Raw genomic sequence first — 144,179 nt, forward strand, 5'->3', positions numbered from 1 at the left:
AGTGAAAGAAACATTTTTGTGTTATCATTCATATTCTCTGAAAAATGGCCAAGAAATCATAAATTCTGCCAGGGTATGTAAATTTATGAACTGTATGGGGTTTTTTTTTTCTTTTTTTTTTTCTTTTGCTTTTTCTTTAGGCCTCATTCACACCTGAACGTTTTGTAGCTGGAACCTCTAAGCTAAGCAAAATCTCAAAAATGGCCGCTGTTTACATCTGAGTGTTTTGTCAAAGAAAAAAAGAAACCCTTTTATATATGTGTATATATATATATATATATATATATATATATATATATATAATATATATAATCTCACAAAAGTGAGTACACCCCTCAGATTTTTGTAAATGTTTTATTATATATTTTCATGTGACAACACTAAAGAAATTATACTTTGCTACAATGTAAAGTAGCGAGTGAACATATAATAGTGTAAACTTGCTGTCGCCTCAAAATAACTCAACACACAGCCATTAATGTCTAAACCGCTGGCAACAAAAGTGAATACACCCCTAAGTGAAAATGTCCAAATTGGGCCCAATTAGCCATTTTCCCTCCCCGGTGTCATGTGACTCATTAGTGTTGCAAGGTCTCAGGTGTGAATAAGGAGCAGGTGTGTTAAATTTGGTGTTATCGCTGTCACTCTCTCATACTGGTCACTGGAATTTCAACATGGCACCTCAAGAACTGAATCTGGAAAAAAGAATTGTTGCTCTACGTAAAGATAGCCTAGGCTATAATGAGATTGCCAAGACCCCAAAACTAACCTGCAGCATGGGGGCCAAGACCATACAGCAGTTTAATGGGACAGTTTCCACTCAGAACAGGCCTTACCATGGTCGACAAAGAAGTTGAGTGCACAAGCTCAACATCATATCCAGAGGTTGTCTTTGGGAAATAGACATATGAGTGCTGCCAGCATTGCTGCAGAGGTTGAAGCGGTGGGGGGTCAGCCTGTCAGTGCTCAGACTATACACCGTACACTGCATCAAATTGGTCTGCATGGCTGTCACCCCAGAAGGAAGCCTCTTCTAAAGATGATGCACTAGAAAGCCTGCAAACAACTTGCTTAAGACAAGCAGACTAAGGACACGGATTACTGGAACCATGTCCTGTGGGCTGATGAAACCAAGATAAACTTATTTGGTTCAGATGGTGTCAAGCGTGTGTGGCGGCAACCAGGTGAGGACTTCAAGGGCAAGTGTGTTCTGCCTATAGTCAAGCATGTTGGTGGGAGTGTTATGGTCTGGGGTTGCATGAGTGCTGCCGGTACTGGGGAGCTATAGTTCATTGTGGGAACCATGAATGCCAACATGTACTGTGACATACTGAAGCAAAGCATGATCTCCTCCCTTTGGAGACTGGGCCGCAGGGCAGTATTCCAACATTATAACTACCCCAAACACACCTCCAAGACGACCACTGCCTTGCTAAAGAAGGTGAGGGTAAAATGGTGGTGGCTAGATGGTACAATTAGATACAGCACCTCATCCCAAAAATAATTAGGTAGCTAGTAGATAAAGGGACAGGGGATTATAGCGGTGCTAGGGTCATATAAGGCAAAAAGGAAGAGAGGATATAAAATGACAAAGTTACAAAATTTTATTAGTAATGTTACAAACATACAGAAATACTAAAATGGTTAACGCCTAAAACAGACTTATAAATTGCGTGCGACCCAAAAATGCAGTAGAATAGGCAAGATGGAAATGGCCATCAAAAATAGGGGCTCGGTTTCCTACATGTTTCGCCAAGACATTGGCTTCCTCAGGGAACAGGAGCTCAAATTGGGTATAGAGAAGTCTGTACATAGGGATACAGAAAACATGATATGAACAAACTATAAACAAACAGGCATATCTGTCAAAGAAATGTTCAATACATAACTGGGTAATAGAACATTGTGGCTGAACAATATCGCGGAGAGGCGGTCCCGATAGCCCCGATGCCGCAAACGTACCTGAAAGACCGACACCCGAGGAGGGCACGAAAAATGTCACCCAAGGGGGAAGGGCAGGCTGCGCCGTGTATTGTGCCTGCAGGGGGCACGCAGTAGACCTGGCAAAGGAATGCATTAGAAATAGGTGAGTAGATGTTGGGTATATATTGAACAAAAAAGAGCACAAGAAGTGATGCGATTATATATCGGTTACATGGAGCAAAAAAACGATAAAAAACTCACGCTATTGATTAAAAAGCAGTTGATTAGAGGAGGGAAGAAGCGCCTGTAAGTGAATACGCAGACACAGCAGGACGGTTGACAAGGTTGGCAATCAATTGATAAATGACCTATATGGAAAAATGGGTTTGTTTTACAGATAGGCCTGATAGTCATCATAAAAATGGAAGGGAGGATCGCACAGGAAAAAGACTTACCTAATAAAGTGCATTGTAAAGCAAATACCAAACTTTGATGTTTGCATAATTTGTATGCACATTGAAGAATTTTTTTAGGGAAGGCAACAGTAACAATGAGTCCTGAAGGGGAAAAGATGAATAAGGACTGTGTTAGGAATCAAAGAACTGTGCAATGTGGAGCTAGAAAGCTAATTAAGGAACAGGAAATGGTTTACCTGGTGGGCCGTATAGCGGGATATGTGACTATTAAGAAGTCAATATTGAGGATTGCCAAGGAGATAGATGGTAACTCCAAGATGGTAGATCCTAGAGAAAATAGTTGAAGGCTAAGTAAAGGGTAAGGTTTAAAAAGAATGTTAATAATGTAATGATAATCCTGGATTACCTGGTTGCTGTGTGTGGTAACAATTACAGGCACGTCCCTCGTCCAGCATGTGAAACGAGGGACTGGCCGGTTACTAAAATACCCCCCACACCTGATCAGATAGTGATCAGGTGTGCGGACGCAAATAGAGGGCGTCCGCGCATGCGCGCTGAGCGGCGCCCCGGAAACTACGTGTTCCGGCATGCACCGCGCACGCACGCTCAGACACATCGACCCCCGCCTGGCCAATGGGAGGACGGAGCGCCGTGGATTGGGCGTTCCCAGGGCGCTGTCAACATCCATCCGCCGATGGATTAAGGGAGGCCGGATAGTGTGAGCGGGGCGCGGGCACCGGAGGCAGACAATTATGTACTGCCCCGGGCGTCTGTACAGGCACGAACAGCGCTGGCAAAACCCATCCCGAGAGGGGGGGCACGGTCGCGCCCTCCCGGCGGGATGCGGGAAAGTCAACGAACGAGAGCGACTCAGGGACGGAACCCACCTCAGTGCGAGATAAAGTGTGGGCGGAGGCACAGGATGAGGCGTCAGTCCGCAATGTCCAGCCACAAAGTGTAAAACCAACATAGAGAACCACAGGGTCCTGGTTACACAAGAGAACCTATAATAAAAGAATATAAATCAAACTGGGAAAAGTAATACAAATAAATACACAGAGTATACTGATGCATATGTCATAAGTATCTAACATCAGCACAACAACAATTAACAAAGAGTCCAAATAGCAAATAGAACAATATTTAGATAAAATGTGTAAAGGAAATGCATTTTGAAAAAGGCATACAGCATGAATACTGATATTGTTGGAATCACAAATAAAGAGCTATATAAGGGAAACACAAGAGCAACCATGGCAGGAGAGGAGTGGAGGAAAGGGGGGTGAGGCAGAAAGGAAAGAAAAAAAGAGAGAAGAATAGGGGAAGAGGGAGCAAGAGAGAAAGAAGGGAAGGAAAAAAAAAAAAAAAAAGAACTATAAACGACATAGATTTGGAAACAAGCACTAGAAGTTGATATGCATAGCGTGTTTGCAAATACAGTTAATAAAAGTGCAAATTCATAGGAAAGGTTTGAAACTTATATGTTCGTTAAGCCCAGGGAAGCTGGTAGCATTTATTATGTGAATTAATTTTGTTTCAAGCTGTAGTAATCTGTTATCAATGCTCCCACCTCTAACATGTGAAGGAACATGTTCGAGTGCGGAAAATAAAATAACATGGGGGTCAGAGTTGTGCTGAGCAGCAATGTGCTGGTTTATGGCAGTGGTGGTGGTATTTTTATATAGCGGTTTTATGTGGTCTCGGATACGTATCTGGAAGGGACGCTTAAGGCTCTTTCACACGGGGCAGATCAGTGATGATCCGCCCCGTGAACACCCGCTTGCTCAGCGGGGATCGCTCCGCCGATCCCCGCTGAGCAGAAAGATGACAGGTCCATCGCTGCACACTGTGCAGCGACGGACCTGTCAGAGCGCCGCTCTCCCCTATGGGGGATCGGGTGATGACGGACCGTAGTGTCCGTCGTCACCCGATCCGATCCGAAAACGGATGGAAAAGTAGGTTTTTCCTCCGTTACACTTTTCGGATCGGAGCGGGGTCGGATGTCAGCGGACATGTCACCGCTGACATCCGGCACTCCATAGGGATACATGTATGCCCGTTTTTCATCCGAAAACGGAAGGATGAAAAACGGACATACGGATCCCTCGTGTGAAAGAGCCCTTAGTTTTGCCAACGTAGTACGAGCCACATTGGCATTGGGCCAAATAGACGACTCCTACGGTGGCACAGGTGACCCGATGTCTAATGGTGTGAGTATCTCCATTGTCTGCCTCCGGTGCCCGCGCCCCGCTCACACTATCCGGCCTCCCTTAATCCATCGGCGGATGGATGTTGACGGCGCCCTGGGAACGCCCAATCCACGGTGCTCCGTCCTCCCATTGGCCAGGCGGGGGTCGATGTGTCTGAGCGTGCGCGCGCGGTGCATGCCGGAACACGTAGTTTCGGGGGCGCCGCTCAGCGCGCATGTGCGGACGCCCTCTATTTGCATCCGCACACCTGATCACTATCTGATCAGGTGTGGGGGGTATTTTAGTAACTGGCCAGTCCCTCGTTTCACATGCTGGATGAGGGACGTGCCTGTAATTGTTACCACACACAGCAACCAGGTAATCCAGGATTATCATTACATTATTAACATTCTTTTTAAACCTTACCCTTTACTTAGCCTTCAACTATTTTCTCTAGGATCTACCATCTTTGAGTTACCATCTATCTCCTTGGCAATCCTCAATATTGACTTCTTAATAGTCACATATCCCGCTATACGGCCCACCAGGTAAACCATTTCCTGTTCCTTAATTAGCTTTCTAGCTCCACATTGCACAGTTCTTTGATTCCTAACACAGTCCTTATTCATCTTTTCCCCTTCAGGACTCATTGTTACTGTTGCCTTCCCTAAAAAAATTCTTCCATGTGCATACAAATTATGCAAACATCAAAGTTTGGTATTTGCTTTACAATGCACTTTATTAGGTAAGTCTTTTTCCTGTGCGATCCTCCCTTCCATTTTTATGATGACTATCAGGCCTATCTGTAAAACAAACCCATTTTTCCATATAAGTCATTTATCAATTGATTGCCAACCTTGTCAACCGTCCTGCTGTGTCTGCGTATTCACTTACAGGCGCTTCTTCCCTCCTCTAATCAACTACTTTTTAATCAATAGCGTGAGTTTTTTTATAGTTTTTTTGCTCCATGTAACCGATATATAATCGCATCACTTCTTGTGCTCTTTTTTGTTCAATCTATACCCAACATCTACTCACCTATTTCTAATGCATTCCTTTGCCAGGTCTACTGCGTGCCCCCTGCAGGCACAATACACGGTGCAGCCTGCCCTTCCCCCTTGGGTGACATTTTATATATACACACACACACACACTCACCTGCCACTTTATTGGGTACATCTTGCTAGTATTGGGTCGGACCCCCCTTTTGCCTTCAGAACTGCCTAAAGAGGAAGTAAAGTCTTCTTGTTTAATTTTACCTGCAGGAAAGCCTATAACAAGGCTTACCTGTAGGTCCTGTAAATATTTCCTAAACTTGCACTGTTTAGGAGATATGTACTATATACTCCGCTGATGATGTCCTCAGCGCATGCGCTCTGAAGGAATATCCGCCCATGTCGTTTCTTCAGGGCCCTGTGCCGTGACCGGCGGCTCCCGTGCGCATGCGCAGGAGTGATGTCACCGTGGCTCTGGCCAATCACAGCACCGGAGCCCGCGAACACAGAAGAAACACCAGAAAAGATCTCAGTCGTCTCATCGGTGTGCAGGCGCCACTGCAGGGCTTCCTTCTAAGGTAAGTATTTCATAATGAGCTAGTATGAAATGCATACTAGCTCATTATGCCTTTGTCTTACAGGTTTGTATTTATTTATTTTCTCGGGTTTATAACCTCTTTAATTCTTCATGGCATAGATTCAACAAAGTGTTGGAAACATTCCTCCTCAGAGATTTTAGTTAATATTGACATGACAGCATTACGCGGTTGCTGCAGATTCATCGGCTGCACATCCATGATGCAGTACACTCACCAACCACTTTATTAGGTACACCTGTTCAATTGCTTGGTAACACAAATTGCTAATCAGTCAATCACATGGCAGCAACTCAATGCATTTAGATATCTGGACGTGGTGAAGACGACTTGCTGAAGTTCAAACTGAGTTACATAATAAAGTGGCCAGTGAGTATATATACTGTATATACATATGGGGCAGACTATGCGCTATGGAGCGTTAAACCCATTTTTATAAAGCAGCAGTAAAAATGTGGTCATTTTGGTACACAGCACATTTTTCCCACCTTACTTCCTAATGGCAGCTCTAGGGTTACAATGCACACAAAGAACTGTAGACAACAAGGGCAATTAAAGGACTCCAGCTTACAACAGGAAAAGAAGGGCCACAGCAGGAATTGATGTTTGTAAATACAAAGTCAAAACTTCTATTTGGTGTGGAGATGTGACAAATCTCACCCAATCAGCCCACAAGGCCTTATGTAAAGCAGGTGCCCCTTCTCCAGACAGCCTTGAAGCAGGTAGACCATTACAGCCTGTAATCCTCCCTCCTTGTGCTGTAAATCACCAAGCAGACAATTGTTGTGACAATTTTATTGAGAGAGGAAACAGCTTTACAAGAACATTTTCTCAGTCTCAGTCACTTGCTTCAGTGTGATCTCTACAACCTGCAAATATCCTCAGCTCTCTGTCACCTAGACAGAAGAAATACCATTGATAGAAGCCTTTAACCCTTTTTTGATCCAGGCAGCCATCTGTTAAACTGTTGCAATTTTTTGCAAGTGAAACTTCCACATTGAGAAAATTCCTTCAGTCATTCTTCAACACAGAAAAAAAAATGCCAAATGGGAGGATCCCCTGAGGCACAGAGTTTTTAACTTGGCCAATCCTGCTGGCCTAATGTCTGCAACCTCAGCCAGTGTCGAAGCTGGGAGTGCGTCACGTGGTCACCTCCACCCCTCCTTTCCCTCTGCTGCCTTTTCAGAAGACAGGAAAAAAAAATCCCCAGTTCATGTAAGGTCTGCAGCTCTAGGAGATGCACAATCTCAGTCTCCTGCAGACTGTGTGTTTTCATCTGCCTCTCTAGAGCCTCTGAAGATCAGGAATGTCTGGACAGAAACGTGCCCATATCCTGTAAGTGTGCCCTTTATTGTCTTCTGTTTAGAAATAATAGGAATGCATGATATATTGCCTTTCTTTCATGTGATATCATTAGAAAAGGAGTTACCTAAATGACACGGTTGTGCCAAGTCATCTCCTCTACAGAAGGAAAATGTCAATAAAGCAAATGGAATGTCTGGCATATTAACCGCTTTGCTGCCAAGCTGGCCGGTTATACAAAACATAAAAACCCAAATTCTTAATAGTAATTATCGCAATTTATTATTTCAATTAATCGGATAATGATTTTACGTAACACAGGTAAAAGTCAGTAAGTCAGTGGATTTCGTTATTGTGTTATTAAGTCTCATTGTTTATGCTCTGTTTATTTTTATCAGAATTGTGCAGAATTACACAATACTTTTATATAATGGGTAGAATCTGTTTGCACTTTTAGCTAAATCAGATTTCTTGATATTCTGTTCAATAGGAAAAACTCTTGTGTTTGTTTAATACTCTGTTTATTTAAAGAAAAAAAGAACTTTCTGTATATCCTCATTAAGTGAACTGTTCATTTTCCACTCCTAATTAAACATCCAGTCCGAGAGCAATGTACATTATAGTACTTCTCAATGAATGAAGTTTATTATACACCAGAGAGAACAGAACAAGAGAATGGTGTGTCTTTTAGGAAGATGATCAGTGTCATCTAAGGTAATGTTTTATATAAAGGAATGATGTTCACCATCACTATATACTACTGACATTATCATCAATGCAATCATTGTAATATATATTTATAATGTAATCAGTTGCAGAATTGTAAAGTGCCTTTCACATAAGTAGTATAAGAAAGAAAGGAAGGAAAGAAAAAAAGAAGGAGAAAGAAAAAAGAAGGGGGGAGAGAGAGAGAGAGAGAGAGAGAGAGAGAGAGAGAGAGAGAGAGAGAGAGAGAGAAAGAGAGAGAGAGATAGAGAGAGAGAGAGAGAGAGAGAAGAAAGAAGGAGAGAGAGAGAGAGAGAGAGAAGAAAGGAGAGAGAGAGAAAAAAAAAGGAGAGAGAGAAAAGAGAAGGAAGGATAGAAGAAAGAATGAAGGAGAGAGAGAGAGAGAGAAGAAAGAAAGAAGGAAGCAGAGAGCAAAGAAAGAAGGATAGAAGAAAGAATGAAGGAGAGAGAGAGAAAAAAAAGAAGAAAGGAGAGAAGAAAGAAGGAGAGAAAGAGAAAAAAGGAGGAAGGAGAGAAAGAAGAAAAAAAGGAAGGAGAATGAGAAGAAAGAAACAAGGAAGGCGAGAGAGAGAAGAAAGAAGGAGAGAGATAGAGAAGAAAGGAGGGAGAGTGAAGAAGAAAGGAGGGAGAGTGAAGAAGAAAGGAGGGAGAGTGAAGAAGAAAGGAGGGAGAGTGAAGAAATAAGGAGGGACAGAGAAGAAATAACGAGGGGGAGAGAAGAAATAAAGAGGAAGAGATAAGAAAGAAAGAAAGAAAGAAAGAAAGAAAGAAAGAAAGAAAGAAAGAAAGAAAGAATCTATACTCAGCTTCAGTAAAGGTAAATGTTGAAAATGTGGGCCTCAGAACAGTAGTAATGTAGTGTAGTGTAGTGTATTTGGTCATTGATGGGTTAAAAACAGTATATCCCAGCTCTTTAACATCCCAGCTCTTTAACCTATTACAAGTAGTGATATCATAAATGATTACTTTTCATACACTATTTGCTGGATGCTTCTATTAACTTTCGAAGAATGTTAGTTGACGCACACATTTAGAGTTATGAAATGTACATACAGTGCAGCATGAGTGGGGCATCGTTAATTATATGTCAGAGCACATGTATGCACTTGTATGATGAAATTTAGGGAGTGGCTGCATTGAGCAATAATTGAAATTATCATCATAGAAATAACAAATATTGAAGTGTATGTAGAGTAGTGTAGAAATGTAGAGTAAAGGAGTGGACTATATGATAATATATAGAGTTGTTCTGGTGTTGTGTAGAGCTTTCCCTGTGCCAGCATATGGGTGCTCAGTTTGTGAGGATGCATCTAATATGAATGTAGGCATTATATATATAATCCAATAGAATAGTTTCATACTATATACACAGATTGAAAAAAAACATGTATCGGTATAGTGTATGCATGCACATACTGTATCGTATACAGTATACATACAAAATGTGTGCGCATAAGCATTTGTGTATATGTATTTATATATCTATTTGTCTTTTTACATGCCTTTGTGGGGATTATGAACTGAGAGGGCAAAATGCTTGTGTATCTAGTCTAAAAAAATGTGTCATTTAAGCGCTTGCTGTTTCAGGAAGAAGAATGGGTACTTCCATCCATATAGTCTAGCTCCCTCCTGTTTCTTTGTCTGTTTAGTGTTACCGTCTGCCATCACCCCACCCCCCTTCCATCACCCAGTATGTTGGAGACACCTGAATGCCGACAGAGTGATCCGCAGAGGTTCAGACTGTCTGGAATTCAGCCATGTACCCAGACTTAATTTTTAGCCATAAAGCAGACAGCACTCTGTGTACTCCTGACTGTGAATCACTGCAAGCTCATTAGATATGAAAATGAGTTGAAACTGTATTTTGGAAGCCTTAACGGATTTATCCTTTAACCTGAAGTTAGCATATCAGCCAATGTAGAATAGTTTTCAGGCTGCTCTGGTTTTTCTATAGTAGCCCATTGTCTACAAATTTTAGGTTGCTTGTCGCCAACTTTTGTCCTTTGTGGGCCTGTATAATTCAGCTGGTTATAAGCTTCGCTAAACAATCAACTTGGAAGATATTGAGATGTTCTCATTGTTCTTAGTACCATAAATTGCAGAAAAATCATCATACATAGCATATTGTCAAAGATAACTTGTTAAGAGTTCTACAGCCAAGTATATAGATAACTATATTTTGGTGCATTTGATGATCACATTGTCGTACCAGCTAGCAGTGTTTATCCTGCATTCAGCAAGACAGCTCACAACAAATAAGGTTCTACCAGCTGCTGACTGGAAACCTTTACAGTGTCAATTTAAATGCACAATCCTTTCATCCCCCATCTTTTGTAAGTGCCTCCTTTATCAGATGATTACATCCACTGTGCTATAAAGGCTTTCTGAAAATTATAGCTGCTTAAGCACGGAACAAGTCAAAATAGAGCCAGATGACATTTTCTCACTGCTGTGATCTCATTACCCTATGTCTTCTAGGTAGAATTTAGAATCCAGGCAGACAAGGAGATGATTTCAGAGGAGAGTGTATATCAATGATGAAAAACAATTTACAAAACTCCCAGTGTATCAACAATGCATAACTGTTAACTGAAGTACCGCCCTCCTTCATTGACCTTTTATTTCATGAACTGAATATTTCCACTTTACCTGAAATTAACCAGAAAAATAGTCATCAATATACCTTTGTCTACAAATACTATATATATATATACATATATATAAAATCAAGAACACTTGTGGTCTCTGACTTCGGTATCTAGACAAGTACCAAAAAATACTACAATGTTTTACACCAGCATTGCAGCATTCATTTTTTAGTTCACCAAATAAATGTTAAAAACATAATGCTTTTACTTTATTATTGGTGGAAAGTACAGGGATTGGTGTTTGTGACAACATATTAGCACTTTTGATTGAATCAGAATATTTCCCTAAATTTTTATTGTCTACGTAACTTGAAAACTACTACAGTGGAGTACAATGTACTAACAAGTACACTTCTGACAATGCTTCTTTAAAAAAAGTGTGCAACTAAAGCATTGCACAGTTTTGGACTGAATTTCACTGTTTTTAGATATTTTTAGAAACAATCTTTAATTGTCTATAGAATCACAAATGGGTTGAGGGAGCTTAACTATAAAAATATGGAAATATGTTAAAAATAAACAGGCTTACTCTTTAGATTAAGCCATACTAGGACAATTTCATTTGTTTGAAAATGTTTAATGAATTGTGAAATTCACTGTTCTCAAATGAAATAAAGGTTACCATAGCGGACAGTCTCCCAATCTGGCTCTGTTGGACATATCAGATGGTGACCCAGTTTCTGTTGTACAGTGCGCAACAGCCCTGAACATGCATTCTCAATGATCAAACAGGTTAAAAAAAAACATCTGATTACTTTTGTTTTGCCTGTAATCAGAATTCTGCACCTATCTCCCCTTCTTCTCCACTAACCTATACAGGAGCAATTCTGTGACAAGGACCCTTCTGTTTTGCACATAAACTGTCTGTGGTCAGTTTAGGTAATTTACCGATATTTGCAAAGTATCAAAAGCATATAATTCATGAATACTTTGCTTATTTTTTTATGGATCCTAGGGGAGTATCCCCATTATGAAAATTAGTCCAGCGTGTGAACTTTTCTTCATTATTCTTTCAGTGTACTAAAGATAATTTTGGTGCTGTATACTAACCAGCAAAATCAACATGTTTATTTAAAATTTCTCTAATCTAAAGATCATATTTATGGATGTCCAGAGTACCTTCCTGCCAGTTAATAGAATGTGCTAATAGATATGAATAAGAACAACTCTGAAAATGTCATTTCATAACCTTTTATTGCTTTCATTTGTAAAATACCCGGTGTTAGGTTGACTTTGTTCTTTTTATTCAAAAGTTATGCCTATTCTCAACTTATTTATGTTTTAAATGAATTATGAAATGAGTGGGCTGCCCCAATTACTTTTACTGTCGGCACTTTTGTTGTTCATGCCTCTTAAAAATAAGCAGGACCTTGCACAACACGTCAGCCCACATCTGAATGTCACCAAATTTAAACTGGCTACAGGCATTAGTGAACAGTGAGATGTACAGGCATATGCCAAGCACCACGTCATTCTCTCTGCAAGATTAGAAACAAGAGCACTTTAGTCTCCTTAGCTCTTAAAAAGGCCACATTGGCAAACTATCTTGTCTATGATCACCTTTGGCTTCGTCTGGTGGACAAGGTCTACATATAAACAGCACTGACTACTTATTTTCATTGTTGCCAAATACCAAAATACCTGTTTAAGTTGTAGTTAACTTAGCTTAGCCATATTTCTATTTGGGGTAGTTTGTTTGTGTTGAATTTTCGACTGATGTTCCAAATCCCACGCCCCCCCCCCCCTTTGGTAAGTTTTCCCCTGTGGATTTTCCCAGTTCTGTTCTTCACTTTAGCTGTTACAGATCTAATGAAGTCTAACCCTCTCTGCTATAAGCTCCATAATTTGAGAAGATGTAGGGAACTGTAGTAGCCATAAACATTAGGTGACAGTGATCTGATCCAGCTGTTTTATGGCCAGAGTGATGATTGGCCAGGCCAGAGTGCAATGGACACCTGCTAGCTTACTGCTCCTAGATTAGGAAATCTGTCTCTATTGTCTCTCATAATTTAACATTGCTTGTCACATCTGGCCACTCCTTACTGTTTCCAAATATTATAGAAATAAGCATAAGCACTACAAAAATCTGTTCATATGTATGTGTGCACTAGAAGACCATGTTTTAGACCAGTCAGATAATGTCCACCCTTTTTATTCCATTGATGTCTAAAGAATACCTTCCAAAAATAGCAACAACTACATGCATCTGGGTGGCGATAATCAAATTAGGAGCCCCGCTTATTCAATGATTTTTTATTTGCTTGAATGATTGTGTAGATCTTTCTGACGTGTGAAGAATCACACTGTCAATCATTGTTCATGAATTATGAGATGCAATGCAGAATGGGCAAATCTAATGCATTTATTCAAGGGAAACATACATGTAGAACTTGCTGATTTGTCTTGATTTTGGACCATCACTAGAGTTTGGAATTGCAGCGCACTGATCTTGAGATATCAGAAGCTAACAGGTGATTGCTTTTAGTTTTAGTTGCCCTAGCCTTTTAAAATGGAGCTAATGGAAGCTCAATAACTCACGTACAAAGCCAGCTTCATATTCTCTTACCTAACTGCTCAATGTTAGGTTTCGAACCTAGGCCGACATATGTCTTCTCTTGTATCTGCAGTTATGTGAAATGAAATAAAAGTACTGCCTGGTGGGGGGAAAAGTATAGAACAAAGCTACTTTTCTTTAAATCTGGGCTGATGGCTAGAGAAAAAGTTACCTGTGTGGTGGGGCTTCTTGAGTCAAATGCTTGTTTTGTTTTCGGGATGATAAATAAGGCTGAATACTTTATTCATCACTCCCCTAGAAGACAGCTTACCCTTTTGCTCTCCTGGAATATGGGCGGAACCTCAGCATCCTTGCATACAATACAGGACCAATGGTCCTGCATTGTGCATAATGATGTCAGAGAGCTGCAACTGGTCAGGCAGAGAGGAGAAGAATCGGTCTTCGAAAGAGGAGGAAGCCTGAAAAGGAGGACACATGTTTCCAATTCCTCTAAACAAAACAAGCATTTAACCCTTGAAGTGCAGAGTGGGTCTGACTACAAGGGTTACTTTTTCTCCAGCTTGGAGTTCATATTTTAGAGCACATGTAAAAATAGAGTCAACTTTATACTTTTATTGGAGGTGCAAAATTGCAACTGGTTTGACTTGTTGAATAAAAATACAAAGATCGTAAAGTCCAAATGAATATCACTAAATACTTTTGAAAATAAGTAGTACAATGAGATAATAAGGGAGATGTACAGTTACCCAAGGCAACCTATCAAATTTCAGCTTTCTCCTGCTGAATATGGATGACTTTTTCAAACAATCTATGTACTTTGTACATTGCTCTATGCCTTATTAAGAGAAAGCATGCCTACATTTAAGCTGTTAATATAAGTGTCTTTCATTAAACTGTGGTTACTGTGAACAAAGAGTAGAATCCAGTTCGTTTGGCAGTGTATGGGCTTCAAAGGAGAGACAACTGTAAGGATATGTAAAGTACATCTAGAGAGGCAATGAAACTAGTGTATGCAGACACTGGAACTTTTTATACATCAGTATAAGCTAGACAAGTGAAAATGCTAATTTGTGTGTTTTTACATACACAGAATTATATACATGAAATTAAATTTGAATTGAAATTTGAAATGCAGTATCATGCAAGTTGCTAAATTGAATATGTAAAACCAGAGTGAAAAATAAAGGTAAACAATCAACAGATGTAGAGGCATCTGACTTTATATAGAAATCTTACCTCAAGTACAATTCTTTCCTATTGGTGATAGACCAGGGAGAGTGGCAAGGCCAAGTGTGATGTTAAAATTTACAAATACGTTCTATGGCCTATATCTTTTTTATATTTATTTATTATATGGTTAGTTTGGCTAACCAAATCTGTGAAAGGTCTACTATGAGATGCTTTATATATTTATGTTTTACCTTGAAATGTGGTGTTGTTCTATAAAATAAACTTCTTACTGCACAGTTTAATGTCATCGCAAAATTCACTTTGTCTAGAATATGTAATATAATATGTATGTGCTTGTATAATGTGGCTGTAGTACAGTGATCCTTAAATGTGTACATCCGTATGACAATCCATTTTGTTAGAAGCCACTTACTTTCTGCAGTGAAAATGAAAATATTGGACAGCAAGGGTATAAAATATACTTGTCACGTGGAAGAACGACTCTCAGATTAAATTTATACTAACAACTGAAACGTGCAAAAATATTTTATCTCTTGGATGGCACATCAGTGATTTTACAATGTCAGAGTTTTCTTGGTAAATACTTAGAGGTGCCATACTTCGGTTTTTATGTCCTCCTGTAACACCTTAACAATCTGTGAAAACAATGTTTTTACTATTTGCAGTAGTGCAAACCTAACTCCAGGCGACCTGCTAAATACACTGATGAAATACATATAAGGGAGCTGTTTTACTTGCCAACAGGACTTGTCCAGTTCTGAGAGATATGTAGCTGCCCCATCGCATAAAACAGGCAAGTGGATGGTGCCACTATTATTTATGGGAAACAGCAGCTCTTCACCCCCAACCTGAATGGAGGGCAAAAGAACAGTAGAAGGCTGTTGGGGTCATTGTTCTGCTCTACTCCTATCAGCATAGTCCTTGTCAGTACATTTGCATGCAGCATGCCTAATTGGCCACCGGTACTCTCTTGCAGTGAGAGTGCTGTTGTATAGGGGACCGCAAGGCCAAGTCAAATTCAGGCACTTACACTTGTTGCAATAAAAAATATATATTTGATGATTTATTATTTACTACCTAAATGCAATGATTTGTATATTTTATATCTGTTTGGAGTTCAGCTTTCAGCTTCCTATTAGTACTATTTTTTGTAAATGTTTAATTCTATGTTTGATCATTAGGAACAATTCTAAAAGAACAAATGTATGATAAAGGAATGCATTCCTTTGTGCATTCATGTCTGTAGTCATTTCATCTAATAATCTTTAAATTATTTTAATAAATCACTTTACAGGTGACCTTGTGACATAAATTACCAATAATTTGAGTCTATATTATTTTAAAGAATATAAGTACAAGGCTGCAAAACTAAGGAGATGTGCTTATGTACCTCTAATAACTGGGGAAAAGTTATGAGGTGCATATATGGAGCGATAGGAAGAGGTAAAAAACATGACCATGATTCAGAGCTCTAAGCAGTCAGGGATTGAGAGAATAATAGAGAGCTTGTTCTTTTGGTGTATTACGCGCACAAAATGAATTCGGTAAAGTTTATTTCCAGTGGGCCATAAAAGATTAAAATGAACTCTTTCTGCTGGCTCAGCAGTCTTGCTTCTCGCTGTCTGTGTGAGGGAGACTTATTCTGAACAGCTTTTTTTTTTCTCTTTTTGCATGACTGGTGAAAGAAACACAAGGGTTTGGAGTCTTCCTGAAGAGCAAGCTTTTTTTTTTTCATTATAAAGTTTGTTTTATTTCACATGGTGTTTAAGCATATGAACTTGTGCAGGGTGTTACAGGGCATAAACGCTTACTGCATACGATGACAACACATGTTTCTAATGTGTTGCTTTGAAAAACACTTGTGCTAATAGCTGCTGGTTGCTTTAAAGTGAACCTGTGTTTTGCCCGTACAGAACAAAGAAACAAGTTCACACGGGTACAGAGGACACACAAAACACAGTCATCACGTTCATGCTCCCAGGAGGCACACATGTTCTATACAACAGTGGCCAGCAGCCTGTTAAAAATGGATCACTGGCTGACAGATGCAGTGGCTCTACAGATCTTCCAGCAAATCTGAGAGTTTCTGCATTTATGTGGAACCATTCATCCTTGAGCGCATGGCCGGGACAAGGGGTGGGCAGAAGTGACAGCTGCCCTGGGCGCAATGGATTATTGCCGGGGTGGAGGCTCCCTGTGCCATTTGCTTCTATTACAAGGCTGACAGGAGTAGGGACACCGACATCACTGCTAACCCTAACCCTAACCCTAAGGGTAGGGGGGGCGCAGTTTGGCATTTTTGCCCTGGGCGCTGAATGACCCTGTCTCGGCACTGCTTATACAGATGTAAATGCTCAGATGTGCAGGAAGATCCATAACACTACTGCGTTTATCAGCCTGTCATTGACTTTTAATAGGTTGCTGGTCGTAGTGTGAAACACGCTCACAAGAGCATGAGCTCATGCAGTTCTGCACACTATATGGACCATACCTCCCAACTTTTTGAGAGAGTAACGAGGGACACCTATTAGCAAAAGGTAGGCATAAGACACACCCCCTGCCATGCCCTCTTAAAGGAGAATTATACAGAAAAAAATATTAATTTAACCTACAAATGCTTTTTTTAACACTACTATTCCTTATATTGGCTTTTGCAATTTACAAATGCAGCCATTTAGAAATTGGATGAAAGGTTTACGACCGGGAAACACTTTTTAAAAGATAAAAAGTGCATTTTATATACAACTATATAGGTCACACCAAAATGAGGGACAAATGAGGAGGAAATAGGGACAGAGGGGCATTGCTCCAAATAAGATACAGTCCTTTGAAATCATGGACAGTTGGGAGTTATGTATGGGCATCTGCACCCATATGAATGAGCCCCAATCTCCCCCCTTCCTTCCAAGCAACATATTATCACTATTCTTTCTCTCCCCCAAACACTCTAAGTGCTGATAGCAGGAGTAATCTACTTAGTATACTACTAATACCTAGCATACTCAGCACTGTAGACTCTCTTATTATGACAGTACTTGTGCTTGATCAATGATCCAGCACAGTCACTAAAGCCTCGTACACACGATTGGATTTTTCGACGGGAATTGTGTGATGACAGGCTGTTGGTGGAAAATCCGACCATTTGCACGCTCCATCGGACAATTGTTGTTGGATTTTCCATGGACAAATGATGGATGGCAGGGTTTAAAATTATCCGCGGACAAATGTCTGTTGTCGGATTTTCCGAGCGTGTGTACACAATGCAAGGATGAGCTGGAAGCGGTCGGTCTTGTAAACTAGCGTTTGTAATGGAGAATTAGCATTCATGACGGGGCAAGTTATGAACATTTTTTTGGTGCAAGTTACCACAACACCATTATTCCGTAGTTTTTAAGTTCAAAGATACAACTATGTTGGTGTCCCTTGTTAATTTTACATTGTATTTTTTAAAATGTAACTGCCTACTCCCAAACTGTAATTTGAAGTAAAACACATAGCCAAGTATTATTCTACACATTTTTTTTATTGTGCATTAAAAAAAGAAAACAAATAAAATTAGACATGCTATCTGCCAATAGAAATTAACCAAAAAGTGCATTCTATGCATCCAAAAATATAGAAAATATACCAAATCAAGTCATTATATTCAACCAAAAAATAAAATAAAAGCCTCATGCATGTGTCCTGCTTCTTAATATAGTGGGTCACCAATGCCAAGAGTTGGTGAAAGCAGGGGTCCGTCATCCGGAGATAATTCCGAAAATCATCTGAATTATTCTCCTGGAGCTCCTGCAGCAAAGGCATATGACATAATTGGTCATGATTAATATAGCAACCAATTTTTGGTCCATGAAATCCTCCTCCTCCTGTTCCTGGACTGGACTTGGGTCAAAGCAATAACTTCAAGGCCAATAATAAATAACACGTTATCTCCTCCGATTCCGCAACATGGCTGGTTGACGAACGGCCATTCAGAAATATACTGAAAAGCGCGAAATGAAAAGCACAAAATGAAAAGCGCGAATCAACACTCACCAAACTTCTACTAACACGAAATTAGCAGAAGGAGCCCAAAGGGTGGCGCTAAAGAGCTGAAAAATCACGTAGTACGTCACTACGTTCGTGTTTGTTGGCAAGACAAGTTCCTGGCTAAGGCCCTTTGGACAAAAAGTCTGAGGTTTTGTCTATGGAAAATCTGATCGTGTGTACGAGGCTTTAGCGTAGGTCACATGTTCCTTCATACTTGGAAGTACCGCATATATCCTTTGCTCTCCTGACAGCTCAATTTAAAGCATGAGGGAATGCATGGGCAAGTCACATTTTTTTTTATCATAAATTCTTTTGAGCAAGATTTTTTAGAGATAAGAAAAAGGCATACAAATAGAAGAAACGGTTATCTTTAAAGGGCTTGTTTACAACAGATGCAATCAAGTGCCTTACAAACACACTGCAAGTGTGTACGAAAGAAAAATGAATGTATGCCAATGGGCCTAGTTGATATTATTGCAGTGCTTTAATATGCATTTAACCACTTAAGGACCAGCCTCGTTTTGGATTTTAGGTGTTTACATGTTTAAAACAGGTTTTTCTGCTAGAAAATTACTTAGAACCCCCAAACATTATATATGGTTTTTCTTCTAACACCCTAGAGAATACAATGGCGGTCATTGCAATACTTTTTTTTGCACCGTATTTGCGCAGCGGTCTTATAAGCGCACTTTTTTTGGAAAAAATTCACTTTTTTGAATAAAACAACAGTAAAGTTATCCCAATTTTTTTTTATATTGTGAAATATAATGTTACGCCAAGTAAATTGATACCCAACATGTCATGCTTGAAAATTGCGCCCGCTCGTGGAATGGCGTCAAACTTTTACCCTAAAAAATCTCCATAGGCGACGTTTAAAAAATTCTACAGGTTGCATATTTTGCGCTACAGAGGAGGTCTAGGGCTAGAATTATTGCTCTCGCTCTACCGGTCGCGGCGATACCTCACATGTGTGGTTTGACCACCGTTTTCATATGCGGGCGCTACTCGCGTATGCGTTCGCTTCTGCGCGCGAGCTCGTCGGGACAGGGGGGTTTTAAAAAATTTTTTTTTTATTTTTATTATTTATTTTACAATATTTTATTTATTTTTACACTGTTTAAAAAAAAAAAAATTGTGTCACTTTTATTCCTATTACAAGGAATGTAAACATCCCTTGTAATAGAAAAAAGCATGGCAGGACCTCTTAAATATGAGATCTGGGTCAAAAAGACCTCAGATCTCATATTTACACTAAAATGCAAAAAAAAAAAAAAAAAAAAAAGTCATTTAGAGGCGTGGACTGAAGTGACGTTTTGACGTCGCTTCCGCCCAGCAGTGTCATGGAGACGAGTGAGCGCCATCTTGGCCTCACTTGTCTCCAGACAAACCACGGAAGAGGACGCGATCGCCTCCGCCGCTACCGACGGCTCCGGTAAGCGGCGGAGGGCACCGGATCGCGGCGGGAGGGGGGGCCCCTCTCCCGCCACTGATAAAAGTGATCTCGCGGCGAATCCGCCGCAGGGACCACTTTTATCTGAAAGCCGGCCGCCGCACGAAAACGGGGATACCGGGGTTATGGCAGCTAGCTGCTGCCATAACAACGATATCCCCGTTCAAACTTAGGACGTATATAGTCGTGCGGCGGTCGGGAAGTGGTTAAAAAAAGTACACCATGCTGCATTCTTCCACGCTAAAATGAACCACAAATGCATGTAAACACGTGCAAACGCACTGCAAACAGGCATGAATGTGCTCAAATGCACAAAAAATGTGTGTAAATAAAACTCAGTAAAAAAGTGAACTGCATCAAAACATTTTTTTCAAAAAAAGCAGTTCAGACTTACTGAAAATGCATGTAAATGCACTGAAAACTCATGTAAATGCACATGAAGAAACTCACAGTGAATGCAAAAATTGTGGTGTGAGTCCTAAAGCAACTGATTATATCTAGATAATGGACGTTGTGCATGAAATAGTGGTAGTAAGTCACTGGGGTTGATACTAAAATCTAGTGCAGCTATACATAGAAACCAATCAGCTTCCAGGTTTTTTTTTGTCAAAGCTTAAGAGCCCTTTCACACTGGGGCGGTTTGCAGGCGTTATTGCGCTAAAAATACCGCCTGCTAACCGACCCAAAACAGCCTCTACTGTTTGTTCAGTGTGAAAGCCCGAGGGCTTTCACACTGAAGCGGTGCGCTGGCAGGAGAAGAAAAAAACTCCTGCAAGCCGCATCTTTGGAGCGGTGAAGGAACGGTGTATTCCCCGCTCCTAAACCGCTCCTGCCCATTGAAATCAATGGGGCAGCGCGGCTATACCGCGGCAATACCGCGGCAATACCGCGGCAATACCGCGGCAATACCGTGGCTATAGTCGCGCTATGCGAGCAGTTTTAACCCTTTTTCGGCCGCCAGCGGGGGTTAAAACCGCACCACTAGCGGCCAAATACCGCCGCAAAAACGACGGTAAAGCAGCGCTAAAGAAAGCGCTGTTTTACCACCGACGCCCCCACCGCCCCAGTGTGAAAGGGGCCTAATTGAACAAGCTGAAGTTAAAAGCTGATTGGCTACCATGCACAGCTGCACCAGTATTTGCACTCACCAGTTTTAGTAAATCATCCGCAGTGTTTTTTTTGTTTGTTGTTTAACCACTTATGGACCGTCACTTCAGCCCATAGCTCTTAAAGGGCCTTTTTTTTTTTTTTTTTTTTGCATTCAGTGTAAATATGAGATCTGTGGTCTTTTTGACCCCAGATCACATATTTATATGGTCCTGTCATGCTTTTTTTCTATTACGAGGGATGTTTACATTCCTTGTAATAGGAATAAAAGTGACACAATTTTTATTTTTTTAAAAACAGTATAAAAATAAAAAATATTGTGCAGAAGCAAACACATACGTGAGTAGCGCCCGCATATGAAAGCGGTGTTCATACCACACATGTGGGGTATCGCCGCGATCGGTAGAACGAGAACCCTAGACCTCCTCTGTAACTCAAAACATGCAACCTGTAGAATTTTTTAAACATCACCTATGGAGATTTTTAAGGGTAAAAGTTTATCGCCATTCCACGAGCGGGCGCAATTTTGAAGTATGACATGTTGGGTATCAATTTACTTGGCGTAACATTATCTTTCACAATATAAAAAAAATTGGGCTAACTTTACTGGTGTCTTATTTTGTAATTTAAAATTGTATTTTTTCCAAAAAAAGTGTGCTTGTAAGACCGCTGCGCAAATAAGGAGTATTGCAATGACCGCCGTTTTATTCTATAGGGTGTTAGAAAAAAAAAATTATAATGTTTGTGGGTTCTAAGTAATTTTCTAGCAAAAAAACCCCTGTTTTTAACTTGTAAACAACACATCTCAAAAAGAGGCTCGGGCCTTAAGTGGTTAAGGACCATTTTTAAAAAATGAGATCAATCGCCGGTAAGATTAGTTTACCTATCCCACTACTGAATCCTTAGACTAAAAGGGTAAATACACACAGGAATTTTTTAATCTTAGTTTACATAGTAGTATGAAGGGCATTAAGTTTAGCGTTAATTTACTAAGCATTTAGTAAGGGTCTGCAGAGCTAAGCCCAGTACATTAGTTTACGTTGCTGTAACCTGGCACTGTTAGTTTTGGCACAGGTTGTGTGGTGCTAAAATCAGTAAAAATAGCGAAGTATTGATTCTGTCCATAAGGAAAATCTTTCTCTACATTAAAGCACCCATCTCACTTGTTAAATCCTAACTTGAAAGCACTTTTTGGTTTAACTACCGTATTTATCGGTGCATAACATGCACAGGCATATAACACGCATCCCAATTTTAGGAGGGAAGTTTAAGAAAAAAAACTTAGACTTTAAATAAAGAACCTTAAAGCAAAATTAGGGTCACAGTTCATCAATGCACCCTGCTCAGTGCCCATCTGCAGCCTATAAATTGACCAACAATGCAGCCTGTTCAGTTCCCATCTGCAGCCTCACCTTTCCCATCATTGCAGCCTTGCTATTGTTGGATTATCCCTGCTGTCTCCGAGGGAAGAGGAGGAGCGAGCGCCGCTAAATTACAGTGGGGACGGAAAATATTCAGACCCCCTTAAATTTTTCACTCTTTGTTATATTGCAGTCATTTGCTAAAATCGTTTAAGTTAATTTTTTTCCTCATTAATGTACACACAGCACCCCATATTGACAGAAAAACACAGAATTGTTGACATCTTTGCAGATTTATTAAAAAAGAAAAACTGAAATATCACATGGTCCTAAGTATTCAAACCCTTTGCTGTGACACTCATATATTTAAGTCAGGTGCTGTCCATTTCTTCTGATCATTCTTGAGATGGTTCTACACCTTCATTTGAGTCCAGCTGTGTTTGATTATACTGATTGGACTTGATTAGGAAAGCCACACACCCGTCTATATGAGACCTTACAGCTCACAGTGCATGTCAGAGCAAATGAGAATCATGAGGTCAAAGGAACTGCCTGAAGAGCTCAGAGACAGAATTGTGGCAAGGCACAGATCTGGCCAAGGTTACAAAAAAATTCTGCTGCACTTAGGGTTCCTAAGAGCACAGTGGTCTCCATAATCCTTAAATGGAAGTTTGGGACGACCAGAACCCTTCCTAGAGCTGGCCGTCTGGCCAAACTGAGCTATCGGGGGAGAAGAGCCTTGGTGAGAGAGGTAAAGAAGAACTCAAAGATCACTGTGACTGAGCTCCAGAGATGCAGTTGGGAGATGGGAGAAAGTTGTAGAAGGTCAACCATCACTGCAGTCCTCCACCAGTGGGGGCTTTATGGCAGAGTGGCCCGATGGAAGCCTCTCCTCAGTGCAAGACACATGAAAGCCCGCATGGAGTTTGCTAAAAAATACCTGAAGGACTCCAAGATGGTGAGAAATAAGATTCTTTGGTCTGACGAGACCAAGATAGAACTTTTTGGCCTTAATGCTAAGCGGTATGTGTGGAGAAAAACAGGCACTGCTTATCACCTGTTCAATACAGTCCCAACAGTGAAGCATGGTGATGGCAACATCATGCTGTCTGGGTGTTTTTCAGCTGCAGGGACAGGACGACTGGTTGCGATTGAGGGAAAGATGAATGCAGCCAAGTACAGGGATATCCTGGACGAAAACCTTCTCCAGATTGCTCAGGACCTCAGACTGGGCCGAAGGTTTACCTTCCAACAAGACAATGACCCTAAGCATGCAGCTAAAATAATGAAGGAGTGGCTTCACAACTCCGTGACTGTTCTTGAATGGCCCAGCCAGAGCCCTGACTAAAACCCAATTGAGCATCTCTGGAGAGACCTAAAAATGGCTGTCCACCAACGTTTACCATCCAACCTGACAGAAATGGAGAGGATCTGCAAGGAGGAATGGCAGAGGATCCCCAAATCCAGGTGTGAAAAACATGTTGCATCTTTCCCAAAAAGACTCATGGCTGTATTAGATCAAAAGGGTGCTTCTACTAAATACTGAGCAAAGGGTCTGAATACTTAGGACCATGTGATATTTCAGTTTTTCTTTTTTAATAAATCTGCAAAAATGTCAAAAATTCTGTGTTTTTCTGTCAATATGGGGTGCTGTGTGTACATTAATGAGGAAAAAAATTAACTTAAATGATTTTAGCAAATGGCTGCAATATAACAAAGAGTGAAAAATTTAAGGGGGTCTGAATGCTTTCCGTCCCCATTGTACATAGAGCCACGATCTTCTGTGTACCCGGTGCTCCGTCACTCACAGCCACGCCTCCGGGCCCTGCTCATATGATAGACAGAACAGTGGCCCAATGCAGGGCCAGGAGGAGTGGCTGTGAGTGACGGAGCGCTGGGTACACAGGAGATCGCGGCTCTATGTAATTTAGCAGCGCTCGCTCCTCTTCCCTCAGAGACAGCAGGGATCGGTGTATAACATGCACCCACGATTTCCCCCTGATTTTAAGGGGGAAAAAGTGTGTGGTATACACCGATAAATAAGGTAATAATTTATTTGCGTATTAAATCTTTATAGTCTGCGTAACTTGGGGGTGTGGCAGGTCTAAATACTTTGTATAAAAGGTGTTCTTTCTTCTATTTCAGAAATTAGGAAGGTATGCTAAACAATTAGCTTAAACTCCTAGTGTGAAATGGGATGTATAGCAGCATACTGCAGATCTTACCATGTTTGCTCTTTGCTTGCTGTCAACAGCTTGTCACATGTTTACAATCTGCTTTTGATGTTTTTGGCTTCTTCGTTTCCATCTAGTGGGTGGCTCCATTATCTTGCAGGGTTGCACGGGACCAAGTACTTCAGCCTGTAACAGGACACTGCTTTATCAAAAGGGCGACGTGGGTAGGCCTGGGATGGAGTGGGTGTGATGAGCGACAGTATGTTTAGCTGACATGGGGGGCCTGGGGTGGGGCCAACATTCACTACATTCACTGTGCTATTAGTGGATCAGGGACCAAGTAATGTGACGTGAGTGCTCATGTGACCTTTTAGTGTGCACCACCCTTGTTCCCTGTCCTTCCCAACTGGAAGTTCAGTCTAGCAGTAAAGATCAGTAAGACGTGAGTGATAAAAAAAGAAGATATTGGGGCTATATTCTACAAAGTTGATGCTGTAGATTGCTTTAGTGTAAGTGGGTACGTAAGACCTTTACTTGAGTGACTTAAGTGTCCTAAACCCCCCCCCCAAAAAAAATAATTAAAAATAGCAATCTTTTTTCTTTAATTCCTTGTCTCCTTCTATTGTAATATATATTGCCCCTGTTCCTGCAACCCCTTGGTACATCCCCGTCAAATATCCCAGGGAGCTGCAAGAGTAAAGACTCTTGGTGGCCAGTGAGGGGAGCTGGTACACATGACAATATCATCATAGGCTGGCTGCCTGAACCTGGAAGAGACACCTGGCTCACAATGACTGAGAAGTATCAAGATGGTGTTAAGGGACTCAGACTGTGCAATGTATCACAGCAGGACAGAGCTGGATCCATTGGGCAGGTGAGGATGTGAATCAAAGACAAGGAACCTTCACAGTTGCTTCACAGTTGCTATTGTACTGCTCTCCAGCCCTTCACAAACAAACTGCGTTTTGCTACAGTCACATATTTCAAATCTTGACTCATCAGTCCAGAGCACCTGCTGTCATTTTTCTGCACACCAGTTTGCAAGTTCTATGCATGAAAACATAGGAACTGGGGTGCAGAAAAATGGCAGCAGGTGCTCTGGATTGATGACTTAAATTTTGAAATATGTGGCTATAGAAAGGACTGAAGAGCGGTACAATAATGAGTGTCTGCAGGCAAAAGTAAAGCATGGTGGTGGTTCCTTGCAACTTTGAGACTGCATTTCTGCAAATGGAGTTGGAGATTTGATCAGGATCAATGGTGTCATCAATGCTGAGAAATACAGGCAAATACTCATCCATCATGCCATACCATCAAGGAGGTATGTGATTGGCCCCAAATGTATTTGCAGCAGAACAATGACCCCAAACATACAACTAATGTCAATAAGAACTATCTTCAGCATAAAGAATAAGGAATACTAGAAGTGATGATTTGGCCCCCACAGAACCCTGATCTCAACAACGTCAAGTCTGTCTGGGATTACATAAAGGGACAGAACGATTTGAGGCAGCCTACATCCACAGAAAATCTAGTTCTCTAAGATGTTTGGAACAACCTACCTGCCTGCAAGGTTACTCAAAAGAATTGATGCTGTTTTGAAAACAAAGGGTGGTCACACCCCAAATATTGATTTGGATATCTCTTCTGTTCATTTACTTTATATTTTGCTAATCGATACAAATAAACTATTAACATTTCTATTTCTGAAAGGATTCTTGAGGCATAATGGGATCTGTATACCTACTGTGTCACTAAAAATTAGTGAATTAGGAATCTTAACATCCCGGATTCAGTAGTTATTATTTTTTTCATTTTTTCCCCCCATAACACCAGGTGTCAAGCAAGCAAAAGATTTTGCACAGTATATTCAGATAATGCCTGGCATATACTTTTATCTGAACTTTTATCATAATGGTATACTATACATAAAATGAAGAGTTTTCTTCATTTTATGTGTAAAATGTTCTAGGATGTCAACTTTGCACAGCTTCAAAACAGTCGAACAAAATTCCTTTCTTCAAAGAACCTGTGAAGCAATGGCGGGTGTTTTTTTTTATTTTTTGAGGTCGCTGCAAACAACCACCCCCGCGGATCTCCGCTGTCACAGTCAGTCGGGTCACCTGCACTACATATCCCCCCCACGGGCGGTGTCAGTCGGTCAGTCAGTCTACCAGCCCCCCACTTACCCCATCTAGGTTGCGGGGGGACAGTACTCCTATGCGCGACGGGCCTTCTCCTCCTCTGCATCACAGCGGCTTCCCTCCTCCTCCTAGGCGTCCAATAGGATCACCTGTCCTTTCAGCCAATCGGGTGACGGGTCCCGGGACCCGCTTCCTGATTGGCCAGGAGGAGGATCAGTGTGGCATCAGCGAATCTAAAAAGGAAAAAAGACAGAGGGCGAGCCAGCCTTGCGCATTACCTTTGCAAAACTTTATTGTATAAAGGATAAATAAATACATACTCACAAACGAGTATAAAGGCAAACATATAGTGTGAAGTCCATCAATTGCATCATCCAGCAAGATCAACCGGCCAGTTACAACAGTGGGATGTATAGCTGGTGTACCCTCTGTCTTTTTTCCTTTTTAGAGTCTCTTCTGGGTTCCCACTGACCTGTTATGAGTGACAGCACAGCTGACATGGTGGTTTAATTAGTGAAGATTGTTTCATTCCATTCTTTCCGATCTACCGCACGGCTATCTTTCAAGCGCAGGAGTTTTCAGCTTTTTTCTGTATTGGCAATAGCGAAAATGAGATATTAGCCTCTGGCTCTAATCACGTGCTTCAAAAAAATACACCCTCCCATTGAAATCCATGCATCCAGTGCCCCGAATGTAGATTAGGGTGCTGGACACATGGATCGGGGGGGCGGCGCCCGTGCACCCCTAATGGATGGGCCGCCGCTGCTGTGAGGGTAGCTTAGTGTTCATATTGGATCACCTTATGATCAAGTCATCTGCCAACTAGCTTGTTGAATAGGAATGGTGCCCATTTTGTGGCCTATTCACATGGTAATTTGGAAACATTTGTATTGGCAGACTCAATATTCCACAAACTAAAAAGTCTAAAACTCTTAGCTTTTTATAAAAAAAAAAAAAACATATCTGTAGTTTTAAAACAATTTGCAGACTTAAAATACAATGAATAGTGAAAATATGCATATAGACGGGTACCTCATGGTTCTTAAAACCTTGTTGGGTCTGTGCTTTGCAACTCTTCTGGCACAATTTGCCCTATCAATTGGGGATGGCTACCAATTTCATCCCCAATCACATGTACTAAATTAATGGCTAGCCTGATACAGACTACACATACCCATTGAAAAAGAAAGAGCACTAGAATAAATAAATACTGTAGCAACCCCACACCGAATGAGCAGCATTCTGTAGCACTTTAGTGAAATTAAGATACACAAGTAATTTAACTATTTGACGGTACTCAGTAGGCATGCAAGTTACAATAATAATCATTAACAAAACAATAATCATATCAAAAAGCAACCTTTTCACCATAAAAATGCAGCCCTTGTTGAATTCCAGTCAAGTGACTGTGCCTACTGTAGGCCTGAGAGGAGCAGCAGTGAAATTATCTGCTGCAGGCAGGAGAAAAGCATTCCTCAGTCTCCTCATACCCAGTGATGATTTTGTGCATATCCTGGAGACCGCTTCTGCTTCCCTGCTAAGGCTGGCCCTGAATCAATAGGCTATTCTTAAGCTGCATACACACGATCGGATTACTCAATGGGAAACGTGTGATGACAGGCTTTTGGCAGAAAATCTAAACGTTTGTATGCTCCAGCGGACAATTGTTGTCGGATTTTCCGCCGACAAATGTTGGATGGCAGGTTTTAAAATTTTACGCGGACAAATCTGTAGTCGGATTTTCCGAGCGTGTGTACACATGTTCGTTGGACAAAAGTCCAAAGTACAAACACACATGCTCGGAAGCAAGGATGAGGTAGAAGCGGTTGGTCTTGTAAACTAGCATTCATAATGTAGAATTAACATTCGTGACGCGGCAAATTATGAAATCTCAAAATGCATTCTCTTCTTCTTTAATGGGATAATAATGAAGCTGCTTTGCTAGTGATACTGATGGAGTTATTGCAAACAAGGCTTTTTTTTTCTAATGATATCAAGAACAATATTGTTATGCTTTTTTTTTTTTTTTTTTTTGGGCAAGTTACCACATCACCATTATCCTGTAGTTTTTCAGATCAATAATACAATTATGTTGGTGTCCCTTGTCAATTTTACATTGTATTTCTTTAAATGTACTCCCAAACTGTCATTTGACGTAAAACACATAGCCAGGTATTATTCTCCACAATTTTTTTATTGTGCAATAAAAAAAGAAAACAAATAAAATTAGACATACTATCCGCTAATAGAACTTAACCAAAAAAGTGCATTCTATGCATCCAAAAATATAGAAAAAATAACAAATTGAATCATTATTATTCACCCAAAAAATAAAATAAAAGCCTCATGCATGTGTCCTGCTTCTTAATATAGGGGGTCAACAATGCCAAGAGTTGGTGAAAGCAGGGGTCCGTCATCCAGAGATAATTCCGAAAATCATCCGGATTATTCTCCTGGAGCTCCCGCAGCAAAGGCATATGACATAATTGGTCATGATTATTAAAGCAACCAATTTTTGGTCCAAGACCTCCTCCTTCTCCTGTTCCTGTACTGGACTTTCGTCAAAGCAATAACTCCAAGGCCAATAATAAATAACACGTTATCTCCTCCGATTCCGCAACATGTCTGGTTGATGAACGCCCGTTCACAAACGAACTGAAGAGAACAAAATAAAAAGCGCGAACTGAAAATCGCTAAATGAAAAGCGCAAAATGAAAAGCACGAATCAACATTCACCAAACTGCTACTAACACAAAATTAGCAGAAGGAGCCCAAGCGGTGGCGCTAAAGAGCGGAAAAACCACATAGTACGTCACTACATTTGTGTTTGTTGGCCGACAATTCCTTGCCATTTGTCTGAAAAACAAAATCCAGGCACACGCCTTATGACAAAAGTCTGAGGTTTTGTCTGCGGAAAATCCGATCGTGTGTACGCACAGCAGCCCAATGGCCACTTGGACTTCAGTACTATAGGATCTGTTTCAGTACCAGCGCAACATGTATATTTGTTTGTCCCAGTGATGATTCACTGGGACTGTTCAAACAATATAACTTTATGACAGCTCAGAAAATGAGAACATGCTAAGGCAATGCAAAAATGTCTTTCACATTAAAAATTCTGACTGTCAAAGTTGAGTAATCAGCAGAAAAAAATAGCAGAAAGGATCATAGATGTCAATACTGCTCTATGGACATTCCAAGAAATCTACCAGACCACATTAAGAACAGATTTATTATTATGCTGTAACTTTAACCTGGACTTGGTGAAAATATGTAACTTTTTCCAATTAGTGACCTGTGGCAAGTAATTTTTTTTTTGAATGTGACAAATACCTTTTAAAAATAAAATGTAAATTAAATATATGAGTGTGTTGAAAGCATCTATAATTTATATTTTAGGGGATACAAGTGTGAAGTTTAACACTAAAAACAAAACCATTTGCAGTTGGATTTGTTCTTATTCCATATACACATTTATTCATTACTAATATCTATTTTTATTTGTGCTTTTCAACAAAATTTAAAGTATTACATCTCACCAGTAAAACATGATCTCTTGACAATTTGCATCAAAATGTTATATTTTGCTTTATATGACTTACCAACAGACATATACCAATATATATTTTTTTTTTTGGAAGAGAATACATTCTCCTTTGAGATAATTATTTTTGTTAAGCTGTTTATTAGTGACATTATTTTTCTGTTTGAAATGACGTCTACAAAAGACAGCTCATATCGCATTCATATCAGATTCAATGACATCTTTGTTACTAAACTTATCATAAATTCAAGAACATTAAATCAGCTCCACATTTTCAATTCTAATTGGGCTTGTGTGAAGGGTGAGAGAAAGAAAATAAGTGAGTCCTTTGTAGGCTGTCTGTCCCTAGTCAATCTTTCCTTTGTTTTTCTTTTCAGTTGTACCCATATTTAATGCAAATGATTGAAGAAAAAGATAGCAAAAAAAAAAAAACCCTTTAGAATCAAACATAGTAGAACTGAATATACCGAAAAAACATTTTGAATATTTTAGTGTAAAGAAGATCACTTGACAATGCTACATTGTAGACCAAAAACTATTTCACGGCTGACCATGGGAGCGTAGTAAATGTTTGAGTGAATAAAAGTTCATACCCATTGCAAATGTATAATGTAAGAGGATTTTTTATGTTAAAGACATTGATAAGTATTAATGAATACTTGTAGAAGAGTTTAGTTGTAGTAATGTTCTTGTGTAATCAAGTTTTGCTCTTTTTTTTGGCACAATTTACTAGCATTTAAGCATGCTTTGTACATTACTGTAGCTTAATACTTAGAAACATTGTTGCAGTGTTGAGTCCTGGGTTTGATTTCCTCTAGGAACACTATTTGCACAGTTTGGGGGGATTTACTAAAACTGGAGCACTCAGAATTTGGTGCAGCTCTGGCAATTAAACATGGAAGCTACATAGTTACATAGTTAGTCAGTTTGAAAAAAAAATGATTGGATTCTGAGCAGAGTTGCACAGTGAATAACTTCCAGTTTGTATGTTGTGCTGGAGTTTGTCTGTTAAAAACTAAGCAAATTGCAAATGGTTCATTCCCTTGAATATAGTAATGCCACTTTCTGCAGACTGCTGATAGTTATGGAAATGGGATTGTCTGTTTTACGAAATTGCATGACTCTCTACAGAATTATTCAGATGAAACAAAAAGCAATGAATTGGTGAGTCTGCTGATTAAGTCATCACTATTTGTATGATCTCTCAGTGTTTTTTATGAGTGTCTCTGTGTGCTTCAGTTTCCTCCCACAATCCCAAAACATACAAGTAGCCTTAGCAGAGTTTGACTAAATTTGACCTAGTATAAAATTTCTGTATGGAAGACAAGTGTGCGCATTTCTTTCATAATTTGCCAAGCAAATCCAATGGATAGCAACAATAAAACAACTATTCAAGGGTTCCATCAGTGAACCTCTATCCAAAGGCACAAGAGAGTCAAGTATAGGCCCACAAAATCAGTGTTTTTCTTTGTAGTTGAAGTTTGGAGCTCATTATTTTTTGCAGCATTGCAACTGAGTTTAAGTCTCCTTAGTATACATAAGTTAGTATTTTATGTAATCAGGTGCAGCCAGATAAAAGGAAGCGCAGACTTGCTTTTAGACAGCATGACAGATGATTTGAGAGCAAGTAAAGAGTCTTAAATGGCTGAAGATGGAAATAAATAGCATGCACATTCAAGTGACTAGGCAGCTGGTGTAACTAAGACAACAAATTACCAGCAATAAGGCCATTTAAGCTTGGAGTGACCTGCGTACTACAGCCGTGCTTTTGAGAACAGAAGCTCAGTATGCATTTAAAGGCTTAATTTTTCAATATTAAGTGCTGTATAGCTTTAACCTCCCTGACGGTATGATTATTTTGGATTTTAGGTGCTGAAAGCGGTACAATTATTTTGCATGGAAATTTGGCGTTTTATATTGTAGGTCTGTAATTATTAACAATAACACACTTAAATCTGTCCAAACAAGAGTCTAGTAGATATCCCGGGTATGATAAAGTTTGAAACACAAAACCATAAATTATAATATAATAAATAAAAATAAATAATTAAAAAAAAATAAAATAATAATAAAATAAATTTCCCCACGATTCACTATCGCTCAATTCTGCAAGTGTTCTAATTTACTATCACTGTTTTCTAGCTGGTCTAAAGCCACTTTTGGTAAAGGGACACTTTTTGGTTGCTATGGACAATCTCCAGTTTCCAGGCAGAAAAAACAGTATATATAACATAAAACTGCATGCAGGGCACTGGACAAAGCACTGGGGACAAAAGGAATGTGAAATAATTTCATACAGTACTGTAATCTGTGTTATGGTTTTTACAATTTTTTGAATTTGCCGCCAGGCTCCGCCCCCATGCGTCGCGCCGCTCGCAGGGAATGGAGCCTGGCACGGAGAGGCTTCGGAGGAGGACGGAGCCCGCAGACACTGCGGGGGACATCGCAGGATCCCGGGGACAAGGTAAGTAAAGCCACACCAGGATCCTGCGATGTAATCCCGAGCGTGGCTCGGGGTTACCGCTAATGGTCCTGAATTTTAACCCCGAGCCACACTCGGGAAAACCGCCAGGGAGGCTACAATATGCCATTAATTGGGTAAAAAAAAGTTTTATTTGTTCATCAAGAATGATGTGGTGTTGGAATATCCTACCATCAGTAACATCATGTAAATATTCCTAGTAACTAAAAAAAAAAATGGTTAACCTGCATTTGAAGCAATGGCTTCTTCACTCATATAACTTAATAAATGAGAATGAAAAGGTAGTAGGGTAAGGACACAAGCAAATCTGGTTATGAAGAAGTTACTAAAGTTACGAAAATTTTTGTATGACAGAATACAACTTTGGATGTGATGTCACTTTGTGATGTAATGTTTTGTATTGTATTGTATTCTTTTGTTTCCAAGCCTGCGTCGTTGTGGTCTTCTGATTTTTTTTGGACGAATCCTTTCCTGATTTTATGAAAATCATACGTTCTGGTATCATACGAGAACAATTTTTGTGTTTATCCCTTGAACTGTCGTGATCGGCTCTCGAAAGCTGTGTACTAATGATCAGATTATCGTACGATTGCTTTGAAAGCAATATTTTTCATCAAATTTTCTGATCTTGCGTAGTAGGCATTAGAAATATGCCAGTGTGAGTTAAACATCAATGTTATATAAGTCCCTGCCACTGACGTAAGAGCTTGAAGGCTTAGTGCCAGTAAAGTCTGCAGTATGCCCAAGGAAACTTCTACAGAATTAAGTAAAGTTCCCGAATTGTTAAATTATTAACAACCTATCTACTGGCACACAGCATGTTAGTCTGCATGTTGTGTATCAGTGAATGGGTTGTTAAATACTTTCAAATTTCGAATATATATATCATAGCACTTAGTTTGCTGACATTCTAATGTTACTCTTGGAATTAAACTTTTGCTGAGCTGCTTTTTCCATGAACATGTTCTCAGTCTGCTGGAATAGATTGTGCAAGACAAATGTAGCTATAGTTTGTCTATAGCTATCAAATTAGACTATTTGGCTCCTGAAAAGTAACATTATCCAGAAAGTATTTTCATAGGAAGGGTATCATTTTATTGGCAGCTGAGCTATATTCAAGCAGTGACTGTCACATTAGGGTTATTTCAGGCAAACCTTTTTTATTTCTATCACTTCCTGCTCTTTTCAGCTTCATATATCTACCACAGTGAAGTACATGTGGATTTGTCTACGCATAACATTTCATTCATGTGGTGTCCAGACCCCCCCCCCCTCCTGATACAAGATATATTTTAAAGGAATCTAGGCTGGTGCGTGGCAAGACCTCCACATAGATTCTATATTACAGATGTTATATGTTCTGAAGCATCCCAGTACAATGTTTTATGTCTGTCCTCTGGTTTTGTTCTAATGATCTCTGCAACGTTATAAGAGTCTAGCCTTGAGTTTTGGTTTAAACAAATATGGTATATAGGCTAGGCTTATACCATTACCACCTATGGAATATAACATGATTATGTCAAGCCTGATGGCATCATCATAGTATGATGTGATTCTTACTGATCAAGGGCCCTTTCATCAGCACATATTAGGACTTTATTCATATTATGGACTTAATTATTAGGACTTATTAATATTAACCTGGGAGAACGGGGTGACAGGGAACAGGTGACAAAGATGTGGTGAGTACTGCAGCAAAAACTGTGTGTGACTAATAGGAAATTAATGACATGAAATGAGTAAATAAGGTGGTGTTGAGCAAGCAAACATAGGAACTTAGATAAGGAGAAAGAACAGATACCAAGAATCACTTCCTGGATGCATGAGAAGAGGTGCTATGCAATGTCCATAAATACCGAATTAGAACAGAAATTGAGAAATAAATTCAGTATACAAAACATGAAATTAGCTCATTTTCAGCTTCCATCTTTACAGAACAATAACTGATATTGAGAATCATATGTAGGGTACAGACCAAGAGATGTTCAACTGTGCACTGTCCATACAATACATACCAAAAAAGCATTAGAGCAACATTAGAACTACACCCAGCATTCAGACCAAGTGAAGGGCCACTGTGCAGGATCCATAGATACAAAATAAAAGCAGATAATGAGAACTATGCCCACCATAAAGTTAAGGATCAATGTGCAGGGTCAATACATACAAATTAGGAACAGATACTGAGACTTACACCCAGCATACAGACCAAGCGAAGGGTCACTGTGCAGGGTCCATAGAAGTAAAATAAAAGCCATAGAAACAAAATGAAAACAAATACTTAGAATTAAATCCCAACCTACAGACCAAGTGAAGGGTCACTGTGCAGGATCTATATGCATAGAATTAGGTTAGATACTGAGAATTACACCCAGCAACACATACATACATGTGAAAGGTCCATACGTATATAAGAGAACTAGTACTGAAGATTACACCAAGCATAAAAACCAAGTGAAGGGTCATTATATAGGGTCCATACATATGAGATAAAAGCAGATACTGAGAATTATACCCAGCATACAGAACAAGTGAAAACTCACTGTGCATGGTCCATACATACAAAAAAAGGGGAGATACTGGGAATTATACCCAGCATACAGAACAAGTGAATGGTAACTGTGCAGGGCCATAGATATAGAATAAAAGCAGATAATGAGAACTATTCCCACCATACAGATCAAGTTAAGGATCAATGTGCAAGGTCAATACATACAAATTAGGAACAGGTACTGAGACTTACACCCAGCATACAGACCAAGCGAAGGGTCACTGTGCAGGGTCCATAGAAGTAAAATAAAAGCCATAGAAACAAAATAAAAACAAATACTTAGAATTAAATCCCAACCTACAGAGCAAGTGAAGGGTCACTGTGCAGGATTTACATATATACATAGAATAAGGTTAGATACTGAGAATTACACCCAGCATACATACATTCATGTGAAAGGTCCATGCGTATATAAGAGAACTGGTACTGAAGATTACACCAAGCATAAAGACCAAGTGAAGGGTCATTATATAGGGTCCATACATATGAAATAAAAGCAGATACTGAGAATTATACTCAGCATACAGAACAAGTGAAAACTCACTGTGCAGGGTCCATAGGTACAAAACAAGAGCAGATCCTGAGAATTATACCCAACATACAGACTGAGTGAAGGGTCACTGTGACAGATCCATAGATACAAAACAAGAGCAGATCCTGAAAATTATACCCAGACCAAGTGAAGGGTCACTGTGCATGGTCCATGCATATAGGATAAAAGCAGATACTGAGAATTATACATAGCATACACACTAAATGAAGGGTCACTGTGCAGGGTCTAAAGATACAAAAGAAGAGCAGATCCTGAGAATTATACCCAACATACAGACCACGTGAAGGCATACAAACCAAGAAAAGTGCCAGCGTGCAGCCTCCATATATACAGAACAGGCACAGATAGTGAGCTTTACACCCAACATACTGACTAAAGGCACTGTGTATGGTCCATACATACTGTATAGAATAAGAAGAGATACTTAGAATTACTCCCAGCAAAACAGGAATTGATACTGTGTCACCAAACTTTAAAATAATAACAGAGTATTGTATCCAGCATATATAACAAAATACATGCAAAGTCCATATGCAAATGTTGCCAGCAGCTTGGGAACGGTAACCAAGACAACAGAGTACACATTGCTGTTCCTAAACATATGAAAACAGTGGGACTGTTTTGCAAAAAAACGAAAGAATGAGCAGAATCATATTATACATCATACAGGGAAACCAGGTGAGAAAATAATAAAGTGGGTTCCTCCTGATTTCAGATTTAGTTGTCAATGCTGTAAGCATGGTGGGCAGCTTCATTCAAATAGTACATTTTAGCACAATCATTTATTATTTAATAGAAGTGCGGGATTTTCAACAAGTGTTTTCTGTACTCTACTGTGAATGCTGATATAAATTATTAGAATTTTTTCTGTACATCACAATTTAAATGTAGAGTTTTACGTTGAAGATTCAATAGTCCACTCAGTTCAAATAAATTGTGTTAGGATTAACAAAGTGTTTTTGATCCAATGCTTCCCCTTTTCCACAGAAATGCAAAAAATGAGGCCACGGTGGCCTTGTTCACATGGATCTCTGTTCTCGTTTATAAAATTTCACTGACTTCCCTAAAATACTAAGCATTGCAGTGAACACTGAGATGTTCGGAGTCTTCCACTCCAAAATCTTCTGACCTTATCATTGGCTTCCCTATGGTCTTCCATGAAAAAAACTGTGAGATTTAATAATCTCAGCAGCTGACATGTCATATTTTGATGTATTACTGGATTTACGGTACATTTTAGTTGTAAAACGGGGAGGGGGGGAATGTAAATATAGAACTGCATATATGATGTGTTTTGGTGTGCTACAATCAACAAAGAAGGGACTTTTGTAATATTGAATCATAAATCACAGAATGCATAGGTAATGTTTTTGGTTGGCCATTATATACTTTATTTTAATAAAGGCTCTTTAATCCATAAGGATATTTTTGGTCTAAAAAAAACAGCCTTGGGTTGTATTTGAGATCTTGCTGTTCTTTCATTTTTCTATATAATATATAGAATATTTATAAAACTACAGTACATACTCCAAAAATATCACTAAGAGAGTTTGATACCTTGGCATAATATTCTTCATTTCTGTTTGACTTTTGATCTTCCTGCAGGGCTGTGTTTATCTTTTTAATGTAATTCTAGGTTGACTGTTTTAATATTTTTAAGCAGTTTAGCAATGTAGAAAGTATACCTAAAGAGGAACTGCAGTCTGCTCACATAATTTGTAATAAAAACATCTTTGCCATCCTGAAGCTTCCCTCCAACCACTTTGCATATTATTTTATATATACTGTGATTCTGTACTTGCCAAATATGCTGCAGAAATCTCCCTCCACTGAGTCTGGCTGCAATCATTTTAACTGTGGGCAGCTGAAGCTGCTGCCTGTTTACTTCCTGGATTTACACAAACACACAAAAGACACACCTCCAGTTCTGCAGCTCTCATTGGCCCTCTTATGACTTATCACATCCCCCCTCCCTTCCTGGCAAACTCTCACGAGAGTGTGAGAGAGAGAGATCTGTACATGATGTCATAAGCCTAGGCTTTTTAACCAGACAAGAAACAGGAAGTGGGCTGTATAATGTATTTACTGGCAGAAAAAACATGTTTTACTATCCAAAGTTAAAACAACAAGGGTAGAAGATTTAATGGTTTTAAAGATGAAAAATTTTACTTATATCTGTAGTATTTTTTACTTTATTTAGAGGAAGGCCAACACTGTGCTCATCTACAAACAGTAGATTACTCCTATAAGTGTGCAAATGAAGTTGTTACACTTTTCAATACCCTGACAGTGTAATATGTTAGGGTTGGAACATTGGAAACATTTAATTTTTTTGTGAACAAGCCTTAAAGCTGTACTGTACTCTTGCAGTTGGTCACCCTTGCACTGCAAGGGTTCACTGCTCAGTTTGCCTAGGAGATGATGAATAATGCGATACCTACCTTATTCCTCACACCTGTAGGCTTTTTTTTATGCTGTAATACTGGTCCTCCAAAGCTGCTTCTCTTCAATGCCTGATCAGTCGCAGCTCTCTCTGACATCATTCCATACAATGCAGGACCAGTAGTCCTGCATTTTACATGAAGTCATTGGCCATAAAGCAGGACATCACACAGCACAAGAGAGAGCATGCTGCCATGAGAATGATGAATCATGTAAGTAATTCATCTTATTAATCATCGTATAGGCAAAATGAGCATTTAATCCTTGTAGTGCGTAAAGACCCCCACGGCAAGCGCAACGTTTTTTACTTCCTGGAGTTCAGCTGCAAAGCCCAACTTCAACTAAATCTTTTTTTTTTAAGTGTGTGCAGAGGATAGAACTTTTTTCAGGTTTTGATTCTTTTTTGTTCTTCTATTTTGAGAAAGTTCATCACAACTTTGAACACTGCAGCTTAGTTTTGATTTACTGCTACATAGGTGAGCGCCAGGATTTTTTCCCTATTATTTTGATTCTGTCCCCATTCTTTTTTTTTTGCAGTATGGGAAGGGTTAGAACATCTATCTGGTACAAATCAATGACAGGCTGACAGGAGCTGTGGCTGTCTGCTGCTGTAAGCATTTACCTGCATGTATCCGCACATCAAGCGATTACATTATTATTATTATATAGGATTTATATAGTACTGACAGTTTACACAGTGATTTCATGCAGTCAGGGACAGATGACCAATCCTGGATACAGAAAGATTGCAGGGCCAATCATCTGTGCCCAACTATTTGTAACTTTTTAATCTGGTGATACATGCTTACAGCGGTGGAGAGCCGTGGATGCTGTTCAGCCTGACTTTTACAGGCTTCTAGGGTAGGGGCTGTTCGAAAACACCTGGGCTCCTGGCCACAGATATCCACAGTATATTCGACCGAGTAAATGAGTTCTAAGTCTGGATACAGGCAGTTTATTACTTTCAAGCAAAATGCCCAATCTAATGTTGGTCATAGACAACTCATATTTTAGTCGATTCCTGCTAAGTCAGCCATGGGTGGCCCTGCAAGAACCATCTGGCTAAAAAAAATTCAAACGTTGTCTGAGCTGAGTAGAAAAATTATTGCCAAACAATGACTGCATCCTATCAGATGCAGTCACTGTTCGGGTATTCCGGCAGTCGCGCTGCAAAAGTCTGAATACGATAGCTGGCAGTGGAGATTTCTTCATTCACACTGTTTAGCATGGATGAGGAACAATAGAACATCTGACTGTGTAGGACTAGCTTAAGTATCAGTTATAATGATTGGACCCCATCTGAAATACTCTAAGGGCCAGTTCACACCAGATGCAGTTCAGTGCGCTTTTTTTCTGCACTAAAAATGCATGCACAGGGTTTTCCATGTATTCCAATGGCTCTAGATCACACCAGTGCAGTCAGTTCCAGTCAACGAACTGCATGGAACTGCACCTGGTGTGAAGTGGCCCTCAGGCAGGGGTGACATACTCAGTTCCATTGCGAGCTGTATCGGCATTGTTGTTGCCATCAAAGGGCCAGTTGTATCTGTAAGACTGTTTAAAATGTATCTACTCTCTGCCCCCACCATCAGAAGTCAAGAGTCACTTACCCCCCTTACATCACAGTGCACCCCTTATCATGTGCTACCTGGGGGAAGAAGCTGGGGATGGAGCTGGAAAGCAGAAAGGTCTGGAGGATGACCAGTGAAGGGCTGGAGTCAGTTGCCAGAGTCTGCTAAATGCTGAGACCAAGGACAGTGGAGACGAGGGGGCGCTGCAGGTGCACAGAGAGGCACAGAATCTGTAGGAGGAGTTCTGACCTCTTGGCTGCTGACTGCTGAGACAAGGTGGATCAACTAGGGGGGTTGTTGCAACTGCAGGAGAGGTGCGAGGGCCACATGAGATGGACTAGAGGGCCGGATTCGGCCCACGGGTCTTGTGTGTGACACACATGCTCTAAGGTGATACGAGCATCTCAGGCAGTTGGAGGTGCTCATTATTGCAAGAAGACATTCCTCAACTGGTTGCAAAACTCCCATGTAAGTAAGGCTGATCATTTACTCTTCTATGGAAATGAGGGGCAGGTCCAAAGTATCTTTCATGTGTTGCTGTCAGGGCAAGGTTTGGCTTTGAGCCCTGTTGCGATTTGCTCAAGGATGGGCAGATATTTCCCTGACGAACTTTTTTTTTGGAAATTTCCGCCCTGCCCATGGCTAGCCTTACAGGTGAGTAAGACAGGAAATATATTGACAACCAGATCATTAAAGCAACCACAAGAGATGCTTTGATTCTTGCATGACAAATATACAGTAGATGCTGTCTTTTATTTGGGTTTAGAGTAAAGCCTATAAATCTCCCAGATACTTTATGTTTTTTTTCTGCCAGAGTGAAAATATAGCTGTATCATGAAGGCTAGAATTTGTAGGCAAGTACTATCCTAACAAGCTTGGTCACCTGGGTAGTTTATATGGCGATTCAGAAGCTGTCATCAATCAGTCAGATGAGCCGAAACAGTTGATATGCAGGTATGCACTGCTTCATGGAGAAAAACTAAACCCGTCATTAATTTTCCACTGAATTCAAATAAATCAGACAGTCAGTTTGCAAGGAACAAGGAGTACGAATATTTCAAAGCTGTACTTTGGACTCCTGTCCTTGCTCCCAGGAGGGTTAAGTGTAGGAGGCAGTGCATTGTGGGTAACACCCTGCTGAAAGAAGGGATAGACAAGGAACAAGGTAACACCCTGCAGGGTTTCTGTCTGGCAAAGAAAGGCCTGTTTATTCTATGTTTTAATGCCTAGGCTTGACCTCTGACCTTGTCTTTGTGTAGCCAGGTGCAAGTTTCACTATACACTGTTAACTGCCTAGTTTCCAGAAACTTCTTTAAATGGCTTGTCTGCATTATTCTGTAGCTGTCAACATTCTTACCTTCCAAGTTATTCTCTAAAATCAGATTTGGCTCCTTATTTTTGTGACAAAATATTAGATAAATATAGACATATTGCATGGAATTCAAATTCCTGATTTAACTAGATCAATATCTGACAATCCATACAAATAAATCATATTCCATTATTAATTGTATTAGCAGAGTTACCGCATGCAAATGAATGACTACATAGTCCCTGTACGGAATTAAACCGAAAAATCAACCACCAGTTGTCATTTGTCAAAATAAGTACATTTTTTATTTTTTTTGTTACAATTTTTTTCAACAATATTGGGCCTCTACAGTCCATAGACTGCAAGAAAATTCACACCTTCTTTGCGTGATGTCAATAAATATTATGGGATGGTGGAGTTTTGTTTTTTATTTTTTGTTTATTTTTTAATCACCTTTTAAAATGACACTCTGCTTTATAGGTAACCACATCTTTTTTTTTTTTTTTATCTGGCCATGAGGACTTTTGTCAAAGAAAATACATTTTTTAGACTTTTTGAGAATTCTTGTGGTAGTACAATCAAATATCTTTCACCGATTGATGTTTTAACTAGAAATGTACTACAATTAAAAAATATGCGTCTATCTGTTAATTTTTTTAATGTAGTTTTGCAGGGAACAATGATTCTGCTGTTTAAACCTGAAACCATGAATAATGTTTTCACATGATCTAGACTTTGTGTATAGGCTCCACACCCACTCAGGCCACGCATGTAAGTGCCCAAACTAAATAATGTTAATGGTCAGCACAATCCAAAACTGATATTTTGCCTCTGCATAGAGCTGACAAGCTAAATCAAATATTGGTTTATTTTAACCCTTGGGAACGTCAGTACTGAAATATCACTAAGGGCCCATTTAGATGTGCGTGCATGCTGTATGTATGTGCATACGTGTTTTTTGTAGCGTTGGGTAATGCATGATCATGCATTAACGTGTGTGCATGCGCATTTTGGACGCATTTTTGAACCTAGGAATTCTAGCACTTCAACAGCTATTTTTGCATAATTGCCACATTTTTAAAGGGACAAAACATGGGGGGACGTGCATATATTGGAGAGATGTACTATGCATGTGTATTTATTTAAAAAAAAAAAATTTTACACACCCTTTGGGTCGGGCCTTGTTTACACTTGCGTTTACTCTGCATTCGGATCACTCTTAACCTCCCTGGCGGTATGATTATTTCGGATTTTAGGTGCTGAAAGCGGTACAATTATTTTGCATGGAAATTTGGCGTTTTATATTGTAGGTCTGTAATTCTTAACAATAACACACTTAAATCTGTCCAAACAAGAGTCTAGTAGATATCCCAGGTATGATGAAGTTTGAAACACAAAAACATAAATTATAATATAATAAATAAATATAAATAATAAAAAAAAAATAATATAATAATAATAATAAAATAAATTTCCCCACTATTCGCTATCGCTCAATTCTGCAAGTGTTCTAATTTGCTATCGCTGTTTTCTAGCTGGTCTAAAGCCACTTTTGACGTAAAGGGACATTTTTTGGTTGCTATGGACAATCTCCAGTATCCAGGCAGAAAGAACAGTATATATAACATAAAACTGCATGCAAGTGATGGGCCAAAGCACTGGGGACAAAAGGGATGTGAAATAATTTCATACAGTACTGTAATCTGTTAGATTACAGTACTGTATGTGTTATGGTTTTTACATTTTTTTAAATTTGCGCCAGGCTCCGCCCCGTGCGTCGCAATGCTCGCAGGGAATGGAACCTGGCACGGAGAGGCTTCGGAGGAGACACAGCCCGCAGACACAGCGGGGGACATCGCAGGATCCTTGGGACAAGGTAAGTAACGCCACACCAGGATCCTGTAATGTAATCCCGAGTGTGGCTAGGGGTTACCACTAATGGTACTGAAATTTAACCCCGAGCCACACTCGGGAAAACCGTCAGGGAGGTTAAGAGAGCATTTTACATTCATTGAGGAGACATTGGGTTCTTTTACTAAAGGTAAAACTGCACTAATTGCACTCTGCAAGTGCAGTTGCTCCAGAGATTAGTAAATGAGGTAAAGCTTCACTTTGCAAAAACTACCCAATCACATGCAAGGAAAATAAAAAAAAACAGCATTTTTACTTGCACGTGATTAGATGATGGAAGTCAGCAGAGCTTCTGCTCATTTACTAAGCAACTGCGCTTTGCAAAGTACACTGTCTATTTGCCTTTAGTAAAGCAACCCCATTGCATCACCCCCTCACTGCCTGTTTAAACCCCTTAATGCTGGAATACTGCTCTACAATTGCATGCATTGTGGGGAGTTGCAGCGCTGCCCCTATACTTGAATGGGTCAAATTTGGTGGGTGGTAATGCATTCCCAGCACAACACGGGATATAATTCATGCTGTGGCCACTATGCTTTGCTTCATGTGTACATGTGTACATCCCGGCTACTGCCTCTGCAGCTAAAGGGAGAGCGGCTGAGGAGCGGCAAAAATATGGCTCAACCGCAGGGTTTTACTGCCACACAAACGCAAGTGTAAATGAGCCCTTAATGTATAACCAAAGGCAAAACTTTTTCTTTTTTTCTTTTTTTTTGTTTTGGCCTAGAACATCTGTAAGGTTTTTATTGAAATCTCTGCCCCCGTTAGGGAGATTCACCCTCTCTATTTGTACTGTTTACCATTATCACCGAAAGTGAAAAAAAATCACAATTTTTTGTTGACCCCAGAACAGTAATAGAGGGAAAATCTTCCAATGGGGACACTAGTTCTGGTGAACCTGGGGGGCGCCAATGGTTTCTCTTAATTTGCAGAGATTTCGTCTGATTTCCTGTTTTGGCTATGGGACAGGAGGTGAAGGTAAATCTCCCCAGTGGGATATAGATGGCAGAAAAAACTCACAGAGGTCCTAAGCTTCCCTTACTCTATCCAAAATGAAAAAAGTTTTGCTTATTAGTTCTACTTTAAAGTGTATGTCAGGATCATTTTTTTTGTTTTGTTTTTGTTCGTTTTGGCTAGAGTGGAGTAGATGAAGAGATTCACCTTCACATCCTGTCCTGCTGACAACATTTTGCTGGCAGATAGCTGGCAGCGGGAAAAATATGGCTCAACCGCAGGGTTTTACTGCCACACAACCGCAAGTGTATATGAGCCCTTAAAGTATAACTAAAGGCAAAACTTTTTCTTTTTTTCTTTTTTTTTAGTTTTGGACTAGAACGCCTGTAAGGTTTTCATTGAAATCTCTGCCCCCCGTTAGGGAGATTCACCCTCTCTATTTGTACTGTTTACCATTATCACCGAAAGTGAAAGAAAATCACAATTTTTTGTTGACCCCAGAACAGTAATAGAGGGAAAATCTTCTAATGGGGACACTAGTTCTGGTGAACCTGTGGGACGCCAATGTATTCCCTTAATTTGCAGAGATTTCGTCTAATTTCCTGTTTTGGCTATGGGACAGGAGGTGAAGGTAAATCTCCCCAGTGGGATATAGATGGCAGAAAAAACTCACAGAGGTCCTAAGCTTCCCTTACTCTATCCAAAATGAAAAAAAAGTTTTGCTTATTAGTTCTACTTTAAAGTGTATGTCAGGATCATTTTTTTTTGTTTTGTTTTTGTTCAATTTGGATAGAGTGGAGTAGATGAAGAGATTCACCTTCACATCCTGTCCTGCTGACAACATTTTGTCTGACAGATCTCTGACAGAGGAGATCTCTCCAACAGCAACACAGACATACTTAAAAATTGTATTTTAAGTAGAATAGCTGAAATCTGGAGCCAATGTCAGCGTTTTATACCTATCTGTTTTCCCTTAAGCCAGTCATGCATGGATTGAAATTTGGCTGGCTTAGCAGGGACCAGACAAATTTCAATCCATGTATGGGCAGGGTGGTTGTACAGAACCGATCCACTGATTGACTTTTGTACAACCGCCCAGTTGGAAAATTGATACACTGATCAGTGTATTCTAACCCCACACACACACACACACACACACACACACACACACACACACACACACACACACACACACACACACACACACTGTGAAAATACAGTTCAGCAGTTCAGTTCAGCAGGGAAATAAAGGAAAAACCATTGGTTGAATGAAAAAAAAAAAAGGAATCATCTATGGGCTGCCCTACTTTCTTTCTGTTCAAACTGTTGTCACCAGGGCTGAAAGTGAGGCAAAACCTATATAGCTGAGCCTTGGATAAAAGTAAAAACCAGACAGAGGTTGTAATCCTTTCCCTCAAAAACTAAAATAGATGTTTTTAGCTTGACACACTGGGGGAGTTTTACTAAAACTGTAGTACACAGAATCTGGAGCAGCTGTGCATTGTAGCCAATCAGCTTCTAACTTCAGCTCGTTCAATTAAAGTGTAAGTTCACCTTTACAGAAAACTCTGTAAAGGTGAACTTACACAGGTCCCCCTCCTCGCCCCCCTGGTCCCGCTGACCTGGACGTGGCAATCTCTGGTTCTAAGCCCCAGTATGTCCGCACCAGGAGTCCGGGGCTTAGAAATGCCCTGAGCTGAATGTCCAAAACGTCCCTTGTCAGGTGGGCCATTTTGGAGCTTTTAATTGGTCAGCGCAGTTGCATGGGCGGCACCAACCAATTAGCAGCTGCATAGGCCGTCCTGTCAGCTACAGAGAAGACACGTGGCTGCAGAGAGCATTTCTAAGCCCCGGGAGTCTGGTGCAGATGTGCCGGGGCTTAGAACCAGAGATTGCCATGGTCCAGGTCAGCAGGACCGGGGGAGGGGGTGGGGCAAGGAGGGGGACCTGTGTAAGTTCACCATACAGATTTTTCTTTAAAGGTGAACTTACACTTTAAGCTTTGACAATAATACCTAGAAGCTCATTAGTTACTATGTACAGCTTCACCAGATTCTGTGTGCACCAGTTTTAGTAAATTCACCCACCGTATCCTACATTTGTGAGCCGAATTTATAGGAGTTCAGTAAAAGATGAGGCGGTTGCCATTCAATAAAAATGCTTAGGCAATAACATGTTACATAATACAAATAACAAAATTAAATCTGCGCTAAGTGCTTACACAAAAAAATCTAAATACAAATAAAGAATTGTGCACAAAGCTACGGACACCAGGATACATAAATATCAGAAACTATATATTTAAAAAAAAAGTGCTGCGCTGTTTCTATAACAGACAAAACAAATGATTAATCAATAGATTGTAAGCTCTAATGAGCCCTCTGATTTCTATTTTTTTATTTCTATGTATTGAATTGTATTCAGAGGCGGCTCTAGGCTTTGTGAGGCCTTAGGCAAATCTTAGACATGAGGCCCCACTCACGCCCATTATGGGAAAAATAATTCAAACATTTTCCTAGCCCCCACCCCTAGCAATTTCGCTTTCCATCCCAACATCCCAAAAAACAAATGAACATAAACTTATCTAAAAAAAACTTTAATAATATAAACATAAAGATCTAGTTCACACTCACGGATTGCTTCAGGCTCACTGATTGGTTTCTAGAGGTCACTGCACATCATTACTGCTTACTGATTGGTTGCTAGAAGCTACTGCACATTATTACAGCTCACTGATGGATTGCTAGCCACTTGACATCCGGAGGACGTCATATGACGTCCTCGACTTTCGGGGCTTATATCTGAATGATGTCTGAGGCTACAGACATCATTCAGATACCGGCATTTTCAGCCGGCGATTCCGTACACCATAAGAACGATCATAGCGGCTGTTCCGCCGCTTGATCGTTCTTACGGGCGGCGGGAGGGGACGTCCCCCCCCTCCCGCCGCCCTCCGGTGCTACTACCGACTCACCTCAGCGATCGGTGAGTCGGATAGCGGATCCGCCGGCGCCGGATGTTCACCATAGAGATTTCCGGCGGACCAGATGGTCGCCGGAGTCTCTATGATCGTTCGGAGGCCGGGCGCGATGTTATGACGTCACGCCCGGCCTCTGCATTCAAAAAAACGGCGCCGCTTCAGCTGTGAAGCGGCGATTGTTTTATTTTTTTTTTTGATTTTAGGCTTCCCAGCCTAGAGGTGAGATGTGGGGTCTTATTGACCCCATATCTCACTGTAAAGAGGACTGATCGTCTCATATTCCTATTACAAGGGATGTTTACATTCCTTGTAATAGGAATAAAAGTGATCAAAAAAAAAAAAATTTTTTTAAAGTGTAAAAATAAAAATTTTTAAGTAAAATTAACAATAAAAAAAAAAAAAAAAATTTTTAAAGCGCCCCTGTCCCCGTGAGCTCGCACGCAGAAGCGAACGCATACGTAAGTCCCGCCCACATATGAAAACGGTGTTCAAACCACACATGTGAGGTATCGCCGCGAACGTTAGAGCGAGAGCAATAATTTTGGCCCTAGACCTCCTCTGTAACTCAAAACATGTAACCAGTAAAAAATGTTAAAGCGTCGCCTATGGGGATTTTTAAGTACCAAAGTTTGGCGCCATTCCACGAGCGTGTGCAATTTTGAAGCGTGACATGTTAGGTATCTATTTACTCGGCGTAACTTCATCTTTCACACAATGCAAAAAAATTTGGCTAACTTTGCTGTTTTGTTTTTTTTTAAAGCATGAAACTGTTTTTTTTTTCAAAAAAAACGCGTTTGAAAAATTGCTGCGCAAATACCGTGCAAGATAAAAAGTTGCAATGACCGCCATTGTATTCTCTAGGGTCTCTGCTAAAAAAACATATATAATGTTTGGGGGTTCTATCTAATTTTATAGCAAAGAAATGATGATTTTTGACATGTAGGAGCGAAGTGTCAGAAATGGCCTGGATGTGAAGTGGCTAGAGGTTACTGCACCTTTACTACCGCTCACTGATGGGTTGCTAGAGGTTACTGCACATCATTACAGCCTACTCATTGGTTTCTAGAGGTTACTGCATGTCATTACTACTTACTCATTGGTTGCTAGAGGTTACTGCACATTATTACCGCTCACTGAAGGGTTGCTATGGGTTACTACTTATCATTATCACTCACTGTTTGCTCACTGGGTGGCAGGACAGTATTATGGTGTGTGATGCAACTGTTGGGGTACAGTTGGTTGGATGACAGGATGCAGTTTGGGGTGATGGTGGCAGTATTGGGGAGAGACTGAGATCATATCTCCCCTATAATGATAGAGGGTAGGGTGATAAGATGCCAAAGGTGGGGTACAGGAGGGATGAGAATGATAATGACAGGAGGTAGGGTGGTAGTATGCCAGAGGTGGGGTACAGGGATGATGGGGATGTTGATGACAATAGGCGCGGTGGTAGGATGTCAGCAGTGGGGTATAGGGGGATGATGATGAGGTGGGGTGGTAGGCAGCTGACAGTGGGGTACAGGGGATGAAGAGAATGATGATGATAACAGGGTAGGGTGGTGGATGCTAGAGGTGGGGTATGTGGGGGATAAAGATAAGGATGATAACAGGGGTAGGGTGGTGGATGCTAGAGGTGGGTTACATAGGGATGATGATGACAGGAGGCAGGGTGGTAGGATGTCAGGGTTGGGGTATGGGGGGGATGATGATGGCAGGTGGTGGGGTGGTAGGAAGCTGGCAGTGGAGTACCAGGAGGGATTAAGATGAGAATGACGGTAGCGGGTGGGGTGGTAGGAAGCTGGCATTGGAGTACCAGGAGGGATTAAGATGAGAATGATGACAGGGTGTGGGGTGGTAGGATGCCAGAGGTGGGATACAGAGGGATGATGGGGATGTTGACGAGTGGGATGTCGGCAGTGGGGTATAGGGGAGGGGGAGGTGATGATGATGACGTGGGGTGGTAGGCAGCTGACAGTGGGGTACAGGGGGGGATGATGATGACGTGGGGTGGTAGGCAGCTGACAGTGGGGTACAGGGGGGGATGATGATGACGTGGGGTGGTAAGCAGCTGAAAGTGGGGTACAGGGGGGATGATGATGACATGGGGTGGTAGGCAGCTGACATGGGGGTACATGGTGATGATAATGACAGGGGATGATGATGAGAGGGGGTGAGGTGGTAGTCAGCTGGCAGTGGGGTACAGCAGAGATGATGGTAGGGTGGTGGGATGCCAGGAACAGGGGGATTAGGATGAGGATGGAGATGATGACAGGGGTAAGTTGGTAGGAAGCTGACAGTGGGAAGTATTACAGGAGGTAGGATGCCAGGAACAGGGGGATGAGGAGGATAATGATGATAGCATGGGGTCAGTATGTGGCATCATATGCTGGATTGCATGCATATCATCACTCAGGGCAGTGTGTGTGAGGTCACAGGAAGCAGGGCAGAAGGCAGCGGTAATTCTCAGGACGCCCTCAGTCAGGAGGTGACGTCACGGGTCGGGATGTGTCAGTGTCAGGCACGGGAAGGACTGTACCTTTGAGGCTGTTAGTTGCAGACTGGCTCCTGGATGATCGCCGGGCTTCAGCTCTGACAGGTCCTCCTCCATTTCAGATCGTCCACCCTGCAGAGGAGATCGGGGAGCCGGGGGAGCTGCTCAGCTACTGCAGGCATTATGCAAGCTCTGCACATAGCCGGAGTCAGAGATCCGCGGTGCACGGCAGGAGGGAGGAGCTGGGGGAGAGGAGTACATGGTTCCGACCTCGGGCAGTGGTGAGTGACAGTCCGCCCCTGGGTGGGGAAAATGAGTTGTGGCCCCCGGACGCAAGACGGGGACACCAACCAGGGGACATACCCTGCATCTCCCACACACGTGTTAGGCATATTAGGAGGCCGCGAGGCCCCTGGGACTGTGAGGCCTTAGGCGGCCGCCTTATTTGCCTAATTAGAGAGCCGCCTCTGATTGTATTGTAACTGTACTGTTTGCCCTCATGTTGTAATTTGTAAAGCACAAACTGTTGGCACTATATAAATCCTTTATTATAATAATAATAACAACACATAATAGGTATGATTACATACATATACAATTTGTACAATCCTATAAAATAATAAATAACATAAAAGTGACAATAGTCCCCATCAAAAAAACTCAACTGCTCCAACACCTTCACAAAAGACGGCTTACTATTAAATAGTAAAATCAGGTAGTCACAAACATCAGAGTCTGATGCCCCTGGACAATGTCCTTTGAGATGAAACGTGTCAACAGAGCTTAAGAGGTGATGTCATCACGTTCATTCGGGCAAATGGAGGTATTGCGATCTGTTTGAATCTTGACAATGTTTGTGAATATATGGTTTTACATTTTAATAATACACTGTTACTATATAAATTAATATAGTATTACTATATATATTATTATAGGGTTACTATACTATGCGGTTCCTCTTGTGCTTCCTCTATGTGTGTCATTTAGCCATACTGCAAGCTATCATTAATATATGTGATGTGTTAGAAATCCATCCATCCATCCGGGATCTGAACGTTTTTCCTCATAAAGTGCTGTTAGAAATCTTATGCAGTGAGGTCTAAGCTTCTGATAAGGGGCCTTGTGTGGAGGTGTTGGAGCACTGGAGTTTGTTTTGGCACTGTTGGAGCACAGAACCACTGGAGGTATTGTGACACTGAAGACAACACTTGGTTTTCACATGATAGAGACTTTTTAGGTCACTTTTGTGTTTTGTGTTATCTAATATTTTATACGATTGCACACATTGTATATGTGTGTGTGGTTATATCTACTATATCCTAGAATAATTTGTCATTGGTTTTGTTTGTTATAGAAACAGTGCAACACATGTAAGAGCCACAATTGAGAGTAAGCATGTTACTGCACTACATAGCTGTTTTCCATCCCAACAGAATTATTATTATACAGGATTTATATAGCACCAACAGTTTGCGCAGCGCTTTACAACATAAGGGCAGACAGTACAGTTACAATATAAGTCAATAAAGGAGGAATCAGAGGGCCCTGCTCGTTAGAGCTTACAATCTAGGAATATAGGAGGAAGGGTCAAGTGATACAAAAGGTAGGATTGATGGAATAATAATCTTTATTAGGAAAGACAAGTACATGTGTAAGTATAGTTCTTCAGCCATATATATATATATATATATATATATATATATATATATATATATATATATATATATATGTGTGTTTTTGCAGCCTTAGACATACACATGGATTCACTTGGATTAGATAAATAAATATGTATTCAATGTCTTTTGTAGAGTAAATGGAAGTCTGTCAGTAGCCACACAAATTGTAAGAGTACTTTCTTGTGGAAATGCTTACACTGCAAATTATTGTTGGCAATTAGAGGTTTGCATGCACAGTGTGCTGCAGAAAGATAAGCATCTGTTTGACGCCAGACAGTTGTAGCGGTAATGAGCCCACTGCTAAAAAAAAGTTCTCTGTCCATTTTGAAGTAGCAGCAGACATTTTCATCTACACAATGTTATGACTTTTAAAACATATTATCTTACAAAAATGTATACATTGATAGTGAGCTTTTTTGTTTTATGACATTCATAAAACATCTAAACATAAATTAGCATCAGTTGCTTTTATTTTAAGTAGCATTTAAAAAACCTAGAAAGTGAATATATAGGTTTCATGGTTTGGTAAATGCAGCCAATTATTTTTATTGTTTGTTCATTTGCTTTTTTTGGTTTTGTTTCCTGCTGCATCCCTAGAGTTTTTCTCTTGGACTTTTTCAGTAAAAGTGAATCCATTTATTAAAACCACATTTTATGCATTTAATATTGGTTCACCATTATATGTGAGACACATTTTTTTTATTTCATTTAAATTGTATGTAAACACTAACAATTAACTTTTCTTATTTGCTAATTTTTGGTCTGTTTAACCGCTTCAGCCCCGGAAGATTTTACCCCCTTCCTGACCAGAGCACTTTTTGCGATTCGGCACTGCGTTGTTTTAACTAGCAACTGCGCGGCCGTGCGATATTGCACCCAAACAAAATTTACATACTTTTTTTTTCCACAAATAGAGCTTTCTTTTGGTGGTATTTGATTGCCTCTGCGGTTTCTATTTTTTGCGCATTAAACAAAAAAAGAGCGACAATTTTGAAAAAAACACAATATTTTTTAACTTTTTGCTATAATAAATATCCCCCAAAAATATATAAAAAAGCTATTTTTTTCGGCCGATATGTATTCTTCTACATATTTTTGGTAAAAAAAAAATTGCAATACATGTATATTGATTGGTTTGCGCAAAAGTTATAGCGTCTACAAAATAGGGGATAGTTTTATGGCATTTTTATTTTTTTAAATTTTTTTTACTAGTAATGGCGGCGATCTGCGATTTTTATCGGGACTGTGACATTATGGCGGACACATTAGAAACTTTTGACACATTTTTGGGACCATTGGCATTTATACAGCGATCAATGCTATAAAAATGCACTGATTACTGTAAAAATGTCACTGGCAGGGAAGGGGTTAACACTAGGGGCGATCAAGGGGTTAATTGTGTTCCCTAGTATGTGTTCTAACTGAAGAGGGAGGGGACTGTGTAGGGGAGATGACAGATCGCTGTTCAATCTGTCATCTCCTACCCTCAGAGAACTGGAAACTGTGTGTTTACACACACAGATCCCGGTTCTCGCTGTGTCAGCAGCGATCACGGGAGCCCATCGGTGATCGTGACCACCGGAAACTCGCATTGGCTCCGGGGGAGAGCAGTGTGCATGCGCACGCCCCTAGTGGCCACAGGGCGAAGCGACGTAACATAACGTCGCTTCGCCCAGCCGTGCCATTCTGCCGCAGTAAAACTGCGGCGGCTGGTCGGCAAGTGGTTAATATATAATTGAAATTGTTTGGTTATGTGTGTGATAAATGCAAAAAATATCTGTTATGCCTGATATCATATATCATATTATATATCGTATTCCTGTGTCTTCAGTCTGTGCTCACTCTTAGCAGTTATCATTGTTCCCAGTTCCCTCTGTGGACTACAGACCACCTCCTCTGTCTTATTGAGGTGTTATGTAGTCCTGAAATAATTCCTGTTCTAGGAGTATAACATTGCTCCTCCCTAGATACAGTACAGTCATCCAAGTATTTTCTCCTTAGGGCAGGATGCATATTAGTGGCGGAATCTCCATATTAACCACTTAAGGACTGAGCCTCTTTTTCAGATTTGTTGTTTACAAGTTAAAATGTCGGTCGTTGCAATACTTTCTGTCACACTGTATTTGCGCAACGGTCTTACAAGCGCACTTTTTTTGGAACAAATACACATTTTTGAATTAAAAAATAAGACAACAGTAAAGTTAACCCAATTTTTTTTTTTACATTGTGAAAGATAATGTTATGCCAAGTAAATTGATACCCAACATCTCACGCTTCAAAATTGCGCCCGCTCGTGGAATGGCGACAAACTTTTACTCTTAAAAATCTCTATAGGCGATGTTTAAAAAATTCTACAGGTTGCATGTTCTGAGTTACAGATAATTTTTATGGCTAGAATTATTGCTCTCGCTCTACCGATCGCGGCGATACCTCACATGTACGTTTTCATATGCGGGCGCTACTAACGTATGCGTTCGCTTCTGCACGGGAGCTCGGCAGGGCGGGGCATGTTTAAAATTTTTTTTTTCTTATTTATTTTACCTTTTATTTTTTTATTTTTATACATGTAAACATCCCTTGTAATAGAAAAAAAAGCATGACAGGACCTCTTAAATATGAGATCTGGGGTAAAAAAAAAAACCTCAGATCTCATATTTACACTAAAATGCAAAGAAAAAAAATAAAAAAATTTTAATTAACCACTTCAATACAGGGTATTTTCACCCCCTTCCTGTCCAGACCAATTTTCAGCTTTCAGCGCTGTTACACTTTGAATGACAATTGCGCGGTCATGCAACACTGTACCCATATGAAATTTTGATTATTTTTTCCCCACAAATATAGCTTTCTTTTGGTCATATTTGATTACCTCTGCGGTTTTTATTTTTTGCGCTATGAACAAAAAAAGAGCGACAATTTTGAAAAAAAACACAATATTTTTTACTTTTTGCTATAATCACGATCCGCGAATTTTTATCATTAGTGCGATATTGCGGCGGACACTTTTGACACTATTTTGGGACCATTCACATTTATACAGCGATCAGTGCTATAAAAAATACACTGATTACTGTGTAAATGTGACTGGCAGGGAAGGGGTTAACACTAGGAGGTGATCGAGGGGTTAATTATGTTTCCTAGGGAGTGATTCTAACTGTAGGGGGCGGGAACTTACAAGGGGAGGAGACAGATCGTTGTTCTTCTGTACTTGGAACACACCATCGGTCTCCTCTCCTCTGACAAAACGTGGATCTGTGTGTTTACACACACAGATCCACGGTCCTGCTGTGCCCGGCGGACATCGTGGGGTGCACATCGGATGCCTAGTGACGCGGCGGGTGTGCGCATGCACCCCTAGAGGCTCGGGAAGAAAAGACGTCATATGACGGTGGCCCGGAGGGACAAAGGGTTCCTGCCGCCCTCATGGTTAAAAAAAAAAAATGCCCCTTTAAGAACTATGGGCGGAAGTGATGTTTTGACATCGCTATTGCCCTGCAATGGTATGGAGACAGGTGGGGGCCATCTTCCCCTCACTTGTCTTCATACCCAGCAAGGAAGAGCATCCTATCGCCTCTGCCACTGCCGACGGCTCCTGTAAGCGGCGGAGACCACCGGAGCATGGCGAGAGGGGGGCCATCTCCCGCCGCCAGTAAAAGTGATCTTGCGGTGTACCATACCGCAGGCAGAAGAAGAGGGGGGTCTATACTTAATAGAGAGGGGGGTTGTACTGAGGGGGTCTATACTTTTTGAAGAGAGGGGTCTGCACTGAGGGGGGGTCTATACTTAGTAAAGAGGAGTTCTTTACTGAAGGAGGGGGTCTGTACTAGAGGAGGGGGGTCTATATTTAATAGAGAGGTGGGTTTGTACTGAGGGGGTCTAGACTTTTTGAAGAGAGAGGTCTGTACTAAGGGGGGTCTATACTTAGTAGAGAGGGGGGTTTTTACTGAAGGAGGGAGGGTCTGTACTAAGGGAGGGGGTTCTATCATTAGTAAAGGGGGTGTCTATACTTAGGGAAGGGACTATACTTAGTGGAGGAGGGTCTGTAATTAAGGAGGGGGGTCTGTACTAAGGGGGAGGTGCACTGAGGGAGGGGGTCTATACTTAGCTGAGAGGGGGTCTGTACTGATGGAGGGGGTGTGTACTGAGGGAGGTGGTACTTAGTTGAGAGGGGGTCTGTACTGAGGAAGGGGGGTCTATACTTTGTGGAGAGGGGGATCTGTACTGAGAGGGTGAGCTGGTCTGTCCTAAGATAGATGGTATCTCCAGGAACACTTCTGTTGATCTTGGGGCATTGTAGTGTTTCCTCACTAGGGACGAAATCTGCCTAAAGCTTGAAGTGTCTGCAAAGTTTCTGGGCATGGGTTGGTCAACTTCCTGGTTACCTTGTCTTTGCTTTTTTTTTTTTTTTTTTTTTTGCACTCAGGTCTGTTGGGCATACTGTTCTGTTCTGTTTCTTGTCCTCTGTCACAGGTTTAATGCCTGGGCAGCCATTTTTGTTTTTCCTGTTCCCATGCCCAACAGGTTTTTCCTGTTCCGAACGGTTCTTCATACCAATTGGAAAATCAGGGAGAAAGAGGCCACCTCTAGAACCTTAGGCATATGGATTGTGAAGCTTATCCATAGGGCATACAGGGCTGTAGGTGCAGAATCACCAGCAGTGGGTCACGGCACATTTGTCAGAGTCTGTCACAACTTCCTGGGCAACTTGTTCCTTTGTCTCCATTGAGACAATTTGCAGGGTCGCCTCTTGGTCATCACATCATAACCTTACGGAGGCATTACAAAGTCAATCCAGGGATCTTGTTGGATTTTGGGAAGAAAAGCTATCAGAGCCTGTTTCCTCCTCCCTACAATAAAATGTTTCCGTTTTGGGAAACTACCCACCCTGTCAGCTAGTAATTTATCACAGGTATGCTGGAATGTTGGCGCCAGTAAAATGTAAAATTGTATCAACTTCTTACCAATTTTTCCCTTTCCTGGTGATAATACATGGCAGCATACAAACCCACCCTCAGTATATAGCTTAATACTGAGACTACCAGGGGCCTTATCCATCTTTCTTTTATGATATTCACTGGTCCCAAGGAAGTGGCTAGAGGTGGAGCTCTAGCATAGATATGCTGCCATGGATTGGTGCCAGGAAAGGAAATTTCTGTAATATTTACTATTACAGAATTACTGTAATAATTAATAACATTTTCTGTTTTCTGTCTGTGTTGCTTTTGGAGCATTTGCCTCACTTTCTGTCTAGGAAAATGCTTTGAGCAGGACAGGAAATGAGAGAAAATCTCTCTATCTGAGCTCCACATAAAAACATGTTTGAGTTAGTATTGTAACATTTTCTTGAAAGTAACATTTAATTAAAGCAGAGTTCTGCTTACAAATAAAAAAAAATAAAATTCAGCAGCTACAAATACTGCAGCTGCTGACTTTTAATAATCGAACACTTACTTGTCCCAGCTTCACAGCAGGGCACCCACTGCGCATAGCGCGAGCCATGCCGTGCGCCGTGACTGGCCGGGTAATCATCTGGGACCTGTGACGTGTCCCAGATGATTGCCAAGAGGGAGGGGGGGAGAGGTGATCTCCCTTCCGGTGCCATGGTGAGCCGGGAGGAAGTGGGAGCTGGGACCCTCTGGGACCCATTTCTGCTTTAAGTCAAGCGGGGCCTGATCCTTCAGATATCCATCGCCTGTCATGCTCATAGTGTTTGCCTATCTTTGGGAGTCCTTATGATGCTCATTACATTTACGTATTTACACATCTTCAACATACCAGGGAACTTTTTATAATTGGCTTGGCAATGCAAGAATTTTGAGCAGGTTGTGGGGGGCTTTATCTGAATTGTTGCATCTTCAGAATCATTACCACTAATGCACTCCACTTCCTACTTAGGGAATTCAAATTCAGAAAAAGGTTTCCAGGTTTGGTCATCACTACTAATTACATTAGAATTTTAAACTGTTACTAAACCCACAACAGTAAAATCTGTCTGTATGTGCAGAATAACATGCTTGCTATACTCACTGTGGAACTTAAGGGGTTAATCCTCTGTATTGTGTAAAAAGGCTCTTTGATCCTATATGGACAGATCCTCCCTCTCCTGCAGAGTCTCTCTTGGCAAGGCCAGATAAGACACAGTGAGGGTAGTACTGCTGCACATGCTCAGTTTGGTCTCTATTGCTGGAGAGAACATTTCCTTGTTGATTAGAGCTAACCAGGTCACATGATATTAACACCACACATGTGAGCATGTATACAGATCCTAAAAGACAGCCTGGACCCTCCCTCCATGCCCATTAACTAAAAAAGAACACAGTGGGTGGGATGTCACATCTTGATTAATGGATGATCCACCTTCCATAACAGCATGAGGACACAGGCTATAGTGGAAATCTCCTCCTACCTGAACACTCCGCATTTGGGCGGACCCAGTTTATCATGTGACTGTGGTATACAGATCAGCCAAAAAGGTATATAGTGGCAGTATTTTAATATAAAAAGAAGATTTATAAGCTATGGGCACTGTGGGGGGGGGGGGGGCAGTAACACTTTAATAATCGGATTGTTTATGGTGTGTTATATTTTTCTTCAGATTAAGGCTTCATCAAAATCCTTAGCTAGTTCATTCTTAGAGCAGGACCTTGTCCTTAGAGCAGGGCATTGTGATTAGTTTGGTAGGTGAGGGTGTAACTACAGGAACAAGAGCCCAATTGTTTGCTATGGGCCACCGGTTACAGAACTACTATATTTCAGGAAGGAACGCCACCTATCCTGTTCTGAGATAGAAAACCATATAATTCCTTGCTTATTTCAGCTGTCAAATAGTATGTAGAGCTGTCAGTAATCAGTCAGCCTCCATAGATGTGTGGGAAGAGACATGCATAATGCAAAACTACTAAGGTGTGGCCTTTTTTACAGAATGCTGGTAATGAGAGTGTTGAAGCTCTGCTACTGACTGTCAAATTATATGCTAAGATTAATAGCAGGTATGGTCAGAGCTATGAACGCAAAGATCACTGTAACGGCCCCATGCCATGGGGCCCTGTGATATACATATACACCTTTGTTTGTGTTCAATTACTCTATGGGACTTATTGCTAAGCGTTGACATTTCAGGTTTTTTTCTTTGCATGTTTAACAATAACATCTATTTTGGGTAATTTATAAAAAAAAAAGCTGAACATATCGATTTGTTGTTTTTGAATGTTAAGAAAATTTTCAGTTTGGGGAGTTTGGATCTGCTGTAATCCATTGTTTTTAAGACTCTGGAGAAGAAACTTCCCTTTGCTGGCAGTATTTTTGTTTCACTTTTTTTTTACTGTTTTGAATCAAATTTTGCCTTTACCATTGGTATGCATTTAATGATTTAACCGTTATACACTTTTTAAACATTTTTTCTGCCAGTTTTCTCTTCTGTGCTAAGAGTGTTTAAATCAGATCAAAACTGCCCAGCTAAGACTGTGTTATACTATCATCCCTGTAATGAAAACTTTGACAATTGTGATCTTTTACAACAGTGTTTGTGACAACTGAACATTTTTGGATAATTTCTTAGTTCTGTCCCATTGAAAATAGTTACTACAGTGGAAATAGTTACTTCAAATAGTGAATAAAAATCTCCACAATGGAGATATAGACAATAAACTCTTGAGATAGGCCCTAACCATCCAGAAAAAGAGGTTTTGTTTGGAGCTCTGCTTTAAAGTGTATGTAATTCCTAACAATGAACATTTCTTACTGTTACAGCATTCTCCATGTGTCCCTCCAATCTCCACTTAGCCTCCCCGGTCCCGGGTGAACAAAATGCTGGCCTTAACAGCCTGTCCTTGTTTAAATGTATCACAAATCCATACAAGAGAAGCCTCTCTTGTATGAATAAGCCTCTCTTATTTGCTCCCATTTGGTCTGTTAAATATACCACAGGAAGCACTTTGTTGCATCTGCTTTATAATTGCAAAAAATGCCTCTTTATCTTGCCAGAAATTCAGATCTGCTCTGTGTTTTCTGTGTTACATCAAAGAGCCCTCCTAGTTCTTACCATGGACTAGAGAATGATTAGCTCGTATTTTGTAGAGATCTGAGAGTGGAAGTGTCTGACTAGTTTGGCAAAGGGTACTAGATTGAGTTGACACCTCTTACTCCATAAAAATGTGGTGTGTTGTCAGCCCACAACAGAACTGAAAGTGATTGTACAGGCAAATGTATTTTTAATTAAAATAAAAAAGATGATATACTTACCTGCTCTGTGCAGTGATATTGCACAGAGCGGTCCCTTACCTTCTCTTCTGGAGACCCCCACTGGTGCTGTCTGCTCCTCCTTTGCAGCAGGTGCCTCCATAGCAAGCCAAATGCTGAGGGGGCACCCATCCGGGTGTACTCCCAAGTCAGACTGTGTGCATTGTTAGACACACACAACGCCAGCAAGCCCTGCCCCCTCTGTTTACAAGTTTTATTTAGAAGGGAAGTATAATGCCTATTGGTACAAGTTTACAAACTCAATGTTTAGCTGATTTTTAAATCTATTTATGAAAAAAAAAGAAAAAATCTAAAGCTCAGACAAAAATATTTTTTTGTATGTATAATGTGACTAAATTGCTGTGCTCAATGATGATGCTTGCAAAGACCTCCCTTACCCATCCTGCTTTCTATTCTGTATAAGTCACATTCTGCTGTGTTCAGAGTCATTATTTCTGGCCCTGGAGACCTGGCAATTTTCTCTGCATTCTTATGCACAGGTGGCACTGCACATGTTGAGCCAGACACAAGGCTTGATCTATATAAATTTTACTGTTCTCAGCAACTTGTAGCAATTTCAGCCTGAGCAAAGGGAAAAGTACAATAATGTTTGACAATGCTCTTTACCCCAGTCTTGCATAAAGCACCCAGTTATAGTGTCCCACTAGAAAGAGCGGTACATTGCTGAGCCCTGAAGTGCCTTTTGAGAACACAAACTAACTCTCCAAAGTACATGAACTCCAATGATTTCCCCAAGATGGCTCTTTAAATTGCCGTCTATACATCAAATAGAACAGAGGCTGTCAACTTATGAACTAAAGGGGGCCTCTAATGCAGCTCTTGACATCACCAAAGGGTCGGCACATAAAGATCAATATTTGTAATGCTTGAAAGGATTGTCAGAAAGTGCAGACCTAACAGAGGAAATGAGTGTCAGAGAGTGTGGACGTGCTACATTTTTTGGCTGTGAATATGTTACAGGAGACAATATGAAACTGGGAACATGTTACACGAGGCTAGTAGTGATCAATGCTATTACCCAAATTGATGTTCCCACTACAAACTCCTGAGGTCCAAGGACCGCACATCATAAACAAAAGGGCCACATGCGGCCCTCTGGCCGCAGGTTGGGCACCAGGTAAATAAAAAGTATATCCCGATGATCATTTTCGTCGGTTTCACAAAAATTGACTCATAGCGGTGGATTTATTAAAGTAAAGACTGTTCACTTTGCAAAGTAAGTGTTCACTGAGTTTTGTTAATAAGATGAGGTACTTCAATCAGCTAATTATGTGCTACAAAATTCTCTTTTTTTTTTATAATTACACTCACAAATGATTTAAAGCGAACACAAGTTCACCTTGTCTACTAACATTTACTTTGCCATCTAAACTGCTAAATACTGCTGTAGTAAACCAACACTGAGTCTTTCCACCACACTGCTTCTCCCAAGCATTTGTGACAGAGGAACGCGTGATCTTAATTCCCCCCATTACTGATACGAAATTTGGCCATTTTTTGCAAAAAAATGTTGGATCAATCACTTTCGACTGTCATGCAAAAATCGCGCTTCACACCTACCACACTAATAATATGAAAAACAAACCATCTCGCTTTCAATGTGTATCTTTGTTAGGAATTTGCATCATGTATGGCATGCCTTATGCCCCGCACACAATCCGAAAATTGGACGACAGATCGTCCGACATTTTTTGCTTGCTAGTCACAAGTAGAAATCAAATAGGGTACTAAATTCTTGTACGACAGAATAAAAATTCGGAAGTGATGTAATGTGTTGTAGTGTATTTGTATTGTATTTTTGGATGACAACTCTACTGATTAAAAGAAAATCATAGAATCTGGTAATATCGGATGAACTGTCGTGATCAGAGGCAGCTCTAGGCTTTGTGAGGCCTTAGGCAAAGCCTAGACATGAGGCCCCACTCACGCCCATAATGGGAAAAATAATTCAAGCGACAAAAAAATAAACTGTATAAATTACATATATTAAGAGCTTTAAAGTGCTGGTGTCAGTGCTCTCTATCTCAGTGCTGGTGTCAGTGTCCTCTATCTCAGTGCTGGTGTCAGTGTTCTCTATCTCAGTGCTGGTGTCAGTGTTCTCTATCTCGGTGCTGGTGTCAGTGTTCTCTATCTCAGTGCTGGTGTCAGTGTTCTCTATCTCGGTGCTGGTGTCAGCGAAGGAGATAGCAGCGGAGAAGCCAATCAGCAGGCAGTGCCAGTACAGGATGCAGAGCACCCGGCCCATCATGGCTTAGGATCAGCATTGGACTGGGACCTCTCAACCCCCTCGCAGTGGAGTCCCGCATAGGTGGGGGTAAGGGCAGGGCGGAGGGAGGGGTCAGGGGCTGCCAATCACAGGTGGGCACACTGGGACTGAGCTGTCCTTACTGTTTGTGACACTGATGATCAGGAGGAAGGGAATGGAGTGCATGGGACAGGACAGGGGGTGGATATAAAGACCAGTCTGTGGCTGAGGGATGCTGGGGGGGCTGGCTCTCTCTCATGTTGGTGGTCGCTGGCTGCAGAAGGGGTTGTGGCATGGTAGCTGTGCCTCTCCCTGCAGCTGAAGCCCCGATTCCCCCTCCCCCCATACTGATTGACAGCCCCAGACAGAGAGAGAGGCAGCCCGGTCCGGAAACCTCTTCCTTCCTACCTCCCTTTCCATCGGCTCCATACAGCGCTCGGGTGTGCGGGGACCGCTCAGCTGAGCACTCCAGTGGTGGGGGTAACGACCGGGGGGGGACGCGATCTGCATCTCCGAAGCAGCAGGAAACTTTTTGCTCCGGCTGCTGGAATCTCCTCACCTTCTCCTCCCCCTCTCCTACCCTGGACAACACGCCGCTGGCCCCGCCTCCTCCTCAAGACAGAGCCACACTCCGTCCTCTCTCTCTGCTGTCTGACCATGGAGAAAACAGACAATGTTAAACCACTGCTGGCCGGAGCCTAACACCGCTTGCAGAGGCATTGTTGTCAGCAGAGGCAGCTCTTCAATGAGGCGATCGCGGGGCCCCTATGAGTGCGAGGCCTTAGGCGACCACCTTATTTGCCTAATTAGAGAGCCAACTCTGGTTGTGATTGGCTATTGAAAGCTGTGTATTACCAATCAGATTATCGTACGATCGCTTCGAAAACTATATTTTTCGTGCGGTTTTCGGATCGTGTGAACGGGGCATTAGGCTGCACACTGACCCACCCACTAAAGCCTCATACACATGATTGGACTTTCCAATGGGAAATATGTGAAGACTGTAAATCCTGCTGTAAATCCAACCATGTGTATGCTCCATCAGACAATTGTTGTCGGATTTTCGGCGCACAAATGTTGGATAGCATGTTTTAAAATTTTTCGCGTACAAATGTTTGTTGTCAGATTTTCCGAGCGTGTGTACACAAAACTGTTGGACAAAAGTCCAAAGTACAAACACGCATGCTGGGAAGCAAGGACGAGCCAGAACCGGTCGGTTTTGTAAACTAGCGTTCGTAATGGAGAATTAACATTACAGCGCCCATTCTCTTTTTCTTTAATGGGATAATAATGAAGCTGCTTTTCTGGTGATACTGATGGAGTTATTGCAAACAAATTTTCAAAGGCTTTTTTTTTCTAGTGATATCAATAATAATATTATTATGCTTTTTTTTTATTTGGGCAAGTTACCACAACACCATTATAATGTCGTTTTTAAGATCAAAGATACAACAATGTTGGCGTCCCTTGTGAATTTTACATAGCCAGGTATTATTCTCCACAATGTTTTTATTGTGCATTAAAAAAAAGAAAACAAATAAATTTAGACATGCTATCTGCTAATAGAACTTAACCAAAAAGTGCATTCTATGCATCCAAAAATATAGAAATTATACCAAATCAAATCATTATTATTCAACCAAAAAATAAAATAAAAGCCTCATGCATTTGTCCTGCTTCCTAATATAGGGGGTCAACAATGCCAAGAGTTGGTGAAAGCAGGGGTCCGATACCCGGAGATATTCCGAAAAACATCTGTATTATTCTCCTGGAGCTCCCGCAGGAAAGGCATATGACATAATTGGTCACGATTAATAAAGCAACCAATTTTTGGTCCAAGAACTCCTCCTCCTCCTGTTCCTGGACTGCACTTGGGTCAAAGCAATAACTCCAAGGCCAATAATAAATAACATGTTATCTCCTCCGATTCCGCAACATGGCTGGTTGACGAACGGCGTTCAGAAACGAACTGAAAAGTGCAAAATGAAAAGTGCGAAATGAAAAGCACAAAATAAAAAGTGCTAAATGAAAAGTGTGAAATGAAAAGTGTGCAATGAAAAGCGTAAATCAACACTCACCAAACTTCTACGAACACGAAATTAGCAGAAGAAGCCCAAAGGGTGGCGCTAAAGAGCTGAAAAACAATGTAATACGTCACTACGTTCGTATTTGTTGGCGAACAATTGTAGGCCGTGTGTATGCAAGACAAGTTTGGGCCAACGCCCTTCGAACAAAAGTCCACGGTTTTGTTGGCCAACAATCCGATCGTGTGTACGAGGCTTTACTTCAAGCAGATAGCTCACCTCACTTCTGCTTGCTGATAGCTAGCAAACCTCTAACGAGCCATGACTGTTCACCCACTGTCCACAGAGTGTAGGGCACCTCATTTTACAGTCAGTTTCCTTAAAATGGTTGTTAAGCCACTACACTATAAACATACAATCCCCCCTGTAAAATTACATTATGTACCCCAGTGTCTATGTTATATAAAAAAGATGCCAATCTGTACCTTATATCAGAGCGTCTCCTGGCACTCACGTGACTCCCCGGCTCTCTACTCTCCCCGGCTGACAGCTATAGCGGGAGGGGCCGAGAACTCCCGATGATGTCAGCTGGGAAGGAGGGGAGGAGAAAAGAGAGAGAGCCAAGGAGTTACGTGAGCGTCGGGAGACGCTCTGATATAAGGTACAGATCGGCATCTTTTTTATACAGACCAGATACTGGGTTATTTTACAGAAGGGATGGTATGTTTAAAGTGTAGTTACTATAGCAGCAGGAGGGGAGGGCTGGGGAGTGGACGGAGCTGACAGGCAGGGAGGGGAAGGGGGAAAGGACGAGGGAGAGCAGAGAGGAGAGCTGCAGATGATGGAGGCATGTAAACTGACCACGGTGTCAGGGCTCAGCAGCCATGATAAACTGTGGTCAGTTTACGGGGGAGGGGGGGCAGAACCAGGCAGGATCAGCTAGGTTTTTTAGGTAATAGAAGGGCCAAAGTACACAGCACAAGTACTGTGCTGTTATTAATTAATGTTTTAAGGGGGCAGGATCTGTTTTTGTTTTTTTTTGATCAGCCAGGTTTTTTAGGTAATAGAAGGGCCAAAGTACACAGCACAAGTACTGTGCTGTTATTAATTAATGTTTTAAGGGGACAAGATCTGTTTTTTTTTTTTTGTTTTTTTTTTAACAAATGCTTTAAGTGGTGTCCTATGGTCCCTTACACGGAGCCAGGAGGTCAAATGCAAAAAAAAAATAGCACATCTAAATAATAACTAGGACACTTCCAGGAGCCTCTTGCACCAAAAAATGACCAGGAAAGATTCCTGAGTTCCTGAGAAGCTACCCTGACTAACCACTGCACCTGTACTTGTGAAGAGGACCAATCACATAAACAAAAATCTGAGCACTGCTTGCTGGTTTGGAAGTTCTTCATGTATAGCTAAGCCACCAGTCAGACAGATTTATCTAACTTAACACAGCTATGAGATAAAAGGAGGGCTGTATTCCTTCTCTGCTAATCATTTTTCAGTGTGTGTAATCTGAGCTCCCTGCTCTTCAGAACTATTTCACAATCAAAGCTGTTATCTAAATTCTAAAATCCACTACTATTGTTTAGAGCTCACCACATGGTGGCTGCAAGTGGCTAAAACATGTTTAATATTTATTATCTAAGGAAAAATCATTTTAAGCCTGAACAATATAGAGTAAAAATACCAAAACTGGCCTTATATATTCCTTAAATACTCAGCTATTTCTTATTGGTGTCCCCACGCTGCGGTACATGAATCAGTGCAAATAAAGGTTAGACTGCTGCTGTGGTGAAAGGTGCAGTGTCCTTCAAAAAATAAAGTATGTGAACCCAGCGCTGTCTGTGAAAAATGTTCTATACAAACAAGAGCTGCATGATCCTGGGAAAAATGAGAATCACAATTTTTTTGCTTAGAATAAAGATCCCAATTCTCTCACGATTCTCGCAGCCTAACATCATCTTTCATATTATACAAAAAAATTGGGCTAACTTTACTGTTTAGTTTTTTTAATTAATGAAAGTGTATTTATTTTCCAAAAAAATTGCATTTGAAAGACCGCTGCGCAAATACAGTGTGACATAATATATTGCAACAACCACCATTTTATTCTCTAGGGTGTCTGCTAAAAAAAAAATATATATATATCTATATATATATAGATATATATATCTATATATATCTATATAGATATATATAGATATATATATCTATATATGTATCTATATATATCTATATATATATATATATATATATAATGTTTGGGGGTTCTATGTAATTTTCTAGCAAAAAATAATGATTTTAACTTAAAAAAAATAATGTTAGAAAAAGGTTTAGTCTTTAAGTGGTTAAACTTCCCTCATTTAAAGACCGAAGTTCATTCATTTGATCTAAAGAACAAAACATTACAATGTTTATGTTTATGCTCAGCGGCTGAGGAATGTTGTGAAACTTGGCGGACTGCCTGATTTTTTTTTTTTTTTAAAGCTGTCGGCTTGAGCAGAGAACTCTGCATAGAATCGGGAAAATGCTTTGTTAAGATCGCGAGGTGGAAAGAATTGCAATCTCGATTCTTAATGATTAATCGTGCAGCTCTAATACAAACTTACATATTCCTACTCTATACGAATAATATATAAAACATCTGTGTTTATACATTATTATATCTATGCATAGCACATAAAATTCCACATATATATTTGGTGCTGACAATTAGTCCTTTAAAGTATAATTCATACTTCAGTTGTCTTGTGCCTTTAAGGTACGGTGCAAAATCATAAGGTGCTGTGCGCCCCTTCCACTTATGCCCTCACTCACCAACTGTCAGTGAAAAAAACGCCTGTTAGGAAAACTCCTCTGGTTTCTGTAGTGGGTAGTTTTCTCTTGTATTCCAACAGGATGGCTGCTCTCTCATATTCGTTACCATAAAATGAGAATCAGGAGATATCTATTGCGTAATTCCATTTTATTTAAAAAATTATTTTTAAAAACAGATTGAACACTCACATGTAACTTTCTTGGATTAAACGCATGTATCACTGGTTTGGAACTCAATAGTCCCAGTCTGCACTCCAAATACAGGATATGACATCACCGGAAGTTCCCACCTCAGGCGTGTTTTTCACTGAGAACCGGTGAGTGAGGGCATAAGAAGAAGGGGAGCACAGCACCTTATGATTTTTCACAGCACCTTAAAGGCGCAAGACAACTGAAGCACAAATTGCACTTTAACCACTTTAGCGCAGGAAGGTTCACCACCCTTCCTGACTAGGCCATTTTTTGCGATACGGCACTGCATTGCTTTAACTGACAATTGCGCAGTCAAGAGACACTGTACCCAAATAAAATTGATGTCCTTTTTACCCCACAAATAGAGCTTTCTTTTGGTCACCTCTGCGGTTTTTATTTTTTGTGCTATAAACAAAAATTTCTTTATATTTTTGCTATAAAAGATATCCAATAAAAAAATGTGAAAAAATCAAATTTCTTCATTAATTTAGGCCAATATGTATTCTGCCACATATTTTTGGTTAAAAAATCCCAATAAGCGTATATTGATTGGTTTGCGCAAAAGTTATAACCTCTACAAACTATAGGATAGATTTATGGAATTTTTATTGGTTTTATTTTTTTACTAGTAATGGCGGCGATCAGCGATTTTTAGCCGAACTGTGACATTGCAGCAGTGACACTAAGTGACACTTTTTGGGGACCAGTGACACCAATACAGTGATCAGTGCTATAGAAAATGCACTGTCACTGTACTAATGACACTGGCAGGGAAGGGGTTAACATCAGGGGCAATCAAATGGTTAAATGTTTTACTAGGGAGTGCTTTCTAACTGTGGGGGGGGGGGGATTCCTTTGACTGGGTGAAGACAGAGATCTGTGTTCCTGCTTAGCAGAAACACAAGATCTCCATCTTCCTCTCTGACAGAACGGCGATCTGCCTTGTTTACATTGTTCTGCCTGGTTCTGCTGTTCTGTCTGCCTCTGGAAGGATCGGCAGGTTCCGGCGGACATCGGGTCCGCCAGACCCGCTGATTGGCTCCCGCTGTGTCCAATCACAGTGGGAGTGAGTTTCCGACGGCACGCCTGAGACCCAAAGAAAAAAATCACGTACAGGTACGTGATTTTGCTCTTAAGGGCCGCCCTGCCGCAGTATATGTACCTGGGAAGGTCCTTGATCGGTTAAAGGACTAGTTGTTGGCACCAAATATATATGTGTCACTTTATGAATTTTATGTGATATGCATATATATAATATTCATTTTTATACACAGATGTTTTATATATTATTCGTATAGAGTAGGAATATTTTTCACAGACAGCGCTGGGTTCACATATTTCATATTCCTTGAATAGCCTATGCCTGGTTTCAACATACTACTAGTTTTACAATCTTTTGTAAAAGTGTTGTGCCTGCAAATCTTTTAACACACAATTCTTCACTTATTTGTCAGCTGATCAACCTGAACAAGTAACATCCTGGATGTGTTTGCCTTTGCAAATGTGAATGCACTGGGATTCTTCTGAAAGTGAGGCAATATTTTACCTGTGAGGGAGGATTCTACAGTGTTAGAAAGTGAAAGAAAAGGAGCAGACTGGTTATTAAAGCGGTATTAAAACCAAAACTAAAAAGGTATTATATTGCGGCTTTCCAATCATTAGATGTGATGGCTGTATCCATTTTTGTTTCTTTGGCTTTTTCCCTGTGTTATCATCTGGTGATCTGGCCAGTAACACACCTCCTGTATTAGTGAGACACCACTCTGGATGAATGAACACAGGAGACACAGCAGACAGCAGCATTGTCAGTCTGGGGGGTGAGTAGTGTTAAATGTATTAGCAGATTTAATGACTAACAAATTGAAGCCAAACTCCAGCTCACACTTTATAATCAGTTCCAGCCTTTTCCTTTTGGGATAAAGGTGTTACATGAACAAAAAAAAGCTGATGATTTTAAGCACCCTTGCTAGGGTTTGTCCATGTAAACTGATACATTCTACTGGAGAGTTTGCGATTTCGAAAAACAACAGACTTGCTGGCTGGTTCACCAGATGAAAATGGAAGAAAGAAAGTCTAAAAAGAAATTGAACTCAGCCATCCCATGTAAGATTTGGCAAGCTGCAATATAAAAAATGTTTGCTTTTGGGTTTAAGGCCTCATGCACACTGAGCGTTTTTACAGCTGCGGTTTTGGACATCAGGCATTTTTTTCTACAGTACAGCCAGTAAACTCCCCAGCATGTTATCCTATGTGTTCATGCATACATAGACTGTAATCAGCATTTTTTGGCAGGGGCATTTTCAGGCTGGAAAATGTTAAACAACGTGGCAAAACCCTAAAAGCCGCTAATGCAAAAATTCTGCAATATGCAGCAAAACTCCCATTTTTATGTGGCATTCTACAGCTAAAGCTAATGGCATTTTTATAATTCACCTAAATTCTTTACATTATGGTGTTTTTTTCCAGAGATTTTTTTGTTCAATTGCAGCAATTGCCTGATTTTCTGCTATGACTAAGCACTCTGTGTAGTGTGAAACGCATAAGCTTTGTTCCACTTTGCTGTGACCTGTATTTTGGATGACACTTTATTGAATAAAGGCAAATATTTTTGGAGTGCGGCTGTCCAGGATTTCTTTGATGTCTAACTGCCTGATTTTCTGGGCAGACCAGTTCATTCCCCTTTCCTAATTTTTATGAGCAAAGTTGTTCTTTGAACTTTTAGCCAGTCTCATGCTCTAAAAAATGCACCAGCTTGTTCTTTCCCTTATATTAATGTACCCTACCTTATTGGGTAAATGGCATAAAGGCTGTGTTGTCATGTCGTCACATCATGTGTATAAATACATAAACCTCATGTGTCACCATCCATGTCCAAGAGGTGATATAAGATTTTCCTTTTTGTATAATTTGCACATTTACATCCATCACTTAATTACGTCGCTGTACACTATCAATCACATCATTAGGGAATCCCTGTTGGTTTTCTTTGTGTCTTATTGGGTGCTTTAAAGGCATGGGGGGGTGAACCCATAAAAACATAAGGACCAGTTTGGCAGTTTAACTCACAGGGCTTTTTACATTTACAAGTAAAAGGATTGAGGCAGCAACTCTGTATTCCATATAGCGATTTTAATGGTTGGTTTCAAAAAGTGACAAGCAAAACAGTTGATGCGTTTCAGCAACAGCCTTAGTCATAGCCTTTTACTTTTACATTTTTCTTTAAAAATAATAAAGAATTGAAATTCTCAAAGAATATGAGCTACAATAAAATCCACTTCCTACGCAGTAAATGAAACATCTACAGGTTCAATGATATATAACAGTAAATTCTTATGGCTGCCCGTAAAAGCAAATAATAGCAGATTCTGATAATTGTGAGAATATACATCATATATTATTTTGTTGTGTGTCCTGAATACAGAAGAAGGAAGGACTATCATTGATTAGAAGAAGCACTTGAAAATTTTCATATACAGTATACATTTCTTGTGTGTTACTTTTCCAGCAGGTTGGACTAGAATGACCTGTATTCAATCTGTGTACCATTTCTATAGATGTTCTAAAAATAATGTTAATTGCATAACTAAACTAGCTTTGTCTTTGTAGGTAACACTCTGGTCTATCCACTTATGAAAGGTCTCACAACCTACTCTACCGGAGGTGAGTTAAAAATATACATTGCCAAAGCTTTTTAAAGATATGAAAGACTTTAAAACTGAAGCAACTATACTATACATTTTCTGCAGACTAGGTGTAGATATTTGAGATTCTTCCACCAATGTTGACATTTACAGTTGTATCTAGGAATAGTCATCTTCACAGCAGGACCCTGGCAGACATGCACTGGTTACTCAGGCAACATACTGTTATCTTCATACTTCAAACTCTACGCTTACATTCACGGATTAGATAGCAATGTAAAGCCAGCCATAGATGGTTTGTATCTTGACCCGTTCTGCAGGGACCAGCTGAGATTCGATTGTATGAGCAGATTTAGGCCGGCCATACACGGTGCAAATTTCTTTGCAGGAAAGAGATTTGCATGATTCCCCCATCAACACAGACATTGCTGACAGGGGAATCAGCCATTGTCTCCTCCTGGCAGGGGAGGGCAGGGGAAGCCTTCCTCGCTTGGAGAAGAAAGTGATTATCATGAATCCGGCAGGCTGGTTGTACCCAAGTTGATCGATTGACTTGGTACAATTAGCCTGCCCATTAACGGTTAGAATCTTGACCTGTTCCTGCTAAACCAGCCGAGATTCTAGGCGTGTATGGCCGGCCAGATGGTACCCAGGTCAATCCATCAATCAACTTGGGTACAACTAGCATGTCGGATTTCTAGCATGTGATTGTTGCCAGCCGCCATGGCCGCTAGCAACAATCACTGTGCTCTCCCTGTACCCTTTGCCTTAGATCTGTGGGAGGGATTCCCTCATCAACATTGACTGTGTCTATTCGGAAATCAAGCAGTTTTCTTTCCTGCAACCCATGTTTGCAGGAAAGAAAATCACATCATCTATGGCCTGCTTAAGTCAATGAAATGTAAGGCCATTTGAAAATGATCAATAAAATATTCACTTTATCGTTGCACTACTCTGGGCCCTATTTACCTCCAGAGTTTTTGTCTAATTTATGATACCTTAAAATACAAAGTTGTGATGTCAAAAGGAAGGAAACAAAATGATAAAAATGAAACAGATTGTGAAAAAAAAGTGTAGAAATAGAAAAAAAATAAGTTAAAAAATATATCCCATTTTGAAAAAAAGGTTTCTAGTATTTCACCATTACAAATAATATAAACACATGCACTAGATAAAAAAATGCAAAGCAACAAATATTGTTGTCTAATAAAAAATAGCAACTACTGTACTCAGTTTATAAGTAAACACGCTAAGGAAGTTTGTTTTCTAATGGATAAAAGTATGCTTATTCTGAACACGGAGAGTTAGACAAATATCTAAATCCTAACTGGATGTGTCAGTGTCATTCTACACTTGATAACATAAATTAGTCATGTTTTTATATACACTCTTTCACAGAAGTATTTTGTGAAAGAGTGTAGTGTTACTAATATGAACAAAATGTATCTATCACTATATAAAATAAATCTATACATCAAAATGAATTAGCTACATTCATGAACCCCATGGTGTATAAATAATCCCAATCCCCACTCCGTAAAATAATCAGTATCTACATAAAAAAAAATAAACTACGCCATAATCTCCACAGTGCATAAATTATCTCAGTCCACACAGTGGCAAAACAAATTCTCTGCTAATCTATGGCACATATCAGTGTGCAAAAGTCTGTGAACATCAATCTCGTCACTTAAAATGGAAATATTGTGTTTTAACACAGTGGGGTTGATTTACTAAAACTTGAGAGTGCAAAATCAGGTGCAGTTCTGCATAGAAACCAATCAGCTTCTTGTCTTTTTTTGTCAAAGCTTAATTAACCGCTTTAGCCCCGGAAGATTTTACCCCCTTCCTGACCAGAGCGTTTTTTACGATTCGGCACTGTGTCGCTTTAACTGACAATTGCGCGGTCGTGCGACCTGGCTCCCAAACAAAATTGATGTCCTTTTTTCCCCACAAATAGAGCTTTCTTTTGGTGGTATTTGATCACCTCTGCGATTTAAATTTTTTGCACTATAAACAAAATAAGAGCGACAATTTTGAAAAAAAACGCATTATTTTTTACATTTTGCTATAATAAATATCCCCCCAAAAATATATAAAAAAACATTTTTTTTCCTCAGTTTAGGCCGATCGTATTCTTCGACATATTTTTGGCAAAAAAAAATTGCAATAAGCGTTTATTGATTGGTTTGCGCAAATGTTATAGCGTTTACTAAATAGGGGATAGTTTTATGGCATTTTTATTAATAATTTTTTTTTTACTAGTAATGGTGGCAATCAGCGATTTTTATTGTGACTGCGACGTTATGGCGGACATGTCAGACATTTTTGACACATTTTTGGGACCATTGTCATTCATACATCGATCAGTGCGATTAAAAATGCACTGCTTACTGTGTAAATGACACTGGCAGTGAAGGGGTTAACAACTAGGGGGCAGGGAGGGGTTAAGTGTGATTACTAACTGTAGGGGGATGGGCTGTGTGTGTCATTACTCTAATCACAGCACCCGATGACAGGGAGCTGTGATCAGTGACACTTGTTACTAGGCAGAACGGGAGATGCTGTTTACATCAGCATCTCCCCGTTCGTCCTCTTCGCGAGGCGATCGCGGGTATCCCTGCGGCAATCGAGTCTGCGGGACCGGCGACCCGACTCACGGAGCTCCCGCGGACCGGCGACCCGACTCACGCAATGACACAGCGGGGAATTCAAATGGATGTACAGGTACGCTCATTTGCCCAGCCGTGCCATTCTGCCAACGTACAGCGGCGTGCGCCGGTTGGGAACTGGTTAAACAAGTTGAAATTAGAAGCTGATTGGCTACCATGCACAGCTACACCTGATTTTGCACTCTCAGGTTTTAGTAACTCAACCCCAGTGCTTGAACTCCCACTCATGTCAGGGTACATTCACAGCCTGTGTTCCTCAAGCTGAAATGCCACCCACCTTTTTGTTACTTATACACAATAGAAAGGATAATGTTCATAAATAATCTCCCATAGAAACATCTCTTCACAATCTGAACACCACATCAGAGTACAGAGGAGAAAACAGAAATCACTCATAGCATACTGGAATGGACATATAGTGCCAATAATGGGGAAACTGACACCAGTAGAGACAAACTACAGACTCAGGTCTAGTCACTGACCTTCTTTCTGCAATAATTGACAGAATATCAGTATGTAGCCTTTTAGGTAGATGGACTAAAAGCAGCATTACACCCAAAACAAAAAAATAATATATTGCATCTTAGCAGTCCTTAAATATGGCAGCTACATTTGTTTTCTTTTTTTTATGCCTTGTTTTTTACCTTTTTTTTGGTGATATGGCCAGTAACACACTTTCTGTCGAAGGGTGTCTTCACTCTGGATGGAGAAGCAACTTAAAAACCTTTGGACAGCAGCATTGTCAGTCTGGGGATAAGTTAGTGTTAGACGCATTAGCAGATTGAGAAGGATTTGATTTAAACAGGCCATACACTGTTAGATCAGCCTGAAAAATATTTAACAGATTTCTCCATCCAGGCTAAATAGTGCGCATGGACAAATCTCTCCCAACTCTTATTGTATTTTGACGGCTAGCCCTATCAGCTGTCAGAATACTTGAACGTGCAACTGCTGAGAATATCCTGCTCAGCTCTTTCGATTCTTCAATCAAGTGGATGTTGAGTGGGACATGGTGACAGGGCCACCCAATGATTGAATTTCGGATAGTTTATCAGGAATCAGCTGAAATTTGATTGGCGTATGGCCACAGATTAAAGTCTAACTGCAGCTAACATTTTTAGGCAACTACAGAAGCCAAAGCATCTGCCACATATAAGAATTGGTAAGCTGCAATTTAATACATATTTCTTTTTGGGTTTAATACCACTTTAAAGTGGTTGTTAAGCCACTATAATCTACTCATGCCATCCCCTCTGTTATATAATAATATGTGTCCCTGTGTCTGATCTATATTAAAAAAAAATGCAGATTATAGCTTATATCAGAGCATCTACTGGTGCTCACATGACTCCTCGGCTCTCTCCTCTCCCCAGCTGACAGCTATAGTGGGTGGGGCCGAGCACTCCCGCTGACGTCAGCCGGGGAGGAGAGGAGGAGACAAAGCTGAGGAGTCATGTGAGCGCCAGGAGACGCTCTAATATAATGTATAATCTGTATTTTTTTATATAGATCAGACACTGGGACACATATTGTTATATAACAAAGGGGATGGCATAAATATATTATAGTTTTTAAAGCAGCAGGAGGGGATGGGGCTGGCACTGTCATGAGCAGACAGGCAGGGAGGGGAGAGGACGACAGGAGAGCTGCGGATGACGGAGGCACAGAATCTGACCATGGTTTCAGGGCTCAGCAGCCATGATAAACCATGGTCAGTTTACAGGGGGAGGGCAGAATCAGGCAGGATCAGCCAGGTTTTTTTAGTTGATACAGGGGACCAAATTACAAATTAAATTTATAACATGCTTTAAGGGAACAGGATCTATTTTTTTTTAGGGTAACAAACACTGTAAAGACTTTTTTCAGAATTCATTAGAAGTGTAGTACAGTACAATATGCATAACATCATTGTTGAAAAAAGGGGAAAGGTTTGATTGTGTTGCCACTTTACTTTATAGGCAATATGTGTGTGTTGCTGACATCTGCGAAAGCTGGCCATACATGGATAGAAATTCAGCCAGTTCAGCAGGGACCGACCGAATTTTGATCCATCTATGGCTGTTCTCGCTCAATAGAATTCGGTATAATGAACGACTTCTCTCAAGCGGGACTGTTGGAAAACTTTCATTCAATCAGCACTTGCAGCCAATCAGCTGCAGTGCTGATCAGTGTATTCAGATAATGAGTGAATCTTAGTTGTCAGAATGAAATAGCACAGCAGGGAGGATTCCTCCTTCTACATTACTTGTGTGGATCCATTTGTTTCTTCCTTTAATTAATAATACTTTAATAATTTTCCGGCTGATAAAAAAAGAAACAAAAAAAACAAAACAATCCATGTATGGCAGGCTATAAGTGTTCTCAGGTTTTTGTGCTGTTATTATCTGTACTAAGTCTTCATAAAGCGACTCCAGCATGTTTTCCTTTGACCTGGTGAAAAAGAATCCATGTACTCTAGTAATCATGAAACTAAATAGGTCCTGCTATCTGCCTGTAGGGAAAGTCAAAAAAGAGTCTTGGTATATGAGAACAAAACAACCTAGTATCTCACACTTAATAATCAGCAAAATATACAAATTTATTATTGCTAAAAGTGAAATAAACCAAATAAAATTTGTACAACTAGTGTGAATTCCCAATCAATATTTTTAAATTACTGTAACAGAATTGCAGATGGTTTAACTAAGTGGTATAGCTAGGATCTAATAAATATTTCCCTTGGAAATTGTACACTGAACATAAAAAAGTAATTTCTGTAAGGCAGTATTCTTCCCAATAGCTAACATTTGTATCCGTAATTCCAGTGCCAGCTGTAAGAGAAAAGTGGGTCACAGAGCACTTGAGCTGAGCCCCCAACCTCATTGTTCACTGCATATGTGACTGCTCCAGAAACGGTTACATTAATCCACCACATTACAGTACTTCACATCCTTCCTGTCCTGAACTGCCCCATCTGTGCCATTTTAGCATTTAATTCTGTTTGTTAAAAAAAAACTTAAACCCTGCCTGTCCTTTTGCTCCCTTATTTAAACATTCACTCTTCACATTCCGAACAAGTTCATGCTTATGACTGCTAAGAACATCATGATGAAGCAATAAACTTTACAGTTACACTAAATTAAATGGATTATGGTATAGCTTTAATCTTTATATCGTTTTGTTAGATGTGTCTTCTTAATGGCCAGTGGGTCATTGCTTACATCATACACTCATTTAGTGTGGGTCTCCTCTGGATCCTCTCTATTAATTAAATTTGACTTTGAGTCCATCTGTGCAGACACTAAGCATCTGATGTGTCCTATATTGCTGCCCTGGCTATTATTTTTACACAAATTTAACACAAGCAAAGCACTATTAATGATCTTTAACTCATGAAGCTTATACAGCTATTTCCACCCTACAGCAAACAATTCTTACCAGATTTATTTGCCTGCTATGGGGTACCTCCTTTATTAGATCTGATAACATGCATGTATGCATGCTGGGATCATCTGTATAATTCCAAGGTGGCTGTTTATATAAACTGGAGAAAAATACCTTTGCACGAAAAGGGGATCACTTGCCCATAGCAACAATCCAGGCTTTATCTTTTTTTTTCTGAGACAAAGAAAGAAAAAAACAATAGTGGCTATAGGCACATATTCCATTTCTCTTGAGGACAATCTTGTCTCCCATTTTTTGAAGTAGTCTGTAATTTGAAGGTTTTAAATTCTCATCCAACCCTCTCTGACCTAGCAGAGATTTTTTTTTCAACTGAGCATACTCATATAAAAATAGCTATAAAGCAAACCAAACTACTCATTTTAAAATTAAACACAAATAATTTGTTTCAAAGTTCATGACCAGTGGTATCAACATTTTCATGCCAGTTTCTCAGATCAATCAATCAGGAAAGGATACAAAGGCAGGTCCCTGCCCTTCCCTGTCTACAAAATGAAAATAGATAGATGGTGTCTTTGATCACAGAATAAAAAAATCCTTTAGTAAGGCATAGAGAGAGTAATATTGACAGAAATCAGTTATAATTACCCACTGCTTTCATTGGTTGGAATAATCTGAAATAATGAAATCTGATTTGCTGCTAAGGCTTATTTACGCTTTTTTTAACGTAATTATCATTAAGTATTAGTGTTTACTATGTAATATCACTTGTAATTTTTAGCTTTAAATTATGGAAGTCAAAGCTTTTGGTGATGCTAACCAATCTAAAAAATAATAATTATGGAAAAGAAATGGAGTATTAAATGTCTTGTACAATTATCAGATTAGTTAGTATAATAAATCTACAGTTATCACAGTAAATTGAATTTAATTTTAAAAACATTAGCTTTGTATACGTTTTTATTCATTTAGCAACATCTACCACAAAAAAGAGGATTTTCATTAAAATTGTACAAGTTGTCATGCAAACATTGACAGTTTACAATATTTAATCTTAAATAAATTAATTTTTATTTACATCTTCTGTTAGTGATTTGCGGGGGGGAACATCTTGAAGACTGGTAACACAAAAAGCTAACACAGTATAAAAAAATGCATAATGTTACATAATGTTAAAATCCTGCGTATCCCTTACAGTTATATAAAACAGGCAACCAAAACATATTTTATTATTTCTAATAACGGCAGACAAAGTGTAGCATGAGAAATAGGTATAATTTTCTTCTGTAACTCCCACTGGGGAGATTTTCACTAATTTCCTGTCCCCGTGACATTCCTACGAGAAATGCAGTCAAGGATTGTCACAGGGACCAGAAGATATGCACAGCAATAAAAGCATTTTCAATTCTGCTTCTTCCCCACTCTACTAAAAATATGTTTTGTCTGTTTGCCTATTGGAGATTTCCTTAAGATGGACATTTAAAAACAATAAAAAAAAACACAAATTCTAATCCTCCATACTGTATTCGAAATAATAGGAACATTTAGGCTGGAGTTGGGCTTTAACCCTTTCATGCCTAAGCCTATTTCTGACATTTGGTGTTTACAAGTTAAAATACATATTTTTTGCTAGAAAATTACTTAGAACTCCCAAACATTATATATATATATATATTTTAGCAGAGACTCTAGAGAATAAAATGGCGATTTTTGCAATATTTTATGTCACACAGTATTTGTGCAGCGGTGTTTTAAACGCAACTTTTGGGGAAAGGGACACTTTGAATTTTAAAAAACAAAACAGTAAAGTTAGCCCAATTTTTTTGTATAATGTGAAAGATGATGTTACGCCGAGTAAATAGATACCAAACATGTCACGCTTTATAATTGCACGCACTCGTGGAATGGCGACAAACTACGGTACCTTTTACATTTTTTTATGGTTACAAGGTTAGAGTTACAGAGGAGGTATAATGTAAACTTCCCTTGGGACGGTAATAGGTGGTGACAGGTACTTTTTATGGAGGGATCGGGGATCTAAAAGACCTCCAATCCCTCCTTTGCACTTCAGAGTATTCATATCGGCAAAAACGGCGATTCTGAATACTGTATATTTTTTTAAATCCGGCGTCATTGGCAGCCAAGTAAATCGGAAGTGACATTGTGACGTCGATTCCATGTTTACATTCAGAAGACTTGAACAAAGTCATTTATGGCTTAGTTCCAGTCTGTGGCTAGACGCCAGAAGTGCCGGATCACGGATCGAGTCCCCCCGTGGGAACGGAGGGCCCGGTCAGAGCGGCGGAAGGCGGCGGGAGGGGGGTTGTCCCCTCCCGCTCCTTCGGAATAACAGTCAAGCGGCTTTTAGCCGCATCGGTTGTTATCCCTGGAAAGCTGATCGCTCGCTCTAAAAAACAGTACTGGGGTGATGCCTGCAGCTGCAGGCATCATCTTGGTATAACCCCTGAAAGCCGAGGCCGCATATATGCGTACGCTCGGCATGAAGGGGTTTTAAATATATACATTTTTACTACAATTACTATCATATTAATAATACATCAAAGGTCTATGGCAATTCCTAGCAACGCTTTCATTATCCTGCTTACAAATATCTGTTGAATTTTTCTAAATGAGTCCAGTTTTGGTAGTTTTTGCTGCATGCTGATCTGGAATTAGATAGTAGTTCAGAATGCATTTTGCAATTGACAGACCAGGTGGTGATTTACTAAAAAGAATAGAGACTGTTAAGTGACTGTTCACTAAATTTTGTAAATAATTCAAATCTGTGTTCAATTAATAAACTAGCCATGTGCTAGCAAACATCCAAAATGTCATGTCTTTGGTATATGATTGAGAATTCACAGCTGAACACGGCTTTACCCTATTTAATGATACCAGCTTTACTAATAGAATAGCCCCTGTTATTTTGGAAGGTTGACGCGCTGACGTCATCGCTGTGCTTCTCGTCTTGAACGGGTGTTCGCTGGCCAGCCGGCTGCTGTATTTTTATCCTTGCTTTTAACTCTGCTGTTTATGTAAGTGCAATAATCTATTTAATAAATTGTTTATACCCACTGATCTGCGCCATGGAGAGCCGTCTTTTTATTCTTTTTGGGTCCTCCCTGCTGCCTGTATATTGATCCTTTGGATGGAGCCATCCTGGTCTGCCTGGTTTGCCTGGCCATCCTGGTCATCCTCCCCCCACATTGTTGATCATAACAGGACGTCAATATGATTGTGCGCCTGGTTTATTTACAAGCTGTTTCATAGCTTGCCGTTGGTAAGCATTCAATTTACCTGGTGGTGGATTTTTCACGTGGTGTCACTGGAAGGATTTATTAGTTTCATTGCACCTTATTGGACATTATTTGAATTTATATTTGGACTTTATTATTTCACTGATGGGATTTTTCATATTGTTTTATCTTCACATGGGTTGTGTTTAGTGTTTTTCTTTTTGATATTTATGTGGAACCCTCAGAGATCTTTTTATTATAATACACCTGTTTGCAGCGCAGTTCCTATTTAACCACCTGCTATTTTACCAAATTTTCCCCATACCGTTTCATACCGTTTCCAAGGAATATGTGTAATACCGCACAGACCATGATGTAAAATCATTGGACATTGAATACACTGCCTCTTAAAAAAATTTACAAAATTTAAAGTGTATGTAAAGCCAGCAGTTTTATTGTTCTATATAGTGTAGGCTAAAACCCCTCTCGAGTTACAGTATTTGTTCTTTGTGTGCCCAGCTGGGGAGAATTCCCTTTACTATACTGGAGGCATGATAGAAAATGAAGGAACACCTCTCAAAAGTGAACAGAATTCCCATCTTAGAGATCTGTTACAGAAACAGGTGTCGCGATTGGAGGATTTTCCCTCGCCTCTTCCTCCGAATACAGCTTAAAATGTTTGGATTTCCTCTCACTTTCCGTATCTGGACAATGGTCTCTAAGAAAATGAGAGGGGTGAAACTCCCAAGCATGGACACAAACAGCACTTACAATTTGGCAAGCGATCCAGTCTTCCCCTACTCTGTGCAAAAGTAAAATAAAATATTGTCTTTACTTATACTTGAACAAAAATTTGTGAAAAAATATATATATTATATTAGACAGATGTTTATGAATTTTGTTCCTAATAAAATTAAGTAGCCTGGTGGCTTTGCAGTTTCATACAATTCAAATATTTTGGAAGACTATGTTCTTTTTTATGAAGCAATCCATGACTCCAGTGGCTTTCCAACAATACGCTCCTAAGTATGCATGCGGTGGTGATGTTTTACCATTTATCTGTCTTGCAGTCTGTCATGTATACAGTTGAAATCTGCGAACGTGTTGTGAGTGTGCATTATGAAAGATTTTTTGAGCATGACCTCCTTTTAACAATTCTTGTCTGAAATTCACACTTTCCTAGTACTGTCCCTCTGTCCCCCAAACATACTGTGTTAATTCCAGGGACGCACAATAATCTGCTCATTTAAAAAAAAACAGAAAATATTCCAGCAGCTTCGTTAGCGATTGAAATCCTTCCTTCCTTTGATATATTGTGGAAAGTGGTTTTCTGATGTTCCCGACATGCTGTACGAAAGCCTTCTATAATGAACTGATCTTATCACCCTGTCAGACTGGCCTGTCTGCTCAGCACCCTTCTCTTCACTATCCCTGATCCTCTTCCCAATTAATCCCATATGCCCCTCTCAGAACATTATCTGCCTGCTTGCAGCAAGGAAGCTGGTTTTATCTCATAAATGCAGTTCTTCATAATATATTCACTGGGAAAAAGAGGCATGTGGAATTTTCAAGAGGAGGTGCTTTGTTCATTAAACAAAAAATACATTGTATGAATAGTCTGCGGTAAGAATACAAGCATTAGCTTGTACAGTTTTGTAAGATTTAGTCAAATGAATTCAGGGCTGGTCTGTGATAAGTTATAAGAAAATGTTTATGTAGAGGATATATTCATGGTATATCACGTGCTTCTACATACTGTAAAGCAGTACAGTTTGGCATTTTTGAAGACACATAAACAATTTTTATGTGCCATGTTGCAGTTTAAAAGGTGTGAACAGGCAAAGAATCATGACTGCAAATTTTCCTATTAAAGTGTTACTAAACCCAGGACCCTGCATTCACTATATATGTTCACCCACAGTACACAGAACATGGAAATTCAATGATTTTAGTAAATATAAACTGTTAAATACCCTTTCTCATCAGCAGTATATAGCAGTCTTGTGATTTCTATCAGTGTCTGCTTAAAGCTTGTAGGAGGAGTTTTCATTCTTCTCTGACTGTCCTATGAGGCTGCATGACTCCTGACCCTCTGTCTGGACAGTGCTGATTGGCCCTGTGCTGATCACTTGCATCCTTCCAAAAAATCACATGCACCCCCCCCCCCCAAAAAAAAAAAAAACTCTTGCAATACACACCAAACTGAGCATGTGCAGAGTGCCTCCAAGACTCTGTACTATCAGCAGATGGTATGAGGATAGTAAAATAAGGGGAGGATCAGAGAAGACAGGATCAAACAGCCTTTTTACACAATGTGGATGATTAACCCCTTAGGTTCTACAGTGAGTATAACAAAGGATGCTTTACTGAGTATACAGACTGATTTTACTGTTGTGGGTTTAGTAACACTTTAAGCTCTGAAATCGTTGCCTTGCAGAGCACTGGAATGAAAATGTGTGCATGTGATATATATATATATATATATATATATATATATATATATTAGGAAGAGGGATACGTTTTAGTACAAAGTATGAAGGCAAAGGACATACCGTTGTCAACTCCATAGTTACAGGGACCATGATGAATAATTTTCAAAAAATATACTGGTTAAAACCACAAGTGCTTTTTTGTCATTGCTAGGTTTCATTTATACTGGCTTGGTAAAGTAAATTCAGTAATTTAGGGGATAGATGAAAGGTTTAGCGCAGTATAACATTTTTGAAAGTCAAAAAGTGCATTTGTTTTTAGAGATGTCTGTACGCTAGACCAAAAAAGAGGGACGACCAAGAAGAAAAGTGAAAAAGAGTGTTTAACATGGGGAAGACACATATGGTAGAATTACTAGGGCTGTACACCCCGGAACAAATAATATGGGAAGGTTCTCCCAAGGTTTTTTTTTTAGCAACGTAGACAAAGAAAAGAGTCAATCTCATGTGGCGATTTAAAATATGAGCTCTGGTTAAGGGACATAATACATATTCCTTAATACAGCAATGCAAACATTTAATAGTATCAGCATCACATTACATAATGTCTGCTGTATAACAGCCCGATGCGTTTCGACCCATACAACCATGGTCTTCTTCAGGGGTGTGGTTTGCTATAAAAAAAAATACATTCAATATCTCAAATTTCCAAGAACATTTCATATTGTACTGAATTTCATATGAACAAATATTATAATTACCGCTGAAAGGATGGAATGACAAATCTTCTAACCAGAGAATTAAAAACAGTTGAATGATTGAGGAGGCTCCATGGTCATCACTACCCTCCCCGAGGATGGGAGTCCAGCTCTAAAGGGCTTGCAAGAAGTCACACTTTGGGCACACTGTATGGGTTGAAATGCGTCAGCCTGTTATACAGCAGACATTATGTAATCTGATGCTGATAATATCAAATGTTTGCATTGCTGTATTAAGGAATATGTATTATGTCCCTAACCAGAGCTCATATTTTAAATCGCCACGTGAGATTGATTTTTCTTAAATAAAGACTTTTTTACATATACGCTTTTCTTTGTCTTTGCTGCTAAAAAAAACCCTTGGGGGAACCTTTCCATATTGTGGAAAAGAGTGTATTGGCTTTAAAAGAGGACAGTCCCTCGAAATGAGGAACAGTGTGATAATTCCAAAAAAAAATGCAAAATGAGACGTTCTAACACAATAATAACAAAAATATAAAAGGAAGTACCGTATTTATCAGTGTATAACACACACTTTTCCCCGCTGAAAATCGGGAACAAATCATGTGTGTATGTTATACACAGATTACTAGCTGCCTTGGAGTGGAAGGAGGGGGCGAGCACCACCGGATTACTTAGAGCCGTGATCTCCTGTGTACCCGGCGCTCAGTCACACACAATCCCCCCTCCTGGCCCAGCATTGGACCACTGTTCTGTCTATCATAGAGGCCAGGAGGAGGGACTGTGTGTGACCGAGTGCCGGGTACACAGGAGATCACGGCTCTGTGTAATCCGGCACTGGTGAGCTTGCAATGGTGGGCAAAGGCGAGGCTGCAGGTGGGCACTGAGCAGGCTGCATGGATGGGCAATGAAGAGGCTGCAGATGGGCACTGAGCAGGCTGCAATGGAGAGGCTGCAGATGGGCACTGATCAGGCTGCAATGGAGAGGCAGCAGATGGGCACTAATCTGGCTGCAATGGAAAGGCTGCAGATGGGCACTGAGCAGGCTGCAATGGAGAGGCTGCAGATGGGCACTGATCAGGCTGCAATGGAGAGGCAGGAGATGGGCACTGAGCAGGCTGCAATGGAGAGGCTGCAGATGGGCACTGATCAGGCTGCAATGGAGAGGCAGGAGATGGGCACTGATCAGGCTGCAATGGAAAGGCTGCAGATAGGCACTGATAAGGCTGCATTAATGGGCAATGGAGAGGCTAGAGATGGACACTGATCAGGCTGCATTAATGGGCAATTGTGAGGTTGCAGTTGGGCACTGATCAGGCTGCATTGATGGGCAATGGTGAGGCTGCATTGATGGGTACTACTCAGGCTGCATTGATGGGCAATGGTGACATTTTTTTCTGAAACTTCCCTCCTAAAATTAAGGTGCCTATTATACGCCTGTGCGGTATATTTATATTAATGCGATTACACTGTAGGTACCTATCAGTGCATTCATGCTCAAAGCATATCAGGACATACTGGGGTTGATTTACTAAAACTGGAGAGTACAAAATCTGGTGCAGCTGTGCATGGTAGCCAGTCAGCTTCTAACTTCAGCTTGTTCAATTAAGCTTTGACTAAAAAAAAAAAAAAAAAAAAGATGGAAGCTGATTGGTTTCTCTACAGAGCAGCACCAGATTTTGCACTCTCCAACTATAGTAAATCAACCCCACTATATGTATAATCAAGATATGAGGATAGGGTTTAGGAACCAGGTGGGCATTTTATGTTGCCACCTAAGTAAAGTAACTCAAATGTAGACACCAACAAAATCGTGGTACATTGCCTACCAAATTTCCAATCTATGTTTATGTATGTCCAAGCTCATGAAAGAAAGAAATATGCATAGCACATTACATCTTTTGAAGGGTTTAAATTATTGGTAAGCTCCAAGGTAGTAAAAATGAGCACACACTTGTTGATTGTCCACCTTCTTAAAGTTCAATTTTCCATATGAACCCAAAAATTACATTAAAGGGTCAATCCTCTTAAAGCTGCTATTCCCATGTCTAAATCACCTGACATGTATTTAAAAAATCCTTTAGGTACACTTCTGGTGAAGTATATGTGCTTGAATTCCTGGATCTGCACAACTGCTCTGGCCATTACAAGGAGCAGCCACTCGCATAACCAGAATTTTAAATGCTTTTCGATTATGAATAATGCAACAGTAGACACCCAAAGATAGGCGGAGCACACATTGGTAGACCGGGCAGGCAGACCCCCACCCATAACTCCCAGGTGGCCAGGATCAGGGTTGAGAATTATAACAGGCAGATATCTGATGAAGTCCCCAAGACATATCGAATAGGAATCCAGAGGCAGTCTGGTTCCTTTGGGTGCCAGTATGACTTGTAAATCTTTCAGTCATTTCTCCCAGTATAATGTTATAAGCTATCCATTTGTGTATATGTGCTCCTTTTTGACTACTCACCATATATTATTAGCAGTTTGAGATTTGGCATGTTCAAGCCAAAAATCCTCAGTAAAAATATTAACACAGCTCTATAAGCAAACAGTTTTTTTTTAAATGCACATTTTCATACTGGAGCAAGAAAGGGGGTATTTATTGCATACATGTTCGTCTTAGATAATTAAAATAAGTGCTGCAATACTTTGCATGAGTGTAATTATACCATAGCTACTGTACACAATCCTAATTAATTTATCTGTGCTCTGGCCCAGGGGCGGATCCAGAGTCTAGTCTCGGGAGGGGCACTGCCAGAAAATACGTTTTTTGGGGGGAATTTATCAGGGAAATGGCTGGTGTTGGCGCTTCAATCATCACAGCACCATGGTTGTTATGGTGTCAGGATGATTGAAGCACATTTTTTCTATTATTACATTGTTATAAAAAATGAAATAGTTCAACTCACCATAATGCAGAATCAGTGGGAGCCCCAAGCGTGTCACTTGCCACGTTGCCTGCCACCAGATGCGGATTGTCACTTGCCACTTCACCTGCCACACGTTGCAGATTGTCACTTGCCACATTACCTGCCACCAGATGCAGATTGTCACCTTGCCACGTCACCTGCCACACATTGCGGATTGTCACTTGCCACATCTCCTGTCACACATTGCGGATTGTCACTTTCCACGTCACCTGCCCCCAGATGCAGATTGTCACTTGCCTGCTACAATTGTCACTTGCCATGTCACCTGCCACCAGATGCGGTTTGTCACTTGCCACGTCACCTGCCACCAGATGCGGATTGTCACTTGCCACATCACCTTGCCACCAGATGCGGATTGTCACGTCGCCTGCCACACATTGCGGATTGTCACTTGCCACATCGCCTGCCACCAGATGAAGATTGTCACTTGCCACGTCACCTGCCACCAGATGCGGATTGTCACTTGCCACGTCACCTTGCTACCAGATGCGGATTGTCACGTCACATGCCACACATTGCGGATTGTCACTTGCCACGTCACCTGCCACCAGATGCGGATTGTCACTTGCCACGTCACCTTGCCACCAGATGCGGATTGTCACGTCACATGCCACACATTGCGGATTGTCACTTGCCTGCTACAGCTACAATTGTCACTTTCTTTTTCCCAGAGGGTGAGGCAGCAGATTACCAGTCAGGCAGCAGAGAGATGATGTAATCTCTCTGCTGCCCGTAGCTACCTGCACAGTGAGGGCGGAACTGCAGGGATGCAGGGCGGGCGGTGAGAGATGATGTCATCTCTCTGCTCCCCCGCCCGCTGGCTCCCTGATTGGCCAGCAGCCCGGCCGCTCTCTAAATGTCACCAGCGGCCAGCCCGGCCGTCTGCTCTCACCCGCCCACCCCACTGTCAGGCTTAGACTGTCACCAGCCCCCCCGGCTGTCCGCTCTCTCACCCGCCCACTGTCAGTGACTGACGGCCGGGGGGGCTGGTGATAGTCTGAGACTGACAGTCAGTCTCAGACTGTCACCCGCCCGGCCGTCCGCTCTCTCTCTCCCGCGGACCCAGCTGCCTGCCCTCTCACCAGCATTCTCGGAGGGGGCAATTGACCCGTTGCCCTCCCCCCTGGATCTGCCCCTGCTCTGGCCAGGAGTATGCACAAGTTAGTAATATGACATTTGTTCATAAAGCATCTAAAAAATTCATGCTCTCCATGAGGCAAAGTAAGATCTAAGCAGAATCTTTTATTTCTAGAATATACATGATGCAATAGGCAATATGCTTTTCAGTCTTCTACCTGCAAAGTCCAATACGAAGTATGTTTAAGACGCATTGGTGTATGTAACGTTAGCACTTATCATTGTTTTTTTTTAAACAGCTTCTAAAATGCTTGTGTGAACAATGCATTTCTTCCATTTGGTTAAGGGAATACTCTAAATAATTTAAAGGGAAGCTTAGAGTGGTAATAATCCCTCAGTGAGCATAATGAAATAATCATTCTCCAGCAAACTATTTGTTTAAGAATCTTACCCCAGCACTTGCAGTTTGCAACTTTCAGTGCCGCTGGCTTCTTCTCTCTCAGTGCTGCTTCCCTGAACTTCTATTTTTCACATTGGACAGCGAGGTCTTGAGCCAATGCTTAAAAAATGGAGGGTTTAATATCACTTTAATATTTTGGGGTCAATTTAAAAATGTTTTAATGTTTGGATATAAATGGCTTGTGAAGCCGTTGAAGAGTTTATAGAAAGTATAGGCACAAAAATCAATTTGTTTCACATAAATATTTGATGCACGTCACACTGAAAAGTGCTTAACCACAATGCTTGGTGCATTATCTGATATTGATTTTTGTTTTGATACTCCTGACACCTCCTACTGCTGCATATGGCTTTATGGACCATTTCTTTATTCATCATTTTACATTGAAAGCCGGGCAAGGCTGGAGCTACACGATACATTGGCAGGTGGATTGGGGCCAGTCGCCCTAGTGGCAGTAGTTTCTTTTCAAAAATAATAGTTTTTAAACTTTAAAATATATATATATATATATATATATATATATATATATACTGTATATACGGATTTTTAGAACATTGTGTGTTACCTAAAGAGGCAGCACAAGTAATTTCCTTTAAGGTATGCTGTCTCTCACTGAAACTCCAGATAGAGCCATCTGTATAGGAATGTTGTTGCTCTTGTTTTTTTTTGTTTTTTTTTTCTTGTTTTTGCATATAAATGTCAGTTTGAGCTGGTAATCTCTGTAAATGATGGGATTTTTACAAGAGATAGTATGGAAATACTGGAATGCACGTGAAAAGAGATAAGGGCTCTTTCTCCTAGCTGCTTAAAAAACGCAAAATAATTCTATGCAATATTTGTTATTACTCTAAGTAAAAAATATATATTTTCAGATCGTAATAAATAACAAACAACAAACATATCTGCAAAACCATTATACATTCCCATATGTTGCCAAGGGTTTATCAACCAGCAAAATCCATATTAGCATTTCTAGCTATTTTGAAACATAATACAAAGGTTTATAGGATGTACATATGTCAAAGTATACCAGAGATGTAATGCAGGTCAGAGAGTGCTTTTTAGAAATTGGGTTTTTAAAAATTAAAAAATTGGGGTTTTAAAAATGTAAAAATACTTTTTAAACTTAGATAGGAAACAATGCAATACGTTGTGGATTATGGAAGCATCTCTGTCGCTAGATTAAAATGTTAAAATTAGGTCGCCTTGTAAAGAAAAGACTTCATATTTATCTACTCTGCTCTGCTCCTCCAATGCCACCGGTCTTCACTGACTTGAAGAGCTAAAGCTTACTTGAGGCCATTTTAGATGCCTAGTCCGCTATTGCATTTTGTGGTTTAATCCACCATCACTAAAGGACACAGTAGTGACATAGGGGCCAACAAACCACAGTGCTCAGTAGGCATCCAATCCACCCACAATAGTGTCAGATGCTGACAATTCTACAGTCATTGTAACTCTTCAAAAGGGTGAAGTTTGGTAGCACAGGTATTGGGACCCACGTATTAAGCCATTTTTTGTACAGGGAGACCCTATTTTGAAGTTTATATACTAGCAACTGTGTCACACTATTCACTTACTACCTACCCTCATTTAGTGGTAGTAACGTCTTTACTTTTAAAATCTGCTGATAGGCAGGGTTTTTAAAACAGAGAAGACCCTCATGGTCTCTTCTGTCATAAACGTTACCCATGCCTGTCAGCAAGTAATGTGATCTCAGCTGCACATGTGTGCCGCTGCGATGTGACTCCCATGTGCACGCGCGGTAGTGACGTCACTGCAGACTGGCTGTTCAAGCAGCTGAAGATAAAAAACCCGGAAGGAACACAAGGCGAAGATGGAAGCGCCGGGGAGCCGGGGAGCCAGGGAGCCATGACAGCACTGTGCTGGAAGGCTCCGTTTGCAGGTAAGTCTGTCAAAATATGTTAGTATGCAGTATATACTACCTAGTACATCATTACTTAAACCTGCAGGGGGGGGGGCAGCATTTTTGTTTTTATTGATGACTTTATCATCACTTTTACTAAGCTAAAGAAACACTTACCTTTCTAAGTTAACTGTTTTTGTAAAATGTTACCTGAAAGGGATCTTTGATGCTTTCTTTTTTTTTCTTTTTTTTTGTGCTATGTTTTGACGATTTAAATATGGGTTTTTAGCTCATTCTTAAAATTGTTATCTGTACATCATACAAACTTTTCTGAATAGTTGCTGGGGAAAATGTTAAATTCAGTTAGATTACAGGATAAGCCATCTAGGGTTTGTATAGTGTTTAATTAATCACTTTGGGTCTGGGCTGACTATAACCTTACATGTGCCTTAAGATTACCATTTTGTTCAAATGTGGATAAAGCATGTTTATTCAACAGAAAGAATGTTTGTGAAGCTTTTTCCTGGATATTTTGATTTTGGGGTGTGCACAAGGCAAGTGCCTAAAAAAACTTTGCTCACAAGAACTTCTACACCCACTAGTGTACAACATTGGGCCTTTTAGTAAGGTAATGAAAATAATCTTATTTTCAATATTCAAAGCTCTCTTACCAATAGCAACACGTCAGAAATTGTTTAATTTGATATGTCTGAACTAAAATCTGGTTGTTGAGACTTGTTGCACTTTGTATCAACATTGCTCCTCCCACTTCCTTATGGAATAAACCTATCTCTTTCTGGAAAGTAGTAGCTTCACCAGAGACAGGGCCTACTTACCATTATAGGATCTAAAAGGAGAAACATGGCCTTGCCACCTCTTGCTGTCAGTGTTTCCTCTAAGAATCCAAAGGGCTTGATGACAGATGTAGAGATGAGGTTTGGGTTTGCTCTGAATCCTGTATCTTTGAGATGTACAGATCCGGCAAAATAATGTGTGAATTCACCATAGTAACCATAATGCACTGATAGGCCCTTGAACCTAGGTCACCTGGCTTAGAAGGTCAAATAGAAGGTTTTAAGATGAGCCAGTCCCCTCAATATAAAAGTGAGGTCACAGCAGCCATATTGACAATGTGCTTTAACAATAATAAGAAAAGCATAGGAAGGGCTGCCGACAAGGTACATAGGGAGAGAATAGTATAAGACTTGTAGGCACTGGCAGGTCTGGTAAAGTACTTACTGAATACCCTGTAGGTAAGGAGAATTCTGTGCATCTTGGAGAGTTAGGGGATGGGGGAAGGATATTTATCTTTTTCATATTTTGTACATCTTAATGCTCTTTTCATGCAGCCTCTCTACAGTTTGTGTCTGTCCACATGCACCTAGGTGATAACAGGCTGCATGTGTTTTTATCATAGCACATATTTTTTTATTGTTTCTGGCTGCATTTATTTTTCTTTTCACATGCCTTTTTTTAAAAGTTGGCAATAGTGGAATATGCCTTGGCAATGTGTATTAGCACAGAGCCTTTAGAACAGATTGTATTGTAGATAGGAGGTTGTGAGAGACAGGAGCAGATCATTGTCCCTCAACAAGCATCAACTAGCCAATAAAATAATAATAAGACTTCCAAGTGATATTATTATGTTACAACTTATATGAGATTTAATGTTTGCTTTTAACATCTTTTTTAACATACTATGCTTGTGTTCTCTAAATTTCAGTGCTGGTGTACATTTTCTTATGTGCCCTGGCTGTGTGCACAAATCTGTACACCCAAAAATCCTTTTAAGGACCAATATCTGTCAGCAAAAACTGATGTCTAGCTCTTCAAATAGGTACTCTGTTCTGTTAATTGGAGTAGTTTTTTTTTTTTTTTTTTTTTTTTTTTTAGATTACAACTTTGAGCTTGCTGTGATTAGAATGGATCAGTTAGTTATTGCTGACAGTCTGTTCAAGAGCTGCCTTTCTTTACAGCACCTCACTGCATCCTTTCAGAAACTGTGCACCCAAATCACTGCACATTGAGGGCCCTCTCTGACGTGACACATGCTGCAGGACAAGCTAGTACTTCAGGCATGTATTAAGCCACCTCCATCCAGTGGTACATAGAGTATTAACTCTTGTAAGTGTTTTAGTTACAGCCCTGACTTCCCTGCCCCTGTTTGCTTGACCAGGGTATTGACAGCCTTACAAGGAAAAAATAAAAATGAATAAAGCAGTTGAAGTGCCAAGTTGGCATACAGGTGCTGGGTGTGTGGGATGTCTGGGGACATTTTTGACTTATTCTTGGTTCTTCATGTATGCTGCCTGTCCTGATCTCTGGTTTGGTCCTGGTTATCCAAATCTGTTGCCTGTCCTGGCCTTTAGGTTTTTCTAGTTATCTAATTTTGCTGCCTGCTCTGACCTCTGTCTCATGCATGGGGTACCCAAATGGCTGGTACTTTTTTAAGATAAAATAAATCAGATTTGGGTGCTGCTGCTGTATTTAAGCCAAGTTAAAAGTGCGAGTGATAATCCCAGCTGATGTTATCCATAGCTGTATTATTTATATGACGCATATTAATTAGAACATCTAGATGTTAGGTGGGCAGCGATAAGTTCTTGCAAATATGCAAACAAGTTCTGCTGGTGAATTTGCGGTAAAAAGCACAAAGCACAATATCTAACAGGTAGCAGTGACAAAATCTCTGGGAACTGATTAATTAACACTTTATAAATATGATTTCTAAAGTGTACCTGTGAGGTGGTGTAATGCTTCTTTACTGGCTTTTCTTCTGATAGCAGCTTCCAGCTCCCAGGTAGCCACAAAATGAGGGACCAGGGCCGTCTTTAATATTGATTGGACCCTGGGCAAAAATTTCCTTGGGCCCCACCATGCAATTTTACTCTCAACCTGCTCTGAGACATACAATAAATAGCAGCTAGACTTAAAATCAGTTTACTGTATGAGATCAGGCAGCAATTGCGATTGGTTGCCAGCTGTTACAGCATATCATTACTGCTTACTGACTAGTTGCTAGAGGTTACAGCAAATGATTTCTGCTTGTTAGTTGGTTGATTACTGTACAGTAATACTGCTCACTGATTGGTTGCTAGAGGTTACAGCACATCATCTCCTCACTGCAGGGGGGCATGATATACATATGAATGCCGCCTTTATTTACATATCAAAGCCGCCATCCGCAGCTGTTTACTTATGAATGCCGCCGCTATTTACATATGAATGCCAGTTATTTACATGTAAACACAGGGTCTGCAGGTGAGTCATCTGTACACAACAATAGGGCAGAGCAGGGCAGCATTAGTATCAGCATTTCACACTGAGATATCGGGACACAGCACAGGACTAAAACTTCAAGGGACAAGGGAATTTAAACTGGGATAGTTGGCATGTATGAGGCAGCTGCTTTGGGCCCCACAACAATGACAGGGCCCAGGGCAGCTGCCCCTTTTGCCCTGCCTTAAAGACCTGTGAGGGACACTCAGCTTGCCTTTATCGGGCCCTTGAGTAATTTCTCCTTCCACTAACACCAACTATGGGGCACTATTGCTTACACTGACACCAACTATTTCTCCCCATAATACCAAAGATCAGGCATTGTTTACTCCCACTGGACACTGTCTGCCCCCCTAAAGTCTGAAGGACGGTAAACTGATCCTTTCTTCAGAAGGCTTGGAGACCCCTGCTGTAGATGAAATTGCTTTGGTCACCTTGTAGACCCATTGTCCCACTTTCCACACCTTTCTAGCAATGTGACAGAGTACTGGCAAATAGAAAGTGCAGGCAGTGGCAAGGATGGCGCTATATGCCAACCATGCAGGCTTTGGATGTAATATCTTGTATAAAGCACCCTGCTATTTAAGGTGCTCTGCAAGGAAACTGAAAGCTCATTCAGACAGCCAAGTTGTCTGCTAACCAGAAGAGTGGCATTTTATCAGCATTAAACCACAATACAGGTTTTCTTTAATAGTAATAAGTGGATAAGAGATGAGGAGAGCAGTATCAGTGACCCCCTGCTGACCCCCTTTGAGACATTACTTACATATTTTCTGTTAATAAAACTTGGCACAGTTTTTGCATATGTTCATTGTGGTTACTAGGGCCGTAAGAATGGTATGTGTGTATATAATTCCTCAAAGAATGACATAGAAAAGGTTAAATAACTGCTCAGTTAAAATCATTAGAAATTCCTAAAAACCTTTCTGTGGGAAATTGGAATTTTAACGTTTGCTTTTTCTTTGGAAACAGAAAAAAATCTTCTCCTCGAGACTTGCAAAATGCAATACAAAGAGCCTATTTACAGTCTTAAAATATACACCCAGGCTTCTGACCCGGTAGGGGAGCTTCCCCTGTAACTAGATTTTTGGCCTCTAAGTGTAAATTCAAACAGGGGCAGGACACAGTTGTGAGACATTAGTAGCGCCTGTTTCTACACAAAAATAACATTTAAAATATAACCTTAAACCACATAGTCATTTCGTGCAGCTGACATGGCACATTTAAAGATAAAACTGACATCCATTGCTTTTATTGAGGAAGACCAGAGGCATATGATCTTCTAGGCTCCTTGGTTATTTCATTACATCTGTAATATATGTGATTATATTTCATTCTTTGAAAATATAGTTTATACATTTCAAGGCGCCAACATTTCACAGAGCTTGGAACAAAGACTAAGTTACGAGCCTTGGCAAATCTCTTTTAAGTGTTACTAAACCCACAACAGTAAAATCTGTCTGTATATGCAGCATAGCATGCTTGTTATACTCACTGTGGAACTTAAGGAGTTAATCCTCTGCATTGTGTAAAAAGGCTGTTTTATCCTGTATGCACAGATCTTTCCCTCCTGCACTGTCTATCTGGGGAAAGCCAGCTAACACAGGCAGGGTAGCCAACCTGCACATGCTCAGTTGTGTCTTTTTTTGCTGGAGAGAATAATTACTTGTTCTCAGAGCTAGCCAGGTCACATGAGATATGAGATTGGCATCACACATGTGGGCATGTATACAGGCTAAAGTGGAAATCTCCTCCTACCTGAACTCTCAGAAATGCAGTTTATCACTGACCGTGGTATACAGATCAACCAAAAAGGTATATATTGGCAGTATTTTAATGTAAACAGATGATTTATAGGCTGTGGGCACTGGGGGGGGCAGAATAACTATTTTCATATTAATGGGTTTAGTAACACTTTAAATATGCCAGGATGTAATGCAAAATCTGATGTACATACACAAATATACAATCAAAAGGTTTGCCTACACTTGATTATGGTATTTTGGATTTAGTTCCATGAAGGGGCATTCTTACTTCTGCATCAGAATTTCTGCTTTAACCTGTTTGCTAACAGAAACCAAAGACATTCTCCACAGATGTAACTGAATGCAGGCTTCTTCTTTTGAAATTAAGACATTTTTAAAAGTGTGACCAAGTCCTGAACTCATCAATTTGCTTGCGAATTCCAAACAAGTGACATTTCCAGCTTAAAGGAACCAGGGATCTCCTCTGCTATCCATTTGTTTACAGAAGGACACTAACCTAACTCATTACTTTTAGATTTTGTACTAGTGGTGAGGCTGGTGGTTTTGGCATTCAACACATTTCTGGAAAAATACAGCAACCTGGAATTTGTGCTAGGTAAACAGTGTCACCCTGTATTGCGTTTTCTTATTGGAACCAGCAGTTAGCTAGTATTATACCAGAAAGTTCTGCAATATCTTTAATGATTCAGATAAGTAGGATCTCTCATTATTGAAAAGGGGGAATGTGGTTGGGTGGAGCTTATGGGGCGTACACACGGTCGGACTTTTCAGCTACAAAAGTCCGACAGCCTGTCCGACAGACTTTCGACGGACTTGCGGCGGACTTTCTAACGAACAGACTTGCCTACACACGATCACACAAAAGTCCGTCGAATTCTTACGTGTTGACGTACACCGGACTAAAATAAGGAAGTTGATAGCCAGTAGCCAATAGCTGCCCTAGCGTGGGTTTTTGTCCGTCAGACTAGCATACAGACGAGCGGATTTTTCGACCGGACTCGAGTCCGTCGGAAAGATTTGAAGCATGTTTCAAATCTAAAGTCCGTCGGATTTGAGGCTGAAAGAGTCCGTTGAAAGTCCGGAGAAGCCCACACACGATCGGATTACCAGCCAGCTTTAGTCCGTCAGCGTCCGTTGGACTTTTGTAGACGAAAAGTCCGACCGTGTGTACGCGGCATTAGAACCAAATATCAGGTCTTAGCTACAAGGTGAGCAATATTAAACTTTCATTAAAGCTGAACTCCGGAATAAGCAAATATTGTCTAAAAAGACGAGGCATGTGTATAATAAAATCCTGGCATGCTTTGTGTTTTTTTTTTCCAGATCTATGTTGTAATTCAGTGTAAAACATTTCATCTCTGCAGGAGATTTCTGTGATGACTCAGTGTCAATTCACTACTTCTCTTTCTTTGTGCAGGGTGACTGGTCTTGTTTCGGCCCCTCTTGTAGTTTTCTGCAGTCAGCTTGTAGTGGGTGGGGCCTGCTGGGTCCCTTCTACAGCTCTGATCCTTGCACATGCTATGTGCAGCACAGTGATGATGTCACTACTACTTTTTCAAAGTAATCACTGAGTTTGCATAGGCACTTGGAGCCCATAAGTAGATTTAAGTGGAATTTCACATGAGTGGAAGATGTCAAATTTAAAATGTTTGCACCCAATATTCAGCTTTAATAAAATGAAACCCAGGGGTAAAGCAGAAAAGGTTAACAAAGGTAATGTGGTTTTATTCAAGACATTTATTTTTAGTGGTTTAAAATAGCTTACAGGTTTACTTTAAAGGATATAGGTGATGATAATTCCACTTCTCCTTCTGCATATCTTTTCCAGGCCAATGTCTCAGATAGTTGTAGTTAGAAGGTCACAATGCTCACCAGCTATTTTTCATGACATGTTTTCTTTAAAGGTAATTCAGTAACTCAGTAAGTCAGTACCAATAACTTCCTGATGTGTCACAACATACAGCAAAAGTATAATTATTCAACATTTTTTATCAATACAGAGTCCTTGAGGAACAGTCCAGTGACTTATTCAAGCTGAGATGCTCCAAATAGTCAGCTACAGGTAGGAGAAAGTTTTTCCCTAATCTCCTCTTTCCTGATTCTCACATTTGCACATTTAGGTGCTTAGATTGCAATATTGTACCTTTGTAGCAGACCACAGGATGAGAGCCTTCATCAGGGGCCCGGTACGTGTCAAACATTTGTCCACACAGCTAAGAACTGCACAGGCACTGGGAGTTCCAGTACTGTGTCATTACTGAGACAGTATCTCAGTCCTGGAAGTCATAGCTAACACTGTATATTGCTTGAGCCAAGAAGGTTGCATACTTGATAAAAAGAAAGCAGGTGAAGGCACTGTCAGGGGAAAAACTGCTATTGCTGTGAACAGTAACAACTACCTGCAACTGTTACATGTACACATCCAATAACATGACAAATAAATCTGATGATAGGTCCACTTAAACCACTTGCTGACCACCCTATAGCAGGTGTACTGCTACAGGATGGCAGCTGTGCGCCGGATCACGTATATATACATGATCCTGCACATCTGCCTGCAGAGGCCGCACACGTGCTGCCGACAGGCCTCTTTTGCTATGATTATTCACAGCAGAAGCTGATCTGTGGGTGTCGAGCACTCGATGTCCGCTGGCCCCCACCAATCATCGGGCAGAGAGTCAGAACAGAGCACTGCCTATGTAAACAAGACAGAGTTCTGTTCTGACAGAGCAGGAACTAAAATCCATCTCTACCCCTAGTAAAATCAACACACATAGTAAACACGAACACTGGCTAAGCACACATTTAATCCTTTGATCACCCTAGATGTTTAACCCTTTCCCAGCCAGTGTCATTAGTACAGTGACAGTGCATATTTTTTTTTTACTGATCACCATATTAGTGTCGCTGGTTCCCGTAAAGTGTCAAAAGTGTCAGTTAGTGTCCGATTGTCCGCTGCAATATCGCAGTCCCGCTATAAGTCGATGATCACCCCCAATACTAGTATAAAAAAGAAATAAAAATTTCAGTATATAACCCATAACATTAATAACCACTTTAAGAGAAGAAGCTGATCCAGTCACCACATCTAAGGATTGGTTTTATATATATATATATATATATATATATATATATATATATATATATATATATACATTTTTTGTTTTGAGTTTAATACCTCTTTAACATTATTTTTGCTCTCTGTGTTTCTTGGGGAGATGTCCCTTCAATTCCTGTTCTAGAGAAGCAACAGGATTTAAGAGGAAGGCTCTAATAGGTGAGGGCAATTACAGTACCAAGAATAGGTGCCCCCACTGGAAAATTATCCTTATCAGTTGTTTTGGTGACAATTCTAAAATGTTGGATTTCCCACCACTTCCTGTCTCAGTAACAATGGTCACCGGTACAAATGTAAGGATTGAATCTACCTAGCCAGAATACGGAGGGCAAAAAAAGCCTGTAGGCAACTGTAATCTTTCCCCACTTTGTCCAAAACTAAAAAATAAAGTTTTGCCAATATATCTACTGTGAATCTAGAATAAATCTATTGTTGCTGGATCTGGAATCTACTAGGGATTTTTACAATGAATGATTTTTTTGAGGGGTAGGAGTGCAGGGTTAGAACACAGTGTACATATGCCTTTTTCAAGCATTAAAGCTCAATTCCAGTCATACTTTTTTTTGGATAGGTTTGTATAGGCCTAGAAAAAGGAAATAGTCAAGCTTTTATTGCATGTGACCCTGTTAAGAAGATTTAATTTCACTTCCTGTCCCTGTGAGAACGAGACAAGAAATAAGAGTGGTTGCCCTTGGAGAGGAAATCTAAAACTAAAAGTAAAGCTTTTTGTATAATCCATATGTCTATGTTTTGTAAATTCTATTGATGTAGTTAAAAAGTAACTGAACACTTGAAGCCATGCCCCCCCCCCCCCAAAAAAAAGGCAGGTAGAGGGCAACGGACTGGTCACCAGTTTGCCTGTGGTCACCCTTCAGCTGACCTTTTCCCTATTACTGAATTGCCATGTCTTGTTCTGCATGGTGTTTCTTTGTGTAGGCAGCCATCCTGGTAGAGGCAAGGCTTTACTTCTTTGTGTCATAGCCTCAAAATCTCCTGAGACTAGCATGCAGAGGCAGCAGTGTCTTAGCCCCATTAACACCTGAGCATTCTGTAATACACCTGACTACTCCTGACTAGGGATGAGCTTTGAGTTCGAGTCAAACTCATGTTCGACTCGAACATTGGCTGTTCACCAGTTCGCCAAACAGCGAACAATTTGGGGTGTTTGCGGCAAATTCGAAAGTGTTTGGGGACCTGGGTCCTGCTCCAGGGGACATGGATCAATACAAAAAAAAGTTTTAAAAACGGGCGTTTTTTCGGGAGCAGTGATTTTAATAATGCTTAAAGTGAAACAATAAAAGTGTAATATTCCTTTAAATTTCTTACCTGGGGGGTGTCTATAGTATGCCTGTAAAGGGGCGCATCTTTCCCGTGTTTAGAACAGTCTGACAGCAAAATTACATTTCAAAGGAAAAAAAGTCATTTAAAACTACTTGCAGCTATTAATGAATTGCCGGTCCGACAATACACATAAAACTTCATTGATAAAAACGGCATGGGATTTCCCCACAGGGGAACCCCGAACCAAAATTTTAAAAAAAATGGCGTGGGGTCCCCTAAATTCCATACCAGGCCCTTCAGGTCTGGTATGGATTTTAAGGGGAACCCCGTGCCACAATTTAAAAAAAATGGCGTGGGGGTCCCCCCAAAACTCCATACCAGATCCGAGCATGCAACCTGGCAGGCCGCAGGAAAAGAGGGGGTATGAGAGAGCGCCCCCCCTCCTGAACCGTACCAGGCCACATGCCCTCAACATTGGGAAGGTGCTTTGGGGTCCCCCCCAAAGCACCTTGACCCCATGTTGATGGGGACAAGGGCCTCATCCCCACAACCCTTGCCCGGTGGTTGTGGGGGTCTGCGGGTGGGGGGCTTATCGGAATCTGGAAGTCCCCTTTAACAAGGGGACCCCCAGATCCCGGCCCCCCTGTGTGAAATGGTAAGGGGGTACAAAAGGACCCCTACCATTTCACAAAAAAGGTGTCAAAAATGTTAAAAATGACAAGAGACAGTTTTTGACAATTCCTTTATTTAAAGTCTTCTTCTTTCTATCTTCTTTCTTCTATCTTCCTTCGGTTTCTTCCTCCATCTTCTTCTTCCTTTGGTTCTTCCTCCGATCCTCTGCTTCTTGCTCCGGTGTTCTCGTCCGGCATCTTCCTCCGCGGCGTCTTCTTCTCTTCTTCGTTCTCGGGCCGCTCCGCATTCATGATGGGAGGCTCCCGCTGTGTGACGCTTCTCGTCTTCGACACTTCTTAAATAACGGACGCACGGGGACTTGACGGGGACTTCCCTATGGGTTTCCCCGTGACGTCAGAGGGGGCGGGGGTCACCGGTTACGTAACCGGGTGACCCGGTTATATTTAAAGGAATATTACAATTTTATTGTTTCACTTTAAGCATTATTAAAATCACTGCTCCCGAAAAAACGGCCACTTTTTTGCATTGATCCATGCCACCTGGGGCAGGACCCAGGTCCCCAAACACTTTTTATGACAATAACTTGCATATAAGCCTTTAAAATTAGCACTTTTGATTATTCATGTTCGAGTCCCATAGACTTTAACGGTGTTTGCGTGTTCGAACAAATTTTTTGCCTGTTCGCATGTTCTGGTGCGAACCGAACAGGGGGGTGTTCGGCTCATCCCTACTCCTGACTATGCTCAGCATGCAGAATCCCATTGTTTGTATTCTAGTCTGTTCACATTTCTGTGCTCTTCTCTTTAATGCTCAATGACCTACCCTCAAAGAAGTGCTTTAGCTTATTTTTAGTGTAATCAGGTGTTTGGGGCCCCATAGACTTCAATAGAAGTGTTTGTATATGTGTGATGTTCATTTCTGCGCCTGAAGAACTGCTTTCCTCCTCTTGCCCAGCCCAGGAAACACATGAATGAAGCTTGATACACATTCAAAAATGTGTGCACAAAGCTTGTAAAAAAAAAAAAAAAGTTTCAAAATCACCAGGAATATGCTCTGCTCAGATGTGAATGCAGGCTTAGATCTAATTAGACCTGTTATTTTGCAGGAGAAATTCCAGACAAAGGGTACATTTTTCAGAATACTGTTTAGGCATACCTCCCAACTTTTTGAGATGGGAATGAGGGACCTATTAGTAAAAGTATGTAGGCCTTGGACAAACCCCCTGCCACACCCCTCTTAAAGGAGAATTGTACAAAAAAATGGATTGGTTACATTTACAAGTGCTTTTTTACCACTACTATTCCTTTATATTGGCTTTTGGAATTTACAAATGTAGCAATTTAGAAGGATGAAAGTTTTAGCACTGGGAAACACTTTTTGAACAATAAAAAGTACATTTTATATACATCTTTATAGATCAGACCAAAATGAGGGACAAATGAGGAGGAAAGAGGGAGAGAGGGACATTGTTCCAAATCAGGGACAGTCCCTCGAAATCAGGGACAGTTGGGAGCTAGGGTTTAGGCACAATTAACATTTCTAGATATTCCCTAAAACATAGCAAATCTTCACTGAATGAGTTCATGTCTACTGGCAGGGGAGCCAGGCCAGAGAACAGACCCTTAAGAATAGAGAGCCTGCATGGCTGTACATTTTGTTACTGTGTTCAGGGCTTATTGCTTACATACAGTATGAGTTGTGGAGGGTCAGGGTTGCCTGGGATACCTAAGCCTTGTTGCTATGTGTATTTTCAATTTACACATAATTCCTCTTGGCAGGTTGTATTTAAAACAAGCTCTATCTGAATGTGATTATGAGAAAAAGCCAAGAAATTTACTCTGTTACCCCGACCACAAATTAAAGTGTTTTTAAACCTAAAAATAAAAAAAATATTGTACTGTGTCTTTAAAGCAAGATAATATGATCTGTACCAATGCGATGTTATTTACTCCATCTTGTGTTGAATAATACCTGGTTGGTCCTGCCTATGCCTCTCTTCCTGTCAGTAAACTGACCGTGCTAATCATGTCTGCCTATCCATGACAGTATGGGCAGTTTACGTCTTTTGTCATGCTGCTGACAATATAGGCACGCTGTGCAAGAGCTCAGCATGTCTGTAAGTTCCGTGGTCTATAGAAAACCGCACCCCCCGCCCATCCATCCTACCCTTCTTGCCTCCAGCTGCTCCTTTGCCCCCCATCCACCCTGCCTCCAGCCCTTCCTCCCTGCTAATCAATCCTGCCTCCTGTCGCTCCTCCCTGCCCTTCCCTTCTGCCTCCAGCCTCTCCATCCCTCCACTGGTAATAGAAAGGCGGCAATGTTATTTGTGATAATGACCCCACTCTGACACACCCGCTAGAAGGTCGGGAAGGTATAGAGATCACATGACCTGCACTTTAGAAGCGGAAATTCAAAACAGGCAAGTTAGTTAAAAAATTATTTGTGGTAGCCTTACATATAGAAAAAAGTTTTTGTACCTTATTTACCTTTACAACCATTTTAAGTCCTTGTTCAACCTGTGTGTGCCCACATGATAGCAGCTATGTTAGGAGGCACAAGATTAGTAATAAAAAGGGGATCACAATTACATAAAGCTTAATTTTGTATCACAGCCAGACTTTATTGCTGAAATGACACTTTAGCTACCATGCAATTGAACACTCTTTATTTGCTTATTTTTCCTAGAAATCCCATTATACCAGTCTGGGTGGGAAGGCACTTCAGAAAGTCATTGCTATATTAAGTGGGGCTACCCCTTTATACTTTTTATCAGTTTGGTTGCCCATCTATTTTTTCCCTATTTCAATAAAAGTGTTTGACCCGACCTTATCTGTCTCTCCATATTAATCAGCTGCTTTGCCAGGATTTCTTCACCATCTTTCTGCCCGCTCTGACAGGAACAGAATTTTGCCTAGAACCATTTATCTTTCAGTTTACTCATTTTATCTTGGAGGTTCAATGTGGAAATGTTCTCACTAATTAATTGTACAAAAATCAGACTTATGCCTGTCCGTGACTATATTAATTTTGCTCTCTACCACTTTATTATTATCAACCAAAACCGGCATCTATATGATTGCCAAACAACACAATCAAATATTTGGCACTCATGGCTAATCTCTAAGTCTTTTAAAGTGTATGTCAAGCCCAAAACATTTTTTCTAGTTTTGGACAGAATGGGGAAGGATTATAACCCCTGTCTTGTATTACCTACTACCCATAGCTCCATTAAGATTTTCCCTCACTTTCTTTCCTGCTGCCATTTGTTTCAGCAGACAGGAACTTAGGAAAAATATACAATCATGAGAAATATCAAGGTTTTCTAGGCTTTACCTACTCTACTAAAGAAAAGGAGCTTCATTTTTGTCTGTGTTGCACTTGGGAGAGTTACGTTCATAGTTAAATAGTTAGTCAGGTTGAAAAAATCAAAAACAGCCCATCTAGTTCAACTAACACAAAAAACCATAGAGGAAGACCTACATATACAGAAATCTATACCCACACTTGATCTGGAGGAAGGCAACGTCTTTTAAAGCAGGGTCCAATTTATTCCAACAGGGAAAAAAAAAACCTTTCCTAATTCCCTAGGGCAATCGGATATTTCCTGGGTCAGTAATCTCTGATGTTATATATGCTTATTCTATATGCTAATAGCTAGTTACAGTACAGTATGTTCTGTGCATTTAGGAATACATCCAGCTTATTTTTTCCAAGTTAAACCTGTTTTCTTCCAGTTGCCAGGAGTGCTCTCTTACCCTTGGTAAAGTAGAATAATTTTGCATCAAGTTTACTATATGGACCATTTATGTATTTATACATCCCCCTCACACACTTTTTCTCAAGGGAAAATACATTCAGTTCTGCTAATATTTCCTCATAGCTGAGGTCCTCCTGGCCTATTATCAGTTTGATGACTGGTGTTCTTTGTCAGTGTTGGGACCCTTGCCACTCCTACTATGAACCCCAGTACTGACTGTTGTTTTTTTAACATCCTCTGCCTGCAGATCAGTCTGCTTATTATCACTTTTGAGTCCATTTAACAGTCTACCATTTCACCCAACATTGATGAAGAGGATTGTGTGGCCCCCAAAACCTGTTTTGACCTATTACACTTGGATTTGTTTTTTAACTCTGGTGAATGTCTTCTCCTGGGGGGTCCCAAACAGGCTCAAGTAATGACTTTGTGGTAGATTTACTAAAACTGGAGTGTGCAAAATCTGGTGCAGCTGTGCATGGTAGCCAATTAGATTCTAACGTCAGCTTGTTAAATTAAGCTTTGATCAAAAAAACCTGGAGGCTGATTGGTTTCTCTGCAGAGCTGCACCAGATTTTTCACTCTCTAATTGTAGTAGATCAACCCCACTATCCGCATTTACTGTGGATAGTGTGGGTTAAACTGTGCGGATAAACTGTGAAAATCCATGCCCAAAAACCCTCTATCACTACCTGAAGGGTGACCATGGCTATCTACTTGGAAATACCTCTACACTATACATCCCCTCTGGTTTTTTTTTGTATCTAAGGCTACTTTCATACATGCATTTTGGTGTGGAGCATTAAAAAAAATTCCCATGCTGCACCTTCCTTAGGATTAAATGCTAATGCATGGTAAATGTGTTTAAAATACACTGCACTGCAACCACTTGGCAGGACAAATGCAGAGGTGTGAAAGTAGCCTTACAGACTTCCAATCGACAACAGCTGCAGTGTATAGTTCCCTTTATACACTTTCCACAGCTTGCATCCGTACCCACAGCTGCCAAGTATTTTACTGTTGCTAGGTTCTGCTCATACTTCCTGAGCACTGTGAGCTCAGTAGCAGACCATCCATTGGCTGGCTGGCTAACATGCTTGTGGCACTGAGATGAAACACACCAACCCTGTCTTTCAAACTAAAGCCACTCAAATAACGGTGGCTTTAGTTAGGAAATAATCTGGAAACTGAAATGGATTTGCATTCCAACCTCAGCATTTCATGGTGGTATGTACAAGTAGGATTCCATCCATCATCCTTGGAGGGGATCCCACTGAGTTTTCAGCACATGGCTATAGAGCAGCGGGTGTTGCAATCCTTTGTACCAAGGGGGTTAAAAGAGGTAAGCTCAAGTCTGCACCCACCGGTTAGAATTGTTGCTTTTCTGAAATGGGACATTTCTGTGCTAATTGTATGAATTAGTATAATGCAATTTTATAGCAGTGGACCTCAGTGCTGTACAAGGAACACTGAGGCGTCATCTTGTATGTTTTCACCTTACATAAACTATTCATCAGGCTAAAGGCCAAGATCTGGCTGAAAAGGTCCCTTTTTCTCTTTACATGAACAAAAACAGCTAGAAATTGCAACGTAAACCACAATCTTTGGCTGCCAAAATCAGTTCAGCTAATTCAGGTTGCTTAAATGTATATTCAGTATTTATTGCCTGAAGTTTTTATGTGGATGGTAATTATGTTTTTTATATACGTGCTTATTTAAAACTGATATTCACTCCAGGGTAAAGGAAGGGCTACATGTGGTAGCAATTGTTGTCTCTGGTCACCCAGAATGTGGTTTGCTGTAAGGTACTTACATCTTAAGTTATGTTCATATTCCATTTTGTTTTTCAAACTAAGTTCAAGGGTAGAGAAAGAAACTTTAGAAAACCACAGAAGAAAGTGGAAAACTGATAGATGTATTGTTCTCCAAATTTAATTTTAGCAACATTCTGGACTACAGTGTAAATCATGTTAACAAATAAACTCTTTTATAAATTGATATTAGATAGATAGATATACCTCTGTTTTAATAAAACTAGATAATCAAAAGACCTATTTTCTAAGATACAGCCAATGTGCACATAAATAAAATCAGTTATATAAGTTATATAAAGTATTTTTTAATTTCAGTCCTTGATGACCACTAAGGCCCATGGCACACAAGCAATCCTGTCCTTGGTGACAACCTACCAGCGAAAGAATCACCATAAAGAGCAGAGAATACTCATCTGTTTACATGTGTAGCTCCCTCACTGGCCAGAGAAGTGAACCATCACTAGTAAATGATTTTCTGCAGCATTTCCATTTTCCAAGAGGCACAACTCCTTGTTCAACCTGCTAGCAAGGGAGGGATGTGTGGAATTAGGTGAGTATTTACTTTGCATATTTTAGTGATCCTGACACTAGCATGTTTCACTAGTGGTAGGATTGCTAGTGTGGAACAGGTGCATCCAAGATACTACCTCCTATGCAATGCCTGGTGAGCCTCAAGAACACAGCACTCAGCCTGTGAAGTCTCTGTAAACCTCCAAGTAATCCATGGAAAAAAGGGAGAAAGGCTGGTGCCATGGAAGGGGGCTAAAACATTGTTTTATTATAGCATGTGAACAACAGTCAAAAAAACAATGCGTTTCGGCCATCAGGCTTGATGGCCGAAACACGTTGGATTGTTGACTGTTGTTCACATGCTATAATAAAACAATGTTTTAGCTGACTTCCATGACACCAGCCTTTCTCCCTTTTTTGCAAGGATTGCTAGTGTGCCTTGGCCTTTAGAGTGCATGTTCACATAATTGCAGGTGATATGATTACCCACCTGTCCATTGATTCCCTTGTAACTGAGTGCCTGTCAAGTTCTTTCTGACATGTTAGTTGTAGGCTGTATGAGTTGATGCTATTAAAATTAAGCATATAAAAAAATATGCAGATGATATTCACATATACTCAGCCATCTTTGTTTAGATTTTAAGCGTGAAATATGCAAACCTGCAGTGAGAATGCCATTGTGGCACTTACTTACCCCACAGCTATAATATGGTTTGGGTGCTCTTTTTAGTGGCTGTAAAAAAAAAACATTTATTATAGGGTCACTGAGGTTGATGTTCTAAAGGAGTTGAGAATGTTCACTTTGAAAAGTAAATGTTTACTTAGCAAATTAAATTACAATATGTTCAATGTGAATGCCCAGTCTAGGAATTTTGTTTGCACATGATTAGATGATTGACATGAACACAGCTTCACCATATTTGCTAAACTAAGTAATAGTTGTCTATACCTGTCCACCTCACCTGTTCTCAGTCAACCAACTTCAGGACATGTAACGTGTGTGTCATGTGACATGGTCATTTGTTTTGCTGACAATTCAGTAACACAATACAGGAGGCATATCTAGCACTGTTTGGTGGTTCACATGCACTTTTGTAGCAGTGAAGGATTCACTGCAAACGTGTTAAAAAAAATCATTAATTGATGGAACTATACTTTTTGTGGAACTACACTTTTTTGCTCTAGAACAAATTGGTACTCAAAAAAAATGCTGAATGACTTTGCAATAGAGGTGTGGAATAGGGTCTTCTGATGATAAAAGTTGGCATCCCTTTAAAATTATTTACCCATGGGGAATATCTTTGCCAAAACCAAATTTCCAACTGGGGTGCCTAAAATTTGACTTGTATTTTAGCGCAGACTTCTGGGAAAATCCGTGAGCCAAACTCAGAAGCAAAGAATTCTATTTATGGGGGTGTTCCATATGACAGTGATGTACAAAACGTCTCCAGGTTGCCATATTTCTTTGAATTTTACAGAACATTACAGTGGCTGCAGATTGAAAAGGAAAGGAAATTTTTAATTAACAGTAGGTTACAATGGGGTTGAATTACTAGATTTGCAGAGTGCAAAATCTGGTGCAGCTGTGCATGGTAGCCAATCAGCTTCCAGGTTTTTTTGTTAACGCTTAATTGAACAAGCTAAAGTTAGAAGCTGATTGGCTATCATGCACAGCTGCACCAGATTTTGCACTTTCCAGTTTTAGTAAATCAATCCCAATACAATTTGTTTATCAATTGTATAAGCTATATTTTTTTAATTATTTTTTTCCCACAAAAGTAGAGTTACCTTTTAACTTATTCTAGGTATAGGTATAAATATCTGTAATAAATAAATACATTATTTAAACAGTTCTTCTTGACTGGTGGGTAGAATCAGATTAAAATAGTTTTATCCATTGCCTACAACCACAGTTTTAGCAACATATAATAGTGATCTTATAAAATACTCCTAAACAATAGCCCCAAGATGTTTCTAATGAAGTCACAACCCCTATAGTCTCCGCATATTTAAAGAGGATTAACTTATACTGTCATAAGGAAGCAGATTTATTTTAAACAACTATGAGATGTGTGGATTGAAAACAGGTCTGCTGATTATATTATTCAAATTGTCAAAGTTCAGTTTCCAAACATTTCTTTGCTGTTCTTTTTTTTTTTGAATGGACCCCATGCTTACAATCGGATTCACTAGACATATGCAGCTGTTGTACTCATCAAGCTCTTACTCCTAATAACTGTACAACATTAATTGCTACATGATGACATTTATTCTGCAAACAGCTCTTATTTATTGTCATTACTTTCATTATGAATTCTTGAAACTCTCTAATAGTACCACTGAGACTTGGCTGCTCGTCCACTTCTGGTAAATGAAAGGATATAGCATATTAACTTCTTCACTCTATTTTCTAATTTATGACACACACACCAACTATTAAATCCATGTATCTCTTGAGTTTCCTCATTCAGAAGCATTTTGGTATGGTTTATGCTCTTTCATATTGTAAAATAAATTTTTTTACCAGTTCATCGCTCCTTGTTACTTAACATAAAATTAACTTTATTCTTTATGTGTGATAAAGCTATGAAAACTATTACATTTTAGTCTAGATTTCTAAACAAATCACTCCCCACAAATATGGTTAGGGATTTAGAATAGCTCTATATGTTATCTATGTGATCAGAGGATCCTTGCTGAATATTTGCCTTGAGTGTATGAATAGTCAATAAACACTAAGTCCTAAAATATAATTGGTATATAGAGCATCTGCCTACTTTATTTTTTTATCAGAGCTAACATCAAAAGTAAATTAAATGTTTTTAAAATTGTATGTATGCTCAAAATACACCGCTGTCAGTCATTCAATCAGGGAGATGTATGTTTACCTCCTGTTCTGTGAATACAACAGGAAGTGAGAGGAAATCTGTTGCCTACTTTGCAATAATGTTGCCATATATTCCTTTTCTGCTGACAACTGAGAAGTTTGAATTTCCCCCCACTTTCATTCCCTTCTTCTTGGACTATATCTTTTACTAGACACTGACATTATGTCAATCGCGTGACCAATCTTAAAGGAATTGAAATAATTGGATGAAATAATTTGACAAATAGGTGCACAATCAAAAAAAATACAATGTCCCTGTTCTATGAGAGTGAATGACAGAGCAAAGATAAAGGTGTAGTAAGCTCCCTATAAGTGTGACCAATGAACTTCAATTCGCATCAACAATTTGTTAAACTAAACATAGAAAAAATGCCCCCAACTTGTTTTGTCAACATAAAGGGTGGCTTTGTCTGGTGCAAAACCAAGAAAAAAGAAAAGTGCTGTGCTCTGTGCTTTAATCAAAATTATGATCAAAATTATGATGACACAGTGCACAGCACGTTATACTTTTTGATTACATGATCTCTTTGATCCCAGTGGCTATGAAGACCAAAGTAGCTTGAAAGGACTTTTTTTTATTTGTATTCTGTATTTTTGAGCAATATGAAGGACTAGACAAGACAGATAGTAGCAAATAAAAGCATAACATAGTATAGCACATGTGGATTTAAATAGCATATCTATTATAAATCTGTTTATACACATTTCTGACACAAAAAAAAATCTATTGATCTTTGGGTTATGTAGGGAAATATATATTTGAGAAAGCACTGTTCGGAAGCACTGTTCATATTCTTGAGTTGTAACTATACAGTTATAGACAGAAGAGGCTTAGATCCCAATCTGTATCATACTTAAAGTGGTTCTAAAGCCTAAACATGTTTTAACTTAATGCATTCCTTGCATTACAGTAAAAAATGTTTAGGAATCAGCATCCCCCCTCAACCCCCCCTTTTACTTACCTGAGCCCTTATTCGATCCAGCGCTGTGCACGTCTGCAGCTCTTCTCTCACCTCATTTCTGGGTCAAAGCCCCAGTGACGAGGGATTGCTATTTTTTTTATGTTGCCTTTACAAATGCTTTAAATGTATATATATATATATATATATATATATATATATATATATATATATAACACAGAAGAAGCACCTGGCAAAAGCCCTATACCCCATTCTAGAGGATGTAAATTGATCATTCTCAAGTGCCAAGAAGTGGCAGATTCGAAAACGCCCTAGTGGAAGTGGTCATGACTGCCAGGACCACAGCTAAGAAACTACTGAGTGAGATAGTATGTAGATTTGGGGTCCCAGAGGTGATATTGAGAGATCAGGGACCAGCCTTAACAGCAACCCTTATATACCATATATATTCGGTATATATATATATATTTTTTTTTTTTTTTTTTTTATAGAGAATCCTTATTGGTTAACATTTTTCCAAAATGTTATTTTTGAAGCTTGAGATCCCTCCACTTAATTAAAACTACTTTTCCTGCATAGATGCTAATATCAGTATTTAAATAAGAGCAATTTTTTAAATGATATGACTGCAAAGTGAATATTTTTCTAAACTGAATATTTATTCTCTGCACCCTGGCACATTTTCCCTGTATACAATATATAATAAAGTGCATAAACCTTTTGACCATCATAATGTTTCATGGGCCTTTAGCCAGCTCTGGCCTTCTACTGTCCTCAGCTGCCCTGCCAGTAGACATCTGTCTGATAATCTAGTTTGGAATGCAGCTGTTTATATGGAGTCCATATGTGTTTCTTTCACACGGTTCATGGCATTTTAACCGTTGCTCTAAATCTACTGAACTGAAGAGCAGATGTTTCCTGTCTAACATCATAGTGTATTGCATATAGATGCAAAATCTGTCTGAACTCATTGCACAGATAACAATAAAATACATACAGGTGATATTCCAAAACAGTACAGTTTACTTATAAACCACGTGTATACACCAATTACCAAGAAACTTTATAATGTCATAAGGTAAATCCACTTCTGCTAGTTTCATTTAGCAGAAAAAAAACAGCACAAGAAGCATTAATTTCTGCAAATTTAACACATGCACATAACTGTTTTAAAGTGTTACTGTAAATATTAGGAATTCAATAACTAAAAGTATAAAGGCTGACAACCTGAAGACATCTTCATCCATTCCTTCAACTACTGCCTGAGCCCCTCTGTAGGAATTGTAAAGGCTGACAACCTAAAGATGAACATATCTTCATCCGTTTGCTTCAATTACAGCCTGAGCCCCAATATGGGTTGGAAGAAGCCACCTTTTGGATGAGGGGGGGGGCTTTCCAGCTTATTGTATAAGTGACACATCTGTGATCACATTCAGTAAGGCCAATAAAGAGTTTAGAATTAATTATCTTCTATCTCACTTGATAGACATATGAAGGAAGGAAGGATGGATGGCAGGAAGGGAGGACAAAAGCAAGCAAGAAAGAAAAAGAAAACAAAAGGAAGAAAAAAAAGAATTTGCTAACATGGGGCTCAGGTTCAGCCCTCCATTGCACCCCATCCACTCATGGTGCTTTATTTATGACACTCAGGACAAGAGAGTGCATACAGTATGTTGATGGATGTTATAATTTTAGAGGATGATAACATTTTGTTCATTTGAAGAAAAAATATGCCGAACCACATAGTTACAGACAAAAGGTATTCAAGATATAAATGAAAGGTGCGTATTAAATATGTTTTTCATGCAGAAACTCTAATATACATTTGTTCATACTGAGTCAGCTAAGCTATTAGCCCTTTGGTGAGCAATTATCGGGTTCTGGGTTGGGATCCTACTTTATCATGGTATTGGTATGTTGTCCCCGTGTCAGTGTAGATTTCATCCAAATGTTCCAGTTTCCTTTGACAACCCTAAAACATACTAGTAGGTAAATCAGCTTCTGCTCCTATAGCGCATGTTTGTGGGACTATGGTAGCAAAATTTTATTACAAACTCAGACAACAAAGATGGTTTTAAATAGCTCTCTGTAAAGCATCTCATAATCTGTTGACCCTATATATTGGGTAAGATAAATAAAATGTTTTCATCTCTGTATAATGCGTGTTTATCTTCTGGTAAAAAGCGGATTTGTCCTTACACCAAAAGCATCAGCAAATTTAGGTCAGAGAAGAGAATTCCTGCAGAAACATCGCTTTTCTGCTCCAATTCCTCTGCTCGGCCACTGGATGCGTAGCTAACACTGTCACTTAAATTATGTCCTTTCCATCAGCGCTGGTACATAGGCCACTGGAGACAGGCCGCAGAGACAGCAAAAGTCCCCTCGGGTATGTAAGAGAGGGAGGGAAGCGCTTACTTGCCTCCTCATCCTGACAGTGTGCATTAGGATTCCTGTATCTGTAAAGAGAACTCTTGTGTACGTTTTCACCCCATCGCTTACGGCAAACAAATTGCTTGGTTTATTTATATCCAGAGCACCCCTCAGCCCGGTCCTCTTTGTGCCTCTAGCAGATGAAGGAAAAGTATTTAGCTACATAATTATTTTGTATATTTCCCTATATGTGCAATTGTATGCATGACTTGCTGAAGATTTTCTTAATTCTAATTAATAAGTCATATAATCAAGAAAAGGATTAAAAAAAGAGTAATGAGCAAAGTGCAGAATTGCATTATTAAAACAAAAAAGACAAAGTCTGTGTGTACACATTTATTTCATTAGTAATTCCACATCTAAATAACATGTAGACGCAATAGAACCCTAAGTAAAATATGACCCAAAGCTGCCAAACAACATATTTGACATGACCAGAGTTTTTTCCTTTGTTAATCTAGGGCAATGTTTCTCAACTCCAGTCCTTAAGTACCCCCAACAGGTCATATTTTTAGATGAAACGGCTGTGGTAATTACTAAGGCAGTGAAACTGATCAAATCACCTGTGCAAAATAATGGAGAGCCTGAAAACATGACCTGTTGGGGGTACTTAAGGGCTGGAGTTGAGAAACATTGATCTAGGGCAGGGATATGCAATTAGCAATTAGCGGACCTCCAGCTGTTGCAGAACTACATGTCCCATGAGGCATAGCAAGACTCTGACAGCCACAAGCATGACACCAAGAGGCAGAGGCATGATGGACTTGTAGTTTTGCAACAGCTGGAGGTCCGCTAATTGCATATCCCTGATCTAGGGTGTGGGTGCTCAACCTGTAGCCCTCCGGTGGAACTTCAAGTCCCATGAGGCATTGCAAGGCTGACAGTTGTGGCAGTTGTAAGCATGACTGCCATAGGCAGAGGCATGATGGGACTTGGAGTTCTGCATGAGCTGGAGGGCCACAGGTTGAGCACCCATGGTCTAGGAGAAATATATTTAATAATTACTTATATTCATTCAACTATTTACGTCCATCTCCTCTCTATATAGATTTTTGATTGGTGTTGTCTAATAGTACCGTATCGCTGTATAAAAAACAGAGATTTAGTTTAGGGGAAACATTCTTAAAAATTATTTATATTCATTGTACAGTGTAATGTACAGAGTTATCAGTCATTGCCAATTGCTGTAACAAGCTTGCTTTTCTGAAACTGTTTACAACCATCTTCTTTTCTATACAGATTTTTGATTGATGGTGTCTACTAGTACAGTATCTCTGTATAAAAAACAGAGAGATACATTTTCTTAGGATTTTTTTGAAGTAAGATTAATGTAACTTAGGAAAGATTAATGTAACTTAGGAAAGGCCTAAGCATTCATTTGTACCTTGATCTGCATGAGCCCTTAAAACAGATTTGCTTTCTTATTTGCGTACTAAATGAGACCATGGGATAACAATTAAACAGTCTCAGTCTTTAAAGTGTATAAAACACTAAACACAAGAAAAAAATGTAATATATTTCAGTTTACCAGTCCTAAGATGTGGTGGCTGCATTTGGCTTCTTTTTTTCAGGCTTTTATTTTCATTTACATTCACCGAGTAGATACACTTCTTGTCCTAGGATGACAATTATCACTCACTGTACTGTGTCTATAAAGGAGTAGCGTTTTCACCCTAGCACAGTACTTCAGAACACCTTCCCATCTCTTCTCCTCTATAACATAGAGGGGAGGATTCTACATTCCATAAAGTAAGGTGGGAACAGCTGTAAATGATATGAATGCAGTACAAGCAGAGAGCATAGGGAGTTACTAGCTCACAAGAAATATTTCACAATGAATGGGTATTATAAGCACTTATTGAATGGATATAACAAAACTCTATCAGTGTTATATCTAACAGACCAAAAGGGAGCAAAAAAAAAAACCTTTATTTGCTAGGGTTTACATACACTTTAATGGCTTCAGAAGACATGGAAGGGTAGGACTGCACAGTTATATGACCCTAAGATTGATAGTGTGTATCACAGCACTGAGTGTAAACAAGGATTTTAAACTGTTGATCTCTTAGATGGATAATGCAAGTCGTTTAGTTTGTTGATGAATTTCCAGACCTTGCAAATGTAAGCAGTTTTCACGTCTTCATCTGCAAGTCAGCAATTGATGCAATGTTTTACACCTAGACTTTACATTTTAATTGTAAGTGGCAGCTGTTAGATAAAGTAATAGTTATAATTTCAAGCTAATTTTGCTAAAATATAATTTTCTGTTCATGTAAATGTATGTGTAGGTAGCACTTATGCCTCTTGAGTTTCTATAGACAATATATTTTTCTCTTTCATTTTAGGAATCAGGCCAGTGTTAATCCCTGTCATCATTTAGAGCTAAAAATCATGGTTTTAATCTAGGGATTAATGTTATAAATTCTCATTCTAGAAAATGGTTTTATTTTGTACTCTATGGAGCTTCAATGTAACCTACATTAGGACACCTTTTAAAGTTCTATGTTTGATTAATTTGCCAATACAATTTTATCAGTTTGTCTGTCTTTTTTCTGTGTGTAATAAATTCTGATTACAGATCTATAGAAACACAATAATAATGTGGTGGTTCCAGGTCTTTATTGCTGGTACAGAGCGTAAGCTACTCTTGCCTCACCCACTTCACTCAAGGTAGTTTTGCTACAGACTAAAGATAATCAGTTATTCTGCATTAAAGTGTATCTAAACCAAAAAGTGAACATTTTATATAATGCAGTATACCAGTCCTTAGATGAGGTAGATGCATTTGGTTTTCTTTTTCAGTTATCTTTCCCTTTAATTTCACCTAGTAATCTTGGACTTCAAGCATGTATGGCCTTGTTCATCTACAATACATTTAGAGGGTAGGAGGGTATTAGTAATATACAGAAGATAAGCTGACAGGAAGTATTCTGTAAAATGAGACCACATACAGTATAAGGACTGGTAAGCTGCAATTTATTACATTTGTTCCTAAGAGTTAGGGCACATACATATTCATCCTTCAAAACATCTATACACATTTTCATGAACCATTTTGGTTCAATCTTCAAAATATATATTTTCAAAATATTTGATTATTGCTCAATTTTTTTTATCCCATTTTCCAGCAAAATTATAGAATTCTGTCAAATCTCAGTGAGTGTCTTTTAATAAAATAAATCTTTTCCTCTCTTTTTTTCTTTTTCAGCACATTTATCTTGATGGTTTGCCAGCTGTTCGCCGAGAACACTGATTAGTCTTCCATCTGCAATTACCTCAGCTGACTACAGGGTACCAATTAAATAAATATCGAAGCACATCCCGGGAAAGGGTTAATTCTGGAGTCTCAAGCACAAAAGAGCCACAACGAATAATACTTCTGATGAAACTACATGCTTGGATCATAATAAATGCTTACATGAGCCAAGTTTAAAATGGCAGCCTGCTTTTATCAGGACACCATTCAAGCTGATAAACGCCATGCTTATTTTAGGACTGTCTTGATGAACATTCAACGCTGTCGGTGAGTTTGGTATTAGAAGGCAAACCATCGATCGTTGATTGTACATCACGATAAGACCATTGTCTACAGAACTTCATACATGCCATTTTTATTATGCCTTATAATCCACTGGCTCCAACTTCAAACCAACAGGAATCTAAAATGCCTGTGTTTTATTAATAATGTTTTAGATATTGTTTTTCATTACTTGATTTTCTCTACATTTGTTGTGCCTGTTTTAAGTCACATGATGAGTATATTGTGGCTCTGATGAACTTACAGTCTGCCTTTCATCCGATAAAAAGCTCAGTGTAACAGTAATTTATTCCAATATTCTATTTACTCCATCACTTTGGTATCTTGAAAACATTAAAATAAGGATTTATCTAAGTTGTAAATTAAACCTGTAAATACCATCTGTAAAACGTGGAATTGAATTATATTTTAGATTTGTTCGCGTCTTCCTTTTCTTTTCTTTACCTAGTACTTCGGACTTCCCCTAGTCGGCCTAGGCAGCGGGGTATGCATGATCATTTTACATTTACATCAACCTGAAATTCTACCACCTTCACTAAAGCCCACTGCACAAGCGCAGGAGAATATCTTTTCTGTTTATACTTTACTTTACAATTTGATGTTGTAATGTGCATACTTCAAACTTATTTTCTTGTTTTTACTTTCGTGTCCAAATATTCAAATTTCTTAACTTATTTTACTTTAGTGTCTAAATATTATAACCACCTATGTTGAGAATTAATTTTTTTTTTTTTGCAAGTCATCTGATACACCAGTCTACTATCAAGTTGTTTTCAATTCAGAATGGAGTGCTTTTTGAAGAAACTGAATGAAAGGTCACATTTAACATTCATTGCTGTCGGTGGGTTGAGTTAAGTGAATAAACTCGCTGAACGATGAATGCAACTGTGTCCCTACTTTAAACATGGGAAGAAACAGATATTTAGACCTTCGCTGATAATATAAAGGACTGTATCTTATCCATAACAAACAAAAGTTTAATATTGGGACTCATAGCATTACTGTCAGTAATGTCTGGAGTCATCTAACGCGGGTCATTAATTGTGACAAAACAACAAGACTCACCAATTGGTGCATTTATCATTGAAGAGTAAATTCTAAAGTGATATGTTGTAACATTGTTTCATTTTTTTTTCTGCTGCCTTTATTTTAATTCAACATGTGAGAATTTCATTGTTATCATCAGCTAGACAAATAGACCTGCAGGGTCATTTGAATGCTGGAGATGTGCAGTTTACAGGACATACCTGAAATTCGTGGATTCATTAAAGAAACTTGACTTAATTACACACACATGTCAAATAATGTCAAATAAAGAAAAGGAAAAGGAAACAAAGTTTGGTCTCCTATTTTTCAATGTATATGCCAGGTTTGAAAATTAGTGGGTTCAGTAGGACCATAGGTGACCCACAATACATGGATGTGTGATATTTAAATAGCAACACTGCAAACCTTTGCCATGGTTCCAATATGATATTGGTCGTTTTTTTTTGTTTTTTTAACCTCTGCAAATATGGAGGCAAAAGCTCACACATTAGAAATCATTTTAAATGTTTTAGAAAATACATTTTGTGGAATTTTGAAAAAAGTTTTCTACATCTTTTGTTAAGTAAAACCTACCAACAAAATGTCACTGTATAAAGTGGATATAAAAAGTCTACACACCCCTGTCAAAATGTCAGGTTTATGTGATGTAAAAAAAATGAGTTAAAGATAAATCATTTCAGAACTTTTTCCACCTTTAATGTGACCTTTAAACTGTACAACTCAATTGAAAAACAAACTGAAATCTTATTATGGGGGGGGGGTAAAAATAAAAATATGCACACCCTCTTATAACTGGGGATGTAGCTGTGTTCAGAATTAAGCAATCACATTCAAACTCATGTTAAATAGGAGTCAGTACACACCTGTCATCATTTAAAGTGCCTCTGATTAACCCCAAATAAAGTTCAGCTGTTCCAGTAGGTCTTTCCTGACATTTTCTTAGTCACATCCTGCAGCAAAAGCCATGGTTCGCAGAAAGCTTCCAAAGCATCAGAGGAATCTCATTGTTAAAAGATATCAGTCAGGAGAAGGGTACAAAAGAATTTCCAAGGCATTAGATAGATCATAGAACACAGTGAAGACAGTCATCATCAAGTGGAGAAAATATGGCACAACAGTGACATTACCAAGAACTGGACGTCCCTGCAAAATTGATGAAAAGAGGACAAGAAAACTGGTCAGGGAGGCTGCCAAGAGGCCTACAGCAACATTAAAGGAGCTGCAGGAATATCTGACAAGCACTGGCTGTGTGGTACATGTGACAATCTCCCGTACTCTTCTTATGTCTGAGCTATGGGGTAGAGTGGCAAGACGGAAGCCTTTTCTTAGAAAGAAAAACAACCAAGTCCGGCTAAATTTTGCAAAAAAAATCTAAACTCTCCAAAAAGCATGTGGGAAAATGTGTTGTGGTCTGATGAAACCAAGGATGAACTTTTTGGCCATAATTCCAAAAAATATGTTTGGCGCAAAAACAACACTGCCCGTCACCAAAATAACATCATACCCCCCGTGAAGCATGGTGGTGGCAGCATCATGCTTTGTGCCTGCTTTTCTTCAGCTGGAACAGGGGCCTTAGTCAAGGTAGAGGGAATTATGAACACTTCCAAATACGACTCAATATTGGCACAAAACCTTCAGACTTCTTCTAGAAAGCTGAACATGAAGAAGAACTTCATCTTTCAGCATGACAATGACCCAAAGCATACATCCAAATCAACAAAGGAATGGCTTCACCAGAAGAAGATTAAAGTTTTGGAATGGCCCAGCCAGAGCCCAGACCTGAATCCGATTGAAAATCTGTGGGGTGGTCTGAAGAGGGCTGTGCACAGGAGATGCCCTCGCAATCTGACAGATTTGGAGTGTTTTTACAAAGAAGAGTCAAGATGTGCCATGCTAATAGACTCATACCCAAAAAGACTGAGTGATGTAATAAAATCAAAAGGTGCTTCAACAAAGTATTAGTGTAAGGATGTGCACACTTATGCCCTGTACACACGGTCGGACTTTCCGACGGAATATGTGCGATCGGAGCTTGTTGTCGGAAATTCCGACCGTGTGTGGGCTCCATCGGACTTTTTCCATTGGAATTTCTAAAACACAAAGTTTGAGAGCAGGCTATAAAATTTTACGACAACAAAATCCGTTTGCGTAAATTCCGACTGTGTGTGGACAATTCCGATGCACAAAGTGCCACGCATGCTCAGAATAAATTAAGAGATGAAAGCTATTGGCTACTGCCCCGTTTATAGTCCAGACGTACGTGTTTTACGTCACTGTGTTCAGAACGATCGGATTTTCCGACAACTTTGTGCGACCGTGTGTATGCAAAACAAGTTTGAGCCAACATCCGTCGGAAAAAAATCTTGGATTTTGTTGTCGGAATGTCCGATCAATATCCGATCGTGTGTACAGGGCATTATGCAACCATATTATTTCATTTTTTTATTTTTACTTCCCTCAAACTAAATGATTTCAGTTTGTTGTTCAACGGAGTTGTACAGTTTATAAGTCACATTAAAGGTGGAAAAAGTTCTGTAATGATTTATTTGTCTCACATTTTTACATCACAGAAACCTGACATTTTAACTGGAGTGTGTAGACTTGTTATATCCACTGTATATATATATATATATATATATATATATATATATATATATATATATATATATATATATATATATATATATATATATATATATATATATATATATATGTGTATATATATATGTGTATATATATATATATATATATATATATATGTATATATATATATATATATGATCTTGGAGAAACCGAATAGATTTTCTGTGTCATCACGTACAAAATGGGCTCCACCTGCGCTCCAACGACCGGAAATTATGTGTCTCGGAAAGTCTAATGAAGCGCGTTGGGCGGGACTTTCCAAGACATGTCATTTCCAGGCTTTTGAGTGCAGGTGGAGCGCAAACTTTCAGTTTCCATTTTAAGCCTGTGTATAACTTTATGAATATAAGTGCAATTTTAATTGATTTTTAATAAAATTTGAATCTACTACACTATGAGAGGTTTCTTCACATCGTCCCTTTTGTGAGTGAGGTATATACAGCATCCCTTAAAGACACAGGAGCACTTTACTGGAGATGGTGGCATTCAGTTGTCCATATGTTCAGGGTAGCGTTAGGGGATTAAGTATATGATAACTGAATAGGAAAACACCTGCTGGAGACACCATAAACGATTCTGACTTTCTTTGAGAAAAGAGGGCATTGATTTCCAATGAGTGTGGTGTGTTTCTATTTGGGAGAAGAGGATAAGCACTGTTTTTTCCTGGGTGTCACTGCTTCATTTTTTATCACCTCTGGATATGTATTTGTATCAAGCACTTTGTTTGGACTGTTTTTCATGAACTTTGTAACATATCTGTTTATTATTTATTATAGTATATTTGTTTTGTATGAGCGTGATCCAGTATTCAAATATTTTCCGTTACATCTTTGGTTTTTAAGCTTGAAGCCATGCAGCTCTATTTTTCATTTTTTTTCATGTTTTGCTTCATTATTTACTTCATATGATGGTATTAGAGGACAAACATTAATTCAGCAATTTAGTTTGTACTATATACATTTTTGTGCAGGTGTATATTATTATTTTGAAGCCTTCCGTCTTTGCCCACATTTCTTCCAGGTTAACTCTCTCCGGCCGCATGAATAGCTGGGCCATGATGTTGTCACTCCCACGCATGCACACAGGAGTCACCTCATCACGGCACAGAGTGGTGCTGTAAATGCATGCACAGCTCAGTGTACATTAGAGCTGACAGGCAGGGGGAAGCATTTATGACAGAAGGGACCAGTTCTGTCACAAAAACTTTACCTGTCATCAATTTTTCGAGAGTTTTGAGATATTTGAGAGTTTAACACTTTAAAAGTTACCTTTCCTTTTAAATTTGCAGATGCTGTAATTTTCTGTAAAATTCAATGCAATAAGGCAACCTGGAGTCTTACTGTACACAGTTGGTGTAGAGAACTTCCCCAGAAATGTCATTCCTTGCTTCTGTTATTGGCTCACTGATTTTGCCACAAGTTTGCACTAAGATACAAGTCAGGTTTTAGGCCTCCTCTGCAACAAGGATTTTATTTTTGGTAAGATACTCCCAAATGGATTAATTACTGAAAATGATGTAAAGTATTTAGACCCCGCAGCTTTCCTCATTAGAACTCTGCAAGTACATCAGGTGATTAATTATGAAAAAGTCACTCCCATTCACTTTGCACATTAAGAAAGAGCTATTCTTTAACCGGAAGATTTTCCCCCTTATTGACCAGGCCATTTTTTGTGATACAGCACTGCGTCGCTTTAACTGACAATTGCGACACTGTACCCATACAAAATTGACGTCCTTTTTTTACCACAAATAGAGTTTTCTTTTGGTGGGATTTGATCAGTTCTGTGCTTTTTATTTTTTGCGCTATAAACCAAAAAGGAGCGACAATTTTGAAAAAAAAGTTATAACGTACAAAATAGGGAATAGATTTATGGCATTTTTGTTATTTTTTTTTTACTAATAATGGCGGTGATCTGCGATTTTTGGCGGGACTGTGACATTGCGACAGACAAATCGGACACCTAACTGACTTTTTTTACACTTTTTTGGGAACCAGTGTCATTATTACGGTAATCAGTGCTAAAAATATGCACTGTTATTGTACAAATGACACTGGCAGGGAAGGGGTTAATATCAGGGACGACCAAGGGATTAAATGTGTTCCCTGCAGGTGTGTTCTAACTGTATGGGGAATGGGCTGCCTGGGGAAACACACAGATCCATCTTCCTGCATAGCAGAAAGACAGGATCTGTGTGATCTCCCCTGTCAGAATGGAGAATTGCCTTGTTTACGCAGGCAGATCCCCATTCTTTCACTGCGGGGAATGATCATGGGTGGCTGGCGGACATCGAGTCAATCCCCCCCGCTGATTGACTCCCCTGTGCCCAAAAACTAGAGTTCCCAAGCCGACGTACAGTGACGGGGATTTGTGGGAACGAGCCGACCTGCCGCAGTACAATGACGGCGGCTGGTCAACAAGTGGTTAAGAGCAGAAAATCATTGCAATATACATTTATCGCCCAGAGGGGATTGTTTTTTTCTCAACAAAAGTGCTGTTACTCTTTAAAGAGATCATCAGGGGGAAGAAAAAGAAGGCAAAATCTCTTTCTGGGAAACCCTCTACTCCTGAAGCTAGGAAGAGTTCCTTTCGTTCCTCCCAGGCCTCCAAGTCAAAGTTAAAGCCAGGAAATCAGCAAAAAGATGGGAATCTCCAAGTCCTTCAAATCCATGAGCAAGTCCTCCATACAATAAACGGGTAGGGACATTTGTTTTCCTTTTGCAGTCATCTGGCTGCTCACTCCCAAGTGAAGACCTTTATGTGGTGTGTTGCTCATATTATGCCACCTGTGCATTCCCAAGTGACTCCATGGGATTGCATTCTAGTTCTGCCATTTGAACCTATTACGAACATTCCTCTACCCTTACTTGCCTTTCCTTCCTAAGGTGGTTTCTTCCTCTCATCTTAGCAGGACTCTGGCGACTTCCTTCATCCAATCATGTGCAAGCAAAAAAGCAGTTCTTTTTTTTCCTTGCATGTTATTGGGTATTCACCATATTCATAGGGATTTAAATGTAAATCAACCTAATTGTTCTACCAACTCTCCATCCTACACCAAAACAGCCTAAAGACTAGGGATGAGCTTCGAGTTCGAGTCGAACTCATGTTCGACTCGAACATTGGCTGTTCGCAAGTTCGCCGAACAGGGAACAATTTGGGGTGTTCGCGGCAAATTCGAATGCCGCGGAACACAATTTAAAAGTCTATGGGAGAAATCAAAAGTGCTAATTTTAAAGGCTAATATGCAAGTTATTGTCATAAAAAGTGTTTGGGGACCTGGGTCCTGCCCCAGGGGACATGGATCAATGCAAAAAAAAGTTTTAAAAACGGCCGTTTTTTCAGGAGCAGTGATTTTAATAATGCTTAAAGTCAATCAATAAAAGTGTAATATCCCTTTAAATTTCGTACCTGGGGGGTGTCTATAGTATGCCTGTAAAGGGGCGCATGTTTCCTGTGTTTAGAACAGTCTGACAGCAAAATGACATTTTGAAGGAAAAAACTCATTTAAAACTACCCGCGGCTATTGCATTGCCGACAATACACATAGAAGTTCATTGATAAAAACGGCATGGGAATTCCCCAAAGGGGAACCCCAAACCAAAATTAAAAAAAAAAAATGACGTGGGAGTCCTCCTAAATTCCATACCGGGCCCTTCAGGTCTGGTATGGATATTAAGGGGAACCCCGGCCAAAATTAAAAAAAAAAAATGACTTGGGTTTCCCCCTAAATTCCATACCAGACCCTTCAGGTCTGATATGGATATTAAGGGGAACCCCGACCAAAATTTAAAAAAAAATGACGTGGGGTTCCCCCTAAATTCCATACCAGACCCTTCAGGTCTGGTATGGATTTTAAGGGGAACCCCGCGCCAAAAAAAAAAAAAAAACGGCGTGGGGTCCCCCCAAAAATCCATACCAGACCCTTATCCGAGCACGCAACCTGGCAGGCCGCAGGAAAAGAGGGGGGGACGAGAGTGCGGCCCCCCCTCCCTCCTGAACCGTACCAGGCCACATGCCCTCAACATTGGGAGGGTGCTTTGGGGTAGCCCCCCAAAACACCTTGTCCCCATGTTGATGAGGACAAGGGCCTCATCCCCACAACCCTGGCCGGTGGTTGTGGGGGTCTGCGGACGGGGGGCTTATCGGAATCTGGAAGCCCCCTTTAACAAGGTGACCCCCAGATCCCGGCCCCCCCCCTGTGTGAAATGGTAAGGGGGTACTTATACCCCTACCATTTCACGAAAAAAGTGTCAAAAATGTTAAAAATGACAAGAGACAGTTTTTGACAATTCCTTTATTTAAATGCTTCTTCTTTCTTCTATCTTCCTTCATCTTCTGGTTCTTCTGGTTCTTCTGGCTCTTCTGGTTCTTCCTCCGGCGTTCTCGTCCAGCATCTCCTCCGCGGCGTCTTCTATCTTCTTCTCCTTGGGCCGCTCCGCACCCATGGCATGGGGGGGAGGCTCCCGCTCTTCTCCTCTTCTTTTCTTCTCTTCTTCTCTTCTTCATTTTCTTCTCCGGGCCGCTCCGCAATCCATGCTGGCATGGAGGGAGGCTCCCGCTGTGTGACGGCGCTCCTCGTCTGACAGTTCTTAAATAACGGGGGGCGGGGCCACCCGGTGACCCCGCCCCCCTCTGACGCACGGGACATGACGGGACTTCCCTGTGGCATTCCCTGTGACGTCACAGGGAAGTCCCGTCAAGTCACCGTGCGTCAGAGTGGGGCGGGGTCACCGGGTGGCCCCCCCCCCCAGTATATAAGAACTGTCAGACGAGGAGTGCCGTCACACAGCGGGAGCCTCCCTCCATGCCAGCATGGATTGCGGAGCGGCCCGGAGAAGAAAATGAAGAAGAAGAGAAGAAAAGAAGAAGAGAAGAGCGGGAGCCTCCCCCCCATGCCATGGGTGCGGAGCGGCCCGAGGAGAAGAAGATAGAAGACGCCGCGGAGGAGATGCTGGACGAGAACGCCGGAGGAAGAACCAGAAGAGCCAGAAGAACCAGAAGAACCAGAAGATGAAGGAAGATAGAAGAAAGAAGAAGCATTTAAATAAAGGAATTGTCAAAAACTGTCTCTTGTCATTTTTAACATTTTTGACACTTTTTTCGTGAAATGGTAGGGGTACTTATGTACCCCCTTACCATTTCACACAGGGGGGGGCCGGGATCTGGGGGTCACCTTGTTAAAGGGGGCTTCCAGATCTTGATAAGCCCCCCGCCCGCAGACCCCCACAACCACCGGCCAGGGTTGTGGGGATGAGGCCCTTGTCCTCATCAACATGGGGACAAGGTGTTTTGGGGGGCTACCCCAAAGCACCCTCCCAATGTTGAGGGCATGTGGCCTGGTACGGTTCAGGAGGGAGGGGGGGCCGCACTCTCGTCCCCCCCTCTTTTCCTGCGGCCTGCCAGGTTGCGTGCTCGGATAAGGGTCTGGTATGGATTTTTGGGGGGACCCCACGCCGTTTTTTTTTTTTTTTTTTGGCGCGGGGTTCCCCTTAAAATCCATACCAGACCTGAAGGGTCTGGTATGGAATTTAGGGGGAAACCCAAGTCATTTTTTTTTTTTAATTTTGGCCGGGGTTCCCCTTAATATCCATACCAGACCTGAAGGGCCCGGTATGGAATTTAGGAGGACTCCCACGTCATTTTTTTTTTTTTTTTTTGGTTCGGGGTTCCCCTTTGGGGAATTCCCATGCCGTTTTTATCAATGAACTTCTATGTGTATTGTCGGCAATGCAATAGCCGCGGGTAGTTTTAAATGAGTTTTTTCCTTCAAAATGTCATTTTGCTGTCAGACTGTTCTAAACACAGGAAACATGCGCCCCTTTACAGGCATACTATACACACACCCCAGGTACGAAATTTAAAGGGATATTACACTTTTATTGTTTGACTTTAAGCATTATTAAAATCACTGCTCCTGAAAAAACGGCCGTTTTTAAAACTTTTTTTTGCATTGATCCATGTCCCCTGGGGCAGGACCCAGGTCCCCAAACACTTTTTATGACAATAACTTGCATATTAGCCTTTAAAATTAGCACTTTTGTTTATTCATGTTCGTGTCCCATAGACTTTAACGGTGTTCGCGTGTTCGAACAAACTTTTTTCCTGTTCGCATGTTCTGGTGCGAACCGAACAGGGGGGTGTTCGGCTCATCCCTACTAAAGACATTTATCTCCATTGTCTGGATGTGGTACAGGCTGTTCAAGCCTATGGGGTTGATTTACTAAAGGCAAATAAATTGCGCACTTTGCAAGTGCAGTTCCTTCAGAGCTTAGTAAATGGGGTAAAGCTTTACTTTACAAAGAATACTGAATCACTTGCAAGGAAAATCTAAAAAAAAAAAACAGCATTTTTGCTTGCACATGATTGGATGGTGGAAGTCAGCACATTTTCCCCTCATTTACTAAGCTCTATTGTTTTTAGTAAACATACCCCTATATCCCAGTGACAGCTCACTTTCAGCAATCTGACTCTTTGTTTATCGTTCCTAAAGTTCCCCGTAGGGGACAACCTGCCTCGCATTACACTATCACCAGATTTCACCTTTCCCTGTTACATTGCACTCCAACAGATAAGTCTCTTGGCTTTTCAGCACCAGTCATCTGTTTCTCAGATTTGCAAGGCACTCGTTCATTAGGTTTTATCAGGTGATGCCAGCTTCCAGGGCTGGACTGGGACAAAAATTTGGCCCTGGACTTCCTCATGACTGGCCCACTTTAATTTTGAGTGTCCCCAACAGCGTCCCCCTTACATCAGATTGTCCCCAACAGCGTCCCCCTTACATCAGAGTGTCCCCAACAGCATCCCCCTTACATCAAAGTGTCCCCAACAGCGTCCCCCTTACATCAGAGTGTCCCCAACAGCGTCCCCCTTACATCTGAGTGTCCCAATCAGCAGCTCCCTTCACATCAGAGTCCCCACCAGCAGCCCACTTCACATCACAGTCCCCACCAGCAGCTCACTTCACGTCACATCACAGTCCCCACCAGCAGCCCACTTCACATCACAGTCCCCACCAGCAGCCCACTTCACATCACAGTCCCCACCAGCAGCCCACTTCACATCACAGTCCCCACCAGCAGCCCACTTCACATCACAGTCCCCACCAGCAGCCCACCTCACATCACAGTCCCCACCAGCAGCCCACCTCACATCACAGTCCCCACCAGCAGCTCCCTTCACATCACAGTCCCCACCAGCAGCCCACTTCACATCACAGTCCCCACCAGCAGCTCCCTTCACATCACAGTCCCCAGCAGCAGCCCACCTCACATCACAGTCCCCACCAGCAGCCCACTTCACATCAGTGTCCTCCCTCTCCTCCCCCTCCCACATGTACTCACCGTTTTGAAGGCAGCTTCTCGATCCTCTCTCCTGTGCATGTGATAACAAGTGATAGGGGAGAGAGGAAGGAAAGTCTGCCGTTGGTCTATCTCCCCCTGCAGGCTGGAGGGAGCATAACGCCTAATGCTCTCTCCAGCAGCATATAACGGAATCTGCTCCCCCTGACAGGAGTGAAATTGTGATCACTCACTGTCAGAGAGGAGCAGCTCCAGGACCGCACCTGACTGGCCCACTGAGCCATCGGCCCACCAGGAATCTCCCGGTAGTCCCGATGGCCAGTACATGCCTGCCAGCTTCAGTTGTAAGGTTCTTCAGGCAGCTCTGCAGGCGTTTGGAGCCATCTAATTCATGCGGCCAGAGAGAGTGAACCTGGAAGAAATGTGGGCAAAGACGAAAGACTTCACAGGCCGAAGAAGAGGATACCGTGGCTATGGCAGCTAGCTGCTGCCATAAAAACTATATCCCCCTTAAAAGTGAGGACGTATATCGTCGTGCGGAGGCCCGGAAGTGGCTAGTAATGGATTTCACACTTTTTTTTTTACATCTACCAAATTTAATCTGATTGGTAATACAATAAACCCAAAGAGAGAAAGTTATGCAGTGCAGCCTTCCCGAAGCAGCAATCTTAGCGGATTTCACAGATACAGGAGATCACTGATTGTTTTTGTTTGTTGCCTGGAATTGTTCTTCACTTCAATGGGAGTTTTATGGGGTTTTTTTTCAAAATTACGGTGCTTTTTAATAACCAAAACTATTCTTCAGTGAGAAAGAAGCCATATTTTGCAGATGTAAAAAAAGATGTAAAGTGGCAAGAATGATCTTTCAAATTAGAGTCAGTTTTATTGTACACACATATAACACAACCAACATATTTCATGGGATCAAAGAGTTGTAAAAAGTATGGATGGCTGATGTGAAGTTGTAATAGAAGTCTTCAGCTATGCTGATGTCAGCTGCCCGAACCTAATTCCTACAGAATGTCAGTTCACAATTTGAAGTGATGTTGTTTCACTGAACAGGGAGTGACTGTACACATTATTCCATGCAAAGGTCCAAAACCTACCCATTCTTATCAGATTTGGGGAAGGGTGCAAGTTCAAACACTAAACAATTCTATTTCCAATTATTTTTGCACATTATGCTTTATATACATATAAAGCTGATTTTTTTTTGCTATCAATCAAACATTTCTTTCACTGCACACAAGAATCTTTTGTTTGCATGTTTTTCAGACCATGTAGCTGTGTGATATGTAGTAAAATCACACTTATTTGGTGTCTGTTCAATGTGAAGAAGCAAGACAATACATTTTGTTTTATCAGTTTGTCCATTTAAAATAAACAAGTATGTATGTAAGTATGTAAGGTATTTTTTCAGTTAAAAAAAAAAAAATCTGTTCACGTACTAACTCCAGCACAAGGCTTTGATTTCTTTATGGTTTGTTCTCCTTATGATACTGTATATGTAATATTTCTTGGAGACCGCTGGCTTTTCTATATGCTTTGTAGTAGACCCTTAAAAGCTGATCTAATGCTGCAAACATTGTGGTAACACCTACTGCTTTCCTTATTGTAACTGTCTAGAGGCGCTGAGAGATGGAATCCGTTCCTTCTTTTTGAATTTTGTTCTTTGGTTTAATTTTTTTATACTATATGTCTTAAGAAAGATTGAAAAAAAATATATAAAAGTCATAATAGACCTGAACAAATGTGTGCAAAAAAAATTAAGGTAGGAAACCAATAAATAGTTAAATGAATGTGCTTTTTAAAATGCTGCCTAATTTTCCATTGCTATATAAATATATGGGAAATAAAAAAGGTAGGAAAATACATTAGAATTACATTGGTAGAACTGTGGCCAAGCTATGGACAGTCAGATATTTACTTATTCTTAACAAGCATTATTCTTTAAAAATAGCCCCCACTGACTTCTTTAGTTACAGTTGTGGAGCAATGCTTTCTCAAAGTTCAAAATAAAAGCAGTGAAACCATTTAAGTTAGGTCTCAGTGTTCTGCTCTTCCAACTCTCTATGTAACTGCACTATATTTACACAAGAAATGAAAAGACTGGAAAACTGTCAACTTACTGTTGGAAAGGGGAAGCTGAGCAATCCAGAGAAAGTGAAACAAAAGCAAGAATCTCCTGTTGGGAACTGATGTTGAATTAATGCACAGTGTCTGTACTATATAGAGCAGTAAGGCCATGTTTTAAACTCTATTCTCTTCTTTATAAGAACATGTAAATGTTTGAATGCCCAAAGCCTGGCCATAGCAATACTGTAAAGTGTATCTAAAGCCAAAACTTTTATTTAGTTCTTGACAGGCTGTGGAAAAGCCTGATACACACCAAATGTCAGGAGGCATTGGCTGGTTCAAAAAAAAAAAATGGACGAGATTCAGCCCGTGTGTATGTCGGTCTGTCCGACAGAAGCCAGCCGTTTCGCCAGCTTCTGTCGGATGAGCATGCTGCAAAACCATCAACCAATTTCTCCCGATCAGCGCTCTTAGCCAATGGCAGAAAGTGCTGATCGGAGTGTTCTGGTGGGGGGCCGTCCCCCTGTCAGAACACAAGGAGATCGCTGCACTAACTTTGCTTAGTTAATACAGTGGCTCCAACCAGAGTTTTATTTTTGTTCAACCCACCTGGACCGATGCGTCCAACTATGAAAGATGGATTTTCTGTTTTTGTATTCTGCCCTAGTTGGGACATGAACGTGTGCGGGTCTTGGCCCGTCCACGCATGCACACCTCCAGCCACAAGGGCCATCTTTGTTATGCAAGTAGAATGATTGAGCTGGCAACTCCATAGTCCATATAGCAATTTTAATGGTTGGTTACAGAAAGTGACAAGCAAAACATCTGACGTGTTTCGGCAACAGCCTTAGTCGTAGCGTGTTGAATGTAAAAATGGCAATACATTTATACTCATATAAGCTCCACCCCAAAATCAATTTGCATGGTAAATTGAAGCAATTAACTGAGCAATTAAGAGTTAATATCAAAGTGCCAAAATGCAGGAAAAGGATTGAGACAAAATATATACGTCACATGACATGTTTCAAAAGATTTAAAAGCACAGTGGAATGCCATACATGATCATCCTACACACACTTGATTCACAAAAAACAAATCAATAATTATTATTTAACCTCCCTGGCGGTATTCCCGAGTCTGGTTCGGGGTGGAATTTCAGAACCAAAAGCAGTAACCCCGAGCCAGTCGGGATCGCATTGCAGGATCCAGGAAGAGCTTCCTTACCTTGTCCCCTGGATCCTGCGATGTCTCCCTGCAGGGATGTCTCCCTGCAGTGTGAGCGGTTCATCCTCCGTTGGATTCATCATGGAGCCGATCTCCGTTCCCTTCGGGCATTGCGACGCACAGGGACGGAGAATGGCGCCAAATTCAAAATGTGAAACACACACTATACATACAGTACACTGTAATCTTACAGATTACATTACTGTATGAAATTATTTCACCTCCCTTTTGTCCCTAGTGGTTTCTCCAGTGCCCTGCATGCAGTTTTATATTATAAAAACTGTTCTTTCTGCCTGGAAACTGGAGATTGTCCATAGCAACCAAAACCGTCCCTTTACATCAAAAGTGGTTTTAGACCAGCTAGAAAACAGCGATAATAAATTAGTATCACTCACAGAATTGAGCGATAATGATTTGTGGGGAGATCCGTCATCAACACTGAAAAGTAATGACAGCGACAAGGGGACTCTGCTACTGAGCAAATTTCAGTGTTTTTGATTTGATTACATTATTGAATAATTTTTATTATTATTATATTATTATTTGGTATAATTATTTATAGTTATTTATTATATTATAATTTATGATTTCGTGTTTCAAACTTTATCATACCCAGGCTGTCTACTAGACTCTTGTTTGGACAGATTTAAGTGAGTTATTCCTAAGAATTACAGGCCTACAATATAAAACACCAAATTTCCATGCAAAATAATTGTACCACATTCAGCACCTAAAAGCCGACATAATCATACCGCCAGGGAGGTTAAGGTACTTATATAGCGCTGTCAATTTATGCAGCGCTTTATGTATACATTGTACATCAGTCTCTACCCTTAAGGAGCTTACAATCTAAGGTCCCTAACTCACATTCATATACTAGGGGCAATTTAGACAGAAGCCAATTAACCTACCAGCATGTCTTTGGAGTGTGGGAGGAAACCGGAGTAAAGCCATGCAGGCACAGGGAGAACTCCAGGCAGGTGTCTTGGTTGGGATTTGAACCAGTGGACCTTGCTTACTGCTAGGCAAGAGAGCTACCCACTACACCACTGTGGCACCCTAATTATAAATTAGAAAATAAAAAAGAATCAGTATGCTGGTGCATGTAGCCCATGTGTAAGGGTCCATTTTGCATCATGTTAAACCATTGTGTATAAGACAGGAGAGACAAAGGACCTCATTTCAACAAAAGTAAAAAATACTAGGTAGTTAGTGAAGACTAGAAATGTAGGAACTGAGACAGAATGTCGGAGAGCAATAAGGGGAGTGGATTGCATTATTTAAGGAATAAGTCCACATCCCAATTCATTCCAGCGGGGATCCGTGTCCCCAGGGAAAGGATCCATCTCACTTCCTGTTCTAGAAGTCTTCTATGTGTATCCCTCCACATGCTGCTTGTTTATTTTCTGCACTGCGCAGAAGGAAAATGAGGTCATATTGCCATCATGCATTGTTTTAAAATGTTTTTATACGTTAGATATCTTTTTTATATTGCTTGAGGCAGTTCCATTATAATGCTCACTTATCCTAGTGCGCAGAGACCTTGTAGTGCATCCTACATCTTTGTTATGCCTCTGAGGCGTTGGCCACACCTGGCCATTCACGCATGCGTGGAAGTGACCCATCGGCCAAAGCTGGGTGTACAGGCTTCAGGTTCAGGTGCTTCCACCGAGCAAATATTGAGGGGGGGTGGATGCACCAAACCTCCAGGCTTCCATCCCAGTTGGTATACATAAGGCCCTATTAGGCAGGTATTTAGGCAGGCCACAGATGCATGGCGCCTTACTATAAGACACGCTGAGATGAATCATGGTTCCCTTCCCTTTGCCTGCTATTTCAAAAGCTGGTACGTTAATCCTATATACTTCCAATGCAATTTGTTGATTTTTTTTATATATGTATTTACATGCTAGATTAAGTTGGTGGCTTTTGCTCCATTCTTTTTCCGACCAGTGTATGCCGGTTTATGGGTATAAATGCTGGTTACCTAGAGAATAGCTAACCTACTATTTGCTGGTAGCTTGTGGATATGCTATTTTTGCTACAGCGTTTTGTTTGATTATTTAATGATACACAACTATCAGTTTGCTACATATGCATGTATGTATGTGTGTGCATGCATATATATATAGATGTGTGTGTGTATACACATACTCTCTTATGCCCTGTAGACACGACCGGTTTGCCGTCGGAATAAACTCTGAAGGTTTTTCCGACGGAGTTCCGACGGAATTCCGCTCAAGCTGTCTTGCATACACACAGTCACACCAAATTCCGACCGTCCAGGACGTGGTGACGTACAACACGTACAACGGAACTAGAAAATGGAAGTTCAATAGCCAGTAGCCAATAGCTTCCATCTCGTACTTGCTTCAGAGCATGTGTCGTTTTTGGTACGTCGGAACAGCATACAGACAAGCGTTTTTTGCGATAGTAATTTGTTCCGTCGGAAAAATACAGAACATGTTCTCTATCTAAGTCCGTCTGAATTTTCGACAGAAAAAGTCTGATGGGGCATACACATGGTCGGAATATACGATGAAAAGCTCCCATCAGACTCTTTCTGTCAGAAATTCCGCTCGTGTGTATGTGGCATTACTCTCCTCTTTTACGCTTATCTATACATTCTTGACCCATGTGCTGACTTATAAACTGTTGTAAAATATCCTTTAAATCTATATTAGCTACTAAGAAAACAGGATACATACTTTGGACACTCTTAATCTTGGTCCTTTTTGAAAATTGCATTTGACTTGAATAAAATATAATTTACAACCATGATTTATAAATGAAAACCAGCGTGCCCTTAGTATTTTGTATTTTGGAGATTTTAAGCATCAAATGCACTCTGAATTTTACAGGTAATATGAACATCCATTTACTCATCTATCACTTATAAATATGGACATAAGCTATGATCCATATCTATATACAAACAAAGGGGCATGGGTGTTCTCCTTCCCTGCATTTGAATGTTCAGGTAATCAAGAGGGATCTGGACTTACTGTACGCCCAGATCCTTGACAAATATATTGTCTTTTTTCTCACATTTGAAATAACAACAAAGTATTAACTTACATGTGTGTATATATACAGTATATATATATATATATACACAGCCAAGTCCCGGATCTATGCGGGCCTAATGGTGACCTCCAGACTCAAGGACAGCTGACACCCTTCTGTATAGAGTGGGTTACGAGGCATGGCGGGTGTAATGTAAGGTAGATTCATGGGCGCCAGAGACTTCTTGAATGCAAAGAGATTTATTTTCTCTTAAACAGAACTGTGGGAGAGAGGTTTAGGGCCAGGACACCATTTAGTAGTTGCAATGTTATTTTAGCAGACTCCGAGACTTCTATAGCTAGACAGCCATGCAGGGAAAGGCATCCAGCAAGACACCACATCTATATGAGTAGGACCACTATCTCCTATGGCAACAATCTTGTAACAATTTCTAACACAAGTTGTAACAAACTCCTTCACTTCCTCTACAATCTCCTATTGTAGATATTTGCTCAACTAAGCTCCCAGTCACTCACTCACTTAGACTTGCTGATCCACTGCCACTGGATCTCCTGAGCTCCTCCAGTCTTCTCATTTAATATCTTCCTCACGCGTCACTCCCGCGTCCCTGCTGGGTCCCTAGCTTGGCACTCACAGATACTTCTCAAGCGTCACCCCACTGGTCTGCTTGGTCCCTGGCTTGACACACAATACTGCTCTGCAAGTGTTACCTCCACTCTTGCTGAGGTTTCCCAATTCTTCACCGTCCCCGGTTGGTGAGAATACTGCTCTGGTACTTGCTTCAGCTATTCACAGTGGTCCCTGGTAACAAGGTGGATCGTCCCTTAGTAGCGACAGCTTCCCCTCTACCTCCGACCATGACAGGTTCTCCAGCCAGCAGAACCATCACTTCTGGTTGGACTGCAAGCCGCAATCCCAACCCTACGCTGCTCTCTTGCCTTTGGATAGGCCCTCAGACAGCCTAGCAGCCAGATGTCCCCGGGATAGGTCTTAGGCTCCTGCCTAGCAGCCTGGGGCAGCACAACACATGTCCACCCAGACAGCCATCCAGGTGGCACAGAACCCTGATCACTGGCTCCACCCAAATAAACTCTCCCAGCAGGCCAAGAAACCTAAGAAAAGCCCTGCCCATTGGCTGAGACACCCCATTCATTCCTAATCTGTCCTTGCAATGCCCTTGTCTTATCTAAAGCCACCAGATACCTGGCCATCTAGTGGCAGAAAGGAGAAGCGCAGCAATTCCAGAATTAGGGCCTAATATCAATTGGCCAAGGCAACTATCACTTGGCAAATAAATTTACTAGCAGCCCTGCCTAAACATCAGGGTGCTATATATATATATATATATATATATATATATATATATATATATATATATATATATATATATATCCACTTTATCAGTTCTTTCTTTCATACAGGGGGCTGCACATACAGGGGGTTCTTCCAAAGAAGTGGCGTTCTTAAAATAAGTGGCACTTCTGCTCTTGCCCAATCCACCTGAACATCTTCTTCTCTCTTCACAGGTAAACCTGCGTTTATATCTCCACATACCTTAAAACTGAACATTGCATGACTGCAAAAAAGCTTATTGGGTAAACCTGCGTTTATATCTCCACATACCTTAAAACTGAACATTGCATGACTGCAAAAAAGCTTATTGGGTAAACCTGCGTTTATATCTCCACATACCTTAAAACTGAACATTGCATGACTGCAAAAAAGCTTATTGGGTAAACCTGCGTTTATATCTCCACATACCTTAAAACTGAACATTGCATGACTGCAAAAAAGCTTATTGGGTAAACCTGCGTTTATATCTCCACATACCTTAAAACTGAACATTGCATGACTGCAAAAAAGCTTATTGGGTAAATCTGTTTGTCACCACTGTTTCAACTCCATCTGTAGCCATGCTCACATTATTTCAATGTTTATTTAGCCATTAAGTCTTACCTAAATTATGGGTTGCCTTATCTTTACAATTTTGGCCTTTTAGTCCCCTTGCAGTTTGATTGTGGTGTAAAAGTTATGCCCTGCTAGCTGTGTTGCTAATATGCCCTCCTAATTGATTAATTGCCAGATTCAACCCACACCCAACACACAGTATAAAAACAAGGCCTTCCTTACAGGGGAACACATACAGGGGGCTGCACATACAGGGGGTTCTTCCAAAGAAGTGGCGTTCTTAAAATAAGTGGCACTTCTGCTCTTGCACTTCAGCGATTTGCACAAAGCAAACTATAAAAGACTGCAGGTGACCCCATTTCCTAATTTTATCATCTTCCTCTCTGAAACATGCACTCTTTACCTCTCCTCCTTTTCACAATTGCTGCCTCTCTCCTCAAACTCTCTTTTCTACATCCCTCTGCTCCACCCCACAACCTGTACATATCACCCTCACTTCTCCCCTCCCCCTATTACTGCACTCATCACCTCTTTCTAACTCTAAGCCCACTTGCTAACATACCCCCCAGGATACTGAAGCATGTCCCCTCATACAAATCATATTCTCATATTACCTCCCTCACTCTTCTGCTTCTCCTAATCGCTGGAGATATTTCCCCAAACCCTGGGCCCACTTTATTTAACTGTGCCCAACACACCCATCACCATCACCCTACACCCTCTGGCAGTAGTCGCAATCTACACAATCTAGTCTCCATTCCTCTTCTTGCCAACACCAGCCTCACTCTCTCCTGCGCCCTCTGGAACGCCCGCTCTGTCTGCAACAAACTCACTGCTGTTCATGACCTCTTTGTCACTAATTCCTTTAATCTACTTGCTCTCACAGAAACCTGGCTCCACGAATATGACACCCCTTCTCCTGCTTCCCTCTCCCAGGGTGGCCTTCACTGGACTCACTCCCCCAGGCCTAATGGACGCAAGGGAGGTGGAGTGGGATTCCTCCTATCCCCCCAGAGCACCTTCCAGGTTATTCACCCTCCTCCCTCTTTTTCACTCTCATCATTCGAAGCCCACTGTATACGTCTATTCTCTCCCACTTCCCTAAGAATTGCTGTGATCTACCGGCCCCCTGGACCATTATCGACTTTCCTTGATGAGTTTTCTGCCTGGCTACCCTACTTTCTCTCTTGGGAAATTCCCACAATCCTTCTCGGTGATTTCAACATCCCTGCTAATACAAACATTCCTGCTACTTCTAAACTTCTTATTCTAACCTCTTCATTTGACCTGAAGCAATGGGTACAGGCTTCTACTCACTCTGATGGCAACACCCTTGACCTTGTATTCTCTTACCTATGCACTCCATGCAACTTCTCAAACAATCCTTTTCCTCTCTCCGACCACCACCTTATTAGTTTCTCTCTCCCCCTGTCTTCCACCACCTTTCCCTCCAATCGCCTAACCGTCACCCGTAGAAACTTTCGCAACTTCAACTCCTCTCTCCTCTACTCTGCTACCGACCACCTCTATGACAAAATCTCCCCCCTGTCCTGCCCCAACCAAGCCATATCCATCTACAATAAATCTCTGTCCTCCACCCTGGACAAGCTCGCTCCCCTCACTACACGCAGAATCAGGCCTCGACCCCTACAACCCTGGCAAACAGATGACACTAAAATTCTCAAAAAACGTAGTCGCGCTCTTGAGCGTCTGTGGCACAAGACCAAGTCTTTCAAAGACTCCAACCAATACAAATCTGCCCTCCAAAAATACTATTCTTTCCTCCACACTGCCAAGCAAACCTATTTTACAACTCTTATTAATACCTTCTCATCCAATCCCCGTAAACTCTTCTCTACCTTCAACTCTCTACTTTGTCCTCCACCGCCTCCCCCCACTGATTTACTCACTGCCCAGGAAATCGCTAATCACTTCAAAAACAAGATTGATACAATCCGTGATGAAATCTCTACTCTACAGGTATCTCCCCCAGCTAAGACCCCATGTCAACAGATACAACTGACACTACCTCTATTCAAATCTACTACTCCAGACGAAGTTGCTAAACTCCTTTCTATCGCCCACCTAACTACCTGTCCCCTGGACCCTGTTCCCTCTCAAATGCTACGGTCACCCTCTGACCCCATCCTACACTCTCTAACCCACATCTTCAATCTCTCCCTCACCTCTGGCATCTTCCCCGATGCTCTAAAACATGCACTGGTCACTCCCATACTCAAAAAACCATCCTTGGACCCTACCAATCTTAACAACCTACGCCCTATCTCCTTGCTCCCCTTTTCCTCTAAACTCCTTGAACGCCTGGTTTACAACCAACTGAGTGACCACCTCATTAAAAACAACCTTCTTGATCCCCTTCAATCTGGATTTCGCCCTCAACACTCCACAGAAACTGCTCTTTTAAAACTCACAAATGACCTACTAACTGCAAAAACCAATGGACACTATTCTGTACTCCTACTTCTGGATCTTTCAGCTGCCTTTGACACGGTTGACCACCCCCTACTCCTCAAAAAACTTCACTCCATCGGTCTCCGTGACTGTGCTCTTCAGTGGCTCTCATCCTACCTATCCCAACGCACCTTCAGTGTCACTTACAATTCTACTTCCTCCACTCCTCTTCCCTTCTCTGTCGGGGTCCCCCAAGGTTCTGTTCTTGGACCTCTTTTATTTTCAATCTACACCTCTTCCCTGGGTCAGCTGATAGCCTCTCATGGCTTTCAATATCATTTCTATGCTGATGACACACAAATCTATCTCTCCACCCCTCAACTCACTCCATCAGTCTCCTCACGCATCACTAACTTACTAACCGACATATCTGTATGGATGTCACACCACTTCCTCAAACTCAACTTGTCCAAAACCGAGCTTATAATATTTCCTCCCCCACGTGCCTCTTCCCCTGACTTCTCTGTGAAGAGCAATGGCAAAACCATCCACCCGTCCCCACATGTCAGGGTGCTAGGTGTTATCCTAGATTCTGAACTCTCCTTTCAATCCCACATCCAATCACTTTCCAAAGCTTGCCGCCTCAACCTCCGCAACATCTCTAAACTACGTCCCTTTCTAACCAGTGAAACTACAAAGCTCCTGATTCACTCCCTGGTTATCTCTCACCTTGACTACTGCAACTCACTCCTCATTGGCTTACCTTTAAATAGACTATCCCCCCTTCAGTCCATCATGAATGCTGCTGCCAGACTCATCCACCTTACAAACCGATCAGTGTCTGCTACCCCTCTCTGCCAATCCCTCCATTGGCTACCACTCGCCCAACGAATTAAATTCAAAATACTAACAATAAGTTACAAAGCCATCCACAACTGTGCCCCCAGCTACACCACTATCCTAGTCTCAAAATACCAACCTAAACGCCATCTCCGTTCCTCCCAAGATCTCCTGCTCTCTAGCTCCCTCATCACCTCCTCCCATATCCGCCTCCAGGACTTCTCCCGAGCCTCACCCATCCTCTGGAATTCCCTACCCCAATCTGTCAGACTGTCTCCAAATTTATCCACTTTTAGGCGATCCCTGAAGACTTTCCTCTTCAGAGAAGCCTATCCTGCCTCCATCTAACAACTGCATTATTTTCTCCATTAGCTCATCCCCCACAGCTATTACCCTTTTGTATAACTTGACCCTCCCTCCTAGATTGTAAGCTCTAACGAGCAGGGCCCTCTGATTCCTCCTGTATTGAATTGTATTGTACTTGTACTGTCTGCCCTAATGTTGTTGTAAAGCGCTGCGTAAACTGTCGGCGCTATATAAATCCTGTATAATAATAATAATAATAATATATATATATATTATATATATATATATATGTATATATATATTTTTTTTTTTTTTTTTTACCTAATGTACCCATTTACACTCCTCCAAAGAACTGATAAAGTGGATTTTTATCCAAGAAATGCATCAAGGGTGTTGGAGCCTTCTGTAACCAGTTGTACTGCTGTCACTGTACAATTATATTAGAACTTAAATTGAACATCCAACCATATACCTCTGGGAAAGGTTTTGTAAATAGTGCTTATATGTTTTTATATTGTTTGCTGTTTTTATGAATAATAATTTGTAATAAAATTTTGTATAATTTTTAAACATTGTGTAAGTTGCGCCTTAAAAATCTCACCATCATTGGGGGTTCTGCCCTCTATAGTCCCTTTTATCAGTTTAAAATCAGTGTAAATCAACAATAAATTCAGTCAAATAATACCTACATAAATAAGGCTACTTCTATACAAAGCTACAGGCCAGCTTTATTACATAGCTACACCAATGCAAGATGAAACCTATACATTTGACACTCTACTAAATAATACTAAAAACATTTTGTTATTTTTTTTTTTTAAATGTTTAATGTTAGAAACCTCAAGTGGATCAGCTTTGTGACATTTAAGCTTGGGACCCTTTAGAGTACCCTGTTCCCTTTTTTATACTTGGTTGCACTCTTTGATGTTGTAAACATGGATGATAACCTGAAGCTGAAGCAGTTGAGGGTGAAAGCAGAAGAGAACTTACCCTTTCTACTGTAATTTATTTCTGCAAATAATCTCCCTTGGGAAATGCAGATGATCAAGAGAAGTCTTTAAACAAGTCACATTTTATAAATATTTCTGCATTTTTAGAATTATCTGTGCCTAAAAAACTTGGTAGAGAGCTGAGCTGAAAGAGCAGAAGAACTCTGCGCTTATTTTAGAATACTAAACAACTGGTTAGTAGAGATGAGCAGAGTGAATTTGGCTAAATTGATGTCACAACTAAATTACCAATTTCACTATTGGCAAAATTTTGCCGAAGCAGAAACTCTCAGAAGCTGCTCAGGCGAAATGTGTTGGAAAAAAACAATTCTTTCTTCGCTAATTTAGAGGATATGTTTTTGAGGGGTTGTATTTATAGAAGTTTAGTTTATTTGTTTGGTGTTCTTTGTGTTTATTTCCTTTGGTATGTATTTGGTCATTATTTGTGTACTGCTGCTTTAAGATTTCAATTTTATTATTATTATTTATTATTATTATATATAATAATAATAAAATTTTACTTTTTTCCACTGTCTGTTTTTTTTTCTTTCTTTTTTTGTAATAAAAAGCCTAAAATAAAGAGGTCAAGAACAGGCACTGCAAAGATGAGTTACACACAGCTTACCACTGGTGTACTCATACTCACTTGTACTGTGGAGCAAGGGGCCATGTCAGTTAGAATGCAGTGACAGTGTGGTCTAGCTCTGGTGCCTATTAGTCATATTTGGTCACATGGTCATATTTAGACACACTGCACAACTGCTGTAATAGGAAAATGGAAGAAAGATAATAAAAATGATGGTTGCTAGTACCACCTGTCTGACTGAATATCTATTTCTGTTACTTCAACTGGGCTTTAAATATTTAACATTACACCAAATTGTAATGACTTCACAGTCTCCTGTAAATTAGCTAAGAACCTGTGTTGGCTAAAGGGGGTTGGCCTTAAAGGTAAGCATACTTACATTGCAGATCATTTTGCTATTCTAATTTTTAATGTCAAATTCCAACATTATTACAATTTAAAAAAACATAAAATAAAAATAAAAAATAAAACAAAACATAGAACCCAGGCATTAAACTATAAAAATGTCATCTTTGCTGACTCCCAAACACCTTTGCCTTTTATGTTAGTGTGCTGACTTCTGAAAGAAAAGCAGCAGAAATTACATTTGCTTTTCAACATATCAGGCAACCATTGAAAGCAAAGACCCCTCTCACAGTAAAAGATACAGTGCAAAATGTGGATGAAATATTGACTGCACTGTAGTAACTACTGTTTGATGCTGGTTGGAGACAGATAAATTTAGGTGGCTTACTTGATTTGATATAAAGGATCCAAATTCCCCTGTAGTGGAATGAGACTAAATGTGCCCCCAATCTCTGCATTTATTTATTCAAAGGGAGAATTAATTTATGTAAAGTACATAGTGGAGGAAAAGCTCCCGACTGCATGGAAATGAGATGTCAGGATTTAATCTCATAAAGAAGAAATGGGGCGGATTATAAAGCTTAGCACTGCAATATTATGTCTCACTTAGTAAAATACATTTCCAAGAGAGAACGAGATTGAACAGGAACTGTATGATGGAGAAACAGAACCAGGACTTTAGTGTACTAATGGGAATGGCAGTTTTGCACAGTCAGCACCTCTTCAGGCTAGCATTCTCCAGAGCTGTAAAACAATTAAATGTCTACAATCAACTGCACCTGACTAGAACATAGAAGTAGCACATATGGTGAGAAATGGAGGGTGAAAGCCTTTGTCTCAAGTGACTCCAAGTAATGTAAGACAATAATATGGATCATTTCATTGGTTGGGGATGTCTACTGAAGCAAAGTATTGTAGTAGCTTGGCAGGCTTTAGGACGCCCTACCTCTTACCATTTTCAAGGGCTAAATGAGGTAATTATTCCTACCAGGACTCTTCATTATTCTGCATTTTATATATTAAATAGCTATATTGTTGCTTTTTTAACATCTTCACCAACACCACAATAGATATAAATTTTAAAGAAATATGAGCTTGCACCTGAGATTTGTGATTGAGGTGTCACAATCATTGTGGTTGCTGAACAGTGAAACAGCCACACATTTCCAGAGTAAAAACTATTTGTAAAATCCATTTCCCACCACATTTTCATTCTCCTGACAAAATAATTCTGTAAAATAAAAATGTTTCATTTTGTTAAAATAGAACAAAATTGGAAATATGGAAATATTATGTAATAGATTTGTAGGTTGAAATTGTTTATGAAAGCTGCCCATCGTTTTTTGATAAAAGACGAAAATTCTGTCTAAATGAAAATTTTTCATACTGTCAAACCAAGCACAGAGACTCATCATAACAGAGTTATCCCACTGGACTTATAGTGGTTAAGGATAGATCTCACACTGCAGAGCGTATTCATCAGAATATATCCATAACCAGGGCTTTATTTTAATGAGAATACAGTGTTATGCAGTTCCAGCATCTCCAGCACTAAATGTATATACAGGTAAGGGGGCTTGGGCATGCTTGAGTGTCTATTGAAGCTGGCTACTGGGGGATCTATTGTCAGTGAAGGGGTGTAGTGTTACTGGGGGTTTCTGATTGCTAGGGGGGTCCTTAGTTGCTGGGGGGTCCATTGATCTACTGTCATAGGGGGATTTATTGTTGCTAGCTGCTGGGGGATCTATTGTTGCTGGTGGGAGATAGATTGTTGCTAGAGGGGGAGATATTGTTGCTGGAGGGGGTCTACATTGCTGGGGGGGGGGAATTCAATAGTTTTTAGGGAGGTATATTATTGCTGGCCTCTGGGGGATCTGATTTTGCTTGTGGTAGTCTATTGTTGCTAGTGAGGGATCAAGTGTTGTTTGTGGGTGTATTTTGGTGCCGGGGGGTCTATTCTTCCTGGAGATCTATTGTTTCTGGGGGTCTATTTTTTCTGATGATGATCTATTATTGCTGAGGTGGTCTATTGTTTTTGGGGGAACAATTGTTATTGAGGGATCTAATGGAAGGAGGTTCCTGGGAAGGTACGAGGGACAGTGGCTGGAGGTGGATTGGGGGCAGGAACAATAGGTGATTCCGGAGAGGGGGGAGTACTTATACCTATTCTCTGAGAAAAAAGCTCTGTCCAGAACAAATAAGGTGGTCTCAAACACAAAAAAGAACCAAAAATGATGGTCAAAAACAATAAATTGACACCCTATTATTGGGTATGCTGTCTAAATTGGCCCTAGTTTGTGTATGTATGAATGTGAGTTAGGGACCTTAGAATGTAAGCTCCTTGAGGGTAGGGACTGACGTGACTGTACAATGTATATGTAAAGCGCTACCTAAATTGACGGCGCTATATAAGTACCTGAAATAAATAAATAAATGAGAGGGAGCAGAGAGCAGAAGATTTTATTTACAACAGCTTTCACCAGCACAAGGAATCAGCTCTTGTAAGTACCAACCTTCATGCTGATATTTAAAAAAAAGTTGCCGAAATCTAGACTTTAAAATAATATCTTTTGATCCTTTCATTAGGGTCTTTGTTCTCCTGTTACACGGTGACAACTCTTTGTCCCATCTCCTAATTTCTCTTCTTGTTTGCCTTTCAAATATGCTTATAATGCAGACAATTGAGCTGAGAATCTCCACTAAATAAATCTGTGGTTACTTTGGACACCTAATAATGTGCAAATAAAATAAATAAACAGGTATTTGCTTTTCACATGCTTGGGAAATTGAAGTAAATCTTCACTCAATTTATTAAGTGAAGATTCTCAACTTCTTTAGTAAATCAGCCTCCCTAAGCGGCTGTGCTGACACTCACTGTGCAGGCATGTTCCACTGCTGGCATCATCAGGAAATCCATCCTGAGCAATAGCATGCAGCTGCTGGCAGAGTGGTTGCATGTAGGCAATAAGTTGCTTAAAAGAGTCTGGGTGAGATCAGCAGCACCAAGATGCAGCAAAGGATGAAAAAGGTATAAAAATGTCATGGCAATTTTTTATAATACAAAATGCTTTAGCAAACTAAATATCACCCATGTAAGGTTTACATCTACCTTAACCCTTTTGCTGCCTGAGCCTTTTTTTGTTTTGTTTTTTATGAACACATACTAAAATACACAATCTTACATGAAAATATGCTTAAAAACCAAGGCATTTTCTAAAAATGAAAGCAGAGAGCACATAGTATAAACACATGGTAGTTGCAGTTTTTACAGGTATCAAATATTTCAGGGCTGAAAACTGGTGTGCCTGTGACAGGGCAACTAACTACAATACCAAAAATTGTTCATAGGCAGCACATTAAGCTTTCACTTTTCATTAACTTATGACGTGTACAAACGGTCGGACTTTCTGACGGGAAATGTTCGATGTGAGCTTGTTGTCGGAAAGTCTGACCGTGTGTATGCTCCATTGAACATTTTCTCTCGGAATTTCCGGCCACAAATGTTTGAGAGCAGGCTCTCAAATTTTCCGCCAACTTAACTTTGTTGTCGGAAATTCCAATCGTGTGTACACAAGTCCATCGCACAAAAGTTCACACATGCTCCGAATCAAGCAGAAGGAGCCGCACTGGCTATTGAACTTCCATTTTCTCGGCTCGTCGTACATCTTATACGTCACCGCGTTCTCACGTTTGGAATTTTGGGCCAACATTTATGTGACCGTGTGTATGCAAGTTTGAGCCAACATCCTTCGGAAAAAAATCCACGGTTTTTTTGGCGGAAAGTCCGATCGTGTGTACGCGGCATTAAAGTGAACTGTATGATATGTATTACAATATTAACCATAAAGAAAGACCCTATAATTATTTCTCTCATTGTGGAGTGCAGTTGTTTATGTACCCGTGTGCATCATACACCTACAGTACATTTGTGTGTGTGTGAGTGTGTGCAAGGGGCAAGGGGCTTTACATTTTTTGAATTATTTTAAAAATATGCATTTTCACTTTTTTATTGCTATTATTACAAGGGGGTTGATAAGCTTCCCATCTATTCTTCCATCTCTCTTCTGAAGTTTGTACCTAAAAGTGCTCAGCTTTGAACTGTATGATACTAGAAATGCCCAGATCTCCATGCTCACCACCCTGATGTGTTTTATTTTGGCCCTGAATGTAAGAAGGCCTTCCCCTGTTTTAGGCTTCCATGAACCTTGCACTAGGCTCTGACCAGATGGGAACAGTAGTCTCAATATCATGCCAGAAGATTTGGGTATATGGACTATGATAAGAAAGTTGAAGCTTTTATAATGCTTTTATAATGCGCCTTTTGTACCATGCTAACATTTGGAAGTCATACCTGAACAAA

General features: G+C 40.3%; 1 long non-coding RNA gene across 1 annotated transcript; it reads left to right on the plus strand.

Moving 5' to 3' along the window:
- Window positions 1-7,269: 7,269 nt before the first annotated feature.
- On the plus strand, window positions 7,270-116,779 carry LOC141103410 (uncharacterized). Its single transcript, XR_012235320.1, has 5 exons — window positions 7,270-7,454; window positions 70,377-70,430; window positions 96,234-96,295; window positions 110,637-110,931; window positions 114,789-116,779. It is a non-coding gene; the product is annotated as an uncharacterized lncRNA (long non-coding RNA).
- Window positions 116,780-144,179: the final 27,400 nt, after the last annotated feature.

The sequence above is a fragment of the Aquarana catesbeiana genome, linkage group LG07, assembly GCF_042186555.1.
Source record: "Aquarana catesbeiana isolate 2022-GZ linkage group LG07, ASM4218655v1, whole genome shotgun sequence".
NCBI lineage: Eukaryota > Metazoa > Chordata > Amphibia > Anura > Ranidae > Aquarana > Aquarana catesbeiana.